This window comes from Callospermophilus lateralis, chromosome X, assembly GCF_048772815.1.
Source record: "Callospermophilus lateralis isolate mCalLat2 chromosome X, mCalLat2.hap1, whole genome shotgun sequence".
Classification (NCBI taxonomy): Eukaryota; Metazoa; Chordata; class Mammalia; order Rodentia; family Sciuridae; genus Callospermophilus; species Callospermophilus lateralis.
In genome coordinates, this window is record NC_135325.1 from 44880879 (window position 1) to 45025057 (window position 144179).

Consider the following 144179-nt stretch of genomic DNA (forward strand, 5'->3'; position numbering starts at 1 on the left):
GTCCCAAAAGCATATCCTTGTCCCAATGGGGGTGTCCCGCAGCATAGTTTTGGGCGGCCTGCTCTACTGCGCCCTCTAGCACAAAGGCTCTCCAGTCCAAATATTTAACTGGAGAGACACAAGCCCGAACAAGGCTAGCCCAATCAGAGGGAGTCATACAGTATCTAGACAGACTCTCCACCTGAGTTAGTGTGAAGGCGGCATCCACCCCATAAGTGCGCACAGACTCTGCCAGGGTCTTCACAATTTTGAAATCTAAGGGCTCATGGAATCTTCCCCTATTGTCATCCTGGAAAACTGGATAAGCAAGACCCATCTCAGCGTTAACAGCCCTCCATGTTTGGGCATGGAAAGCTCTCCTCGAAACACCCCCACCGTATGGCAGCGGATCCGGAGGATCATTTTCCTTGAGCTCCTGTTTATTTTTGTTCCCTTCTCCTATAGTTAGACTCCCTATCTGATGAGACAGTCTCCCGAGCTCTTCCTCCTCATCCTCCTCCTCCTCTGACCCACTTTTGCATGGGAGTGTGCGCAGCGTACTGAGATCTGGATACAATCGTTTCCTCCCCTGTTTCTCGCTCCGCACACTCCCATCCTCCTGAAATACCTCACTTCGTGCTGGAGACAATCGCCTCCTCCCCTGTGTCTCGCTCCGCACACTCCCAAACTCCTGAAATACCTCACTTCGTGCCGTTTCTGATCTTTCCTCATGTAATTGCTCTAAAACTTCTTGTCCTTTAGTAAGTGCTTCCTGACATCTGCCATCTGCGAGGCAACTACGGGTCATCTTCCAAAGGGGTATCACCCCACCCTCTAATATGCCCTGCTCAGAAGCAAAGTCAAGATCTATGCCTAATTTATCCCAGCTAGGTATAGTAAGGCTGCCCGAAAACGCAAACCACGGTGCAGCAATATCTGTCTTCTCTAAAAATCTCTGTAAAATACTACGTTTCACTTCTAGGCCCTTGGAACGTAACAGGCCATCTAGGGCCAGGAGAAGCGGACTTGAAGATGTGGCACCCATGACACAACAAAAGACGCACAAAAAACAAAAGTGAAAGTAAAAGCGAAAGTACACAGTGCAGCTGCAATAAAATGTACCGCTCTCTCTGGCTTTACATAGGAGCTACCCCGCTTTGATCGCGGGTCCCGCTTACCTGGGACTAACCCCCGCTTTGATCGCAGGTCCCACTTACCTGGAACTAACCGGTGCACCACCCCTGACTACTGAAAGTTCTGGTTCCCGGGTCTCGGCACCACTTGTCGCTACCCCTTGCCCGCAAGGAATTCGCAACTCAGGAATCTTCTTTCAGCAGTTTATTCAGGCCCTTGATATTTCTTCTAATTCCTCATCGGATGCCCCTCCCAGCCTTAATAAAGCATCCCAAGCCCCAATGCGAAGCTGCCACGTGGAACTTTCTCATAGGGTGTTGAAAAACCATGCACCAACTCTCCCAAACAAGGAGTTGTTTGTCACAGACCACAGCAGAGCCAGCGCCATCCTGCAATGGCAACCATAATCTGCAGAAGCGGCTCACCACAGTTAGAGTTAGGATTAGGGCAAGAGTTACGGTTAGGGTTAGGGTTAAGTTTACATTTAGGGTAAGAGTTAGAGTTTGAGCTAAGGTTAGGGCTAGGCAAGTGTGAGGGTTAGTGCTAGGGCTAAGGTTAGGATTAGGTTTAAAGATAGTTTTAGTGCTACATTTAGGACTAAGTTTTGGATGGAAGTTTATGTATAGTGTTATGACTATGGGTAACGTAAGAACTAGTATTATGTTTATGGCTAGTTTTAAGGTTAGGTTTATGGATAGGTCTAGTGTTAGGGTATGTTTTGGGTTAGGATAAGTTTTAGAGCTTGGGTTTGTGTTAGGGTAAGGGTCAGTGTTCAGGTTAGCATTGGATTTACGGTTAGGAGCACAATTTTACTAGGGTTAGTTCTAGGGGTATTGTTAGTCATTGCGTTAGACTAATGGTTATTGTTAGTGCTGGAGCTAGGCTTTTGTTTAGGGCTATGGCTAGAGTTATGGCTATATTTAGGAATAAGTTTAGGTCTAATTTTAATGTTAGGTTTAGGTAGAGGATTACCCATAGGGTTAGTGTTAGTGTTTGGTTTAGGGTTAAGTTCAGGCTGAGACCTAGGCTTAGTGTTAGGGTCGGAAAAAGGGTCAGGGATAGGCTTAGGCTTGGGGTAAGTGTTATAGATAGATGAGGCCTAGTGTTATGACTAGTAATAGAGATAGAGTTTGGGGTAGGCTAACAATTAGGGTTAGGACTAGGGTAGCATTAGGGTGAGGGTTGGCATAGAATAAGGGATAGGGTTAGAGATAGGGTTAGGGTTAGGGTTAGTGTTAGCATTAGGGTTAAAGCTAGGGTTAGAATTCAGATTAAGGCTAGGTTTTGTGTTAGTGTTAGAACTTGCTAATGTAAGACCTAATGTAACACACACCTTAACATTAACCCGAACCCTAACACAAACACTAACCGTAACACTAACAGTAACTATACACTAATGCTAACCCTAACCCCAACTGTAACTCTAAAACTAACACTAACCCTAACCCTAACATAACCCAAGCAGTAACACTAATCCCAACCTTAACCACAATGTTAATCCTAACACTTACCCTAAACCTAACCCTTAGCCTAAAACTATCCCTAAACCTAACCCAAACCGTAACACAAACCATAACCCTAACCCTTACACTAATACTAACCCTAACTTTAACCCTAACCCTAACTGTAACCATAACCCTAATCCTAACACTAACACTAACCCTAACCCTAACCCTAACACAAACCCTAACTCTAACCCTAAACTTATACTAGCTTTAAACCTAACCCTAACACTTACCCTAAAACTAACACTAACCTTAACCCAAACCGTAACATGAATCGTAACTTTAAACCTAAACCTAAACAAACTCTAACCCTAATCCTAAACTAACACTAGCTTTAAACCTAACCCTTACCCTAACACTCACCCTAACACTAACGCTAACCTTATCCCTAAACATAACATGAAAAGTAACCATAAACCTAACCCTAAAACTAACCATAATACTAACCCTAACCGTAACCCTAAACCTAACACTTACAGTAACAGTAACACTAACCCTAACCCTATTTCTAACACTAACCCTAATCCTAACCCTAATCCTAACCCTAACAAAAAACTTATCCCTAACCATGACTATAAACCTAACCCTAACTCTAACACTAACCCTAACACTAACCTAACCCTAACCATAATACTAAACATAACTCTATCCCTAAAACTAGCAAAAACCCTAAACTAAACCATAACCCTAATTCTAACCTAACCCTAACCCTAATCCTAAACCTAATTCTAACACTAATCCTAACTCTAAACCTAACACGAACCCTATCTGAAACCCTAATACTAAACTTAACACTAAACCTAACCCTAAAATCAAACCTAAACATAACCCTAAACCTAACCCTAATCCTATCCCTAACCATAAACCTAACCTTAAATCTAACACTAAACCTAACCTTAAGACTAAAATAAACCTAATCTCTTTTTTTAATATTTTATTTATTTTTTTCTTATTATTAGTTGTTCAAAACATTACAAAGCTCTTGACATATCATATTTCATACATTGGATTCAAGCAGATTATGAACTCCCATTTTTACCCTGAATACATATTGCAGATTCACATCGTTACACATCCACTTTTTTACATACAGCCATAGTAGTGTCTGTTGTATTCTGCTTAGGGTTACTGTTATGGTTAGGGTTAGGATTCTATTATAGTTAGGGTTAGTGTTAGGGTTAAGTTTAAGGTTAGTGTTAGGGTTATGGTTACATTTAGAGTTAGGGTATATGTTAGGATTAGGTTTATGTTTAGGGTTGATTTGTTTTAGGGTAGGATTTTGTGTAAGTGTTAGTGTTAAGGTTAGGGTTAGGGTTAGGGTTAAGGTTAAGATTAGGTTTAAAATAAATATTTTAAATAAAATAAATATTTTAAACCTAATCCTAACATAATAAACCTAATCTTTTTTTTTTTTTGAGAGAGAGAGAGTGTGTGTGTGTGTATGACAGAGAGAGAGAGTGAGAGTGAGAGAGTTTTTTTTTAATATTTATTTGTTTTTAGTTTTTTTTTTTGGAGGTCACAACATCTTTGTTTGTATTGGTGCTGAGGTTCGAACTCGAGCCGCACACATGCTAGGCGAGCAGTCTACCGCTTGAGCCACATCCCCAGCCCAATAAACCTAATCTTAACCTTAACCCTAACCCTAACCCTGACATTAACACTAACACTTAGACAAAACCCTACCCTAACCCTAACCATAACCCTAAACATAAACCTAATGCTAACATATACCCTAACTCTAAATGTAACCCTAACCCTAACACTAACCTTAAACTTAAGCCTAACACTAACCCTAACTATAATAGAATCCTAACCCTAACCATAACAGTAACCCTAAACTAACACTAACACTATCCCCAACCTAAACCAAACCCTAAACCTAACCCTAATTCTAAAACTAACCTTAACACTAAACTTAACACTAAACCTAACCCTAACCCTAAAATTAACCATAACCCTTACACAAAATCTAAATCTAACACAAACCCTAACCCTAACCCTAACCCTAACACAAAATCTAAATCTAACACAAACCCTAACCCTAACACTAACACTAACCTAACCCTGACCCTATCCCTAAGCCTAACCCAAATCTTAACCGAAAACATAAACATAAACTTAACCCTAATCCTAACATTAACACAAACCCTAACCCTAAACTTGACACTAAACCTAAACCTCACCCTAAACCTAGCCCCAAACCTAACCCTAACCTTATGCATAACACTAAACCTAACTCTATCCCTAAATCTAAACCAAACCCTAACCCTAACACAAAACCTAATCCTAAATGTAACACTAAACACAAATCTAACCGTAAACCTAAAACTTACCCTAATCCAAATCCTAACCGTAAGCCTTACACTATCTCGAAACATAACCCTAATCATAACCCTAACACATATCCTAACCCTAAACCTAACCGTAACACTAACACTAACTCTAAGCCTAACGCTAACTATAACCCAAACCCTAACATGAATCATAACACTAACATTAATTCTAACACTAACACTAAACCTAAGCTTAACCGTAACCCTAACACTCCTCTAACACTAAAGCTAACACTAACACTAATCCTAATCCTAACCCTAACCCTAACACTAAACCTAAAGCTAAACCTAACAATAACCCTAACACTAACTCTAAAACTAACCATAAACCTAACCCAACCCTATCCCTAACCCTAACACAAACCCTAACACAAACCATAGCACTAAAACTAACCTAACCGTAACCTAACCCTGATCCTACTTCTAACACTAAACCTAGCTTTATACCTAACACAAACCCTATCTGTAACCCTAACACTAACATTAACTCTAAACCTAACACTACCACTAACCCTAAATCTAACCCTAAACCTAGCCCTAACACTAACCCTAACCCTAACACTAACGACAACAATGATAATCCTAACACTAACCTTAACCCTAAATTTAACCATTTCACTACCTCTAATCGTAACCCTAAGAAGAACCCTAACACATAGCCTAACTTGAACCCTGAACCTAACAGTAAAACTAAACATAAACCTAATGCTTACCGTAAACCTAACCCTAACACGAATCGAAACCCTAACCCTAATCCTAACCCTAATACCAACCCTAACTGTAACCCTAACTGTAACACTAAACCTAACCCTAACTCTTACCCTAAAACCAACCCAAAACCTAACCCTATCCCAAACCCTAAACCTATCACTAACCATAACACAACCCTAAGCCAAATTGTAATGCTAAATTTATCCTAACCCTAACCTTAACCCTAATATTAACACCAAACCTAACCCGAAACCTAAAACCAACCCTATCCGTAACCCTAACACTAACATTAACCCTAACCCTAACATTCAAATTATACCCAACCCTAAAGCTAGCCCTAACCCTAAAACTAACCTTAACCATAACACTAAACCTAAAGCTAATCCTAAACCTAAGCCTAATACTAACCCTGACCCTATGTGTAAACCTAACACTAATTGTAATCCTAAACCTTACACAAATCCTAACCTTAACCCTAAAATTAAACCTAACCCTAAATCTAAAATTAAAACTAAGCAAAACCACAACCCTGAAACTAATGCTAATTCTAACCCTAAACCTAACTGTACCCAAAAATCCAAACCTAACCCTAAAACAAACACTAGCCCTAACTCTAAACTTAATCCTATCATAAACCCTAAAACTTACCTTAACACTAAACTTAACAATAACTCTAACCCTAACCCAAACACTAACCCTAACCATAAAAAAAACGTTAAATCTAACCATAACTAACCATAACCCTAACCTAACCCTAACAATAACCTAATGCTAATCCTAGCACTAACCCTAACACTAACACTTATACTAAACCTAACAAAAAATCTAAAGCTAACACAAAACCTAAACCTAACCCTATCCTAACCCTAAACCTATCCCTAAACCTAACTGAATCCTAACCAAAACCATAAACCTAACCCTACACATAACCCTAAAATTAATACAAACGCTAACACTAACACTATCAGTAACCTAAAACTAACCATAATACTAATCCTTACACTAACCCTAACCATTACCCAAACCCTAACACTTAATCTATACATAACTCTAACCCTAAAACTAAAACTAACCCTAAACTTAAACTAACCCTCACCCTAACACTAACCTTAAAGCTAACACTAATGCTAACCCTAACCCTAACATTACACCTAACCCTAACCATAACCTTAACCATAACACGAGCCCTTAATGTAACCCTAATATTAACCCTAACACAAACACAAACTAACCTTAAAACTTATACTAACCCTAACCCTAACTTTAAGCCTAACACTAAAATTAACCTTAACCTTATCTCTAAACCTAACACTAACCCTAACCCTGACACAAACCCTAATCCAAACTCTAACTTTAAACATAACGTAACCCTAACCCTACCCTACTTAACCATAAAACTAACTATATCCCTAACACTAACACTTACTCTAAAACTAACTCTAACCCTAACACTAACTCTAACCCTAATATTAACCCTAGCCCCAATACTAGACATAACACTTACCCTAAACCTATCCCTAACACTAACTCTAACCAGAACCCTAAACCAAACACTAAGCCTAATCCTAACCGAAACCCTGTAACTAAACCTAACCCTATCATACACCCTAAACCTAAACCTAACTCTAACCCTAATTCTAACACTAACACTAATCCTTGCACTAAACCTTACCCTAATCTGAACCCTAAAACTAACCCTAGCAGGGAACCTAACCAGAAACTTAACACAGATCCTAACCCTAACCAAAACCCTAACCCTAATACTTACACTAACCCTGATGATAACAGTGACCTGATACCTAACCCTAACCCTAACACTAACACTAATCCAAACCCTAAACCTAACCATAACCCTAACACTAATCCTAATAGTAACCCTAACCCTAACACTAACCTTAAGCGTAAATCTAACACTAATCCTAACCCTAAACCTAAACCTAACCCTAATACTAAACCTAACCCTAATTCTAACTCTAACAGTAACCCTAACACTAAATTTTACCTAACCCTAACTCTAACAAGCAACCTAACCCTAACCCTAAGAGTAACCCACACCCCAAACATAACCCTAATGCAAATCCTAAACCTAAACCTAACCTTATACCTTACCCAAACCCTAACCCTAAAACAAACCTAACCATAACCCTAACCCTAACACTAACCCTAATCCTAAACCTCACCTTAACACTAAATCTAAAACTATGTCTAATCTTACCCCTAATCCTAATAATAACCCTAACCCTAACTTTAACCTAAACCTATCCCTAACCCTAACCATAACCCTAAACCTAAAACTAACAAGTAAACCTAACCCTAACCTTAACCCTAACTCTAACCCTAATCCTAACCGGAACCAGAACCGGAACCCTAACACTAAGCTAAACACCAACCCTAACCCTAACCTAAACCTAAAACAAACCTTAACCCTACCCCTAAACCTAAACCTAACAAAAACAATAACCCTAATCCTAACCTGAATGTTAACCCTAAACCTAAAAAAAACCTAACCCTAAAATTAACACTAACCCTGAACATAAATCTAAACCTAACTCTTACAAGAAACCTAACCCTAATCCTAACACTAATGGTAACTCTAACCATAACCCTTTTGAGAAACCTAACATATAGCCTAACCCTAAGTCTAACACTAATACGTATCTTAACCCTAACCCTAACCCTAAACCAAACGATAAGTTTTACCCTAACCCTGAATCTAAATCTAACACTTACACTAACCCTAATCCTAATCGTAACACTAAACATAACCCTCATCCTAACCCTAACTCTAACCCTAAACCTAAGCCTAAGCCTAACACAAATCCTAAACTTAACTCTAACACTAACTCTAACAAAAAACCTAAATCTAACACTAACTCCAACCCTAACCCTAACCTAACCCAAACCTAACCCTAAAACTAACCCTAACACTAACATTAAACCTAACATTAAGCCTAAACATAAACTTAATAATATTCCTAATCCTTACCATAAACATAACCCTTACCTTAACCTTAACCCTAAGCCTAACAATAACCATAACACTAACCTTAAATTAACTCAAAACCTAAACCTAATTCTAACTCTAACCATAATCCTAACCATAACCCTAAACTTAAAACTAACCCTAACCATAACACAAACCCTAACGGTTACCTAAGCCTAAATCTAACAAAAACCCTAACTCAAACTCTAAACCTAACACTAAGCCTAAACCTAACCCTAACTCTAAACCTAGCACTAAACCTAAACCTAAGACACACCCTAAACCTAAACCTAACTCGAACCCTAAATGTAACCCTATCCCTAATCAACACATTAAACCTAACCCTAATAATAACCCTAACACTAACCTTAACACTTACCGTAACTCTCATCCTAAAAGTGACCCAAATTCTAACCCTAACCCTAACAAGAATCCTAAGCCTAGCCTTAACCCTAACCCTAACACTAAATCTAACCCTAACCCTAACACTAATCCTAAACCTAACTTTACACCTAACCTACCCCTAACCTTACAAAAGCCCTAAACCTAAAAATAACCCTAACCCTAACACTAACCAAACCTCAACCCTAACCCAAACCCTGACCTTAACCCTAAACCTAAATCAAAACCTAATCCTAAAACTAAAACAAAACCGAACCCTAAACCTAACTCTAATCCTAACACAAACCCTAACTCTAACCCTAACCCTAGCCCTAACACTGACCCTAATCATAACCCTAACCATATTTCTAACCCTAACACAAGCCCTAACCCTAACAATAACAGAAACCCTAACATAACCCAAAACCTAACCCTAAACCTAAACCTAAACCTAACCCTAAACCCTAACACTAACCATAAACCTTACCCTAAAGGTAACACTAACGCTAACACTAAACCTAACAATAAAGCAAAACCTAAACCTATCTTTAGACCTAACACTAACCATAACCCTAAACGTATCCCTTACTTTACCACAAATCCTTACCCTAACCCTAACACTAAACCTAACACTAACCCTAACCCTAACGTTAACCGTTAACAAACACTATCCCTAAACAGAACATTAAACCTAACACTAACCCTAACCTTAAATCTAACTCTAACACTAAACCTAAACCTAAACCTATTTTAAACCTAAATTTAACCCTAACACAAACCCAAACCCCTAACACAAAACCTAACCCTCACCCTAACACTAACCCTAAGCCTAATCCTAACACTAACTAACCCTAACCCTAATCCTAACCCTAAATATCACCCTAACACAATTCCTAAACTGTAATCCTAATCCGAACCAAACCCTAACCTTAACCCTAACCTAAATCCTAACCATAATCGTAAACATAACCCTAACTCTACCCCAAAAACAACACCTAACACTAACCCTAACATACACCCTAAATCTAACTCTAACCCTAGACCGTACACTGACCCTAACCCTCAAAGTAATTCTCTCCCTAGCCAAACCCTAACCCTAAAACAAATTCTAACCCAATCCTAACACTAATCCTAACCCTAACCCAAACCATAACACTTTCACTAACCTTAACCCTAACCTAACTCTAATCATAACCTTAACCCATACCCTAACACTAACCCTAACCCAAACCCTAAAACTAAATCTTACTCTAAACCTAACACTAAACATAATACTAAACCTAAGCCTAACTGTAACACTAACTCTAACTCTAATCCTAAACCTAACACTAATGCTAACACAAATTCTAACCCGAACACTAACACTAACCCTAACATTAACTCTACCCCCTGCCCTAAGCAAACCCCAAACGTTACCCTAACACTAATCCTAACCTTCAAATTTAACATAAACATAACCCTAATCCTAAACCTAAAACAAATCCTAACCCTAACACTAAACCTATCTTTAAACCTAACCCTAACACTAACCCTAACCATAACACTAACCCTGATAATAAATCTAACACTAACATGACCCTAAACCTAACCCTAACCCTAGTCCTAAACCTAACACTAACCCTATCCCTAACTCTAACCCTAATACAAACCCTAACGCTAACACTAACCCTAACACAAACATAACCCTTAAAATAACCCTAACACTTACTCAACTGTAACCATAACCCTAACCCTAAAAGTTACCATAACTCAAACCCTCAAACTAACACTTACCTAAACCTAACCCTATCCGTAAACCTAACAGTATTCCTAACCCTAACCCTAACCCGAACACTAACCCTAAATCTATACCTAACAAGAACTCTAACCCTATTAATAACCCTAATGGTAACCCTAACCCTAACCCTAACAATGAAATTAACCCTAACCCTAAACCTAAACCTAAACCTTAATTCAAACTAACTTTAAATTTAACCCTAAACTTATTACAAACCCGAAAACTATCCCCTCCACTAAGCCTAACCTTAACAGTAATTCTAACCCTATTCCTAACCCTAACCCTGAAACAAACAATAACTGTAAGCCTAAAACTAACCCTAAACCTAAACCTTACCCTAACTCTAACACTAACCCTAAACATAACCTTAACTCTTACCCTAACAGGAATCATAAGCCTAAACCTAATACTAAACCTAACCCTAATCATCCTAATCATAACCCTAACCCTAACCTGAAACCGAGCCCTGAATCTAACAGTAAACCTAACCCTAACCCTACCCCAAACCTAAACCTTACCCTAACCCAAACCCCAAACATAACTTTAAAGATAATCCTAACCTTAACCCTAATCTTAACCCTAAACATAACAGAAACCCTAAACCTAAACCTAAACATAACACTAACCCTAACCGTAACCTTACACTAGCCCTAACCCTAACCCCACACCTAACACTAATTCTAAACATAACCCTAACCATAATCCTAATACTTACCCTAAACCTAACCTTATCTTTAACCCTAACACTAACCCTAACTCTAAACCTAACAATAACACTAACCCTAACTCTAACCCTAACCCTAACCCTCACACCAACCCTCATTCTAACCCTAACCTTTACACTAAACCTAATCTTAACTTTAACCCCAAAACTAAACCTAACAGGAACCCTAACCCTAAAACTAACACTAACCCTAACACTAACCCTAAATTTAACAAGAACAATAACCCTAACAGTAACACTAAACCTTATTCTAACACAAACCCTAAAACAAACCTTAACCCTAAACCTTCCCTAACCCTAACACTAACCCTAACCCTAACCCTAACCCTAACACTCACACTAACACTAATTTTAACCTAATCCTAACATTATCCCTAACCCCAACCCTAAACATAACACTAACCCAAACCCTAACATTAAACCTAAACCTAACATTAACTCTTATCCTAACACAAACACTAACACTAAGACTAACTTTTATCTTAACACTAACCCTAAAAGTAACACCAACCCTAATACAAATCCAAACTTAATTCTATTGCTAATCCTGTTTGTAACCATAACGCTAACCATAAACTTATCGCTAACATAAATCTTAACCCTAACCCTAACACTAAACCTAACACTAACCCGAACACTAACTTTAACACTAACCCTAACCCTAACCATAACACGAACCCTTACCCTCATTATAACACTAACCCTAACATTAACCCTAACTCTATCAATAACCCTAACCCTAAACCTAACCCTAAATGTAAGCCTAACCCAAACCCTATACAAAAAACTGACCCTAACCTAATCCTAACTCTAAACCTAACCCATATCCTAACCATAACCATAACTCTAAACCTAACCCTACCCCTAAAACAAACCTTAACTTCAACCCTAACACTAACCTGAAGACTAACCCTAACCCTAACCCTTACACTAACCCCAACCCTAACTCTATTCCTAAACATACACCTAACCCTAATCCCTAAAAATAACCCTAACCCTAACAATAACCCTAAACCTAACACTAAACCTAACACTTACAAAATCCCTAACCCTAACCCAAACACTAACTCTAATCAAACCCTAACTCCAGCACTTAACCTAACCCTAAACCAAACTCTGACAATTACCTTAAACCTAACTCTAAACCTGAAACTAATATTAACCCTAACCCTAACACTAACTGTAACTCTAACCTTAAACTTAATTCTAATTCTAACTCTAACCCTAACACATACCCTAACACTAACCCTAACACTAACACAAACCCCAACCCTAATCCTTACCCTATTCCTAACTGTAACCCTAATCTTAACCCTAAACCTAACCCTAATACAAACCCTAACCCTAACCCTATCACTAAATTTAACCCTAACACTAACACTAAAAATAACACTAACACTAATCCTAACCCTAACCTTAAATGTAAACGTAAACCTAACCATAAACCTAAACCTAACACAAACCCTAAGCTTAACCCTAACCCTAACCCTAATCCTAAAACTAACCCAAACATCAACCCTAACCCTAAAGCTAATCTTAACTGTAACCTTAAAATTAACACTAACCATAACACTAAATATAAGAAAAAACCTCACCCTAACCCTAATTTTAACAAAAACCATAACACTAACACTAACCATAATCTGAACCCTAATAATAACCCTAACTGTCCTGAACCTAACCCTTAATTTAATCCTAAACCTAAGACTAACCCTAACCCTAACCCTAATCCTAACACTAACCCTAACTCTAACCCTAAACATAACCTGAAAATTAACCTTAAACATAACAATAACTAAACCTAACACAAACCCTAACCCAAAACTTAATCCCAATTTTAATGAAACCTTAACCCTAACCCTTATCTAAACCTAACACTAACCTTATTCTTATCCCTAACACGTAGCCTAACTCTAAGCCTAACTCTAACAATTATCCTAAAGTTAATTCTAACCCTGAAACTAACCCTAACCCTAACCCTAACACTAACCCTAAGCCCAACCCTAACACTATCATTGACCCTAACCTGAACCCTAAACTTAAAACTATCATTAAATCTAACCCTAATACTGGCACTAACCCTAACATTAACCCTAACCCTAACCCTAACCCTAACTCCAACCCTTACATTAATATTAACACTAACATCAAACCTAAACCTAACTCTTAATTTTATCCAATTTGAAACTCTAACACTAACCCTAAACCTATCTTTAAAACTAACACTATCCCTAACCCTAAAACTAACCCTAACTCTAAACCTAACCCTAACACTAAATCTAACTCTAATACAAACCCTAAACTTTAGGATTAGTGTTAGGGTTAGGGTTACTTTTATGGTTAGTTTTAGGTTTAGTGCTAGGGTATGACTTTATGATAGGGTTAGGGTTAGTGTTGGGGTTAGGTATAGAGTTACATTTACGGTTAGTGTTGGGTATAGGTTTAGGGTTAGTTTTAGACTTGGGGTTAGGTTTAGGGTTACTGTTAGGCTTAGGGTAAAAGTTAGGATTAAGTGTTATCGTTAGGTTTAGGGTTATGGTTAGAGTTAGTATTATGGTTAGGGTTAGGGTTAGTGAAAGGGTTAAGGTTAGGTTTTGTACTAGAATTAGGGTTAGGTTTTCACTTAGTTTTATGGTAAGAGTTAGGTTTAGGGTTAGGGTTATGTAGAATTAATGTTATGATTATTGTTATGGTTATGGTTAGGTTTAGTGTTAGATTTAGGGTTAGGTTTTGTGTTAGGTTTAGTGATAGTGATAGGGTTAGTGTTTGTGTTTGGATTAGGGTTAGTGTTAAGGTTTCTGTTAGCGATACTTTGGGTTAGAGTTAGGGTTACAAATAGGATTAGGGTTAGAGTTAATGTTAGGTTTATGGTTAGTTTTGATGTTAGGGTTATGTTTAGGGTTAATGTTAGGTTTAAGTTTAAGGTGAGGATTAGGGTTAGTGATCAGGTTAGGGTTGGGGTTAGGGTTGGAGTTAGTGTTAGGTTTGGGTTAGTGTTAGGGTTAGTGTTAGTTGTAGGGTTAGTGTTAGTTTTAGGTTTTGTAAGGGATACGAATAGGGTTATGTTAAGTATAGAGTTAGATTTTTGTTTATGGTTTTTTAGGGTTATGGTTACGATTCGGTTTTGGAATAGGGTTAAAGATAGGGTTACTGTTCGGTTTATTGTCAGCGCTAAACCTAACTCTATCACTAAAACTAGTACAAACCTTAATTTAAACCATAACCCTAATCTTAACCTAACCCTAACCCTAAACTTAAACGTAATTCTAACACTAAACCTAACTCTAAACCTAACACAAACTCTATCTGTAACCCTAACACTAAACTAACACTAACACTAACCCTAAAACTAAACCTAAGCATAACCCTATACCTAACCCTAATCCTGTCCCTAACCATAACCTTAACCTTAAATCTAACACTAAACCTAACCCTAAGACTAAAAGTAAACATAATCTTAAGCTTAAACATAACACTAACCCTAACTCTAACACTAACACTTAGACAAAACCCTACCCTATACAAAGCGTTACCCTAAACCTAAACCTAATCCTAACAAATACCCTAACTCTAACTGTAACCCTAACCCTAACACTAACCTTTAACTTAACACTAAATGAAACCCTAACCCTAACACTACCCTAAGTATAATACAATCCTAAGTCTAACCTAACAGTAACCCTAAATTAACACTAAAACTAACCCTAACTTAATGCTAACTCTAACCCTAACCCAAACTCTAAAACTTAATTTAACCCAAAACCTAACCCAAACCCTAACAGTAACACTAACCCTAACACAAAATCTAAGCCTAACACAAACCCTAATCATAACCTTAACCCTAAACTACCCCTAAACCTATCCCTAAGCCTAACCCGAATCCTAACCTAAAACACAAACCTAAACTTAACCCTAACCCTAACATTAACACAAACCCTAAAACTAACCTTAACATTAAACCTAATCCTAACCCTAATCCTAGACCTAATTCTAACCTTATCTTTATCCCTAACACTAAACATAACACTAACATTAAACCTAAAACAAACCCTAAACTTAACACAAACCCTAAACCTAAATGTAATACTAAACCTAAATCTCACACTAAACATAGCCTTTACAATAACCCCAAACCTCACCCTAGCCCTTACACAAATTCTAACCAGAACCAGAACTAGAACCCTAACGTATACCCTAAACTTAACCCCCACCCTAATACTAACACTAACCCTCACCCTAACCCTAACACAAATCCTAAGCCTGATGCTAACTATAACCCTAACACTTACATGAATCATAACATTAACACTAATTTTAACACTAACCCTAAACCTGACCTTAACCCTAACCCTAACACTAGCCCTAACACTAAAACTAACACTAAAACTAATCCTAATCCTAACCCTAACCCTAACACTAAACCTAAAATTAACCCTAACACTAACCCTAACACTAACTCTAAAACTAACCATAACCCTAACCCCAACCCTCTCCCTAACCCTAACATAAACCCTAACACAAACCATAACACTAAACCTAACATAACCCTAACCCTAACCCTACTTCTAACACTAACCCTAACTTTTTACCTAACATGAACCCTATCCCTAACCCTAACACTAATATTAACTCTAAACCTAACATTAACACTAACCCTAAACCTAGCCCTAAAACTAACCCTTAGCCTAACAGTAATGGTAACCTAACTTTAACTGTAACCCTAACCCTAACTCGAACCCTTTCACTTACTCTAACAATAAACCTAACCAGATCCCTAACACATAGCCTAAACTTAAACCTAAACCTAACTGTAAAATTAACCATAAACCCAAAGCTTACCTTAATCCTAAAACTAACACTAACCCTAACTCTAAGCTAAACCTAACCCTAACAATAAACCTAACTCTATCCCTACAACTAGCACAAAACCAAACTTAAACCATAACCCTAATCCTAAATTAGCAGAAACCCTAACTTAAACCATAACCCTAACACTAAACTTAACCCTAACCCTAACACTAACACTAAATCTAACCCAACACTAACCTTACCCCTAACCCTAACCCTAACACGAATGCTAACCCTAACGGTAATCCTAACCCTAATACTAACTCTAACTGTAACCCTAGCCCTAAACTAATCCTAACCCTAACACTAACCCTAACACTAAAACTTACCCTAACACTAACACTAACCCTAACACAAAACATAACTTTTACCCTAAACCTAACCCTAACCCTATCACTAACTGTAACACAACTCTAACCCAAACTGTAATGATAAACCTCTCCTAACCCTAACCCTAAGCCTAATCCAACTTTTAATACCAACCTTAAACCTAAAACTAAAATGAACCCTATCTGTAAACCTAATACTAACCTTATTCCTAACCCTAATAATAACATTAAAATTAAACCCAACCCTAAAGCTAGCCCTAACCCTAATACTAACCTTAAATCTAACACTAAACCTAACCCTAAGCTGAAACGTAAACTTAATCCTAACCCTGACCCTCTCCCTAAACCTACCCTAACCATAATCCTAAACCTTACACAATCCTTAACCTTGATGCTAACATTAACCCTAACCCTAATGTTAATACTAAAAGCAACCAAAACCCAACCCTAAAAATACTGCTAATCCAAACCCTAAATTTAACCACACACCAAAAAATAACCCTAAACCTAAAACAAACCCTAACCCTAACTCTAACACTAATCCTAACACAAACCCTAACATTAATCCTAACCCTAACCCTAACACTAACTCTAACCCTAACCCTAAACCTAACTTTAACACTAACCCTCACCCTAAAACAAACCTTAAACGTCACCATAACTGTAACTTAAACCTAATCCTAACCCTAATCTAATGCTAATACCAACCATAACCCTAACTCTGAAACTAACTTTAATCCCATATCTATACTTACACTAACCCTAACAAAAAATCTAAAGCTAAAACAAATCCTAACTCTAACCCTATCTGAACCATAAACCTATCCCTAAACCTATCCAAAATTCTAACCAAAACCATAAACGTAACCTTAACCCTAACCCTAACATCAACACAAACCCTAACACTGACACTATCACTAACCCAAACCTAACCATAACACTAATCCTTAAACTAACCCTAATCCTTACCCTAAACCTAACACTTAATCTAAAAGTAACTCTAACCCTAAACATAACACTTACCCTAAATTTATACTTAACACTAACCCTAACAATAACACTAACCCTAACACTAAGCATTACATTAAACCTAACCTTAACCCTTACACAAACCCTTAACCCAACCCTAACGCTAACCCTAACACTAACCCAAACCCTAACCCTAAACCCCAAACTAACCTTAAACCTTGTACTAACTCTAAACCTATCTTTAACACTAACACTAAACGTAACCCTAACCCTAACCCTATCCCTAACCCTGACACAAACCTTAATCCAATCTCTAACTTTAGACAAAATATAACCCTAACCCTACCCTTATATAATCCTAAAACTGACTGTAACCCTAACACTAACACTAACTCTAAAAATAACCCTAAACCTAACCCTAACATTAACTGTAACCCCAACACTAACCTAACACTTACCATGAACCTAACCCTAAACCTAACATTAAACCTAACACTAACTCTAATTCTAACATTAAACCTAAAACTAAGCCTAAGCCTAACCCTAACACTAAGAGTTATTCAAAATTTAACACTAACCCTAATTCTAGCCCTAAATATATTTGTGACCCTAACACTAACCTATTCCCAATATCTAACAAAAAATCTAACACTGGAGATCCAACATGGCGGCGGGCAGAGAGGCTGCACTTTCAATACACCCCCAGTGATGGGGTCATAAAGTTGCAAGGATAACTCTTGGATTCTACCAACAGAGAATCTCCTAGCAAAATTCCACTGAAGAGAGTCTGGCCGGGAGCTACTAGGATTTTTTTGAAGCATCTGTGTGACCCGGACGAGCAAACCCTGCCACGAGACGCGGATCCACCAGCCACAGTTCGCGCACCGTGGGCGCAGTTGCAGATCCGTCCACCCGCCCTCAGCCAAAGTGACTGGGTCGTGCTAGACTCCGAGACGCAGCTTGGCAGGAAGAAGTCTTTAGCCAAGCCTCCACGAGCCAGGAGCAGAGGCCAACCGGGCCAGACCAGTCCCACCCCTCCCTTCGGACACTCTGGCAAGGAGCCTGGTGCCCGCCATAGCAGAGAGGTGACGTCATCAGAGTTTGGCCGGCGGAATTCCTTCCCAGCGGAATCCACTTTAGCAGGTGTGTGACTCCCCATTCTGATACAAGCAGCCAGGAAACTTTATTGACTTCTCAGGGGTCATGTCCATAGGGAATCAGAGGGGATCCCCGACCCCCAGACCCCCATATCACCAGCGGTGACTCCCAAGGTCTTAACCACCAGTTTACCACAGCACTGCGGCTTAAAAGGGACATGCGGTGGGGCTGCAAGTGTAACTACATCTCTGGGAAATTACTTCTGGAGAACAGGACCTGGCTGGCAGGCTGATAGGAGGAAGGGGGTTAAGGGCTGGAGAAGTGAAATGGCTCTGGACTGACAAGTCTGAGAGACTCCCAGGAGACGCCTTACACAAATAGTTCTTGGCAGGTAGAGAGCAGAAGCTCCGCTATGAGGGCACAGCTCCACCTACTGGAAGAGAAGAAGGTGGATCTCTAAGACTTTATTTTTGTTGTTGTTGTTGTTGTTGTTGCAGTTGTCGATTTTTTTTTTCTCTCCTTCTTCTCTCTCTGTTCCTTTATCCCCTTTTCTTTCTCTCTGTCTATCTCATTTCAAGTTTTATTGTTCTTTTTATTCCCCTCTAATCTATCTCTCTATATATCTTTTTTTCTTTTTAACAGCACCTTCATTCCCCTACCCCCCAACTTTCATCCCAAGCATTACATCTTCCATTTTGTGTAATTGTCTAAATGCAAATAGGTGAATGTCTCGAGGCTGTCTATAAGACTCCTAAATACCTAGCTACTACCAACACCCTGATCCAATTGCCCGGTAGTATCCACCTTCAGTGGAGCAATCTTCTAAAGTAGCCAAGACATACTAACCATCGTACCACCAGAGCACCCATCCTAAACATATAGTCCTAAGAACAAACAGCAAATCATTATATGCATACAGAACCTAGAAGCCTTATATGAATTGAATGAATCAGCTTTAAAGTAAAACAAAGCCCAACATTTCTTGGCATAATCTCCCACCACAAAAGAGAGACAACAAAGATATACAAAGCCAAAATAAATGTATAGGAGAAAGCAGTTACAAAGCAGTCAAACAGAGCTGGAAAGCAACGTGAATAATATGAAAAAACAAAGGAAAAAAGGGTTACAAACAATGCAGGACAACCTAAATATACAGGAGGACCTAGAAGAATCAGAAACATGGACAGGGAAAGAAATCAAGGCATACCTAACTCAGATGGAACGGAATATTAGAGAAGACATGAGACAGCAAATCCAAGCATTGAAAGTATATTTTGAAAAGGAACTAACCACACAAATTCAATCCGCAAAGAATGAGCTTCACCAGGAGATAGAGGTGTTAAAAAAAGTCAAGCTGTAATCATAGAAATGCAAGAAACCATAAATCAGATTAGAAGCGCTAATGAGAATATTACAAACAGACTAGATCAAGTAGAAGTCAGAACATCAGATAATGAAGACAAAGTTTATCAACTTAAAAGAATATAATCAACACAGAAAAGATGCTTAAATCTCACGAACAATCGATCCAAGAGATATGGGATCTCGTCAAAAGACCAAATTTGAGAGTCATTGGGATAGAAGAAGGCAAAGAGGTTCAGTCCAAAGGAATGGATAGCTTATTAAATGAGATAATACTAGAAAACTTCCCAGAGATGAAAGATGGAATGGATTGCCAAATCCTGGAAGCTTACAGGACCCCAAACATCCAAAACCATAATAGACCAACTCCAAGACACATAATTATGAAGATAGCTAACATACAGGACAAGGAGAGAATACTAAAAGCTACGAGAGAAAAGAGGCAGATTACATTTAGGGGTAAACCAATTAGGTTAATGACTGATTTTTCATCACAGACTTGAAAGCGAGAAGATCCTGGAACAACGTATTTCAAACACTGAAAAATAATGGATTCCAACCAAGATTACTGTATCCAGCAAAACTAAGCTTCAGATTTGACAATGAAATTAAAATATTTCATGATAAACAAAAGCTAAAAGAATTCGCAGTCAGAAAACCACAACTGCAAAGCATTTTGAGAAAAATATTACAAGAAGAGGAATTGAAAAATAGCGCCCAAAACTAACAGTGGGAGGTATCTCAGTAAAGGGGGAGAAAAATAACCAAAGAGGGAAAACTAGCCAATCTAAAATAAACAAATAAATAAACATGACTGGAAGTACACACCATATTTCAATTGTAACCTTAAATGTTAATGGCTTAAATTCACCAATCAAGAGACATAGGCTAGTAACCTGGATTAAAAAAAAAAAAACAAATCCAACATTATGCTGCCTTCAGGAGATTCATATGATAGGAAAAGACATACACAGTCTGAAGGTGAAAGGTTGGGAAAAATACCACTCACATGGCCCTTGGAAGCAAGCAGGAGTGGCCATACTCATATCGAATAAAGTCAACTTCAAACCTAAGATAATCAAAAGGGATAAAGAAGGACACTATATACTGTTAAAAGGAACCATCCACCATCATGACATAACAATTATCAATTTGTATGCACCAAACAATGGTGCTGCAACGTTCATAAAACAAACTCTCCTCAAGTTCAAGAGTCAAATAGACCACAACACAATAATTATGGGCGACTTCAACACACCGCTCTCGCCATTGGACACATCCTCTAGACAAAAGCTGAACAAAGAAACTATAAAACTCAATAACACAATCAATAACCTAGACTTAACCGACATATATAGAATATATCAACCATCATCAAGTGGATACACATTCTTCTCAGCAGCACATGGATCCTACTCAAAGATAGACCATATATTATGCCATAGGGCGACTCTCAGTAAATATAAAGGTGTGGAGATAATACCATGCACCATATCAGACCATAATGGAATGAAACTGGAAATCAATGATAAAAGAAGGAAGGAAAAATCCTGCATCACCTGGAAAATGAACAATATGTTACTGAGTGATTAATGGGTTACAGAAGATATAAAGGAGGAATTCAAAAAATTCCTAGAGATAAACGACAATACAGACACAACATACCGGAATCTATGGGACACAATGAAAGCAGTTTTAAGAGGAAAATTCATTTCCTGGAGTTCATTCCTCAAAAAAAAAAAAAAAAAAGAAAAAACCAACAAATAAATGAACTCACACTACATCTTAAAACCTTAGAAAAGGAAGAGCAAAACAACAGCAAATGTAGCAGAAGACAAGAAATAATTAAAATGAGAGCGGAAATCAACGAAATTGAAACAAAAAAAAACTTTGAAAAAATTGATAAAACAAATAGTTGGTTCTTTGAAAAAATAAATAAGATCGACAGACCCTTAGCCATGCTAACGAAGACAAGAAGAGAGAGAACTCAAATTACTAACATACAGGATGAAAAAGGCAATATCACAACAGACACTGCAGAAATACAGAAGATAATTAAAAAGTATTTTGAAACCCTATATTGCAATAAAATAGAAGATAGTGAAGATATCGATAAATTTCTTAAGTCATATGATCTGCCCAGATTGAGTCAGAAAGACACACACAATTTAAACCGACCAATAACAAAAGAAGAAATTGAAGAGGCCATCAAAAGACTACCAACTAAGAAAAGCCCTGGACCAGATGGGTATACAGCAGAGTTTACAAAACCTTCAAAGAAGAATTAATACCAATACTTGTCAAGCTATTTCAAGAAATAGAAAAAGAAGGAGCTCTTCCAAATTCATTCTATGAGGCCAATATAACCCTGATCCCAAAACCAGACAAAAACACTTCAAAGAAAGAAAACTATAGACCAATGTCTCTAATGAACTTAGATGCAAAAATTCTCAATAAAATCCTGGCAAATCGAATGCAAAAGCATATCAAAAAAATTGTGCACCATGATCAAGTAGGATTCATCCCTGGGATGCACGGCTGGTTCAACATACAGAAATCAATAAATGTTATTCACCACATCAATAGACTTAAAGATAAGAACCATATGATCATCTCGATAGATGCAGAAAAAGTATTTAACAAAGTACAGCATCCCTTTATGTTCAAAACACTAGAAAAACTAGGGATAACAGGAACTTACCTCAACATTGTAAAAGCTATATATGCTAAGCCTCAGGCTAGCATCATTCTAAATGGAGAAAAATTGAAGGCATTCCCTCTAAAATCTGGAACTAGACAGGGATGCCCTCTCTCACCACTTCTATTCAATTTAGTTCTTGAAATACTAGCCAAAGCAATTAGACAGACAAAAGAAATTAAAGGCATAAAAATAGGAAAAGAAGAAATTAAATTATAGTTATTTGCGGATGACATGATAATATACTTAACAGACCCAAAAGGGTCTACAAAGAAACTGCTAGAGTTAATAAATGAATTCATCAAAGTGGCAGGATATAAAATCAACACGCATAAATCAAAGGCATTCCTGTATATCAACAACAAAACTTCTGAAATGGAAATGAGGTAAACCACTCCATTCACAATATCCTCAAAGAAAATAAAATATTTGGGAATCAACCTAACAAAAGAGGTGAAAGATTTATACAATGAAAACTACAGAACCCTAAAGAGAGAGATAGAAGAAGATCTTAGAAGATGGAAAAATGTACCCTGTTCATAGATAGGCAGAATTAACATCATCAAAATGGCGATATTACCCAAAGTTCTCTACAGGCTTAATGCGATGCCAATCAAAATCCCAACGGCATTTCTTGTAGAAATAGATAAAGCAATCATGAAATTCATATGGAATAACAAAAGACCCAGAATAGCAAAAGCAATTCTAAGCAGGAAGTGTGAATCTGGAGGTATAGCGATACCAGAGTTCAAACTGTACTACAAAGCAATAGTAACAAAAACAGCATAGGTACTGGTACCAAAACAGGCAAGTGGATCAATGGTACAGAATAGAGGACACAGAAACCAATCCAAAAAATTACAACTTTCTTATATTTGATAAAGGGGCTAAAAACATGCAATGGAGGAAGGATAGCATCTTCAACAAATGGTGCTGGGAAAATTGGAAATCCATATGCAACAAAATGAAACTGAATCCCTTTGTCTTGCCATGCACAAAAGTTAACTCAAAATGGATCAAGGAGCTTGATATCAAATCAGAGACCCTGCAACTGATAGAAGAAATAGTTGGCTCCAATCTACATATTGTGGGGTCATGCTCTAAATTCCTTAATAGGACGCCCATAGCCCAAGAGTTAATAACAAGAATAAACAAATGGGACTTACTTAAACTAAAAAGTTTTTTCTCAGCAAGAGAAACAATAAGAGAAGTAAATAGGGAGCCTACATCCTGGGAACAAATCTTTACTCCTCACACTTCAGATAGAGCCCTAATTTCCAGAATATACAAAGAACTCAAAAAATTAAACAATAAGATAACAAATAACCCAATCAACAAATGGGCCAAGGACCTGAACAGACACTTCTCAGAAGAGGACATACAATCAATCAATAAGTACATGAAAAAATGCTCACCATCTCTAGCAGTCAGAGAAATGCAAATCAAAACCACCCTAAGATACCATCTCACTCCAGTAAGATTGGCAGCCATTAGGAAGTCAAACAACAATAAGTGCTGGCGAGGATGTGGGGAAAAGGGTACACTTGTACATTGCTGGTGGGACTGCAAATTGGTGCGGCCAATATGGAAAGAAGTATGGAGATTCCTGGGAAAGCTGGGAATGGAACCACCATTTGACCCAGCTATCGCCCTCCTCGGACTATTCCCTGAGGACCTTAAAAGAGCATACTATAGGGATACTGCCACATCAATGATCATAGCAGCACAATTCACAATAGCTAGACTGTGGAACCAACCTAGATGCCCTTCAATAGATGAATGGATAAAAAAAATGTGGCATCTATACACAATGGAGTATTATGCAGCACTTAAAAATGACAAAATCATGGAATTTGCAGGGAAATGGATGGCATTAGAGCAGATTATGCTAAGTGAAGCTAGCCAATCCTTAAAAAACAAATGCCAAATGTCTTTTTTGATTTAAGGAGAGCATGTAAGAACTGAACAGGGGGAAAGAGCATGAGGAAAAGATTAACACTAAACGGAAATGAGTGATGGGAGGGAAAGGGAGAGAGAAGGTAAATTGCATGGAAACGGAAGGAAACCCTCATCGTTATACAAAATCACATATATGAGGTTGTGAGGGGAAAGGGGAGGAGAAGGGAGAGAACTGAACAACAACAGATGAGGTAGATTGGGAAGATGGGAGGGGAGGGGAGGGGGGATAGTAGGGGATAGGAAAGGCAGCAGAATACAACAGTCACTAATATGGCATTATGTAAACATTGTGAATGTGTAACTGATGTGATTCTGCAATTTGTATTTGGGGTAAAAATGGAAGTGCATAACTCACTTGAATCAAATGTATGAAAGATGAAAAAAAATTAAAAAAAAAATCTAACACTAACCATAACCTAAAACAAACACTAACACTAATACTAACCCTAACCATAACATTAAATTTAAACCTAAACTTAACCCTAAACCTAACCCTAAAACTAATCCTAAACCTAACCCTAAAACTAACTTTACCCCAAATCCTAACTGTAAACAAAACCAGAACCCTAACTCTAACACAAACCCTAATCCTAACCTAACACTAATCCTAAACCTAACCAGAACCCTAAAAAACACTAACACTAACCTTAACCCTAAAGTTAACCCTAACTCTAACACAAACCCTAAACCTAACTCTAACACCAACCCTAAACCTAATCCTAACCATAATACTTACACTAAACCTAACCCTATCACACACCCTAAACCTAAACAAAACTCTAACCCTAAACCTAACCCTAAACCTAATCATTACACTAAACCTATCCCTAACTTAAATCCTAACACTAGTGGGGAACCTAACCAGAAACCTAACACATATCCTAACCATAACCCTAACCCGAACACTAACACTAACCCTAACCCTCACGATAACAGTGACCCAAACCCTAACACTAACCCTAACCCTCACCATAACAGTGACTCAAACCCTAACTCTAACCATTTCCTCTAAAATGAATCTTAAACCTAACCTTAACCCTAACCCTAAACCTAACACTAATCTGAAATGTAACCCTAACCCTAACACTAACCTTAAGCTTAACCCTAACACTAACCTTAACCCTAACCCTAAAATTAACCATAAATCTAATCCTAAACCTAACACTAGCTTTAACACGAACTCTAACCCTAATCCTAACACTAACCCTAACCCTAACTCTGACACTCACACTAAACCTAATTCTAACCCTAACCCTTACACAAACTGTAAACCAAATTTTAACAATAACACTATATCTAATACTAGTCCTAACCCTAACCCTAACACTAACCCTGACGCTAAACCAAACAGTAACCAGAACTCTAACCCTAACCCTAACCCAAACCATAACCCTAACCCTAACACAAAGCTTAATGCTGACCAAAAAATAACCCAAACCTTAACCCTAACCCTAACATCACACTAACCCTAATCGTTACCTAACCTTAAGACTAACCATAACACTAATTCTAATATTAACAGTAACCCTAACATTAACCTTTACCTAACCCTAATTCTAACCCAATCCCTATGCCTAACCCTAAAAGTAACACACAGCCCACCACAAATCTAACCTAATCCTAACCCTAACCCTAAACTTAACCCTAACCCTAACCCTAATACAAACCCTAACCATAACCTTAACCCTAAGACTAACCCTAATCCTAAACCTCACCTTAACACTAAATCTAAAACTATGCCTAACGATAACCCTAACACTAATAATAACACTAACCGAAACTCTAATCCTAAACCTAACCCTAACCCTGAACCTAAACCTAACACTAACAGTAACCCTAACCATAAAATTAACCCTAAACCTAACCCTAAAACTAACTCTAACCATAATCTTTACCATTACCATAACTGAAACCCTAGCCCTAACACCAACCTTAACCCTAACCTAACCCTAACACTAAAACAAACCCTAAACCTACCTCTAAACCTAACCCTAACAAAAACATTATCACTAATCCTAACACTAATGTTAACCCTAACCCTAAAACATAACCTAACCCTAACCGTAAACCTAAACCTTACTCATAAAATAAACCTAACACTAACCCTAACATTAACACTAATCGTAACCCTTAGGAGAAACCTTAACACATAGCCTAACCATAACTCTAAAACTAACACTTACCTTAACCCTAACCCAAACACTAACACTAATTCTAAACCTAACCTTAATGCGAAAACTAAGCCTAAACCTAACCGTAACTCTAACCTTCACACTAACACTAACCCTAACACTAATCCTAACCCTAACCCAAACCCTAAACCTAACCCTACACAGCCGTAAACCTATCTGTAACCCTAACACAATTCCTAAGAGTAATCATAACCATAACCCTAAGCCTAACCCTAATATTAACCCAAAACCTAACCTTAACCCTAATCCTTACCCTAAACCTATCCCTAAACCTAAAACTTACACTACATGTAACACTAACTTTAACCCTAACACTAACCCTAATGGTAACCCTAACACTATGCATACCACTTACCCTAACCCTAAATTTAACCCTAACCCTAAGACAATCCCTAACATTATCACTAACACTAACTCTAACCCTAAACATAACCATAACACAAAATCTATCACGAAATATAACCCTAACACTAACAGTAAGCCTAACCCTAAACCTAAACCTAAGACTAAACCTAACCCTCACACCAATGCTAATTCTAACTCTTACAATACCCTAAACCTAACTTTAACCCTAACACTTAACCTAATCCTAATCTGAAACCTAACCCTAACACTAATTCTAACCCGAACCATAACACTAAACTTAACACTTGGCCTAAGCCTAACAAAAACCCTAACCCAAACCTTAACCCTAAACATAACCTAACCCTAACCCTAACCTTTACCTAAACGTAACCCTAATCATAACACTAACTCTAACACTAACCCTAACACTAAAAATAACCAAACGCATCACTAACCCTAACCACAACCCTAATCCTATTAGTAACCCTAACGCTAAATCTAACCCTAACACTGATCCTAATATTAACCCTAAAACTAAGCCTATCCCTTACCCTAACAGTAACACTAAACTAATAATAATAGTAACACTAACCCTCAGCACAAATCTAACTCTAATTTAATTATATTCATAAACCTAAAACTAATTCTAATCCTATACCTAACACAAACCCTAACACTAACACTAACCCTAAAACTTTCATTAACCCTAACACAAAACCTAAAACAAAACCTAACCCTAACTATAAAACTAACCCTAACAGTAACCCTGACCTTTAGCCTAACTCCAACCTTAACCCTAAGCCTTACCCTAAAACTAACTCTAAACCTAACCCTAAGCCTCACACTGATGCTAAACCTAACCCTAAAACTTATCCCTAAACCTAACACTATCACTAAAAATAACCCTAATCCTAACCATAAAAATAAATCTAACCCGAACCCTAACCCAAACAATAACTCTAAGTTTAATCCTAATCCTAACCCTACCCATATCCCTAACTTTAACCCTAACATTAAACATAACCCTAATCCTAACCATAGCAATTACCCTAAATCTAACTCTAAACCTAACCTTTACCCTGACACTAATGCTAACCCTAACCCTAAACCTTACACTAACCCTAAACCTGTCCCTAAACCTAAACCTAACAAAAACACTAAACCTAACCCTAAACCTGACACTAACCTAACCTTAACACAAACATCAACCCTAACCCCAAGCAAAAAAAAACCCTAAATTTAACCCTAACCCTAACACTAACACTAACCCTAACTTTAAACCTAACCCTAACCCTAAGACTAATCTTAAGTGTAAAACTATCCCTAACACTAACCCTAACACAAACCCTAAGACAAACTCTAACACTAACCCAAAACCAAATCCTAACCCTAATGCTAAAACTAACCATAACCCTGTTCCTAACCCTACCCTAACTCTAACCTTAACCCTAACCCTAACATAAACCCTAACACTAATCCTCACACTGAAACTAACTCTAACCCTTAACTTAACCCTAATCCTAACCCTAAAACTTACAATAATCCTAAACCAAAACTAACCCTAACCCTCACCCTAACCTAACACTCAATGTAACACTAACAATAACACTAACCCTAACACTAACCCTAAACCTAACTCTAATTCTAACCCTAATCTTAATGATAACATTAACCCTAACTCTATCAATAACCCTAACACAAACCCTAACTTTAACTCTAAATCTAAAACTAACAAAAAACCTAAACCTAACCCAAACCCAAACACTAACATATCCCTAACCCCAACCCCCACACTAAAACTAACTTTAACCCAAACCCTAACCCGAACATTAATCCTAACAATATCACTAACCCTAACCTCACTCTGACTCTTTTAATAACCCTAACCCTATCCTAACCCTAAACCTATCCCTAATGCTATCCCAAATACTAACAGAAACCATAAATCTATCCGTAACCCTAACCCTAACATTTACCCAAACCCTAACAATAACACTTAAAATAACCCTAAACAAACCATAAATCTAAGCCTTACACTAACCCTAACCCTACCCCTGACATTAACTCTAACCATAACTCTGACCCTAAAACTAACACTTACCCTAAACATAACCTTAACCCTATCTCTAAGGCTAACACTAACTCTAAACCTAACATTAACATTAAACCTTATCCTAACCCTAATCTTAACCCTAACCCTAACCCTAACACTAACCATATACAAAACCCTAACTCTAAACCCCAAACTAACCTTAAACCTTACTCTAACCCTAAACCTACCTTTAACCCTAATACTAAACCTAACCCAAAGCCTATCCCTAACACTAACACTAACCCTAACACTAAAACTAACAGTAACACTAACCCTAAATCTAACCCTAACACAAACAATTACCCTAACACTAACACTAACTCTAACCCTAAACCTAAAACAAACCCTAATTCAACTCTAACTTTAAACGTAATGCAACCCTAACACTAACCCTTACCTAACCCTAAAACTAAACCTAACCCTAACACTAACACTATCTCTGAAACTAACCCTAAACCTAACCCTAATGCTAACATTAACACTAACCCCAACACTAAATTTAACACTAACCCTAACCCAAACCATAACCAGAATCCTATCATTAACTGTAACCCTAACCCTAACCCTAACACTAAACCTAACACTAAGCCTAAACCTAACCCTAATCCTAACAGTAATACTAACCCTAACACTAACCCTCACTCTACACCTAATCCTATTTGTGACCCTAACACTAACCCTAACCCAATTTCTAACACAATCCCTAACACTAACCCTAACAATAACCCTAACACTAAACATAAACCTAACTTTAAGCCTTACCATAATTGGAACTCTAAAAACATCCCTTCACCTAACACAAACCCTAAAGCAAACCTAACCCTTACCCTATCTCAAACTCTAAAGATAACCCTAACCTAACTATAAAAAATCCCTAACACTCACCCTAACACAAACCCTAACCCTAACACAAACCATAACTCTAAACCTAACATTAACACTAAAACTAACTGTAACCTAACCCTTACAAAACCCTAACCCTAACCCAAACCCTAACATTAACTCTAATCGTAAGCCTAACCGGAACCATAACACATAGCTTAACCCTGACCCTAACACTAACTGTAACCCTAACCCTGACACTAACACTAACCCTAAATGAAATGCTAAATTTAACCCTAACTCTAACATGAATCATAACGCTAATCCTATACCTAAGCATAATACTAACTCTAAACATAACACTAACCCTAACCCTATCGCTAACCCTAATACTAATCCTAAACATAACCCTAAACATAACCCTAAACCTAACAATAAACCTAAACCTAATCCCAACACTAACTCTAACACTAAAAATAACCTTAAACCTAACCCTAACCATAATATTAACCATATCCCTAACCCTAACATAAATTAAAACAAAAGCCACAATATTAAACCTAACATAACACTAACCCTAACACCAATTCTAACACGAACCATATCCCTAACCCTAAAACTAACCTTAACCATACCCCAACCCTAACCTTAAACCTAAAACTAACACTAAACCTAAATCTAACCCTAACAATAAGCATAAAACAAACCCTAACCCTAAAACTAAACCGAAACCTAATTCAAAACCTGATACTAACCCTAATTCTAACCCTAACCTTTACACAAACCCTAAACCCAACTTTAACCCTAACACTGAAACTAACCCTAACCCTAAACCTACACCTAAGAGTAACCCAAACCCGGAACATAACTCTAACCATAACACTAAACCCAACCCTAACACAAATCTTACGCTAACCCTAACCTTAACCTTAACCCTAATATTAAACCTATCCCTAACCCTAACTCTAACCCTAAGCTTAAGCCTAACCCTAACCGTAACACTAACCATAAACCTCACAGTAAAACTAACCCTAACCCTAATCCTAAACCTTACCCTAACCCTAACCCTATCCCTAACCCTAACACTATCCTTAACCGTAAACCTAACCCTAACATTAACCCTAAACCTAACCCTAAACCTAATACTAACACTAACCCTAACCCTAACACTAACTCTAATACTGATCCTCACCCTAACCGTAACGCTAAGCTTAACCCTAACATTTACCCTAATATAAACCCTAACCAAAACAGTAACCCTAAACCTAACCTAACCATAAACTTTAACCAAATTATAACACGAACCCTATCCATAACCCTATTACTAAGCTTAACCATAAACCTAACCCTAATTCTAACATGAACCTTAACCCTAATCCTAACACTAACCTTAAACCTAACGTAACCCTAATACTAAACCTAAACCTTACCCTAAACCTAAACCTAACCCTAAACCTAGGCCTAACCCTAACCCTAACTTTATCCCTAACACTAAAAGTAACCCTAACTCTAAACCTCACCTTAACACTAACCCTAAGACAAAACCTAACCCTAAACCTAGCAACAAACCTAATTCTTACGCTAAATGTAACAGTATTTCAAACACTGACTCTATTCATAACCCTAACCAAAACACTAACACTTAGCCTAATCCTAACCCTACCCCTAACACTAAAACTAACCCTAACCCTATCAATAACACTAACTCTAAACCTAACATTAACCTTAACCCTAACCCTAACATGAATCATAACTCTAACACAATACTAACCCTAAAAGTAACCCTAACTGACACCCTAAACTAAACACTAAACCTAAACCTATCACTAAAACTAAACTTAACCCTAACGCTAACAGAAAAGCTAACCCTAACCCTAATAGTAACCCTAACACTAACCCTAGCACTAACTTTATCACTAATCGTAACCCTAATCATAACCCTAACCCTAACCATATCCCTAACATAACAAAACCCTAACCAAAACTATAAAACTAAACCTAAACTAATCCTAACCGTAAGGATTAGTTTAGGTTTAGTTTTATAGTTTATGGTACTTCTAACACTAACCCTAAACCTAACCCTAACACAAAATCTATCCGTAACCCTAACACTAACATTAACCCTAGCCAACCCTAACCCGAACACAAACACTAAACTTAACCCTAGACCTAGCCCTAACACTAACACTAGCCCTAACCCTACACTAATTCTCACCCTAAATGTAACCCTAATCCTAACCCTAAACCTAAACTAATCCAAAACTTAACCGTAACCCTAACCCTAACCCTAAACCTTTCACAAAACTTAACCCTAACGCTAACATTAATCCTAAACCTAACCCTAATCCCGAATCTAATACTAACCTAAACCCCAACCCTAACCCTAAGGCTAATCTTAATTGTAACCCTAACACTAACCCTAACCCTAAAACAAACCCTAAACCGAAACCTATTTCTAATTTTAACACAAACTTTAACTCTATCCCTAACCCTAATTCTAACTCTATCACTAACTCTAAACCTAACCCTAAACCTAACCATAACAAAAACACTAGTCCTAATCCTAACATAAACCTAATATAACCCTAACCATAACTCTATCCCTAACGTTAATCTAATATTTTCCCTTACCCTAATCCTAACCCTAATTCTATAACTAACCATAAAGTAAAACCTAACACTAAAACTAACAAAAAACCTAATCCTAAAACAAAATCTAAACCTAACCCAAACTCTAACCTTAACATTAACCTTAACCCTATCCCTAACCCTAACCCTAATCCTAAGCATAACCATAACCCTAAACCCAACCCAAACCCTAACTCTAAAACTAAACCGAATCCCAAACATATACCTAATACTATACCTAATTGTATCACTAACCTTAACGGTTACACTAATCCTAAACCAAACAAAATTCCAAATTCTAAACCTAACTGTAACATTATCCCTAACACTAATTCTAAGAATAACACTAACACTAACACTAAAACTAAGCATAACCCTTATCCTAATAATAACCGCTACCTTAACCATAACCCTAAACCTAACCCTAAACCTAAAGATAACATTAACCCTAACCCTAACATTAACACTAACCCTGAGCAAAACCCTAACCATAATTCTAACCCTAATTCTAACCTGACTGTCACCCTAACCCTAATCCTAACCATAACCCTAACACAAACCCTAACCCAAGCCTAACCCTAAGCCTAACACAAACACTAAACCTAACCGTAACCTAAACCTAACCCTAATACTAACCATAACCCTAACCCTAAAAATAATTCTAAACCTAACACTAAACCTAAACCTAAACCTAACACTAAATCTAACACTAACCCTAACACTAACCCTATTTACTTTCGTAACCATAACCCTAAACCTAAAACTAAACTTAACCCTAACACAAACCCTAAACCAAAGTGTAACCGAAAACTTAACTAACCATTACCCTAATGCTACCCCAACACTTACCCTAAACCTAACCCTAAACCTAACACTAACCCTAAGCCTAACCCTAACAATAACTCTAAATTTAAACCTAAATCTGAACCTAACCCTGAACCAAACAATAAACTTAACCCTAACCCGAACTTTAACACTCACCCAAACCCCAACCCTAACCCTAACATTAATCCTAAAGGTAAACCTAATGGTGAACCTAACCCTAAACGTAATCCTAACACAGACCCTATCCCTAACCTTAATCCTAACACTAACATGAACCCTAACCTTATCACTAACCCTAACACTAAACCTTAGCCTAATCCTAACCCTAATAATAACCCTATACCTAACCCTAACACTAACACTAAACCTATACCAAACACTAATCCGACTTCTTACCCAAACTTTAACCCTAAAAATAACCCTAACTGTAATTCTTTTCCTAATCCTAACCATAACCATAACCTTAACCCTAACCCTAACCTAAACCTAACCCTTACAAAATCCCTAACACTAACACTCACTAATCATAACCCTAACCCTAATCTTAGCCCTACCCCAAACCTAGCCCTTGCCTTATTTCTAACCCTAGCTCAAAACCTAACCCTTACTATAATCATAAACCTAGAACTATCCCTGAATCTAATCCTAAACCTAGTCCTAATCCTATCCTTATCATTAGCCCTACCCTTAACTCTAAACTTACCCATTATCCTAACCCTAACCCTAATTGTAACACTAGCCTTAACCCTAATCATAATCCTAATTCTAAACAGAAAAAATAACCTTAGACCTAACCCTAACCTAATACTCGATACAGCCCTAATCATAGTTCAAACCCTAACCTTTACCATAAACCTAAACATAACCATCGACCTAACCCTAAGCCTAAACTTAAATCTAGCCCTGTCTCTAACCCTAAACCTACATCTAACCATATTTTTACCCTAACCCTAACCTTAATTATAACCATTTCCCTAACCCTAAACTTAACCCAAAACCTTCCGTAATCCCATCCCTAAAAATAACCCTGAACCTAACCTTTGCTCTAACCCTAATCATAGCTCATAACCTAACTTTTACACTAAACATAACATTAACCCTAGCCCTCGTTCTAACCCATACCTTAACACTAACTCAATGCCTAATCCTAACCATGACATCTAGCTATAACCTTAGCTTTATGTGTATCCATTACCCTAATCATAACCCATACCCTAATGCTAATTCTAGGACTAATCCTATCTCAAGACTTAATTCTAATCATAACTCTAGTCCTAACCTTAACTCTAACTGAATCCATTACCCTAAACTTAACCCTTTCCCTAATGCTAACCCTAGGCCTAACCCTAAACCTATCACTAATCCTAACCCTATCAATTTCCCTAAACATAACCTGAACCCTAAATCTAACCCTATCATTACCCTAACCATAACCCTAATGCTAATTTGAGCCCTAACCCTAAACTCAAACTTAAAGAAACCCTAACCACGACCCTGAACCTAATAAATCACCTAGTTCTAACCTGATCTTTACCCTAAACCTAATCCTTACATTAGACGTAGCCAAAATCAAACCCTAAAACAATCCATAACCATAACCCTAGACCTGACATTAGCCCTAGATATAATCCTAGCCCTAACCCAAATAAAAATCCTAGCCCATATTAGCACTAATCATAACCCTAACCTTTAACCTAGGCCTAAATTAAAACCAACCCTATCCCTAATCTTAGACCTAACTTAGCTGTATCCCTAACCCTAACCCTAACCCTAACCCTAGCTCTAAAACTATGTCTACGTCTCTCCCTACCCCTAAAACTAGTTCTAAACCTATCCCCTACTGGAACTCTAAACCTAGCCCTAACACTAGGCCTAACCCTAGCAATTTTGTCCGCCCTAGCCCTAACCCTAGATCTAATCTTAACTCTAAATCTAACCCTAATCCAAAACCTAAGCCTAAACCTATCACTAATCCTAAACCTAACCCTAACGCTACTCCTAAAACTAGTCCTAACTCTATCCCTACAAAACCGAGCCATATTCCTAACACTAACCCTTAACCTAAACCAAAACCTAACCCTACACCTAGCCATAACCCTAGCCTTAATTCTAGTTTTAAGAAGAACCCCAAAACTAACTCTAACCCTCATTCTGATGCTAACACTAACCTTAGATTTAAACATCACCCTAAACATAACCCTAAACATAACACTAGACCTAGACCTAACCCTAACCATAACCACAAAACTAGCCCTAGTTGTAACCCTAGTACTTACATTAGCCATAACCATAATGCTAGCCCTAAATGAAGCCCAAACCTAGCCTAATCTTCTCCCTAAACCAAGCTTTAACCATAACCCTAATTGTAACCCTCAACCTAGCACTAATAATATCCATAACATTAGCTCTAACCCTAGCTCTAACCCTATCCATTACCCAAAATATAATCCTAATCCTAATGCTACCTCCAGGCCTAAACCTTACCACATCCCTAATCCTAGCCCTATCCATTACCCTAAACCTAACTTGAAACCTAAACCTAACTGTATTATTATGCTAATTCTAAACCTATGCTAATTTGAGCCCTAAATTTAACCTTAACCTATCTCAAACACTAATCACGACCCTGACCCAAACAATAACCTTTGTCTAAACCTGACCCTAACACTAAATCTAACCCTTACACTACATCTAACCTAACCCTAAACTAGCTTTAACTGTAAAGCTGGACTTGAAATAAGCCCTAGACCTAATCCTAGCCCTAAACCTAGCCTTAATCCTAACCCAAAACATAACCCGAGGTTTAACCTAATTCTAACCTCGCCCTAGCCCTAAACATAGCTATAACTCCATCCCTTAACCTAAACCTGACCATAAACCTAAACCTAACCATAATCTTAAACCTAACCATAACCCTTGCCCTAACGTTAGGCCTAACACTAACACTAAGCCTAGCACTAACCCTAATTTATTCCTATCCTAACCCTAAACCTAGCCTTAAGATTGACTCTAACTCTTGCCCTAGGCCTATCCCTAGTTCTAACCGTAGTCCTAGCCCAACAATGGATCTAATCCTAACTCTAAATTTAAACCTAACTCCCAGTTTAACCCTAACCATAATCCTAAACCAAACAATAATTCTAGCCCTAACAATAATGCTAATCCTAAAACTTGCCTTACCCCTAGCCCTAGCCTTAAAACAAAACCAAGCCATATCCCTAATCTTAACCCCTAACTTAAACAAAACCATAAACCTACACATAGCCCTAACCCTAACTCTAAAAATAACCCTGACCCTGACACTCATCCTAACACTAATGCAAACTCTACATATCACCCTAACCTTAAATTGACCCTAAAACCAGACCTAGCCTTAACCCTAACCTTAAAACTAGCATTAATCATAACCCTAGTTCATACATTAGTCTTTTTCATAACCCTAGCCCTAACCCTAACACAAATCATATCCCTAATTCTATCCTAACCCTAGCTTAAAACCTAATCTTAACATTAATACTAGGCATGAACCTAACCCTAACCCGAGCCCTATCCCTAGCTCTAACCTTATCCCTTACCCTAAGCCAAACCCTAAACCAAATGCTAACCCTAATCCGAACCCTAATCCTTAGCCTAACTTAAACACTAACAGTATTACTAGTCCTAACTCTAGCCCTCATTCTAGTTCTAACCCTAACCCTGACCCTTATTCTGACCCTAACAGTAACCCTAAGTTTAAACCTGACCATAACACTAAACCAAAACCTAACACTAGCCCTACTGGTAAGCCTATTCGTATACCTGACCCTAACACTAGATCTAGACCCAAAACTAATTCTAAATATAGCTATAATTCTAGCCCTATACCTAAACAAAATCCTAGCTCTAGCCCTAACAATAAACCTTAACCTAAACTAAACACTTACCCTAGCCCTAGACCTAACACTAGTCCTAATTATGGCTCCAACCCCAACCCCAAAACTACCCGGAACACTGACCTTAAATCTAATATTTTCCTATCTCTAAACCTGTACCAAAAACAAAACCAAGTCCTAAACTAGACCTAGCCATAGCCCTAACCCTAATAATAGACCTAAATATAACCCTAGCCTTAACCCTATTTTAACCCTAATCTTAACCCTAACAGTAGCCCCAAACATGACCATAGTCCTAACTCTAGCCCTAAACCTATCACAAAACCTAGCCATAATCCTAGAACTAAACTTAGCCCTAAGCATAACCCTAAACCTAACCCTAGCTCTAACACTAACCCTAACACTAACACTTGCCTGAGACCTAACCCTAGCTCAAAACCAAACCCTTACCCTAAACATTACCCTAGCCCTATCCTAAACCATAACCCTAACCCTAGCTTTTATCCTAACCTTAATTCTAGCTCAAACTCTAGTTCTAACCCTGTAAATTACCCTAACCCTAACCCTAAACCTAATTATAACCCTATCCCTAACACTAAACCTAACCCTAAACATAAACGTATCCCAAGACCTAACCATAAACCTAAACCTCATCATAGCCATAACCCTAGCAGAAACTTTAAGCTTTACACTAAACCTCATCGTAAGACTAGCCCTAACCCATAAGTTAACCCAAACCATAACCCTAAATCTAACATTATCCATTACCCTAAACCTAACCCTAACTGTAATGAAAACTCTAGCAATAACCCGAACCCTAAACCAAACCCTAACAATAAACATATTGCTAGACCTAAATGTAAATGTAACCTTCACCCTAGCCATTACCCTAGCTCAAACACTAACCCTTAACCTGACCTAATCATAACCCTAGCCCTAAACCTAACACTTATTGTAAATCAAACCCTAGCCCTATCCCAAAACCTAACTGTAATTTTAGACTTATTCCAAACCATAACCTAGCCGTAACCCTAGCTCTAAATCTATCCATTATACTAAACATAACCCTAAACTAATGCTAACCCTAACCCTATTGCTAAACCTAACCCATCCATTACCCTAAACCTTAAGTGAAACCTAAACTTAACCATATCCATTACCCTAACCCTAAGCCTAAACCTAACACTAATCCAAGCCCTACACCTAAACTTTGACCTAAACCAAATGCTAACCCTGACCCTAATCCTAATAATACCCACAGCTCTAAACCTGACCCTTACCCTAAACATAGCTCTGACATTAGACATAGCAATAACCTAAACCTAAAACTATCCTGAATCATAACCCTAGACTTGACATTAGCCCTAGCCTAGTTCTAGCCCTGAACCTAACAGAAACCCTAGCCTTAAACATAGCCTTAATCCTAACCTAAACACTAACACTAGCCCTAATTTTAATTCTAACCCTCACCCTAGCCTTAAGGCTAGCTATAACCCCACCTATTCCCCTAAACTTAATCCTAACCCCAAAGCTAATCCTAAATGTAGTCCTACCCCTGGGCCTAACCCTAACACTAACCTTAGCCCTAATCCCAGCCCTATTTTAGCTTTAACCCTAACCCTAACCCTAACCCTAAGCCTAGTCCTAAATCTAAATCTAACTCTCATTCTAGACATTTCCCTAGTTCTAACCCTATCCCTTACTGTAACATGAACCCTAGCCCTAACCCTAACCCTGGATCTAAACCTAACTCTAAATCTAACCCTAAACCTAAGCCTACACCTCACCCTAACACTAGCCCTATGCCTTACACTAATTCAAATTCCAGCCCTAACCCTAGCCCTAGCCAAAACCCAAAACCGAGCCATAGCCCTAATCCTATCCCTAACCCATAGAAGTCAAGATGAAGTGAAACCTTAATACACAAACTGTTCCTGACAGTGAACCTTGAATGAAGAAGGCCCAACCTTGGAAACATGGTAATGCTAGCAAAAGGATATCAAAGAAATTTGAACCAAAAACTCTAACCCGAACATTAGTTCTAACCCTAGCCCTAAACCTAATCCTAAAACTAAGCCTTTCCTGTTTATTAGGCTTGATCATAAAAGTCCCAAACTTGGGGTGCCTAGTAGGGAAAGGTAACAGTTGAATCTTGCCCAGTATCAAAAATTCTGACCAATAATTGGGGAAGGTGTTTCAGTGCATGCCTATTTTCCCTGTTTTCTCCTAAAATGCTCTTGGATAAATTGTTTTTTCATGCTTCAGCTTAAGATACTTTCACAAGGAACAAACCAGAGAGTGCCCACAGAGAACTGATTGAGCGTGTGCAGTTTCAAGCAGCTAGCACCAACCCTGTTTGATTAAGACCTCCATTTCTCTTTAACAAAATAGTTCAAAATAAAGTGAAACCTTAAAATACAAACTGTCCCTGACAGCAAACCATTGAACAGAGAAGGTCCAAACCAGGGAACATTGTGAGGCTAGGTAAAAGATGAATCCTGCCCAGTATCAAAGATACATGAACAAAACTGACTCTAACACTAACACTAGGTTTAAACCTAGCCCTTACCCTAAACATAAACCTACCCATAATCTGTTTAGAGAACCTTTTATCATAGAAGTCCCAAATTAACAGAGCCTAGTGGGGCAAGCTAACAGATGAATCTTGTGCAGTATCAAAAAAATCTGACCAAATAATTTGGGGAGGTCGTTCAGTACATGTATACTTCCCTGTTGTCTCCAACAGTACTTTCAGATGAAGATATTTTTGCATGCTTCAACTTTGGAAAACTTTCACAAGAAAGAAACCAAAGTTCCCACACAGAACTGATTGAGTGTGTGCAGTTTTAAGCAGCAAGCACCAACCCTGTTTGATTTCAAGTTCCATTTCATTTACCCATATAGGTCAAAATGAAGGAAACCTTAAAATACAAACTATTCCTGACAGCAAACCATTGAAGGGATAAGGCCCAAACCTGGGGAAAATAGTAAAGCTAGGTAAAAGATAAATTATGCTAAGTATTAAAGAATTTGAACACAACTCACTCTAACTATAACACTAGATCTAACCGAACCCTAACCTAATTCTAACCTGTTTAAAATACCTATAATCATAGAAGTCCCAAACTTGGGGAGCCTAGTGGTGCAACTTAACAGATGAATCTTTTGCAGTGTCAAAAAATTTGATGAAAAATTGGGGGAGGTATTTCATATTTGTTCATATGAAGTACATTCAAATTTTCCTGTTTTTTTTCTTAAAGTGCTCATGGATAAATTGTTTCTCATGCTTCAGCTTAAGACACTTTCAAAAAGAAAAAACAAAGCGAGCCCACAGAGAGCTTATTGAGTGTTTGAAGTTTCATGCAACTAGCACCAACCCAGTTTGATTTCTAGTTCCATTGTGTTCACACCTATAGGCCATAATGAAGTGAAAACTAAAAATTCAAACTGTTCCTGACACTAAACCGTTGAACCTTGAAGGCCCAAAACTTGGGGAGCCTACTAAGGCTAGGTCAAGGATGAATCCTGTACAGTATCAAATTAATCCAACCAAAAAAATGAAGCTCTTTCACTACATGGGTATTCTGCTTGCTCGTAAAGCACTCAGAGATAAAGCTGTTACTTTCTACTTTATCTTAGGGCTACTTTCATGGCAAACACCAGATTATGCTCACTGAAAATTGATGGAGTGTGTGAAACTTCAAGCAGCTAGCCCAAAATCTATTTGATTACCAGCTTCATTTCCATTCACTCCTATAGGGCAAAAAGAAGAGAAACATGAAAATTGAAACTGTTCCTGAAGGCAAACCCTTTATGTAGGAGGCCCAAACATTTGGAGTATAGTCAAAATAGGAAAAAAGATGAATCCTGCACCATATCATAGAAATTTGAAAACAAAACTAACTCTTACCTTAACACTAGGTCTAATGCTAGTCCTAGCACTAACCCTACCACTAACATTAACCTGTTTAGAGTCCCTTTGATCCTAGAAGTTCCACACTTGGGTAGCCACATTGGGCAGGCTAACAGATAAATCTTTCACAATATCAAAGAGATATGACCAAATAATTGGGGAGGTAGTTCAGTACATGCATATTTCCCTGTTTTCTCCTAAAGTGCTCTCACATAAAGTTGCTTTGTATGCTTCAGCTTGGGGCTACTTTTACAAGTAATAAACCAGAGAATGCCCATACAAAATTGATTGAATGTGTGAGGTTTGAAGTAGCTAGCACCAACCCTGTTGGATTTCCAGCTCCATTTCCATTTACATGCATAGGTCAAAATGAAATGAAAACTTAAAATACAAACTGTTCAGGAGAGCAAACCCTTGACCCAAGAGTCCCAAACCTAGAGAATATAGTAATGCTAGGTGTAAGTTGAATTATGCCCAGTATCAAAGAAATTTGAACAAAACTAAATCTAAGAAAGAACTAGCTGTAACCCTTGCCCTAACCTAATACTAAATCTAACCTTACATGTTTAGGAAACCATTTTTCATAGTAGTCCCCAAATAAAGGAACCCAGTGGGGAAAGCTAACAGATAAATCCTGTGCAGTATCAAAGAAAGCTGACCAAATAATTGGGAGAGATATTTCATTAAGTGCATATTTCCCTGTTTTCTCCTAATGTGATCTTGGATAAATAATTTTTTATGCTTCAGTTTAAGGTACTTTCAAAAAGAACAAGCAGAGAGTTCCCACAGAGAGCCGATTGAGTGTGTGAAGTTTCAAGCAGCTAGTACTAACTCTGTTTGATTTCCAGCTCCATTTACATTCACGTCTATAGGCCATGATAAAGTGAAACCTAAAAATTCAAACTGTTCCTGACAGTGAACTGGCAAACCTTGAAAACCCAAACTTGGGGATCCTACTAAGACTAGGAAAAGAATGAATCCTGTACAATATCAAAGTAATCCATGCAAAAAACTGAAGCTTGATCCTAAAGTGCTCACAGACAAAAGTCTTTCTTTCTAATTCAGCTTTGGGCTACCACCACAAGAAACAAATGAGAGAATGTGCGCTGAGTCCTGATTTAGTGTGTAAAGTTTCAAGCAGCCAGAACAAACCCTTTTTGAGTCCAGCTACATTTCCATTCACCCCTAAAGGGCAAAATGAAGTGAAACATGAAAATTAAAGCTGCTCCTGAAAGCAAACCCTTTTACTCGGAGGCCCAAACATAGAGAGCATACTAAGAATAGAAAAACGATAAATCAAGCCCAGTAGCCAAAAAGTGGAAAAAAAACTTACTCTAACCCTAACATTACTTCTAACACTTGCCCTAACTCTAACCATAACCATAAGCCTAACCTGTTAAGAGAGAACCTTTGATCATAAAAGTTTTAAACTTGGGGAGACTAGTGGGGCAAGATTACAGATGAATCCTGCATAGTATCAAAGAAATCTGACCAAATAATAGGGGAAGGTATTTCAGTACATGCATATTGCCCTGTTTTCTCCTAAAGTTCTCTTGGATAAAGTTGTTTTGCATGCTTCATCTTATGGCTACTTTTACAAGAAAGAAACCAGAGAGTGACCTCAGACAACTGATTGAGTATATGAAGTTTCAACCATCTATCACCAACCCTCTGATTTCTAGCTCCATTTTCATTTGCTGTTATAGGTGAAAATGAAGTGAGACATTAAAAAAAACTATTCTCAACAGCAAACCATTGAACCGAGAAGGCCCAAAACTGGGACACATAGAAGGCTAGGTAAAAGATAACTCTTCCCAGTATCAAAGAAATTTGAACAAAACAAACTCTAACCCTAACACTAGCTCTAAAGCTAGCCCTAACCCTAACTATAACACTAACACTTACCTATTTAGAGAACCATTGATCCTAGAAGTGCCAACCTTGGGGAGCCTTGTGGAGCAAGCTAAAAGATGAATAATGCACAGTATAAAAGAAATCTGATCAAACTGTTGGGAGACTTATTTCAGTACATACATGTTTCTCTGTTTTCTCCTTAAGGGCTCTCGGATACAGTTTCTTTTGCATGCTTCATTTTTGGCCTAGTTCCAAAAGAAAGAAACCAGAGAGTGCCCACTGAGAACTGATTGTGTGAAGTTTCAAGCAACTCCTGCCAACCCTGTTTGATTTCCAGCTCAATTTTAATTCACATCAATAAGCCATAATGAAGAGAAACCTTAAAATACAAATTGTTCCTGACAGCGAACCATTGAACATTGAAGGCCCAAACCTATGGAGCATGGTAAGGCAAAGTATAAGGTGAATCCTGCTCAGTATCATAGAAATTTGAAGAAAACTAGGGCCACATGGATGCTCTCAGCTCAGATGGAAGGCTTGGCTGTGCAGTTTCTCTGGGTGCAGACAGCAGTCTCAGACACATGGGCGCTCTCTGTGCAGACTGAAGGCAGCACAGAATACAGAGGCTTAGCTTGAGAGTCAACAGACAGAGCTCTGGACACAGCAGAAGGTCACTCCAGAACTACACACCTCACAAAACACCATAAATGGTTAATAGATGAAATTCATCTTGCAAAATCTTACTCGCTATCTATCAGTGGGCATGGCTACCAGCTTGGTTCTGCACCCTATCAGGTAACCAGTTTCCAACTCCCCTACCTCTAGTTGTGATAACTCAAGATTTTTCTCACAAGCTTTTTGAGAGTGTAGCTACCAATGTGGAATAGCAAGTGTACAGGCACCTGGTTTCCAATTGAGAGACTAAGAGTAGGAAGGCTTAAGCCCTCTCACCCTGGCTATCTCCACCACCCTGAGCACAGAGACTCAAGCTAGGAATAGACAACTCCACCTACTGCAAGAAAAGAAAACAGTTCTGAGAGATTTTTTTTCTTTCTTACTTTTCTTTTCTTGCTCTTCTCAACCATTCTCCTCTACCCTTCCCCTCTGGTCTTTACAACGTCAACACATGTAAAACCAAGAACTTTCCATGAAATTGACTTTAAGAACTGAATCACTAGAATAGTACAATATAGAGGAATTTCATAGGCCCCACCTCACCACCTCTTTATTTGCTCTTATTTTGTTCTCCCTCTCTTTTTTTCTTTTCTTGCTATTTTTTCTTCTTTGTTCTTTCTCCCTCTATCTCACTTTCAGCCTCCTAATTTTTACTATTTATACATAGGGTAATTTTATGAATACAGATAAGGAGTTTGAATTTATACCTTCTTCCATAAATTCCCCCTGTCTATTCATTAGAGTTCTCCTCAAAAGTAGCTAAGTTAGATTAATCACATACCCTCATTACTTTCCTCCTTAATATAGCATCCTACCCCTGACCCTCAGTTCTCTATACACCACTAGAAATGGTATGCCTTTTATGAAACTAATGACTATATATTAAATAATAATTGAAGTCAACATCTGTAGACACAGTGTCTAAATATGAATGTATTTATTATGGTTAGGCTAGGCTTTGGTTTAGGTTTAGATTTAGAGTTTGGTTTTGATCTATGGTTAGGACTAGGGCAAAGGATCGGGCAAGGGTTAGGACTAGGGTTTGGGTTAGGTTTAGGATTATGGTAAGGGGTATTGTTAGAACTAGTGATAGGGCTAGTATGAGAGTTAGAGTTCGTCTTAGGGCTAGGGTTAGGGTTAGGGATAGGGCTAAATTAGGGCTATTGTTAGTGTTAGGTTTAGGCCTTTCATTAGGGTTAGAGTTAGGATTACGTTTAGGGGAAGGTATTGGGTTATAGCTAGATTGAGGTCTAGGGAAAGGTTTAGTATTAGTGTTAGGAATAGGGTTAGGTTTAGGGTTATGATTAAAGCTAGGTTTAGGGCTAGGATGAGGGCTAATGTTTGTGTTAGGGTTAGAGCTAGTGTCAGGGCTAGGGCTAATGTCAGGTCTAGGGTTACAGTTAGGGATAGATTTAGTGTTTGTTTATGGCTCGGTCCAGTGTAGGGGTTAGGTTTATACTAAGGGTCAGTTTTAGAGCTAGGATTATTATTAGGGTAAGGATCAAGGTGAAGGTTTGGTTTAAGTTAAGGTTTAGGTTTACGGCTTGAATAATCATTAGGGTTTAGGGTTAAGGTAATTAAAGGGTTAGGTTTAGGGATTAGGTGTGGTTTAGTGTAATGGATAGCGTTAGGGTTAGGCCTAGTGTTAGCATAAGGGTTATCATTAGGGTTAGGGTTAGGGTTAGACCTAAGATTAGGGGTAGGGTTATGTATAGGATTAGGGCTTTTGTTTGGGTGAGGGTTAAATTTACGTTTAGGGTTAAAGCTAGGTTTAGTGGCTAGGGATGTGGCTCAAAAAGTAGCATGCTCGCCTGGCATGCGCAGGGCACTGTGTTCGATCCTCAGCACCATATACCAATAAAAAATGAAGTTGTGTGCACTGAAAACTAAAAAATAAATATTAAAAACACTAGGTTTATGACTCATATTAAGGCCAGGTTTTCGGTTAGGTTAGGGCTAGGGTTAAGGCTACAGTTAATATACATCGTTTCGTTTTGATTAGAGCTAGCGATAGAGTCAGGGTTAGAGCTACGTCTAGTGTTAGGGTTAAGTTTATGGGTACAAAGATGTTTAGAGCTAGGTTTAATGTTAGTGTCTGAGTCAGAGTCCAGATTAGTTTTCAGGTTAGGGTTAGGACTAGAATTAGAGATAAGATTAGGGCTAGGTGTAGAGTTAGGGTTTGGTTTAGGTTAAGTTTTAGGGTCAGGGTTATGAATCCTTTTTTTTTTTTTTTTAGTGCTAGGGGTAGAGTTAGGGCTAGTTTTAGGATTAATGTTAGGATTAGGGCTAGTGTTAGTTTGAGGTTTAGGCTTAGGTTTAGGGTTATTTTTAGAGTTAGGTTTAGATCTAGGCTTTGAGCTAGGGGTAATGATAAGGCTAGGATTAGGGCTAAGTTTATGGCTAGGTATAGGGTGATGGTAAGGGATAGGGTTGGAACTAGGTATAAGGCTAGGGCGAGAGTTTGAATTAGTCTTAGGGCTAGGATTAGGGTTGGGTTAGGAATAGGGCTAAATTAGGGCTGAGATTAGGACTAGAGTTAGTGTTAGGGGTAGGCCTAGGTTTAGGGCTAGGGTTAGTGTTAGTGTTATTGTTAGGGTTAGGTTTAGGTTAAGGGATGGGCTTATAGCTACTTTTAGGACTAGGGTGAGGATTGGATTTAGGGTTATGTTTAGGGAAAGGTTTATGATTAAGGTGAGGTTTATGGCTAGAATGTGGTCTAAGGTTTGTTAGAATTAAAACTAGGATTATAGCTAGGGCTAATGTCAGGTCTTGGGTTACAGTTAGGGTGTATTTTAGGGTTAGGTTTATAGCTAGGTCTATTGTAAAGGTCAGGTTTCTTGTTAGGGTCAGGTTTAGAGCTATGAGTATTATTAGGGTCAGAATCAGGATTAGGGTTTTTATTAGATTAAGGATTAGGGTTAAGGCTCAAGTTATTATGGTTAGGGATAGATTAATGATAGTTTTAGGTTTAGAGTTCAGGTTCAGTGTAGCATAATGGATAGGTTTAGAGTTAAAGATAGGATTATGGTTTAGCCTAGGGTTACCAGAAGCGTTAGGGTTATCATTAAGGTAATGGATAGGGTTAGAGCTAGTGATAGAGCTAGTGTTAGGATTAGGTCTAGGGTTAGGCCTAGATTTAGGGTTAGGGCTAAGGTTAGTGTTATGGTTAGCTTTAGGGTTAAAGCTAGGGTAGGGCTTGGGTTAGGGCTAGGTTTTGCAATAGGTTAGGGCTATGGCAAATGTAAGAACGTTGTTATGATTAGGGCTAGTTTTATGGTTAATGTTAGAGCTACATATAGTTTTAGGGTTAGGTTTAGGGTTAAGGTGATGTTTATAGCTAGGTTTAGTGTCAGGGGTCAGCATTTAGTTTAGGGTTATGGTTAATGTGAAAGCCAGAATTAGGACCAGGGTTAAGATTAGGGGAAATGTTAGTTTTTAGCTTTAGACTAAGTGTTTAGGGCTACGGCTAGGTTTTTCTTTAGGTCTAGGGCTAGAGTTATGGATAGATTAGGATTAGGTTTAGGTCTAGGGCTAGTGTAAGGGTTATGTTTAGGTATATGGTTACCAAAATGACTAGTGTTAAGATTATGATTAGGATTAGCATTAGGGTTAGGGTTTGGCATAGGGTAAGGGATAGGATTAGAGCTAAAATTAGGGCTAGGGTTGGGGTTAAAGGTAAGTTTAGGGCTTAGATTAGGGCTAGTTTTTGTGTTAGGGTTAAGGCTAGGGTTAGAGCATTGGCTAATGTAAGAACTATGTTTTTAGGGTTAATTTTAGGGTGCTGGTTAGGGGTTAAACCTCTAGTGTTAGGATTAGGTTTAAGGTTAGGATGCAATTTATAAGTAGCTTTAGTGTTAGGTTAATAATCAGAATCAGGTTTACATTTAGGGTTAGGGTTAGGACTCGAATTAATGCTAAGTTTACTGTAAGGGTTCGGTTTAGGGTTAGGGTGATGTTTTGAGCTAGGGTGAGTGTTAGGATATGAGTCAGAGTTAGGGTTAGTATTAAGGTTAAGATTAGGACTCAAATTAGGACTAGGGTTAAGTCTAGGTGTAGTGTTAAGGTTTGGTTTAAGTTAGGTTTAGGGTTAGGGCTATTTCTCAGGTTTGTTTCTTTTACTGCAAGGGTTATGGTTAGTACTATTTTTATGATTAACTTAAGGGCTATGGCTAGTGTTAATGTTAGGCTAAGGCTTAGGGTTAGGGTTAGATTTAGAGTTAGGTTTAAATCTTGGGTTAGGACTAGAAATAAAGATTAGGCAATGCTTATGGCTAAGTTTAGGGCTAGGCTTAGGGCTAGGGTTAGGATTATGTTAATGGATAGGGTTAGAAGTAGAGATAGGGCTAGTGTGAGAGTTAGAGTTAGTCTTAAGGCTAGGGTTAGGGTTAGGGATAGGGCTAAATTAGGGATAGAAGTAAGGCTAGGGTTAGTGTTCACATTAGGCCTAGCCTTAAGGTTAAGGTTAGGGTTAAGTTTAGGGGAAGGAATGGCATTATAACTAGGTTTAGAGATAGGGGGAGGGTTAGAATTAGGGTTAGGGCTATGGTTAGGGTTAGGGTTATGATTAAGGATAGATTGGGGCTAGGATGAATGCTATGGTTTATTTTAATGTTAGGTCTAGGATTAGATCTAGGATACATGCTTTTGGAACTCTAAATCAAACATGGTATATACTAGATGCTTGAAACTTGACTCCCTCAATTAATTGTCAGGGCACTCTTTGCTTTGTCCCATGTTGAAGTAGCTCTAAGCATAGGCAAGGAAAATAAACTTTCATTTGAAAGCGTTTGCAAATCTTCCACAGAACTCGGAGGTTATTGGAATCCCAGCACAGATTTTTTTAAACCCGATCTTGTTGATGCTGGGAGGGAATGATTGGTATTCCATTTTCACTTGATCCCCTAAATTTCATTCTTCTAGATTGAAATGTTCCTTTGAAGGAACTCTTTGAATTTTTAGGTTACACTTGGTTTTTCCCTAGAGGGATACTTGCATTTGCAACTCTGAATCAAACAAGGTTTGTGCTAGCTACTTGAAACTTGACTCAATTAGTTCTCAGTGCCCTCTCTATGCTTTGTTCTCTGTGGATGTACCCTTAAGCAGCAGAGAGGAACATACGCTTTCATTTGAAAGCGTTTGTTATGCTTCAACAGAACTCCGAGTTTACTTGAATCTCAGCAAAGATTTTTTCATCTGATCTCATTGATACATGGAGGGAATGATTGGTACTCCATTCGAACTTGGTCCCCCACCTTTCATTCTTCTAGGTTGAAGCATTCATTTTCAGGAACACTTTGAATTTTTAGGTTTCACTTCGTTTTCCCTGATAGAGATACATGCTTTGGGGACTCTAAATCAAACATGGTTTGTGCTAGATGCTTGAAACATGACTCACTTAATTAGTTGTCAGTGTGCTCTCTGCTTTGTGCCTTGGTGAAGTCGCCCTAAGCAGAGGCAAAGAAAATACACTTTCATTTGAAAGTATTTACAAAGCTTCCACAGAACTTCAAGTTTACTGGAATCTCAGCAACATTTTTCTTTACCTGACCTTATTGATAATCGGAGGGAATGATTGGTGTTCCATTCGCACTTGTTCCCCCAAATATCGTCTTTCTAGGTTGAACCACTCGTTTTCAGGAATACTTTGAATTTTTAGGTTTCACTTGGTTTTTCCCTATAAGGATACATGCATTTAAACCTCTAAATCAAACAAGGTTTGTGCTAGATTCTTGAAAGTTGACCCAATTAGTTCTCAGTGCACTCTCTACGCTTTGTTAATTTTGGAAGTAGCCTTAAGCAGAGGCGAGGAACATACACTATCATTTGAAAGCATTTGTGATGCTTCAACAGAACTCTGAGTTTACTGGAATCTCTGCAAAGATTTTTTCACCCTATCTTGTTGATACTTGGAGGGAATGATAGGTACTCTATTTGCACTTGGTCCCCCACGTTTTGTTCTTCTACATTGAAGCGTTCATTTGCAGGAACACTTTGAATTTTTATATTTCATTTCATTTTCTCTGACAGGGATACATGCTTTTGGAACTCTAAATCAAACACGGTTTGTGGTAGATGTTTGAAACTTGACTCATTCAATTAGTTGTCAGTGCACTCTCTGCTTTGTTCCTTGTTGAAGTATCCCTAAGCAGAGCCAAAAAATACACTTTTATTTGAAAGCTTTTGCAGAGCTTCTGCAGTACTCCAAGTTTACTTCAATCTAAGAAAATATTTTTTAAACGTGATCTTTTTGATGCTGGAAGGGAATTATGTGTTCTCCTTTTACACTTAGTCCCATTCTTTTGACCATCAAGGTTGAAGCATTCGTTTGCAGGAACACTTTGAAATTTTAGATTTTACTTCATTTTCCCCGATAGGAATACATGCTTTTGGAACTATAAATCAAACACGGTTTGTGCAAAATGCTTGAAATTTGACTCATTCAATTAGTTGTCAGGGCGCTCTATCCTTTGTTTCTTGTTGAATTAACCCTAAGCAGAGGCAAGGAAAATACATATTAATTTGAAAGCATTTGCAAAGCTTCCACAGTACTCCAAGATTACTGAAGTTTCAGCAAAGATTTTTTAAACCCGATCATGTTGATACTCGGAGGGAATGATTGATACTCCATTCACACTTGGTCCGCCCAATTTTGTACTTCTAGGTTGAAGCGTTCCTTTGCAGGAAAACTATGAAATTGTATTTTTCACTTGGTCTTTCCCTATAGGGATTCATGCATTTGGAACTCTACATAAAAGAAGGTTTGTGCTAGCTCCTTGAAACTTGATTACTTCTCAGTGCACTTTCTATGCTTTGCTCCCTGTGGAAGTAGCCTTAAGCAGAGGAGAGGAACATAAACTTTCATTTGAAAGCTTTTGCAATGCTCCAAAAGAACTCTGAGTTTATTGGAACCTCAGCAATGTTTTTTTCACCCGAACTTGTTGATACTTGGAGGGAATGATCGCTACTCCATTTTCACTTGGTCCCCCACAATTTGTTCTACTAGGTTTAAGCAATCATTTGTAGGAACACTTTGAAATTCTAGGTTTCAATTTGTTTTCCCCAATAGGAATACATTCTTTTGGAACTCTAAATCAAAAAGTGTTTGTGCTAGATGCTTGAAACTTGACTCAATTAGTTTTCACTGCCCTCTCTGCTTTGTTCCTTTGTGAAGTAGCCCTACTCACAGGCAAATAAAATACACTTTCATTTGAAAGAATTTGCAAAGCTTCCACAGAACTCCGAGTTTACTGGAATCTCAGCAACATTTTTTCACCCGACCTTGTTGATACTTGGAGAGAATGATCGGTATTCCATTTGCACTTTGTCTCCCAGATATCATTATTCTAGTTTGAACCGATCATTTGCAGGAACACTTTGAATTTTTAGGTTTCACTTGGTTATTCCCTATAGGGATACTTGCATTTGGAACTCTAAATCAAACAAAGTTTATGCTAGCTCCTTGAAACTTGACTCAATAAGTTCTCAGTGTGCTCTCTATGCTTTTTTCCCTGCTGAAGTAGCCCTAAGAATATTCAAGAAAAACACACCTTTATTTAAAATCCTTTGAAAATCTTCCACAGAACTCCGAGTTTACTGGAATCTCAGCAAAGATTTTTTAAACCTGATCTTGTTGATACTGGGAGGCAATGATCAGTATTTTATTCACACTTCGTCCCCCTGATTTTATTCTTCTAGATTGAAGTGTTTTTTTGGAATAATACTTTGAATTTTTAGGGTTCACTTGGGTTTTCCCTATAGGGATACATGCATTTGGAACTCTATATCAAAAAAGATTTGTGCTAACTCCTTGAAACTTTACTCAATTACTTCTCAGTGCACTGTCTATGCTTTGTTCCCTGTGAAAGTTCACTTAATTAGAGATTAGAAATATACACTTTCATTTGAATGCGTTTGCAATGCTTCAACCTAACTCCAAGTTTACTGGAATCTCAGCAAAGATTTTTTCATCCGACCTTGTTGACACTTGGAGGAATTGATCGCTACTCCATTCACACTTGATCCCCAATGTTTTGTTCTTCTAGTTTGAAGCATTTGTTTGCAGGTACACTTTGAATTTTTAGGTTTCACTTTGTTTTCCCTCATAGGGATACCAGCATATGGAACACTAAATCAAACACGGTATGTGCTAGATGCTTGAAACTTGAAACACTCAATTCGCTGTCAGTGCGTTCTCTGCTTTGTTCCATGCTGAAGTAGCCCTAAGCACAGGCAAGGAAAATACACTTTCATTTGAAAGCGCTTGCAAATCTCCAACCAAACTCAGAGGTTACTGGAATCCTAGCAAAGATTTTTTACACCCGATTTTGTTGTTACTGGGAGGGAATGATCAGTAATCCATTTGCAGTTGGTCCCCTAAATTTCGTTCTTCTTGGTTGAAGCTTTCCTTTGCAGGTTCCTCAACTTTAAACTTAACGTAACCCTAACCATAACACTTATCTAACCTTAACACAAAACCTAACCCTAAAACAACACCTAACACTAACCCTAACCTAACCCTAACACTAACCCTTACCCCAATCCTAACACTACCACTAATTTTAACCCTAACTCTAACCCTAAATCTACAACTAAACCTAACCATAACCCTAACCCTAACACTAACACTAAGCCTAACACTAAGCCTAACCCTAACCCTAAAACAAAACCGAAACTGAAACCTAACCCTAATCCTAACACAAAATTTAACTCTAACCCTAAACTTAACCCTAACCTTAACCCTAACTCTAACCCTAACCCTAACCCTAATACAAAACTTAACCCAAAAAACAAACCCTAAACCTACACATAACAGTAACCTAACCTAACCCGAACCCTATCCATAACCTAACGCTAACACTTACACTAAACTAAACCATAACTCTAAAACTAACCTTAAACCAAAACCTAAGCCAAGCCCACACACTATCCCCAATAATAAAACAAAATCTAATGCTATCTAAAACCCTAACCCTAATCCTAAACATAACCCTATCCTAACCCTAACCGTATACCTAACCGTAACCTAAATTCTAAGCATAAACATAACCCTAACCCTAATATTAACACAAACCCTAACCGTAAACATAGCACTAACCCTAAACCTAACCTTAACCCTAAACCTTACACTAACCCTAACCCTAACACTAACACTAACTGTAACCCTAAACCTAACACTAACCATAAAACAAACCCTAACCCTCACCCTAACCCTAAACCTAATCCTAATATGAACTCTAACCCTAACCCAAAGAGTAACACTAACTGTACACCTATCCCTAACCCTCACACTAACCCTAATTTTAACCCTAACTATCAAAATAACCTTAAACATAACTTTAACCCTAACACTAAACCTAACCCTAACACTAACCCTAACCCTAACCTGAACTGTAACACTAATCCTAACACTAAAGTTAATCCTAACACAAAGCGTAACCCAAAACTTAACACTAAACCTAACCCAACCCTAAAATTTCCCTTACTTAAACCTAACACTATCACTAAACCTAAACCTAAGACTAACCCTAAACCTAACCCTAAACCTAAATTTAACCGTAACCCTAACCCTATTCCTAAAAAAAAACGTAACACTAAGACTATTTCTAACCCTAATTATAACCATAATTCTAAAAGTAACATGAACCGTAATGCTAACCCTGACCCTAACTGTAACCCTTATTTTATTTGTAACCCTAACACTAAACCTAAACGTATTTCTAATGCTAACACTATCCCTAAACGTAACCCTAACCATAAACCTAATACTAACTGTAACACTAACCCTAATAATAACCCTAACCTAATAGTAACACGATTCCTAACCCTCAACTAATACAACCCTTACATGATCCCTCACTGTAAAACTAAACATAAATATAATCCTAACCCTAAATCTAGCACTGATACAAACCCTAATCATAACCCTAACCCTAACCTAACCCTAACCCTAAACCTAACCCGAATCCAAACCTTTATCATAAACCTAACTCTACCCTAAATCTAACACAATCCCTAACCATAAATCTAACAACAATCCTAAACCTAACCCTAATCCTAAACCTTACACTAACCTAAACCTAACACTAAATCTAACCCTAAACTTAACCGTGACAGTAAAACCAACACTAAACCAACCCTAACACTAACACTAAACCTAACACTAACCCTAACTCTTCCACTAACACTAACACTAAACTTAACTGTAACACTAAATCAAGGCGAAAACTTCACCCTAACCATAACCCTAAATCTAACATTAACCTTAACCTAAACCTAACACTAACACTAACCCTACCCATAATCCTAAAACTAATCCTAAAACTAACCCTATCCCAAACACTAACCCTAACTCTAAACCTAACACAACCTCTAACCCTAAATCTAACACAAACCCTAACCCTATCTCTAACCTTAACACTAACCCAAACCGCAAACCTAACCCTAACTCGAAACCTAACTGAAACAATAACCTTAACCTTAATACTAACACTAACTCTCACATAAACTTACCCGTAAACCTAACACTAACTCTAAAACTAACCCTAACCCTAATCCTTTCACTAAGCCTAACCCTAACTCTAACCCTAATACTAACTGTAAACATAACCCTAACCAGAAAACTAACACATAGACAAACCCTAACTCTAACATTAAAAGTAACCCTAACCCTAACACTAACACTAATCCAAAACCTAATGATAACCTTAACCCTAACACTAACATGAATCTTAAACCTAACCATAGGCCTAACACTAAAACTAAGAGAAACCTTAACCCTATCCCTAAAACTAAACCTAACACTAATCCTAATACTAAAACTAACCCTAAACCTAATACTAAACCTAACCATAAACCTAACAGTAAACCTAATACTAACCCTAACAATAACTTTAACAACAACACTAACCCTAACACTAACGATAAACCTAACCCTAAACCTAGCCCTAACCCTAAATCTTTTTTGCAAATACTAAACCTAACCCTAAACATAAACCTAACCCTAACCCTAATCATAACACAATCCCTAACACTAATCCTAAACCTAACCTTAACCCTAACGCTAACCCTTACACTAACGAAAACGCTAACCCTAATCCTAACACTAACTGTAACCAGAAACCTAATACATACCCTAACGCTAACATTAACCCTAACAATAACACTGAACCTAACCCTAAGCCTAATACTAACCCTAAACCTAACGCAAACCTTAAAAATAACCCTAACAAGAACCGTAACTCTAACCCTAATCCTAACCCTAACACTAAACCTAACCGTAACCCTGATCCTAAAACTAACCCTAACACTAACCATAAGCCTAAAACTATCCCTAACACTAACACTAAACCTAACCCTAACCATAATTCTAACCCTAACACAAACACTAAAACTAACATGAACCCTAAACCTAACACTACCCTAACCCAAACACAAACCCTAACCCAAAACGCCACTCAAAATCTAACATAACCCTAACCCTAACCATAACTCTAATACTAACCCTAACACTAACCCTATCACAAACCCTATCCATAATCCTAACACTAATCTTAACCATAAGCCTACCTTTAACACTAAACTTAAACCTAAACCTAAACCTATCCCTAACCCTTAGCCAAACCTTAAACCTAACACTAAACCTAAACCTTAGTCTAAAAGAAAACCAAATTCTAACCATAAACTTAATCATAACCCTAACTTTAACACTAATCGTAACACGTAGACAAACCCTAAACCTTACCTTAGCATTAAACCCAATATTAAACCTAAACCTAACCCTAACCCTATTGAGAACCCTAACACATAGCGTAACCTTAAACCTAATACTAACACTAACATTAAACCTATCCGTAATCTTGACACTAACCTGAATCCTAACAGGAATAGTAACCCAAACTCTAACCCTAACCCTTAAACTAAACCTAATCATAACCCTTAACCTAACACAACCCCGGACACTAACCCTAACCCTAATACTAACCCTAATCCTAACCCTAAACCTAACACAAAACCTAACCATAGCTGTAACACTAACCCTAACCCTAACCATAACCATAACCATAACACTAAACCTAACCATATCCCTAAACCTAACACAAACGCTAACACAAATGCTAACACAAACGTAACACTAAACATAACATAACCCTAATCCTAAACTTACAGAAGTAACTAACACTAACACTAACCCTCACCCTATCACGAATGTTATCCATAACAATAACACTAACATTAAACCTAACACTAAAACTAACACTAACCCTATATGTAACCCTAAAATTAGACCTGACACTAAACCTAAACCTCACCCTAAACCTAATCCTAAATGTAACCCTAACGTTAAACCTAAACCTAAACTAATCCAAACCATAACTGAAAACCTAACACTAAGACTTACACAAACCTTAACCCCAACCCTAACATTAACCCTAACACTAACACTAACCCAAACCAGACACTAACCCTAACACTAATCATAATCATAACCCTAACCCTAACCCTAAACCTAACGTAAACCCTAAAACAAACCCTAACACTAACCTAAGCTTAACAGTAACAGGAACCCTAACCCTAATCCTAACAAACAAAACTTATTTCTAATCCTAAAACTAACACTACCTCTAACCTTAACCATAACTCTAACACAAACCCTAACCCTAACCCTAACAGAAACCCCAACCCTAACCATAATGGGAACCCTAATCTAACCCTAACTCTAAGCCTAACCTAAAGTTAACTGTTAACCTAATCCTAAACTTAACTCTAAAACTAACCTTAAGCCAAAACCTTACACTAACACTAACACTAACCTTAATCCTAACACAAAATCTAACCCTAAACCTAAACCTAAACCTAACACTAACCTTAAGACTAACCCTAACCCTAACACTAATCCTAGACCTATCTTTAAAACTTACACTATCCCTAAACCTAACCCTGTCCCTAACCCTAACCATAATCCTAAACCTCACTCTAACCCAAACCCTAATCCTAACACTAAACCTAAACATAACCTTAACCATAACTCTAAAACTAATTATAACCGTAACTGTAACCCTAACCCTAACCCTGACCATAACACAAACCCTAACACTAGCCTAAACCTATGCAAAACACTAACCCTAACTCTAACATTAACCCTATTCTTAACTGTAACTCTAACCATCACTGTAACCCTAACCCTAACACTAATCCTAAACCTAACCCTAAACCTAGGCCTGACACTAAACCTAACACTAACCCTAACTCTAAACCTAACCCTATAAAACAATAACCCAAGCCTTGACCCTTAAACTAACCTATCCCTAAGCCTAACCCTAACCTACCCCAAACACTAACTCTAACCCAAACCAAACACTATCACTAACCCTAACCTTAACCCTAACCGTAAACCTAACTTAAAATCTAGCCCTAATTCTAACACTCACCCAAACACTAAGCCTAACCTTAAACCTAACAGTAATCCTAACTCTGTTTTTAATAGTAATCCTAACACTAACCCTAACTATATCTCTAATTCTAACCATTACTCTAAGCCTTATCCTTTTTGTAACCCGAACACTAACACTAAACCTAATCCTAACACTTACAGTAATCCTAATCCTAAACTTAAAAAGAACCCTAACCCTAAACCTAACACTAACCCTAACCCTAACTGTTACATGTACCCGAAACCTCTCCCTAAAACTCACCCTAACCCTAACACTAACCTAATCCTAAATTTAACCATAACACAACCTTAAACATAACCCTGGCCCTAACCTAAACCTAAAACTAAACTTAACCCGAATGGTAACCGTAATTGTAACATTAACCCGAACCATAACTCTAACGTATTCTTGAACCCTAAACCTAACATTAACCCTAAATCTAAACCTCACCCTATATTTCACAGTAACACTAACCATAATCCTATATTTGACAGTAACACTAACAATAACCCTAACCATAACCCTAATACAAACCCTAAAACTAACCCTAACACTATCCCTAAACCTAACCCTAACCCTATCCCTTACACTAACCCTAAACCTAACACTAATTCTAACCCTAACCCTAATCATGATGCTAAACTTATCACTAACGCTAACCCTAAACCTAACAATAACCCTAACAATAACCTAACTTAACCCTAACCCTATCACTAACCCTAACCCTAAACCTAACACTAACCCTAATTTAAACTAAACCTAAACCCTAAAATTAATCCGAATCCTAACCATAACCCTAAAACAAACCCTAACCAAAACACTAACACTAACCCTAAACCTATCCCTAACCCTAACCCTAAAACAAACCGTAATGTAACCCTGACCCTAATTCTAACCTAATGCTATCCCTTACCCTAAACCTAACCCTAACTCTAAAACAAACCTTGAACCAAAAGCTAACCCTAATAATAATAAAAACCTTAAACCTAACCTTTACCTTAAATCTATCCCTTACACATACTTTAAACCTAACACTGAACCTAACCTAACTCTAACTTAAGCCGTAAACCTAACCTGATTCCTAAACATAACCATAACCCTAACCATAATGCTAACCCTAAACCTAAACCAAATCATAACCCAAACCCTAACACTAATCCTAAAGCTAATGTAACCCTATAATTAACACTTCCTAACCCTAATCGAAAACCTAACACTAATTATAATCGTAACTTTAACCCTAACCCTACCTCTTACTCAAAACCTAACCCTAACAAACCCTAACGTGAACCCTAACCGTACCCTAACCCTAATTCTAACAATAACCCTAACCCTAACACTAACACTAACACTAACTCTAACAATAACCCTAATCCTAACATTAACTTTAACCCTAATTCTAACCCTAAACTAAACTGTAACTCTAACACTAATTCTATTCGTAAAACAAACACTAACCCTAAATCTAACACAAACCCTCATCCTCACCTTCACCCTAACACAAACCCTAACTCTAATATTAAACCTAACACTAACCCTAAGCCTAACCCTTACCTAACAGTAACCGTAAACCTAAGCTTAAATCTAACCCTAAACTTAACACTAAACCTAAACCTATCTTTAACCTTAACACTATCCCTAAACCTAACCCTATCCCTAACCCTAAACCTAACACTAACCCTAACCATAACTTTAACCCTAACCCTAACACTAAACTAATAACTAACCATAACAGGAACCCTAACTCTCACCCTAAAAACACCCCTAATTTTAAACCGAACCTAAAGAGTAAACCTCATTTTAATCTAACCCTAATTCTAACCTAACGAAAACCCTTACAGTAACCCTAACCCTAATGTAACCCTAACCCCAAGAGTACCCCAAATCCTAACCATAACCATAAGAGTAACCTTAACCCTAACCATTAAACAAAACCTTAACCTAACACTAACCTAATCCTAAAGCTAAAACAAACACTAATTCAATCCTAACACTAACCCTAACCCTAACACTGACTCTTATACCAACCCTAACCCTAAACATAACACTAAAACTAACTATAACAGTAACCTAAAACCTAACCGGAATACTTAATCTGACCCTAACCCTAACACTTACCCTAAACCTAACCCTAACACTTACCTACACCTAACCCTAAAACTAACACTAAACCTAAGCCTAACTTTAACACTAAACCTAACACAAATTCTAACACTAAACCTTACCCTAACCCTAAACCTAACACTAACACTAACACTAACCCTTAGCATAACCCTAAATCTAATAATAACCCTAACCCTAACCCAACCCCAACTATAAAACTAAACCTAAAACTAACCATAACTCTAACACTAACACTAAGAGTAACCCTAATCTTAATCCTAACCATAAGGCTAATCCTAATAGTAACCATAATGGTAAACTAAACCTAATCCTAACCCTAACCCAGAACCTAACGCTAACGCTAACCCTAATGCTAACGCAAACCCTATTCCTATTTTAATCCTAACCCTAACAAAAACCCTAACCCTAACCATAACCTAGCAGTAACACAAACCTTAACCCTAATCCTAACCCTAACTCTAACCCTAACCATAACCTAACACAAAACCTAAACCTAAAACTAACACTAACCCTAATGGTAAATGTAACACTTTCACTCAACCTACCCCTAAACCTAAACCTAACACTAATTCTAAACATAACCCTAACCAAAACCCTAGCCCTAACACTAACCCACACCCTTACACTCTCCGTAACCCTAATGCTAACCCTAACTTTAACACTAAATTTAATCCTAAACCTACCCCTAAATATAACCCTAACACAAAGCCCAAATATAACACTAATCCTAACCTAACCCTAAAAAAACCCTAAACCAAATTCTAAACATAACTGCAATTCTAATCCTAACTCTAACACAAACCCTAACCCTAACCCTAACACTAACCCTAAACCTACACTAACCCTAACACTAACACTAACCCTAACCCTAACCCTAACACTAATCCTAACCCTAAATATTATACTAAACCTAAACCTAATATTTGTTATAACCCTAACCTTAACCAAGACCAATAAAAAAATCCTAACAGTAACCTTAACACTAGCCCTAAACCTAACCCTAAACCTAAAACTTACACTACCCCTAACCATAAACATAACCCTATTCGTAACCCTAATTCTAACCATAACACAAATCGTAAGCCTAAATCTAACACTAACCCAATTCCTAACCCTAACACAAACACAAACCCAGCCCTAAACCTAACCCTAAAATAAACCCTAACCAAAAGTTTAATCCCCAAACCTAACCAATCCATAACCCTAGCACTTACCTAACACTAACACTAACACTAAGCCTAAAACTAACCTTATTCTAACCCTAACACTAACTCTAACCAAAACCCTAACTGTAGAACTAACACTAACCATAAGCCTAACTCTATACCTAACATAAACCCTTACCCAAACCCTAACACTAACCCTAACACTAAGACTAAATCTAAAACTAACCCTAACCCAATCCTTAACAATAACACACACCTTAACCCTAGCCCTAAACATAAGTCTATCTCTTAGCCTTTTCTTAACCCTAACAATAATCCTTAATTTGTTTTAACCCTAATATTATCCCTAACCCTAACCTTAACCGTAACCCTAAAGCTAACACTAAACCTAAACCTTAACCTAATACTAACCATAACCCAAACATAACAAGAACCCTAACCCTCACCCTAACATTACTCCTAACTCTAAAACTAAACCTAACCCTAACCCTAAGCCTAAATCTAACCCTTACCCAAATTGTAACCGTAACTATGACCCTAACTTAAACCTATCCCTAAACCTATACCGAAGCCTAAACATAATCATAACCCAACTCTTAAAAATACTCCTAACACAAATCCTAACCCTTACCCTAACACTAACCTTAAAGCTAACCCTAACCCTAAAACTAACACAAACCATAACCATAACCATAACAGTAACACTAATCTAATCCTAACCCTAACACTAACATAACACTAACCCTTAATCAAAACCTAATCCTAACTCTAAAACAAAACTGAAACCAAAACCAAACCGAACACGAACCAAAACCCTAACCCTAAACCTTACCTTAAATCGAATCCTAACAAAAACCCTAACCAGATCACTAACACTATGCCTAAACCTAACCCTAATCCTAACCCTTACACAAAATCAAAAGCTAACCATAAACCTATCTCTAAACCTAAACTTAAACCTTAAACAAACCCTAACCCTAACCCTAACACTAACTCCAACCTTAACACTTTCTCTAACATTAACACTTACCCTAATGCTAACACTAACACTAACCCTAGCACTAACCCTAACACTAACCCTAACTCTAAGCTTAACCCTAAACCTAACCCTAACCCAAACAATAACCCTAACTCTAACCCTAACTCTAAAACTAAAATGAAAGCTAACCCTAAACCTTACACAAATCCTAACCTTAACACTAACAATAATACTAACTATAACCCTAACCCTAACAATGACATTTATGATAACCCTAACCTTAACCCTAACCCTATCACTAACCCGAATCCAAACACTAACACTAACCCTAACCCTAATTTTAACCCTAAATCTAACCCTAACATTAACCCTAACCCTAACCCTAACACGAATCAGAATCCTAACCCTAACAATAACACTAACCCTAACCGTAAACCAAATCTTAACCCTAAGCCAAACCCTAAACCTAACACAAACCCTAACCATAACCCTAGTTCTACACCTATACCTAAACATAAACCCAACCCTAAACCTTACACAAACCCTAAACCTAAACCTGACACTAACACTAACTTTATCCTTAACCCTGACACTAACAAAATAATAATAGTACTAACTTTTCTTAACCCTAACATGTAGCCTAAATTTATTTTAACCCTAATATTATCCATAACTCTAACCGTAACCCTAACCCTAAACCTAACCTTACACTAACCGTAAACCTAGCATTAATTCTAACCCTAATTTTAACCGATATTAATCCTAACCCTAACACAAACCCTAACCCTAACCATAACCTAACACTAAGAAAAACCTTAACCCTAACCTTAAACCTAATCCAAACAGTAATCTTAATCCTAAACCTAACACTAATTGTAACAGTAAGCTTATGCGAAACACTAACACTAACACAAAAGCTAACCTAACCCTAACATTAAACCTTACCATAAACCTATACCTGACATTAAACATAACACTAACCCTAAACATAACACTAACACAAACACTAAGCCTAACACTACCCTAACACTGAAACATACCAAAATTCCAAAGCTAACCCTAATGATAATACTAAACGTAACCCTAATCAAAACCCAAATCCTAACCCTAACCCTAAATCTAATCCTAACCCTAACCCTAATCCTAAACCTCACACTAACCCTAATTCTAACCCTAACCCTTATACTACCCTTAAAACTAACTTGAATCCAAACACTAAACATAACCCTAACCCTAAGCTTAACCATAACCCTAACCCTAACCCTAACCCTAACAGTTACCCTAAACCAAACCATAAAACTAACACTAGTGTTAATCCTAAACCAAACCCAAACAAAAAAACTAACTCTAACCCAAACACTAACACTAACCCTAACCGTAATTCTAACAATAACACAAAACCCAACAAAACTTAATGCTAATCCTAGCTGTAACCATAAACTTATCAAAAACCCTAACCCTAAACGTAACATAAACCCTAACCCTAACACTAACACTAACAGTAAACTTAACACAAAACCTAACTCTAACCTTAACAGTAACCCTAAACCTAACAATAATCCTAAACATAACCCTAACCCTAACGCTAAACCTAACTCTAACACTAAATCTAACAATAACCCTAACCCTAACACTAACAGTAGCCGTAAATAAACCCTAACCATAACTCTAACCCTAATTGTAACCATAGCACAAACCCTAAACCTAACCCTAACACAAACACTAACCCTAACCTCACACTAACCCTAACACAAACCCTAACCCTCACCGTAACCTAACCTTAAACATAACACTAGCTATAACCCTAACCCTAACACAAATTCTATACATAACACTCACCCTAACACTAAATCTAACCCTAAAACAAACACTAACCCTAACAGTAATTCTAACTCTAACCCTAACCGTAACCATAACCCTAACTCTAACCCTAACAAAAGCACTAATCCATTCTGTAACTCTAAACCTAATAAATACCTTACACTAACCCTAAATTTAACATTAACACTAACCTATACCCTAACCCAAACACGAACCCTACCTCTACCCCTAACACTAATCTTAACACTAACACTAACCCTAACACTTACCCAAAACATAACCTCAAATCTAGTTCTAACACTAAGAATAAATGTAACACTAACCCTAAAACAAACACGAAATGTAATCCTAACCCTAAACCTAAATTTAAACTGAACACTTATCCTAATTATAAACGTAACCCTAATCTAATCCTAACCCTAACCCTAGAACAAACCCTAAAGCTAACTCTAATCCTAACCCAAAATTTGTCTCTAACACTGACCCTAAACCTAACCTTAACACAAACACTAACCCTAAAACTAACCTTAACACTAACCCTAAACCTAACACAAACCCTAACCCTAACAATAACAGTAACCCTAATCTAACCCTAATAATAACTCTAAGCTAAACTTAACCCTTACCCTAACCCTAACGCTAACTCTAAAATAACCTTAAACCAAAACCTAATCCTACCACTAACACTAACCCTAATTATAACACACAATCTAACCCTAACAGAAACCCCAAACCTAACCCTAACCTAACCCTAATGCTATTGCTAAACCTAACTCGAATCATAACCCTAAACATAACCATAACCCAAAACCTAACATTAAGACAAATGCTTTCCATTACTCTATAATTAACCCTAAATCTAATTCTAAACCTAAACCTTACACTAACACTAACCCTAACCCTAAACCTAACAAGAACTCTGACTGTAACTCTAACCCTAACCCTAAAACATACCTTAACCCTAACTTAACTGTAACCCTAACACTATCCTTAGCCTTACCCTAACACTAAACCTAAACCTAAGCCTAACCCTGAAATTAACCCTAAAACAAAACCTAACCCTAAACCTAACCTCAACCCTAAACATAAAAAAACGCTAACCCTTATCATAACCACAACAGTAACTCTAACCATAGCCCTAATCCAAACCATAACACTCACCCTAACATTAACACAAACCCTAACACTAACACTAACCCTAAACTTAACCCTAATCCTAAATTTTAAACTAACCCTAACCATAACACTAACACTAAATCTAACCCTAACCCAAACCCTAAAACCCTAACTCTAACACTAACCCTAAATGCTAACACTAAGCCTAACACTAGGCCTAACCCTAACCCTAAAACGAAAACGAAACCTAACACTATCCCTAACCCTAACCCTAATGCTAACCCTAACCCGAAACATAACCCTAACACCCTAAACCTAAACCTAATGCTAAAACTAACACAAAGTCTAAACATAACACTAACTCTAACTCTAAATCTAAACCTAACACTAACAAAACCCTAACCCTCACCCTAACTCCAAACCCAAACCCTAACCCTAACTCCAAACACAAACATAAATGTAATGCAATACATAACCGTAACCCTAACCTTAATAATAAAAGTAACACTAAACCTAACACAATCCCTAAATCTAAATCTATCCATCACCCTAACCCTAACCCTAATCCTATTACTAAACCTAACACTAACTGTAAGCTTAACAATAACCCTAATAATAACCGTAACCCTAACCATAACACTTAGAAGTCAAAACCTAACACTATCCCTAAACCTAGCCCTAACACTAAACATAATCATAACCCTATCCGTACCTCTAACCCTAATCCTAACTGTAACAGTAACCCTAAAAATAAACTTAACCATAATCCCAACACAAACCCTAACCTAATAAACCCTAAGCTTAACACAAACCCTAAGCCTAACACAAACCCTAAACCTAACCCTAACCCAACCCTAACCCTAACACTAACCCTAACACTAACCCTAACACTAATTCTAAACGTAATCCTAACACTAACACTAACCATAACCATAAAATTAACACTTAACCTAAACTTTACCCTAACCCTAACCCTTACAATTACTGTAAACCTAACACTAACACTAACTCAAACCCTAACCCTAAATGTAGCCATAACACTAAAAATAACCTTAACACTATCCCTAACACTAACCTTAACTCCAACTCTAACCCTAAACCCTACCCCTAAAACTAAATTAGACCTCAATTCTAACCCTAGTGCTAATCCTAACAGTAACCCTAAAATTAATGCTAAATCTAACCCTAACCCTAACCCTAACACTAACCCTAACCCTAAAACTATGCCTAACCCTAAGCCTAACCCTAATAATAACCCTAACACTAACTTTAACCCTAACCCTAACCATAACCATAACCCTAAACCTAATACTAACACTAAACTTCACCCTAACCCAAACTATGATTCTAATCCTAACCATAACTGTAACCCTAATTCTACCTTTTCTTTAAAACAAACCCTAATCTTAACCTAACCTTTATGGTAATACAAACACTTACCCTATCCCTAACCTAATCCTAAAACAAACCCTAACCCTAACACTATACCTAAGACTTATCCTAACCCTAACCCTAACCCTTACACAAAACGTAACCCTAAACATAACATTAGTCTTTAATCTAACCCTAACACTATCATTAACCCAAACCCCAACCCTAACGCTAATGCTAATCCTAATCGTAACCCATATCCTAAACCTAAAGCTAAACCTAATCCTCAAATAAACCCTAAACCTAAACCTAACCCTAATCTTAACAGGAACACTATCCCTAAACATAACACAAACCCTAACCCTAATGATAAGAGTAACCCTAATCTAACATTATCCCTAACCGTAACCTAATGCAAACCCTTTCCCTCATCCTAAAACTTACTCTAAAACTAACCTTAAAACAAAACCTAATCATAAGACTAACATGAGAACTAAGCCTGACACAAAATTTAACCCTAACACAAACCCTAAACCTAACACCAACCCTAAACTAACACTAAACCTAGTCCTAACCCTAAACCAAATCCTAAGAGTAAACATAACCCGAACACTAACCCTAACCCTAAAATTAACACAAATCCTCACCCTAACCCTAGTGCTAACCCTAAAGCTAAACCTAACCTTAAACCTTACACTATCCCTAAACCTAACCATAACTTATCACTAACTTAAACTGTAACCCTAACCATAACAGTAAAACTTACCCTAAACCTAAATTTAAACCTAACCCTAACAATAACACTAATCCTAAACCTAAAACTAACCATAACACTAAGCCTAACTATAACCCTAAACCTAAGATAAAGCCTACCCATTACCCTAAACCTAACCCTTACCCTCACACTAATCCGAATTCTAAACCTAACCCTTACACTATCCTAAACCTAACTTTAACCCTAACACTAAACCTAATTCTAACCTTAATTCTAACCCTAATACTAACCCTGACACTAAGCACAACACCAACCCTAACTCTAAACCTAACCCTAATCTGAACCATAAACCGAACCCTAAAATGAAACCTGACCCTAAACAAACCCTAACACAAACATTAACCCTAAACCTAACCTAACCATAACCCTAACCATTACCTAACCCTAACACTAATGCTAAAATTGTGCCTAACCATAACCCTAACCCTAAAAATAATCGTAAACCTAACCCTAAACCTAACACTAACCGTAACTTAACTCTAAGACTAACAACAACCCTATACCAACCCCTAACAATAAATCTAACTTTAATCCTTACAGTAATAATAACCGTAACCCTAACCCTAACCCTAACACAAACCCTAACCCTAACCTAATTCTAACTGTAAAACAAAATGTAACACTAAACCTAATCCTAAACCAAACCTAACCCTAACCTTAAAACTAAACTTTAACAAATCCCTAACACTAACCCCAAACCGAAATCTAAACTTTAATGTAAATCTAACCCTGATACAAACCCTTATGCTAACTCTAAACCTAACTTAACCTTAACCCTAACCGTACACCTAACACGAATCCCAACCATAACCATAACCCTAACCCTATCCCTAATTATATAGTTAACACAAACCCTAACCCAAACACTGACACTAACCCTAAACCTAACACTAACACCTAACCCTAAGACTAATGCTAAACCCAACCCTCATCCTATCACTAACCCTAAAACTAACATTAACACTAACCCTAACCCTAACCCTAACACTAAACCTAAATCTAAGTCTAACCCCAAACAAAACACTAACCCTAACCCAATCCCCAACAAGAACACTAATCCTAATTCTACCCATAACTGTAAATTTAACCCTAACGCTAATCCTAACCCTAACACAAACCCTAAAACTAAACCTAATGGTAACTCTAACTCTAAACCTATTCTAATCTGAACTGTAAACCTATCACTAACATTAACCCTAACCTTAAACCTAACCATAAATCTAACCCTAACCAAAACCCTAACCATAACACTGACCCGAGACAAACATTACCCCTAACCCGAATTTTAACTATGCCTTAACCCTAACTTTAAACCTAAACCTAAAACAAATCCTAGCCCTTACCATAACATTAACCCTAAACCTAAACGTAACCATAACCCTTAAACTAACCCTAAAACTAACATTATTTTTAACCCTAAACATAACCATAACCCTAAAACAAACCCTAATTCTCACCCTAACACTAACCCTAAACGTAACCCTTCCACTAACACTAACCCTAAGACTACATCTACCCGTAACCTTAAACTAACACTTACACAAACCTTAACCCTAAACCTAACACAAATCGTAACACTAATCCTAATTGTGACCCTAACACTAACCCTAAACCTAACTCTAACCCTCACCCTACCCTTAACACTAACACTAACACTAACCCTAAACCTAACCCTAAACCTAACACTGAACATAACCCTAACCCTAATATTAACCCTAATACTAACCGTAACACTAACCCTAACTCTAACACTAACTCTAACACTAACCTTAACCCTAAAACTAACCCTAACCCTAGAACAAACCCTTACCCAAACCCTAACCCTAAACCTAATCGAACCCTGATGCTAACACGAATTCTAACCCTAACCCTAACCCTAACCCTAACAAGAATCGGATCCCTAACCCTAACACTGCCCTAAAAATAACCATAATCCTAGCACTAACACTAATCATAACCTTTTCTCTAACACAAAATCTAACCCTAACTCTAACCCCAGAATGAACCCTCACACAAACACTAAAAGATAACACCAACAATAAACCTAACCATAACCATAACCTTCACACAAACCTTAACCCTAACCATAACCATAACACTAACTCTAACCAGAACCCTAACACATAGCCTAACAATAACCGTAACCTCACACTAACACTAAACCAAACCATAAACATAAAACTATCCCTAACACTAACCTTAACCCTAACCCTAACACAAATCGTAATTTTAACCCTAATCTTAATTTGAACAGTAACCCTCACCTTAACCCTAACACTGACACTAAGCCTAACATTAACCCAAACCCTAACACTAACCCTAAACCAAACCCTAACACTAACCCTAAACCAAACCCTAAACCTAAAACTAAATTTAAACCTAACCCTAACACTAACACTAATACTAACCCTAACACTAACACTAACCCTAACATGAACCTTATCTGTAACCCTAACAGTTACATTTACCATAAGCCTAACCCTAACACTAACCCTATACGTAATCCTAAACCTATCCCTAACCCATACCCTGACCTTCAACCTAACACTAAACCTAATGCTAAGCCTAAAGATAAATCTAGTCCTCACTGTAACACAAACCCTAACCTTAACCCTAACATTAACCCTAACCGTAATGCTAACACTAACACTAACCCAAACCCAAACCCTATAGTTTTAACCATAACCCTAACACTAACCCTTAACCTAAACATAACCCTAAAACAAAACCTAACCCTTAACCTATCCCTAATTTTAACACAAACCCTATTCCTAAAACTAACCCTAATCCTAACACTAACTCTAACCTTAATTCTAAGCATAACCCTAATCCTAACATTAATACTAAACCTAACATTATCCCTAAACCTAACCATAACAATTAACGTAACCAAACCCTAACCCTAACACTAACCTAAAGCTAAAACTAACACTAACCCTAACTCCGAACCTAACCTTAACCCAAAATCTATCAGTAATCATAACACTAACCAAAACCCTAAAAAAAAATCTAAACCTAACACAAACCCTAAGTCTAACCCTAACTCTAACCCTAACCTAACCTTTTCCCTATCCCTGACCTTAACCCGAACTTTAACCAAAAATATAAACCTAATTCTAACCCTAACAGTAAAACAAACACCAACCCTATCCCTAACAGTAAACCTAAACCTAACCAAAACCTTAACACTAACACGAACCCTAACCAAAAACCTAACACTAAAATTAACACTTACCCTAACCCTAAACTTAATCCTAAACCCTAAACCTAACACTAACACGAACTCTAACCATAAAACTAATCCTAAAACTAAAACTTATCCTAACCCGAAAACAAAACCTAACCCTAACACGAAGCCTAAGCCTAATCCTAAACCTAATACTAACACTAACTCTAAACCCTAAGCCTAACTCTAACCCTAAACCTAACCTTAACCGTAACCCTAATACTAACCCTAAACTTAACCCTAACAGTAACTCTAACACTAATCCTATCCATAAACCTAACACTAACCCTAAATTTAACACAAAGCCTAATCCTAATCCTCACCATAAAAACTCTAACCCTAAACCTAACATTAACTCTAAACACAACCCTATCTGTAACTCTGAAACTAATTCTAATCTTTACCCTAACTTTAACTTTAACCGTAACCCTTACCTAACACTAAATGTAACCCTAATCCTTAACCTAACAATAACCCTTAACCTAACACTAACCCTAAGGCTAAACCTAAACCTATCTTTAACCGTAACACTATCTCTAACACTAACCATATCCCTAACACTAAAGCTAACATTAATCCTAAATTTAATCTTAACACTAACATTAACACTAATCTTATCCCTAATCGTAAAAGGAACCCTATCCTCACCCTAACACTAACCTAACCCTAACCCTAACCCTAACCATAATCCTAACACTAACCGTAACCCTAAACTTAACCCTAAATCTTACCTAATAGAAACCGTAACTGTAACCCTAACCCTAACCTAATTTTAACCCTAACTCTAACATGAATTCTAACCATAACCGTAACCTTAACCCTAAACCTAATCCTAACACAAACCTTAAACATAACCCTAAAACTAACCTTAAAACTAAAACTAACACTAACCCTTACAATGAACCTAACCATAACACTAATTCTAACCCTAAACTAACACTAACACTAAAACAAACCCTAATCGAAACCTATCACTAACCATAAACCTCACCCTAACCCTAAACCTAACCCTAACCCTAACCCTAACACAAATGCTAACCCCAAATTTAACCCTAGCAGTTACACTTACCATAATTCAAACTCTAAACCTAACACTTATCCTAAACCTAACCCTAACACTAATATTAACCCTAAGCCTAACCCTAACACTAACTCTAAATCTAACACTAACCTTGTCCCTTACACAAACCCAACAAGCCAAACACTAACTCTAACCCAAATTCAAACTTAACACTAACCCAAATCCCAAAATTAACCCTAATGCTAATCCTAACTCTAACCCTAAACTTATACCTATCACTAACACTAAACCTAACACAAACTCTTACCCTAACCCTAATGCTTAACCTAAAGCTCACACTAATCCTAACCCTAACCCTAACAATAACCCTAACTCAAATAAAACCCGAAACCTAAGCCAAAGCAAAACACAAACCCTAAAACTACAACTAACCCTAACTCTAAACCTAACACTAACCCAAACATAACTCTTACAATAACTCTAACCCTAATCCTAATCATAACCAAAGCCGAATTCTAACCCCAACACTAACACAAATCCTAACACTAACACAAACCCTAACCATAACAATAACCTGACCCTAAAAAAACCTAAACCCAACCCAAACCCTAACCCTAAATCTAACCATAACCATAACCCTAACATGAACCCTAACCCTAAAGCTAACACTAACCCTAAACCTAACCATAAATGTAACCCTTACACTAATCTGACCCCTAATCATAACCCTAAGACAAACGCTAACCATGACCCTAACCAGAACCCTAACACATAGAATAAACCTAACCCTAACCCTAACACTAACCCTAACCCTAACCTTAACACTAAACCTAACCCTACTAACTTTAACCCTAACCCTAATCCAAAATCTAAGCCTACCCAAATCCCAACTGTAACTCTAATGCTAAACGCACCCTAATCTGAATCCTAACCATAAATGTAAACCTAACCCTAACCCTACAGCTAAAACAAAACCTAACTCTAACCCTAACACTAATCCTACACCTAACCTTAACCCTAAATCTTACACTAACACTTACGCAAATGCTAACACTAAACCAAACCCTAACCCTAACACTAACCCTAAAACTAAACCTAAACCTAACCTTACACTAATTCTAACCCTAAATCTTATGCTAATCCTAACCAGAAAACGAATCCTATCACTAACCATAACCCTAACCCTAACATTAACCCTAACCATAACAGAAAACCTAACACTAAGCCTAACCCCAACTCTAATGCTAACATTAAATCAAACAGTAACACTTACCCTAAACAAAACCATAAGCATAACTCTAACCCTTATTCAGTTCCTAACCCTCACACTATATCTAAATCTACTTTTAAACCTAACACTATCCCAAAACATAAAGCTAATCCTAACCCAACCCTACATTAACCCTAAACCTAACCCTACCCCTCAGCTTATCACTTACTCTAACCCTAACCCTTACCCTAAAACTAAACATAACACTAACCCTATCCCAAATGAAATCCTAACACAAACCCTAAACATAACCCTGACCCTAACCTAACCAAAACCCTAACCCTTACCGAATTCTAAGCATTATTTTAACCCTAAACCTAAGCCTAACAATAACAAAAACCCTAAACCTAATTATAACACTAACCCTAAACCTAAACCTAACCCTAACCCTTAAATTAACTCTAACTCTAATACTAATCATAAACCTATACCTAATTCTAACCCTAAAACACACCCTAAGCCTAAGCAAAACATTAACCATAAAACTAACACTAAACTTTATACTAATCTTATCCCTAACACTAACCCTAACCCTAATTAAACCTAAACCTACCCATAAGAGTAACCCTAATATAACCCTAACCTTAACCCTAACCTAACTAAAACCCTACCCTAATCCTAACACTAAATCTAAAACTAAATTTAAACCAAAACCTATCTTTAACACTAACACGAATCCTAACACAAAATGTAACCCTAACCTAACCCTAACCATAATTTTATCCCTAAAACAAAACCTAACCCTAAACCTAACTCTTACTCTAACCCTACCCTATGCCTAATGCTAACCTGAACCCTAAATATTACACTATCCCTAATCCTAATCCTAACACTAACATTAACTCTAACCTCAACTTTAACTCTAACCGTATCACTTACCCTAACCCTAACCCTAAACCTAACCCTAAACTTAACACTGAACCTAATCCTAATCCTAACCATAACTGTAAATTTAACCCTAACACTAATCCTTTAACACTTACCCTAAAAATAAACCTAGCCTTAACAATAACCCTAAAACTAACTCTAATCCTAATCCTAACCATTACACTAACCTTAACCCTAAGCCTAAAACTAACACTAACTCTAACTGTAACCTTAACCCTAACTCTAACACTTACACTAACCCTAAGCCTATCTCTATCACTAACCCTAAACCTAACCCTAACCCTAAGAATAACCCTAAACCAAACCATAACAATAACTCTAAAATGAACACTAACCATATCCCTAACCTAATTATAACCATAACACAAACCGTAAATCTAAAGTTATCACTAACCCTAACCGGAACACTAAACAAAAACCCAACCCTAAACCTAACCCTAACCATAAACCTAACCTTAACACTAACGCTAACACTTACACTAACCCTAAACCTAACTCTAACACTTACCCTAAACCAAAAACTAACACTAACAATAATCCTAAAACTAACCCCAAACCTAACCCTAAACCTAACCCTTACACTAACCTTAACCCTTACCCTAACCCTAAAATCTACCCTAATCCTAATTCTAACTCTAACACTTACCTTAAACCTAACACTAACCCTAACACTAAGCCTAATCCCAACCTTAGCCCTAACTCTAACAGAAACAAAACACTAACTAATCCTAACTGTAACCTAAATGTAAAACTACGCCTAACCCTAAGTATAACCCTAACCCTAACTTTAAGAATAACTCCAAAACTAACACTAATCATAACCCTAACCCTAATTCTAACTATAACACAAACCTAAATATATACCTAACATTTACTCTAACCCTAACCCTAATACTAACCCAATCCCCAATCCTAACCCTAAACCTAACCCTAACAATAACCTTAACACAAACTCTAACTGTAACCCAAACCCTAAACCTAAACCTAAACCTAACCTGACACTTTACACTAACTCTAATCCTAACCCTAACACTAACTCTAACCATAATCGTAACCCTAACACTAAAATTTACCCTAAACCAAACAATAACCCTAACCCTACCACTAACCCTACTCCTAACACTAACAGTAACCCTAATCCTAAAATTAAACCTAGCCCTAACCCTAACACTAACTCTAACAACAATCATAACCCTAAAACTAACATTTATCCTAATCCAAACAATAACCCTAACCCTAACACTAACCCTACTCCAAACACTAACTCTAACCCTAAGCCTAAGCTTAAACATAGCCTGAAACCTAAAATGAACCCTAACCATAATACTAATCGTCAACCTAACCCTAGCCTTAACAATAACCCTAACACTAACCCAAAGCATGACCCTAAACCAAACACTAACCCTAACCCTAACCATAACCATAACCCTAAGCCTAATAATAACCCAAAACCTAACTCTAACACAACCCTAACCCTATCACTAACACTTACTCTAACCCTAGCATTAACCAAAACCCTAACAGTAACCCTAACCCTAAACTTAACACTAACCCTAATCCTAAGATTAACACTAACTATAACAATAACACAAACCCTAAACCTAACACTAACCATAAACTTAATACTAACCCTAATACTAACCGTAACACTAACCCTAATCAACCTAACTCTAACCATAACCAGAACCCTAACAATAATTCTATCCATAACCCTAACCCTCAAACTAAACCTAATTCTAACCCTAACACTTTCACTAATACTAAACCTAACTTTAACCCAAACAAGAAACCTAACCCTAACCCTAACCTTAACACTAAACCTGACACTATACCTAAAACTATCCCTAATCCTAATCCTAACTCTAACCCTTATTCTATTCGTAACCCTAACACTAACCCTAAAACTATCTTTAAACCTAACACTATGCCTAACCCTAAACAGAATATCAACAGTAACCGTAACCCTAGCCCTAAACCTTATACAAACACTAACCCTAACCCTAACACTAACCCTAACCTAAACCTCACACTAACCCTTACAGTAACCTTAACCCAAACACCAATTCTAACACAAAAATTAAACCTAACCCTAAAACAAATCCTAAGCCTAAACCTAACACTAAATCTAAACCTAACCCTAAACTTAAACCTAAAACTAAACCTAAATCTAACCATAACCACAAATGTAACCCTAACACAAACCCTAACCATAACCCTGATCCTAACCTAACCCTAACAAAAATTCTATCCGAAACTGTAACACTAACCCTATCTCTAACCCTAACACTAACCCAAACTGTAAATGTAAGATGAATTTTAACAATAACCCTAACCCTAACACTAACACTAACTGTATCCCTCATCCCTAACTGTAAATCTAAACCTAACACAAACCCTAACCATAAACGTAACACTAACACTAAGCTAAACTTTACAATAACTCTAACCCTAACGCTAAAACTAAGTCTAATCATAAACTTAACCCTAATTCTAACAATTAGCCTAACCCTAAACCTAAATCTAACACTTAACCTAAACCTAACTCTAATCCTTACACTAACCCAAACCCTAACCCTAAATCTCAATGTAAATCTAACCCAAACCCTCCATTCTAACTCTTACTCTAACAAAAACCCTAACCCTAAAAGTAACACTAACCTGAAAATAAAACAAATACTTACACTAACCCAAACCCAAAATCTAAACCTAAAGAAAACACTAACCTTAACCTTAACCTCAACCCTAACTCTAACAGTAACCATAATACAAAACCCTAACCCTAACCATAAAACTAATACTAACCCTAACCCTAACTCTAACCATAACACTAACCCTAACACTAACTCTAACCCTAACCCTAACACTAACACTAACCCTAACCCTAACGGTAACACTAACCCTAACTCTACACCTAACACAAACCCTACACTTAGCCTAACACTAACACTATCACAAATACTAACCCTATCATTAACCTACCATTACACAAACACTAACCCTATCACACACAGTAAACCTAAACCTTACCCTATCCGTAACCCTTACACTAACCCTAAGGCCACACCCTAATCCTAATGCTAACTCTAACCAGAACCCTAACCAGAACCCTAATACATAGCCTAGCCATGACCCTAACACTAATACAGACATTGACCCTAAACCTAACACTAACCCTAAGCCTAACTCTAAACTTAATTCGAAGCCTAACACAAATCGTAACGCTAATCCTAAACTTAACTCTACAGTAAAGCTAACCATAACTGTAATCCAACCCAAACACTAACCCTAACACTAACCCTAACCCTAACCCTAACACTAACCCTAACACAAAGCCAAACCCTAACACTAACCCTGAAACGAACACTAACCCTAATCTTAACAATAACCCTAACCCTAACCCTTACACAAGCCCTAATCCTAACTTTAAACCCAACACTAAATGTAACCCTAAAACTAATCCTAACCCTAACCCTAAACCTAAACCTAACCCAAAACTGAAATGTAACCCTAACCCTAAGACTAAACCTAACTCGAACACAAATTCTAACCGTAACCTTCACCCTAACCATAACCCTAACCCTTACCTAAAACTAACAATAACCCTAACCCTAACATTAACAGTGAACCTAACACTCACGCTAACATAACATTAACACTAACCATAACACCAACCCTAACCATATAACTAAACCTAAATCCTAACTTTAACCATAAATTTAATAATGACTCTAACTCTAACCCTAAAAATAACCTTAACATTAAGTCTAACCCTAACCCTAAGAGTAACAGTAACCCTAACCATAGCCCTAACCCTCTCAACCTTATCCTATTAATAACCCTAACATTAACCCTAAACCTATCTTTAATCCTACTCTGTCCCTAACTCTAACCCTAACCCTTACCCTTACACTAATCCTAACCCTAATCTTAACCATAACCCTTACAGTAACTCTAACCTATCCCTAACCAGAACTCTAACACATAGCCTAAACCTGAACTTAAAACAAACCCTTACCCTCATCCTAACCCTAACCCGAACACGAATCCTATTACTAACCCTACTACTAAACTTAAAACTAAACCTAAACCTATCCCTAACACTAACCATAAACTCTTCCCTAACTCTAAACTTAAAGCTAAACCTAAATGTAAACCAAAACCTAACCCTTACAAAAACCCTATCTTTAAACCAACCACTAACCTAAACCTAACTGTAAATGTAACCCTTACACTAAACCTAACCCTAACCCTAACCCTAACACTAATACTAACCCTAACCCTAAAACTAACATTAAACTTAACCCTAACCCTAAACTTAACCCTAAACCTAACAGCACCAACACTAACCCTAGCCCTAACCCTAATTCTAAACCTTATCCTATTAATAACCCTAATATTAACCCTAAACGTATCTTTAACCCTAACACTCTCTCTAACTCTAACCCTAACCTTTACCCTTACACTAACCCTAACACTAACCCTAAACCTAACCCTTAGAGTAACTTTAACCTATCCATAACCAGAAACCTAACACATAGCTTAAACCTGAACTTAAAACAAACCCTTACCCTAACCCTAACCCTAACCCGAACACGAATCCTATTCCTAACCCTAACACTTAACTTAAACCTAAACCTAATCCTAGCCCTAAGACTAACCATAAACTTTTCCCTAACTCTAAACCTAAAGCAAAACCTAAACCTAAACCAAAACCTAACTCTAACAAAAACCGTATCCTTAAACCTACCACTACCCTAAACCTAACTGTAAATGTAACCCTTACACTAACCCTAAATCTAAACCTAACACTAACCCTAATCCTAAAACTAAAATTAAACATAACCCTAACACTAAATTTAACCCTAAAACAAATATGAATCGTAAAACTAAATGTATCACTAATGCTAACACAAACCCTAACCCTAACCTTAAACTTAACCCTAATACCAATCATAACCCTAACACAAACCCTAAACCTAACCTTAACTCTAAAGCTAACACCAACCCTAACCCTAACTCTCACACTAACCCTAATTATAATCTTAACCGTTATACTAACCCTAAATCTAACTTTTAGTATATCACTAAACTTAACCCTACCCCTAATCCTAACACTCACCCTGAAACTAAACCTGACACTAAACCTAACTCTAATCATAACCCTAATCCGAACCATAACCCTAAATCTGACACTAAACCTAAACCTAACACAAACCCTAACCCAAACCTTAACCCTAAAACTAATCTAATCTTAACCCTAACATTTACCTAATCCTAATACTAATGCTAACACTAACACTAATGATAATCTATCGATAAAACAAACTCTAACATTAACCCTAACACTATCAGTAAAGATAACTCTAACCCTAAAACTAAAATTAACCCTAACCATTAACCTAACACTAACCATAACCCTAAAACTAAGCCAAAGACTAACCCTAACTCTAACACAAAGCCTAACACTAACCCTAACACTAAACCTAACCCTAAACTTAACCCTAAATCAAACCGTTATCCAATTCAAAACCTTAACACTAAACCTAAACCTATCTTTAAACCTAACACTATACTTAACCCTAACCCTATCTCTATACCTAAACCTTAAACTAACCCTAACTGTAACCCTAACACTTTCCCTAAACCTAACCATAAAATGAACCATCACCCTCACCCTAAAAACTAACCCTAACCCTAATACTAACCCTAAAATTAACCCTAACCCTGAAACTTTATCAAACCCAAACATAAATCCTAATAATAACCCTGACCCTATCCAAACCCTAAACCTAACTCTAACCCAATTTCTAACTGTAACCCTAACTCTAACCCTAACACAACTCATAACCCTGACTCTAACACTAAACCTGAACCTAATCCTAAACTTAACTTTAACCCTAACCCAACCCTAAAAAGAATTGAAACCATAATCCTAACTTGAAACCTAAAAAAAACCATAACCCTTAACCCAGCACTAACCCAAAACCTAACCCTAACCTGTACAATAATCCTAACCCTATCCCTAGCACTAAAATTAACACTAACACTAACTCTAACCGTAATATTAACCCTAACCCTAAAACTTACCCCAAAACTAACCCTAACTCTAACACTTACCATTAAACTAATCCTAATCCTAACACTATCTTTAACCCTAACCCTACCACTAAACCTAAAACTAACACTAACCTCAATCTAACCCTAACTCTAATCCTTACAGAAAACCTAAATCTAAAGCTAAAACTAACCCTAACGCTAACCCTAAACTAAAACTAACCAAAAACCTAACCCTAACTATAACCCTAACCCTAAGCCTAACCGTAAGCCTAACCCTAACTCTAACACTTACACAAATTCTAATCCTAACCCTAAACAAACCCTAACCCTAAACATAAAAATAAACCTGAACTTTACATTAACACTAACCCTAACCCTAAAACTAACACTTACTTTAAAACTATCCTTAAAACAAAACCTAACCCTAACACTATCACTAGCCCTAATCCTAACACAAAATTTAACCCTAACGTAAACCCTAACAAATACACAAACCCTAACCTAACACTAACCCTATTGCTAACCCTAAACCGAATCCTAACATTAACCATAACCCTATCCCTAATCTTAACCCAGCATTAACACAAACCCTAACCCTAACCCTAGCACTAACCCTAAAGCTAAACCTAACGCTAAACCTTGTAATATCCCTAACCCTAAGCCTAACTTTAACACTAAATTTAACCATAACCCTAACCTTAACAGTAAAACCTACCCTAAACTTAAACTTAACCCTTACCCCAACACTAACCCTAATCCTAAACCTAACACTAAGACTAACCCAACCCCTAACCCTAAACGAAGCCTACCACTAACCATAACCCTAACGCTAACCCTCACAATAAACCTAAATCTAACCTTAACCCTTAAACTATCCCTAAGACTAACTTTAACCCTAACACTAAACCTAACTTTAATCGTAACCCTAATCCTAATTCGAACCCTGACAGTAAACATAACACCAAACCTAACTCTAACCCTAACCCTATACTTAACAATAATCCTAATCCTAACACTAAACCTAAACATAACTCAAACCCTAACACAAACATTAATCCTAAACCTAACCTAACCATAACCATAACCATTACTCAAACTTAACACTAACACTAATCCTAACACTAACAGTAACCTAACACTAACACTAACCCTAACAACAAATTTAACAATACAACTAAACCTAAACCTAACCCTATCCCTAACATAACATTAACCCTAACCCTACCATAAACCTAACATTAAACCTATACCTAACCCTAACTCTAAACCTTATCCATTTCATAACCCTCACACTAACCCTAAACCTATCATTAATTCTAACCTATCCCTAATCCTAACCCTAACACAAACCCTAAAACTAACACTAAACCTAAACCTAACCCTAACACTAACACTAAACCAAACCTGAATCATAACACGAAACCTAACCCACACCCTAACACTAACCCTAACCCTAACAATAATATTAACCCTAAACCTAATTCTCACCATAAACCTTCCACTAACTCTAACTCTAACCCTAACACTAATATTAACCCTAACCCTAAGTGTAACCCTAAAACAAAACATAACCCTAAACCTAACACTAAACCTAAACCTAACCCTAAACCTTCCACTAAACCTAACCCTAACTGTACCCTAAAACTGACTCTTAGTGTAACCATATCCCTAATCATAATACTTACCCTAAACCTAATGCTAAACAATAACACTTACCCTAACACTAACCCTAATGCTAACACTAAACCTAAAACTAACCCTAACCCTAACCCTTACTATAAACATTACTCTAAAACAAATCGTAACCCCTAAACCTAACCCTAACCCTAATGGTAAAACTAACCCTATCCCTAAACCTAGCACGAAACTATCCTTAACTCTATCACTTAACCCTAAATCTAACTGTAACACTAACCATAAAATAACACTAAACCTGGCCCTAACACTAAAGCTAACATTTTTTCTAACACTAAACCTCAACCTAAACCTAACAATAACCCTAACACAAACCCTAATTCTAAACCTAACACTAACACTAAACCTACCACTAACCCTAATGCCCACATTAACAATAACCCTAATCAAAACCCTAACACTAACTTTAAACAGAACCCTAACACATAGCCTAATGCTAACACTCACCCTAACACTAACACTAAACCTAACCCTAACCATAAACTAACATTAACTCTGATGCTAATCTTATCCCTAACCCTAACACGAATCGTAAACCTAACCCTAAACCTAAACCTAACCATAACACTAAGCCTAACCCTAACCCTAAACCAAACACTAAACTTAAACCTAACACTAACACTAACCCTAATACTAACCCTAACATAAACCCTATTCCTAACCCTAACATTAACCCTATTCCTAACCCTAACCCTAAACCTAACCCTATCCCTAATGCTAACAAAAACCATAAACCAAACCATAACTCTAAACTAACCCTAACCTTAACCCTAATTCTGACACTAACCCTAACCCTATAGCTAAAACGAAACCTATTCGTAACCCTAACACTTACTTAACCCTAACCCTAACACTAACACTAACCCTAAACCTAACCAAATCCTAGCCCTAACACTGATTTTAACCTTAACCCTAATGCTGAACCTAACCCTAAGACTAAAAGTAAACCTAACTCTTACCTTACAACTAACCCTAACCTTAACCATAACAAAATCCCTATCCCTAACCCAAACACTTAAACAAAATTTAACCATAACCCTAACATTATCCCTAACCCTAACACTAACACTAATACTGAACCAAATCCCAAACCTAACCCTAACGTTAATCTTAACCATAACCCTAACCCTAAACTTAAACAAAAAACCTAAACTTAAAAAATCCTAACCATAACCCTAATTCTAACACAAACACTAACTCTAAACTAACACTAACACTAACCCTAAACCTAATCCTTGCCTTAAAACAAATCCTAACTCTAAACCTAACCTAATGCTAACTCTAACCCTGACCCTAACTCTAAAACTAAACTTAACCCCAAACCTAACCCTAACACTAACACTAAACCTAACCCTAACACAAAATCTAAACATAACACAAACCCTAACTTTCACACTAAGATTAACCTAACCCTAACCATATACCTAACCTTAACCCGAATCCTAAACGAAACCATGAACTTAATTCTAACCCAAACACTAACATTAACCTAACCCTGAATCTAACATAAACCTAAACATAACCATAACGCTAATCCTTACACTAAAACTAAACCTAAACCTAACACTAAAACTAACTCTAACAGTAATGCTAACTCTAAACCTAATACTTACAATAACCCTAAACTTAACCCTATTCCTAACACTAACCCTAACACTAACCCTAACACTAAGCCTAACTCTAACCCTAAATCTGATTCTAACCCTCACCATAATGTTAAACCTAACCCTAATCCTAGCACTAACCCTAACCCTAACCTGAACCCTAATGCTAAACCTAACTCTAAGACTAAAAGTAAACCTAAACCTTACCTTAAAAATATCCCTAATGCTAACCATAACAAAAACCTTATACCTAACCCTAACCCTAAAACTTAGACAAAACTTAAGTGTAACCATAACATTAAACCTAATCCTAACACTAACACTAACACTAAAACAAACCCCAACCCTAACCCTAACACTAATTCTCACAGTAACCCTAACCCTAAACTTAAACATAAACCTAACCTTATAAAAACCTAACCCTAACCCTAACTCTAATCCTAACAAAAAAAATAACTGTAATCTTAACACTAACACTTACCCTAAACCTAACCCTTACCTTAAAACTAATCCTAACCTAAACCTAACCTAATGCTAACACTAACCCTGACACTAACTCTCAAACTAATCTTAACCCAAAACCTAAACCTAACACTATCCCTAACAGTAACACAAAATCTAAACCTAACACAAACCCTAAACTTAACACTAAGCCTAACCTAACCCTAACTGTATCCCTACCCTTAACCTGAATACTAACCAAAGCAATAAACCTAATCCAATCCCGAAGACTAACATTAACACAAACCTACCCTAACTCTAACACTAACCTTAAACGTAAACATAAACCTAATCCTTAAACTAAACCTAACCCTAAACATAACACTAAAACTAACTCTAAACATAAGTCTAACCCTAACTCCAAAACTTACCCTGACCCTAACCCTAACTAAAACCATAACCCTAACATTAATCCTAACCCTAAACCTTACCCTAAAACTAAATCTAAACTTAATGCTAATATTAAAACAAACCGTAAACCTACCCCTTATACTAACCCTAACACTAAACCTAACTCTAACTCTAACCATAACCCTAATCCTAACCCTAACACTTACCCTAATCCTAACACTAACACTAAGCCAAACTACAACCATACTCCTAATCGTAACCCTACCCTTAACCTGAACCCGAACCCTAACACAAACCGTAACTCTAAACCTAAACCTAACACTAACCCAAACACTAAACTTACCTCTAACACTAACCCTAAAACTATGTCTAAACATAACACTAACCCTAATAATTACCCTAACACTAACTCTAACACTAACCGTAATCCTAACCATACCCCTAAACCTAACACTTATTCTAACCTTAACCCTAACAGTATCCCTAAACCTAAACCTAAAAGTAACTCTATCTTGGATCCTGAGTGTAACTGTAAAAATAAACCTAACACTAACTTAACACAAAACCTAACTCTATCCTAATGCTAACCCTAAAACAAACCTTAACCCTTACCCTAACCCTAAACCTAACCTAACACTAACCCTAATCATAACCCTAAAACTGACCTTTACCCTAAACCTAACACTAACCAAAAGTCTAACCCTAACCCTTATCCTAAATCTAAATTTTAGACAAACCCTACCACAAACCCTAAACCTAACCTAACCCTTACGCTAACCATAAACCTAAACCAAATCCAAACCTCAACCCTAACCCTAACCCTAAACTTAACACAAACCCTAACGCAAAACCTAACACTAACATTAACCCTAACACTAAGCTCCAACCTAACGCTAACACTAAGCCTAACCCAAATACTAACCCTATCATTAACCGTAAATTTATATTAACCCTAACACTAATACTAACACTCACCATAAGCCTAAAATAACCCTAAAAATAACCGAAACACTAAATCTAAAACTAACCCTAAACCTAACCCCAACCTTAACCATAAACGTAAACCTATACTTAGCCCTAATCCAAACACAAACCCTAATAATAACCTAATCTTAACCCTAACCATACCCTAACCCATACACAAATAAACCCCTAATCATAAACCTAACCCTAACCCTAATGTTAACTCAAATCCTAACACTAAATATAACCCTAACACTAAACCTAAACTGAACCATAACCTTACACTAATCCTAACTCTAATCATAACGCTAACACTAACTCTAAACACAACCCTATCCAGAACCCTTAAAAGTAGCCTAAACCTAACCCTAACACTAACCGTAACCTTAACCCTAATCCTAACACTAACCCTAACCCTAAACCTAATGCTAACCTTAACAGTAACCTAAACATGAATCATAACCCTAATTCTATTCCTAACCCTAACACTAAACCCAACAGTAACCCTAACCCTAAAACTAACACTAACACTAAATCTAACCCTAAACCTAACACTAAAATTAAACCTAACCCTACTACTAAGCCTAACTCTAACCATAAACCTAACCCTAAACATAACCCTAACCCTTACCCTATCCCTCACCCTAACAGAAACCCTAATCCAAACCATAACCCTAAATCTAACCTAACCCTAAAACTAACAGTAATTCTAATACAAACCCTAACCCTAACCCTAACCCTAACATGAAACCTATCTGTAATTTTAACCCTAACACTAACTTTAACCATAACCCTAATCCTAACCCTAACATTAACTCTAACCCTAACCCTAACACAAACCCTAAACCTAACCCTAAAACTAACCCTGATCCTAAACCTAAACCTAACACTAACCCTAAAACTAACCCCAATTCTAACCCAAACCTAACCCTAACCCTAAGAATAACTGTTTCTATAACCCTAACTCTTACCCTAACAAAATCATTAACCCTAACTGAACAATAACCGTAATACAAATCTTAACTGTAACCTAACACTAACACAAACCCTAAACTTAACAATAAGTTATGAACTATTACCCTAAAACTAACCCTAAATCTATGCATAACCATAACTCTAACTCTAACATTAAACCTAACCCTAACCCTAACATGAACTATTACCCTAAAACTAACCCTAAACCTAACACTAAACCTAATACAAACCCTAACCATTATCCTAACCCTAACTCTAACCCTAAACCTAATACTTACCTTAAAACACTAACACTAAACTGAAACCTAAAATTAACCCTAACCCTAACACTAACATTAAGCTTAACCCTAACCCTAATTTTCACAGTAATACTAAAAAAACCTATACCTAATTCTAAAGCTAATCCTATTCCTAACCCTAATGAAAATCCTTAAACTATGCCTAACCATATCCCTATCCCTAACAATAACCCTAAACCTAACTCTAACCCTTACCCTAAACCTAACTCTAACCCTTAACCTAAACCTAACGCTAACCCTAAACCTAACAACAAACCTAACAGTGACCATAACAATAACCCTAAACCTAACCCTTACCCTAACTCTAATCTTAATCCTAAAAGTAACCGTAACCCTAACACTAACACTAACCCTAATCCTATCCATAACACTAACCCTAAACCTAACCTTAACCATAACAGTAAACCTAATCTTAACCTTAACAGTAAACCTGACACTAACCCTAACACTAACCCTAACCCTAACCATATCGCTAACCCTAAAAGAAATCCTAACACAAAGCCTAACCCAATCCGTAACCCTAAAACTAACCTAACCCTAACCATAATTCTAATATTAACCCTAATCCAAACACTAACATGAACCCTATACCTAACCATAAACCTAACACTAACCTTATACTTCACCCTAATGCTAGCTCTAACAATAACCCTAAATTTATCCTTAACACTAAAGGTAATTCTAACCCTAAACCTAACACTAACCTAAACCTAACACAAACCCTAATCCTAAAACTAACATTAACACTAAATCTAACCCTAATCCTAACCCTTACACTAATGCTAACCCTAACCCTAACCCTTACACGAACTCACACCAGAAACCTAACAAGAACACTAACTCATAGCCTAACCCTAACCCTAAACCTAACACTAAAACTACGACTAACCCTAACAATCCAAGTAATCCTAATCCTAAAACTAACCTTAACCATAACCCTAACACAAATACTACCCCTAAAACTAACCCTAACCCTATCCCTAAAACTAACCCTAACCCTTACTTAAACAAAACTAACCCAAACCCTAAATGTAAACATAAAACTTATCCTAACCATAACCCTAATCTTAACACTAACCTTAACGCTAACCCTATCACAAACCCTAAACATAACCCTAACCTACACCTAAAACAAACCCTAACCCTAACCCTAAAAAAAAATTCTATCCCTAACACAAACCCTAACTCTAAACCTAACACTAACCCTATACTTAACCCTAACACTAACCCTTATTCTAACCTAACCCTAACTCAAATCCTAACCCTAAATCTAATCGTAACACTAACCTGAAACCTAACACATAGCCTAAACCTAAACCTAACACTAACACTAACCATAATCCTAACACTAAACCTAAAGCTAACCCAAACCCTATCTCTAACACAAACTCTAATCCTTACCTGAAACCTAACACTAACTCTAACCATAACTCTAACCCTAACCCTAACACTTACCCTAACCGTAACCCTAATCAAACACTAACCTCACCCTAAACTTAACCATAAACCTAAAACTAACCCTAATCTTAACCCTAAATGTGACTCTAACCCTAATACTATATGTAACCCTAACCCTAATTCTAACTCTAACAACAAAACTAACCCTAACCCTAACTAACCCTAACCCTCACCCTAGGACAAACCCTTACACTAACTCTAACCCTAATTCTAAAACTAACTATAATTCTAATCCTAACCCTAACCATAACCCTTATTTAACACTAACCATCAACCTAAACCTAAACTTAACAGTAACCCTAATCCTAATGCTTACTCTAACACTAAACCAAAACCTATCTTTAACCATAACACTATCACTAAACCTAACCAATACCTCACCCTATAACAAACCCTAAACCTAAACCTAAAACTAAAACTAACACTAACTTTAAACTTAATTCTAACCCTTACCTAAAATTATCCCTAAACCTAACCATAAACCTAACACTAACTTTAACCCTATCCCTAACCATAACACTAAACCTAAAAATTCTTTAACCCTAACACTATTCCTACCCGTAATTTTAATCATAACCCTAACAATATTTCAAAAAACTAACCCTATCCCTAACCATAACACGAAACCTAACCCTCACCATAACACTAACCCTAACCCTAACCCTAACCCCAAACCTGACCCTAACACTAACCCTAACTATAATCCTAACCCTAAATCTAAACCTATCAATAATTCTAACCATAAACTTAACCCTAAGCCAAAACCTAAACCTTTACTAACACTAACCCTAAACCTAAACCTAACATTAAACATAACCCTAACACTAACCCTAACACTAAATCCAAGTATAACCCTAACCCAAACACTAACCCTAACCCAAACCCTAAACTTAACACTAACAATAACCAAAACCAAACACTAATGATAATCCTAACCAAAACCCTAAGAATAACCCTAAACCTAACCTAACCGAAACCATAAGCCTAACACTAACCCTAGCCTAACCCTAAACCTAGCCCTAACCCTAACCCTAATCTTTAACCTAACATTAAACCTAACTCTAAGCCTTAAAGTAAAAGTAAACCTATCCATAACCCTAAACCTAACACTAACAATTAGACAAACTCTAACACTAACACTAACATAAACTCTAAACGTAAACCTAACACTAACCAAAACCCCAACACTAAACGTAATGCTAATCCAAAAAAGTAAACCTAACCCTAAACCTAAACATAAACCTAACCCTAAAACAAACCCTAACCCTTAATCTAACACTAATCCTAACACCAACACTAACACTAACCCTAATCCTAACACTAACCCTAACACTAACTCTAACACTAACACTAACATTAACCCAAACTCTATCCTGAAACATAACCCTAACCCTAATCCTAAACATAACCCTAATACCAACCCTAATTCTAAGCCTAAACCTAACCCTAAACCTGAAACCAAACCTAACCCTAACCGTAACCTTAACCCTTACCCTAACACTAACCTAAACCTAACCTTCACTATAACCCTAATTTTAACCCTAACTTTTACACTAAACATAAAATTAACTTCAACCCTAATACTAAATCTAACCCCAAACCTAAACCTAACCCTAACACTAACCATGAAACTAAACCTAACACTAACCCTCACTCTATCCCGAACCCAAACCCTAACCCTAACTGTAAGCCTCACCCTAACGCTAACCCTATCAAAAATCCAAACCAAACTTAACCCTAAACCTAACCTAACCAAAACCCTAACATTTACCTAACCCTAACACTAACCCTAACCCTAACACTAACCCTAAACTAAGCCTAACACTAACCCTAATTCCAACACTAACCCAATCACTAACCCTAACCCTAATCCTAACTCTCAACCTAACATTAACCCTTAACCTACCCTAACCCAAACACTAACCCTAACACTAAGTCTAGTACTAACCATAAAATGAACCCTGTCTGTAACTCTAACACTAATATTAACCCTAAATGTAACCCTAACCCTAACCCTAAGCCTAAACTAAACCTACCACTAACACCCTAAACTTAATATTAAAAATAAACCTAAACTTATCCTTAAAAGTAAACCTAATCCTAAACGTAACCTTAAACATAACCCTTACCCTAACACTAACTCTTACAGATACCCTAACCCTAGCCCTAACATGAACCATAACCCTAAACCTAACACTAACAAAAACCCAAATCCCAAACTAACCCTAATGCTAATCCTAACCGTAACCCTAAACTTAACGCTAAACTTAACCATAATGCTAACACAAACCCTAACTATAACCCTAACCCTAACCATTAGAATTAACCTAATTCTAACCATAACCATAACAGTAACCAAAACCTAACCCACACCCTAACCCTAACATAAGGCTAAAACTACACTGAATCCTAACTCTAAAACTTAACTTAACCCAAAACCTAACCCTAAACCTAACACTAACACTAACCCTAACACAAAATCTAAACCTAATGCCAACCCTAATTCTAACACTCCCCCTAAACTAACACTAACCCTATAGCTAAACTTAATGGAATCCCAACTGAAACGAGACCTAACCCTTACCCAAAATCTAACATTAACAAAAAACCTAAACCTAACCCGAACACTAAATCTAACCCTAAACCGAAAGCTAAAAATAAACCCAACACTAACACAAACCCTAACCGAAACCTAACAAGTAACCCTAAATCTAACCATAACACTAAACTTTACACTAACACTAACCCTAATCCTAACCCTAACACTAACTGTAACAGAAACACTAACCCTAAAACTAAGCTAATCCAAACCTTAACCCTAAAACTAACTCTAATTCTAACCCTAACCCTAATCGTAACTGTAACCGTTACCCTAACCCAAACCTAATTCTAACTCTAACTCTAAACCTAATTCTAATCTTAACCGTGACCCAAATACTAAACATAACCCCAACCCTAATCCTAAAACTAATCCTAACACTAACCTTAAGACTTTCACTATCCCTAACCCTAATCATAACCCTAACCTTAACACAAAACCTAACACTAACCCAAACCCTAATCCTAACACTAAACCTTACCCTAACCCTAACATTAACCCTAATCCTAACCTTAACCATAACCCTAATACAAAAGCTAAACGTAACACTAACTGTAACTCTAAACCTAATCCTTTCCATAGCCCTAACACTCAACTTATATCTAATATAAACCATAAACCTAAACCACACTCTAACGCAATCCCTAAACCTAACACTAAACCTAACACTAACACTAAGCATAACTCTACCTACCCCTAAATCTAAAACTAATTCTAAACGTAACCCTAAACCTATCCATATACCTTACCTTTAACTCACCCTAACCCTAACCCCACCCTAACACTAAACCTAAACCAAACCCTAACCCTAACACTAAATCTAACCATTACCTTAACCAGAAACCTAACACATAGCCTAACCCTTACCCTAACAAGAAACATAAACCTAAACCTAACCTTAACACAAACCCTAACGCTAAACTTAACCTAACGCTAACACAAACCCTAAACATAACCTAAACTAACACTAACACATACCCTATCCCTAACCCTAAATGTAACCTAACCCTAACCCTAACACAAACCCTAAATCTAAACCTAACATTAACGCTACACCTAACCCTAAATGTAAACGTTACAATAAAACTAAATGGAACCTAACCCTAACACTAACTCTAACCTTAACCCTCACTAAAACCCTAACAAATAGCTCAATCCTAACACTAAACCTAACCCTAAACCTAACACTAACCCTAAACCTAAGCCTTTTCCTAACCTAAACCCTAAAATGAACACAATCCCTAACACTACCCCTAATCCTCACACTAAACCTAATTCAAACTATAACCCTTACACTAACTTAAACCTAATTTTAAGCCTAAGACTAAAACTAACCCTAACCCTAAAGATAACCCTAACAAAAATCTTGACATTAAAACTAAAACTACTCCTAACACTAACCCAAACCCTAACTCAAACCAAAACTCTAACCCTAACACTAAACCTAAACCTAACACAAATCCTAAACCAAACCTTAACCCTAAATCTAACCTAACCCTAACCCTAACAATTACCTAATCCTAACATTAACCCTAACCCTAAAACTAACACTAACCCTAAACTCACCCTAACAGTATCTCTAATCCCAACCCTAAACCTAAAACTAACCCTAAACATAAACATAAACATAAACTTAACTTTAACCCTAAACCTAACCCTAAACCTAACACTAAGCCCAACCCTTACTCTAACCATAACCGTAACAGTAACACTATACCTAACATTAATCCTAAACCTAACTCTATCCCTAATCCTATTTGTAACCCTATCACTAAACCTAAACATATTACTAAGACAAATCCTAACCCTAACCCTAACATTAAACCTGACACTAACCCTAACACTAATCCTAATCAAAACCCTAACACTAAATCTAATTAAAACACTAATACTAACTCTTACCTAACAGTAAAACTAACCCTAGCACTAAACCTAACACTAACAATAAACCTAACTTTAACACTAACACTAACATTAAACCTATCTGTAACCTTAAACCCATACCTAATTCTAACACTAAACCTAATTCTAAACCTAACATTAACCCTAGCCCTAACACTAACACTAATCCTAATTCTAACCCTAACACTAAAAATACCAATAACCCTAAACCTAACCCTAACCCTTAATCTAATCTTAACACATAACCTAACTGTAACCCTAACATTAACACAAACCCCAAAACTAAACCTAAACCTAATCCTAACAATAACCCTAACCTTAACACTAACCCTAAACCTAACAGAAAACTTAACTCTAACCCTAACCATAACCTTAATACTAATTCTAAACCTAACCCTAACACTAAAAATAACAATAACCCTAAACCTAAACCTAATCTAAATATAACCATAACGCTAACCCTAACCCTAACACTTACCCTAACCCTAAACCTAACCCTAACAGTAACCCAAACCCAATTCCTAACCCTAAAGCTAATCATACATGTAACGCTAATCTTAAAACTAACCCTAACCCTAAACATAACAAAAAACCCAACCCTATACCTAACCATAACACTTACTCGAACCCAAACCATAACCATAACACTAACCTAACACTTACCCTAACCATAACCCTAACTATAACCCTAACACTAATAATTACCCTTACCCTAAACCTAACCCTAAATCTAACACTAACACTATCCCTAGCCCTAACACTAACCCTAAACATAACCCTAACCCAAACTGTAACCCTAATACTAACTGTAACTGTAACTTTTAATCTAACCCTAACCCTAACCCTAACCCTAAATCAAAACCTAACTCTAACCCTAAACTAACCTTAACACAAAACCTAAAACAATAACCCAAACACAAACCCTAACCCTAAAGCTAATCATAAGTGTAACTCCTACCTTAAACCTAATCCTAACCCTAAACATAACACAAAACACAACCCTATACCTAACCATAACACTTACTCCAAGCCTAACCCAAAAACTAACCCTAATGGAATCCCAACTGAAACCATAAACCTAGCCTAACCCTAAATCTAACATTAACACAAATCCTAAACCTAACCCTAACACTAAACCTAACACTAAACCTAAACTTAACAATAAACCAAACACTAACACAAACCTTAACCTAAACCTAACAATTAACCCTAAATCTAACCCTAACGGTAACCCTAACACAAACACAAACCCTTAACCTAACACTAACCCTACAACTGAACCATAAACATAACCTTTACACTGACCCTAACCCTAAACCTAACCTTAACACTGACCTTAACACTAACTCTAACCCTAACCCTAAACCTATCTCTAAAACTAACCCTGACCCTAACCCTAACAATAACCCTAACACTAATATTGACTCTAACTCTAACCCTAACCCTAAACATAACCCTTTCCCTAAAACTAACCTTAAACCTTACCCTAAAACTAATAAAAACCCTAAAAGTAATGCTTACTCTAACCTTAAACATAACCCTACCCATAACCCTAACTGGAATCATAAACCTAATCCTAAACCAATACTTATCTCAACCCTAACAGTTACCCTAAACCTAACCCTAACCCTAACATTAACCCTCACACTAACACTAACAGTAACACCCAAACCCAAACACTAACCCTAATAGTAAAACGTAATAAAAACCATAACCCTAATGGTAACACTTATACAAACCCTAAACCAAAACCTAACATTAACCCTAACCCTGAAGCTAAAATTAACAATAACCCAAACCCAAAGCCCAAACCTAATGGTAATTTTAACCATAACCCTAACATTGACTCTTACCCTAAACCTAACCCTAAAACAAAATCTAAACTTTAACCTAACCCTAATCATAACACAAACCCTATCACTAACCCTAACCCTCACACTAACACTAACTCCAACACTACTCCTAAAAAATAACCCTAACCCTAACACTAACAATAAACCTAACACTAACCCTAAACCTAACCCTAACACTAACACTAAACCTAACACTAACCCTAAACCTAACCATAACAGTAACCCTAACCAAACCCGAATCCAAACAATAACCTAATACTAACCCTAACACTAACCCTAACTTCTAACCAAAACTTAACCCAAAATCTATCCCTAACACTGAAACTAATCCTAACCGTAACAAAAAATCTAAACCTAACACAAACCCTAACCCTAACCGTAATCCTGACCTAACCCTAACCCTATCCCTAAACTTAATCCGAATTTTAATTGACAATATAAACCTAATTGTAACCCTAACATTAACAATAAAACAAACCCTAACCCTATCCCTAACACTAATCCTTACCCTAACTTTAACAGTAACACTAACAGGAACTCTAACCATAAAGCTAACTCTAAACTAACACTTACCCTAACCCTAAACGAAACCTTAACCCTAACATCAAGCCTAAACTTAATCCTAACCCTAATTCTAACACTAACACTAAACCTAAGACTAACACTAATCATAACCTTAACCGTAACCCTAATACAAACCGTAAACTTATCCCTAAGTGTAACTCTAACACTAATGCTATCTGTAAACCTAAGACTAACCCTAACTCTAACACAAAACCTAACCCTAAACCTTACCCTAAAACAAACACTAACCCTAACCGTAATATTAAACCTAACACTAACCCTATCCCTAACCCTATCTGTAACTCTGAAACTAACCCTAATATTAATCATAACCCTAAACCTAACCCTAAGTCTAACCCTTATTTAACACGATTCATAACCCTAATCCTAAACCTAACACTAATCCTAAACCTAACCCTAATCTTAAAACTAAACCTAAACATCTCTTTATCCCTAACACTATCCCTAACACAAATTATATACCTAACTCTAAACCTATCACTAACCTAACACCACCCTTAACACTAATGCTAACACTAACCATATCCCTAATTGAAACAGGAACCCCAACTCTAACCCTAACACTAACTATAACCCTAATCTTAAACCTAAATCTAATCTAAACAAAACCCTAACAGAAACCCTAACCCTAACCTAGCCCTAACCCAAACCCTAAACCGAATTCTAACCATAACCATAACCTTAACCCTAAACCTGACCCTAACACAAACCCTAAACATAACTCTAACACTAACCCTCAACCTAACACTAACACTATCTCTTACACTGACCCTAACCCTAATACTAATTCTAACCCTAACCTAACACTAACACTAAAATAAACCCTAATCTTAGCCTATGACTAACCCTAAACCTCACCCTAAGCCTGACCCTAACCTTAACTCACACACTAAACCTAACCCTAACCCTAACCCTAACACAAACTCTAACCTCAACTTTAACCCTAACCGTAACAATTACCCTAAGCCTAACACTAAACTTAACCCTAACCCTAAACCTAACTTTAACCCTAACCTTTATACAAACCATAATCCTAACCCTAAACCTAACACTAACTCTAAGCTTTACCTTAACCCTAACCCTATCACTTACCCTAATCCTAACTCTAACACTTACCCTAAACCTAAAATTAGACCTAACAATAACCCTAAAACTAACCGTAAACCTAACCATAACCCTTACACTAACATTAAAATTAACTCTAAAACTTACACTAACTATAACTGTAACCTTATCCCTAACCCTAACACTTACCCCAACCCTAATCCTAACTGTACCACTTTCCCTAAACAATAACACTTACCCTAAACCCTAACACTAACCCTAACACTAAACCTAACCCAAACCCTAACCCTAACACGAACTCAAACAGTAACATTAACTAATCCTAACTGTAACCTAAAGATAAACCTACCCCTAAGCCTAAGAATAACCCTAAACCTAACCTTAACAATAACTCTAAAACTAACACTAACCATAAACCTAATCCTAATTCTAACCATAATACAAACCCTAAATCCAAACCTAACACTAACCCTAACCCTAAACCTAACACTAACCCAATGGTAACCCAATTCCCAATGATAACCCTAACTCTAAGCCTAAACCTAACTGTAACCCTAAGCCTAACCCTAACCTTGATACAAAACCTAACTCTAAACCTAACCCTAACCCTAAACCTAAACCTATCCCTAACCCTACACTTTACACTAACACTATTTCTAAATCTAACCCTAACACTAAATCTAACCCTAATCGTAGCCCTAACACTAACATTTAACCTAATCCAAACAATACCCCTAACCCTAACACTAACCCTACTTCTGATACTAATACTAACCCTAACCTTAAGGTTAAATCTAGCCCTAAACCAAAACTAACACTAATCCTAAAACTAATCTTAACCCTAACCCTAACCTTAACACTAACTCTAACACTAACACTAAGCATAACCCTAAATCAAACACCAACCCTAACCCTAACCAAAACCATAACCATAACCATAATATAACCCTAACCCTAAATCTAACCCAACACTAACCCTAACACTAACAATTACTTTTAACCTAATATTAACCAAAACCCTAACAGTAACCCTAACCTACACCTAAGATTAACACTAACTGTAACATTAACACAAACCCTAAACCTAACACTAACCCTAACCTTAATACTAACCCTAACACTAACCCTAAGCATAACCCTAACCCTAACCCTAATCATAAATGTATCACTATTCCTATCCCTAACCCTAACCCTCACACTAACCCTAATTCTAACCCTAACATTTACACTAACCCTACACCTAACTTTAACCCTAACACTAAACCTAACCCTAACCCTAACCTTAACACTAAACCTGATACTAAACTGAACACTATCCCTAATCCTAACACTAACTCTAACCCTAAACCTCATCCTATTCATAACCCTATCACTAAGTCTAAAACTGTCTTTAACCCTAAAACTATCCCTAACACTAACCCATACCTTAACCCTAAACTGAATCCTAAAATTAACCGTAACCCTAAACCTAACCCTAACACAAACACTAACCATAACCCTAACACTAACCTTAACCCAAAACCGAACAATAACCCTTACAGTAACCCTAGCCCGAACACCAATTCTAACACAGAACTTAACCCTAACCCTAAAACAAATCCTAAGACTAAACCTAACAATAAACCTAAACCTAAGCCTAAACTTAAACCTAAAACTAACCCTAAATCTAACCCTAACACAAACCCTTACCATGACCCTGATCCTAACCTAACCCTAGCCCAAATCCTAATCGAAACTGTAACCCTAACCCTATACCTAACCGTAGCACAAACACTAAATGTAAATGTAACATGAACTCTAACAATAACCCTAACACTAATCTTAACCATAAACCTAAGCAGAAATCTAACCATAACAAAAACCCTAACAATAACCCTGGCCCTATCCTAACCCTAACCCTAAATACAACCCGAATCATAACTGAAATCAAAACCCTAACCATAGCTTTAATCCTTACAATAACTCTAACCCTAAAACTAATTCTAATTCTAATCCTAACCCTAACCTTAAACAAAACATAACCGTGACTCTAACACTAAACCTAAACCTAACCCTAAAACTAACCATTACACTAACCCTAACCCTAACCCTAGCCCTAAAAATAAGTCTGATCATAAACTGAACCCTCACCCTAAAACTTAGACTAAACCTAACCCTAAATCTAACATTTAATCTAAACTTAACCCTAACCCTTACACTAACCTTAAACCTTACCCTAAATATAAAACTAAACTCTAACTCACTAAACTAAACTAAACTAAACTCACCCTAACTCTACCGCTAACACAAATCCTAACCCTAAATTTAACACTAATCTGAATGTAAACCTAAAACTAATACAAACCCAAACACGAACCCTAAACCTAAAGCTAACACTAACCTTAACCCTAACACTAACACTAACTCTAAACCTAACATTAAACCCAAACCTAACCCTAAATGTAACCCTAACCCTAACACTAACACAAACTCTAACCCTAAGTCTAATCCTAAAACTAACCCTAAATGTAACCCTAACCCTAACACTAACACAAACTCTAACCCTAATCCTAATCCTAAAACTAACCCTAACCCTAACACTAACACTAACTCTAAAATTATGCCTAAACCTAACCATAAGCGTAAAGTTAATCCTAATCATAACCCTAATTTTAACCCTAACGCTAACCCTAAAACAAAACTTAAACTTAATTCTTTTTCTAACTCTAACCCTATCCCTAAACCTATACCTAACACTAACGCTAACCCATACCCTAACACTAACCCTAAAACTAAACCTAACTCTAATAATTTTTATAACCCTAAACCTCACACTATTTCTAAACGTAACCCTAACCCTAAACCTAACACTAAACCTAACCCGAACCCTAACACTAACCCTAACCCTAACTCTAAACCAAATCCTAACACTAACCCTAACCCTAATACAAACCCTAACAAAAACCTTAACCCTACACCTAACTTTAACCCTAACACTAAACCTAACCCTAACCCTAACCTTAACACTAAACCTGATACTAAACTGAACACTATCCCTAATCCTAACACTAACTCTAACCCTAAACCTCATCCTATTCATAACCCTATCACTAAGTCTAAAACTGTCTTTAACCCTAAAACTATCCCTAACACTAACCCATACCTTAACCCTAAACTGAATCCTAAAATTAACCGTAACCCTAAACCTAACCCTAACACAAACACTAACCATAACCCTAACACTAACCTTAACCCAAAACCGAACAATAACCCTTACAGTAACCCTAGCCCGAACACCAATTCTAACACAGAACTTAACCCTAACCCTAAAACAAATCCTAAGACTAAACCTAACAATAAACCTAAACCTAAGCCTAAACTTAAACCTAAAACTAACCCTAAATCTAACCCTAACACAAACCCTTACCATGACCCTGATCCTAACCTAACCCTAGCCCAAATCCTAATCGAAACTGTAACCCTAACCCTATACCTAACCGTAGCACAAACACTAAATGTAAATGTAACATGAACTCTAACAATAACCCTAACACTAATCTTAACCATAAACCTAAGCAGAAATCTAACCATAACAAAAACCCTAACAATAACCCTGGCCCTATCCTAACCCTAACCCTAAATACAACCCGAATCATAACTGAAATCAAAACCCTAACCATAGCTTTAATCCTTACAATAACTCTAACCCTAAAACTAATTCTAATTCTAATCCTAACCCTAACCTTAAACAAAACATAACCGTGACTCTAACACTAAACCTAAACCTAACCCTAAAACTAACCATTACACTAACCCTAACCCTAACCCTAGCCCTAAAAATAAGTCTGATCATAAACTGAACCCTCACCCTAAAACTTAGACTAAACCTAACCCTAAATCTAACATTTAATCTAAACTTAACCCTAACCCTTACACTAACCTTAAACCTTACCCTAAATATAAAACTAAACTCTAACTCACTAAACTAAACTAAACTCACCCTAACTCTACTGCTAACACAAATCCTAACCCTAAATTTAACACTAATCTGAATGTAAACCTAAAACTAATACAAACCCAAACACGAACCCTAAACCTAAAGCTAACACTAACCTTAACCCTAACACTAACACTAACTCTAAACCTAACATTAAACCCAAACCTAACCCTAAATGTAACCCTAACCCTAACACTAACACAAACTCTAACCCTAAGTCTAATCCTAAAACTAACCCTAAATGTAACCCTAACCCTAACACTAACACAAACTCTAACCCTAATCCTAATCCTAAAACTAACCCTAACCCTAACACTAACACTAACTCTAAAATTATGCCTAAACCTAACCATAAGCGTAAAGTTAATCCTAATCATAACCCTAATTTTAACCCTAACGCTAACCCTAAAACAAAACTTAAACTTAATTCTTTTTCTAACTCTAACCCTATCCCTAAACCTATACCTAACACTAACGCTAACCCATACCCTAACACTAACCCTAAAACTAAACCTAACTCTAATAATTTTTATAACCCTAAACCTCACACTATTTCTAAACGTAACCCTAACCCTAAACCTAACACTAAACCTAACCCGAACCCTAACACTAACCCTAACCCTAACTCTAAACCAAATCCTAACACTAACCCTAACCCTAATACAAACCCTAACAAAAACCTTAACCCTACACCTAACTTAACCCTTATTCTAATCCTAACACTAACATTAACCCTAACCCTAACCCTAACAAGAATACTAAACAAAACACTAACACTATACTTAACCCTAACCCTAACCCTAACACTATCCCTAAACCTAACCCTAAACCTAGCCATGACACTAACCATAACCCTTACCCTAATCCTAACCCTAAACGTAACAGTAACCCTAACCCTAACCCTATACCTAAACTCACCCTAAATGTAAATGTAACCCTAAACCTAACCCTAATCCTTACAGAAACCTTAACCCTAAGCCTAACATTAACGCTATCCCTAACCCTAACCCTAAGACTAACGCAAACTCCAACTCTTACCCTAATACTAAACCTAGTCATAACCCTAAACTTATCCCTAAACCTAACCCTAACCCAAAAAGAAACCCTAAACCTAAACCTAACCCTAATCCTAACACAAAATTTAACTCTAACCAAAACCCTTTATTTAAACCTAACTCTAACTCTAACCCTAACCCTAACTCAAAAACCAATCCTAACCCTAACCATAACAGTAATCCTAACCTAACCCTAACCCTAACCTAATGCAAAGCCTTACACTAAACCTAACCCTAACTCTAAAACTAACCTTAAGCCAAAACCTAAGCCTAACCATAACAGTAGCCCTAATCCTAACACAGAATCTAACCCGAAAACAAACCCTAACCCTATCACTAACCATAATCTAACCCTAAAGTTATCCTTACCCTCAGCATAACCAGAACCCTAAGACTAACCCCAACTCTAATATTAACAGAAAACGTAACCCTAACCGTAACACTAAATCTAAACATAACCCTAAACCTTAAACTACCTCTAACCCTAACCCTAACAATAATTCTTACCATAAACCTAATCCTAACCCTAACACTTACCATAACCCTAAACCTAAAAATAACACTAACCATAAAGCTAACCCTAACCCTAACCCTAACCTGAACCCTAATGCTAACACTAACCCTCACACTAACCCTAATTTTAAACTTAAACCTTACACAAACCCTAAACCTAATATTATTTCTAACACTACACCTAACTCTAACCCAAAATCTAACCCAAACAGTAAACATGACCCAAAACCTTAACTCTAACCATAACAAAACTCGGACCCTACCCTTAACTGTTACACTAAAGCTAAGAATAACATAAACCCTAAAGAAAAACTTAACCATAAACCTAACCTAATCCAAACCCTAATTGTTATCTAACGCTTACACTAACCCTAACAATAAAACTAACCATAACAATAATCCTAACCAAAGCCTAGAACTAAACCTATCACCCAACCCTAAATATTTAACTAGCCTAACCCTAATTTTAACCCTGACCCTAACACTAACCCTGACACTCATCCTAACAATAAGCCTAAACCTAAACTTAATCCTAACCCTAACCCTAACATTAATACTAACCCTAAAGCTAACCCTAGCTGAAAGTCTAACCCTTATTCTATTTATAACACTAAAATAACCCTAAACCAATCTTTATCCCTAACAATATCTGTAACCCTAACCCTTACCCTAACCCTAAACCTAACACTAAACCTAATACTAATCTTAACACTAACCCTAATACTAAATATAACACGAACCCTAACCCTCACCCTGACAATAACCGCAACCAGAACCCAAACCCTAACCCTAAACATAACAATAACCCTAACCCTAAATCTAAACCTAACCCAAACCCTAATCGTAACATTGACCCTAACCTAACCTAACCCTAACGCGAATCCTAACCCTACCGTATTGTAACATTTACCCTAAACCTTAAACAAACCCTAGCCCTTACTCTATCATTAACCCTAAACCTTACATTAACCCTAGACCTAACTGTAATTTTAACTCTATCCATAACCATGACCCTAAAACAAACCCTAATTCTAACTCTAACACTAACCCTAAATGTATCCATAACCCTAATGCTTCCACTATCGCTAACCCTAAACCTAACACTAACACTAAATCTAACCCTAACCTTAAACTAACACTTACACAAACCATAACCCTAACTCTAACACTTATCCTAAACCTAAAACTATCCCTAACACTTATCCAAACCCTAACACTAAAACTAAACCTAAAACTAAACCTAGCCCTAAACCTAATCCTAATTGTAACCCTAACACAAACTGAACCCAAATCCTAACACTAACCATAACCTATCACTAACCCCAACACTGAACCAAATTCCCACCCTAAACCTAAACCTATTCCTATTCGTAATGTAACCTTATCCCTAACACTAATCCAAAACCTCCTGCAAACCCTAACCCTAATCCTAACATTAACTCTAAACCTAACCCTAACCCTAACCCTTACACTAACCCTAAACCTACCCTAAACCTAACACTAAATATAACCGTAGCCCTAATCAAAACCCTGACACATAGCATAACCCTAACCCTAACACTAACACTAGCCGAAAACCCAACCCTAAAACTAACCCTAACCCTAATGCTAACCTTAACCCTAACCCTAACACGAATCATAAAACTAAACCTAAATGTAAACCTAACACTAACCCTAACACTAACTCTAACCCTACCTCTAACACTAACCCTAACCCTAAATTTAACACTAAACCTAACACTTACAGTAAACTTAAGCCTAACTCAAACACTAACCTAACACTAACCCAAACCCAAACACTAACACAAAACCTAATCCTAACCCTAACACTAACCCTAACTTTAACACTAACCCTCACCCAAACCCTAATCCTAACACTAACCCTAAACCTAACCCTAACTTTAACATTAACCTAACCCTAACACTAACACTAAACCTAACACTAACCCTAAAACTAACCCTAGCACTAACTGTAACCCTAACCCAAACCCCAAACCTAACACGAAATTTAACCCAAATCGTAATGATAAACCTATCCTAACTCTAACACTAAAACTAATTCTAACACTAGCCATAACTCTAACTCTAACACAAACTGGGTTCCTAACCCTAACATAAACTTAACCCTAACCATAAGCCTAACACTAACCCTAAACTTAACTCTAAAAAAAGCCCTAACCAAAATTCTAACCCTAACATTATCCCTAACACTAAACCTAACCCTAACCCTAAACCTATCCAAAAACCTAACCCTAACACAAACCCTTACACTAAACCTAACACTAACCCTAAATCTAAACCTAACACTAACCCTTACACTAACCTAACAGTAACCCTAACACTAACACTAATGCTAACCTTAACCCTAACCAGAACCCTAAATCATAGCCTTACACTTAACCCTAAGCCTAACACTAACACTAACCCTATCCCTAACACTAAAACTAAAACTAACCATGACCCTAAATGTAACTCTAAACCTAATCCTATCTTTAACCATTACCCTAACCGAAACCCTAACCCTAAACCTAACACAAACCCTGAACTTAACCTAACCTTAACTCTAACACAAACCCTAACCCTAACCCTAACCTAAACTTAACCTTAAAACTAGCCATAACCCTAACCCTAACACTAATACTATCCCTAACGCTAACCCTAACATTAACCTAACTCTAAACCTAACACTAAACCTAACACTGACCCTAAAACTAATAGTAACACAAATCCTAACCCTAACCACAACCCTAAAACTAACATAAACCATACCCTAACCCTAAACCTAACACTTACCATAAACCTAACTCAAACCCTAACACTAGCCCAAAGCCTAACCATAATAATAACTCTAACTCTAAACATAAACCTAACCCTAACGCTAACAAAAATCCTAACCCTAAATAAAACACAAACCCTAAACTTTACACTAACCATAACACTAACCGAAACCCCAAACCTAAATCTAACACTAATCCTAAACGTAACCCTAAACGTAACCCTAAACCTAACCCTAAACCTAACCCTAACCCTAATGTTAAACGTGTCACAAACCCTAACACTAAACCTAAGGCTAACCCTAGCCCTAATAATAACCCTAACCCTAATCCTAAGCTAAGCCAAACCCAAACTTTAACCCTAACACTATCCCTAACCCTAACTCCAACACTAACCCTAAAATTAATTCTAATCATGACTCTAACCCTAATCTTAACTGTAAACCTAAAATTAACCCTAATTCTATCCCAAAAACTAACACAAATCTTACCCCTAATCTAACCCTATTTCTAATCCAAAACTACCTCTAACACAAACCCTAACATTAAATCTAACTCTAAACCTAAACATAACCCGAACACAAAACCTAACCGTAAACCAGACACTAAACCTAAACCTAATAGTAAATGTAACACTTAATCTAATCCTAACCCTAATACTAAATGTAACACTAAATGTAACCCTAACCAGAACCCTAACACATAGCCTAAACCTAACAGTAACCCTAACCCTAACTCAAACACTAACCCTGACACTAAACTTAACACTATTCCTAACACTAACCCAGCCTTAACCCAAACCATAACCTTAAATCTCACACTAATCCTAACGCTAACACAAACACTACCCAAACAATAACCATAAATCTAACCTAACTGTAACCATAACGATTTCAAAACCCTAACACTAACCCTAAGCCTATCACTAACTCTAACACTAACACTAACCTAACCCTAACACTATCCCTAAACCCAAACCTAACCCTATACCTAACCCTAATCCTAACCCTAACTCTAAACCTAACATTAACTCTAACCCTAACCCTAACATTAAGCCAAAACCTAACCCTAACACTAACCCTAACAATAACTCTAAGCCTAACCCTAAAGCTAGCCCTAACTCTAAACAATATACAATTTGAAAACCTAAAACTAAATCTAAACCTATATTTAACCCTAAATATATCCCTAACCCTAATTATAACTCTAAAACAATCCCTAACCCTAACCCTAATATTAACACTAAACTTAACCCAATCCCTAAGAGTTACACAAACCCTAAAACTAACCCTAACACTAACTCAAACCGTAAATTTAACCCTAAACCTAACACTTAACCTACCCCTAACCCTAACTCTAACACTTACCCTAAACCTTCCCATGACCCTAACACAAAATCTGACCCTAAACCTAACCCTAAATCTAACCCTAACCCTAACCCTAACTCTACCCCTAACACAAAACCTAAACACAAACCTAAGACTAACCGTAACCCTAACCTTAACACAATTCTAACAGTCAATCTAATGCTAACGCTGTAAACCTACCTTAATACTATCCTTACCCTAACTATAATACAAACCCTAACCCTAACCCTAACCCTAACACTAACCATAAACATAACCCTAAATCTAAATGTAACCATATACCTAACCCTAACCCCAACCCTAACACAAATCCGAACCCTAATTTAAACCTAACCCTAACACAAACCCTAACCCTCACCTAAACCTAACAATAACAGTAACACTAACCCTAAACCTAACCCTAACCCTATCCCTAACACTAACCCTTACAAGAATCATAACCCTAAACCTAACACTAACACTAACAATGAAGCTAAAAGTAACCATAACACTAATACTAACCCTAACTTTAAAACTATATTTGAACAAATCCTAAATATAAACATAACGCTAATCCTAAACCTAAACCTAAAACTTATATAAACCTTAATTCTAACCCTAACATTAACCCTAAACATAACTCTAATCGTAACCCAAAACCTAACCCTAACCCTACCACTAATCATAATCGTAACACCAAACCTAACCCTAAACCTAACCTGAAACCTAAAACAAAACCTAAACCTAACCTCAATCTTAACAAAAATTTAACTCTAAGCATAACCCTAACCCTAATACTAACACAAACTTTTACCCTAACCCTAACCCTAACCCTCAGCCTAACACAAACCCTAACCCTAACCATAATAGTAATCCTAACCTAATTGTAACAGTAAACCTAACATACTGCTAACCCTTAAAATAACCCAAACCATAACTCTAAAATGAACCTTAATCCAAAACCTAAAACTAATCTTTACACTAACCCTAATCCTAAAACAATATCTTACCCTAACACAAACCCTAACCCAAACGCAAACCCTAACATAAACCTAACCCTATCCCTAACCCAAAACACAAATTCTAAGTGTATCCGTAAACCTAACCTTAACCCTAACCCTAACATTAACACAAACCCTAACCCTAACACAGCACTTACCCTAAACCTAACCCTAACCCTTAACCTTACACTAACCCTAACACTAAATCTAACACTAAATCTAATCATTATCCTACCGTAAACCTAAAACTTACCATGACCCTAATCTTAATCCTAAATCTAACACTAATCCTAAACCTAACCCTAATACTAAACCTAAACCAAATCCTATTCCTAACCCTATTATGAACACTGAGGCTAACTCTAACCCAAACACTAACCTTAACCCTAACCCTAACCCTCACACTAACCATAATTCTAACCCAAACCGTTACAATAACACTAAACCTAAATATAACCTTAACCCTAAAACTAACCCAAACCCTAACTAACCTGACCCTAAACGTAACACTGAAATTAACTCTAACCCTAACACAAACCCGAACCATAACACTAACCCTAACACTAAACCTAATTAAAAAAAAAAAAACACTGATCAAAAATTTAACCCTAAACCTAACGTAATTCTAACCCTAAACCTTACCTAACCCTAACACTAATCCTAACTCAAACACTAAAATTAACCCTCACACTAACCCTAACCCCATCCATAACCCTACCACTAACCCTAACCATAATCTAAAACCTAACCCTAAACCTAACATTACCCCTAACACTAACCCTAAACTTAACACTAAACCTAAGGGTAACACTAACCCTAACTCTAACCTTTATCTTATTTGTAACCTTAACACTAACCCTAAACCTATCATTAAACCTAACACGATCCCTAAACCTAACCCTAACCCTAAAAGAAAACCTAACACTAAACCTAACCCTAACATTAACACGAACATTAACCCTAACTATAACACAACCCCTAACTCTCACCTAAGACTAAGCCTAACCCTAACTCTAAATCTAAACCCTAACCCTAACACTAACACTAATTCTATACCTAACCATAAATCTAACCCTAACACAAACCCTCGCCATAGCCCTGACCATAACCTAACCCTAACAGTAACACTAAGGGCAACCCAATCACTAACACTAACACTAAACCTAACCCTAAACCTAACAGTAAACCTAACCCTAACCCTAAAAGATACCCTAACTCTAAACTAACACTAACCGTATCACTTACCCTAACCCTAAAAGTAACCCTAACCCTAACCCTAACTGAAACACAATTCAAAACCCATACCGTAACACTAAAACTAACCTAACCCTAACTTAATCCTAATTCTAACACTAACTCTAACCCTAACATGAACACGAACCCTATCTTTAAACCTAACATTATCTGTAAACCAAAAACTAACCCTAACACTAACCCTAAACCTAACCCTGAAATTAGCCCGAAACCTATCCCCTAAACTTTTTTCTAAAAATAAACCTAACACTAACTATAACCCTAATACAAACCAAAACCCAAACCTAACACTAACCCTAAAATTATCCCTAAAGCTAAACCTCACACTACACCTAACCCTAAACTTAAACCTAACACTAACTCTAACCTGAACCCTAACATATAACCTAATGCTAACCCTAAACCTAACACTAATACTAAACCTACCAATAACCCTAAAACTAAATCTAACCCTAATGCTAAACTCAACCCAAACCCTAACACGAATCGTAACCCTAACACTAATCCTGAACCTAACACTAACCCTAAACGTAACCCTAATCCTAACACTAACCCTAACACTAACCCTAATCCTAACACTAACCCTAAACCAATCTCTAACCCTAACACTAATCCTAACCCAAACCCTAATACAAGCCCTAATACTAACCCTAACACTAACCTTACCCCTAACCCTAACCCTATCCCTAAATTTAATTCAAAACCTAACCTGAAACGTTACTCAAAACCTAACCTAACACTAACCCTACCTCTAATTCTAACACTAACCCTAACCCTAACCTTAACAAAAAACCTATCCATAACCCTAACACTAACCTTAACCCTAACCTAACACTAACACTAAACCTAACCATAAACCTATCCCTAACACTAACCCTAACATTTACCTGAACACTAAGCCTAATGCTAAGCCAAAAATAAACCTAATCCTAACCTTAACCCTCACCCTAACCTAACACTGTGACAAAACCTAACCCTAACCCTAACCCAAAACGTAACTCTAAACCTAACCTAAACCCAATCCTAACTATGATTATAACATTAACTGTACCCCTAAAACTAACACTAACACTAACCTAAACTTCAACCCTAACCCCAACGCTAATTCTAACCATAACCCTAACACTAAAACTAAACCTAAATCTAACCCTAAACCTAGAATTCAACCAAACATTAATACTAACCCTAAACCTAACCATAACATTAAACCTAAACATAACCCTTGTCATAGTCCTAACCCTAACACTAATCCTAATTTTAACAAATACTAAACCTAAGCCTAAACCTAAAACTAACCCTAACACTAAACCGAACAAAAACCCTAAACTAAACCTAACAGAACCCTAAACCTAAACTTTACCCTAATGCTCACAATAACCCTAACCATAACCCTAACCCTAACACTAACTCTACCGAGAACTGTAACACATAGCCTAGTGCTTACTGTAACCCTAACACTAACACTTAACCTAACTTAACCCTTAAATTAACCATAGCCCTAATTCTATACTTAACCAGAACCCTAATACAAATTGTAATCCTAAACCTAGTCCTAACCCTAACACTAACCCTAACCCTAACACTAACCCTTAACCTAACCCTAAACCAAACACTAAACCTAACACTAAACCTAACACTAATCCTAAGACTAAGCCTAACAGTAACCCTAACACCAACCCTAACCCTAAACATAAACCTAAGGTTAATCCTAACTGTTACAAAAACCTAAACCTAATCCTAAACAAAACCCTATAAAACCCTAAGTGCAAACCTAATCCCAACACAAACCGTAACTCTAACCCTAACACTAACCCTAATCTTAATATTAATCTAACCCTAACCCTAACACTAACCCTAACCCCAACCCAAACCAACCCTAACTATAAATGTAACCCTAACCTAACCCAAATCCTAACCCTATCCTAACACTAAACCTATCCAAAACCCTAACTCTTAAACTAAACTTAACCCAAAACCTAAACCTAACCCTACCACTAACCGTAATCCTGAAACAAACCCTAACCCTACAGCTAACCCTAAGCTAAGCATAACACTATCCCTAAACTTAATCAGAATTCTAACCAAAACCATGAAAATAACACAAACCCTAGCACTAAACCTAAAACTAACCCTAACCCTACCCCTAATTCTAATGCTCACACTAACACTAACCATAACCATTACCGTAACACTAACTCAAACCAGAACCCTAACACATAGCCTAATGCTAAACCTCACCCTAACACTAACACTAAACATAACTCTAACCCGAAACTAACCCTAAACCTGATGGTAAACTTAAGCCTAACCCTAACACGAATCATAAACCTAACGCTAACCATAACCATAACTCTAAACTTAACCCTAACCCTAGCCCTAAACCAAACACTAAACTTAAACCTAACCTTAACACTAACCCTAATACTAACCGTAGCATAAACCCAAATCCTACCCCTAACCCTAAACCTAACTGTATTTCTAACCTTAACAAAAACCATAAACCAAACAATAACTCAAAACCTAAGCTACCCCTAACTTTAAACCTAATTCTGACCCTAACCCTAACCCTATCCCTAACACAAAACCTATCCATAACCCTAACACGAACTTAACCCTAACTCTAAAACTAACCATAATCCTAGCCCTAACCCTAACCCCAACATTAACCCTAATGCTAAACCTAACCCTAAGACTAAATGTAAGCCTAATCCTTACCTTAAAAGTAACCCTAACCCTCACCATATCAAAAACTCTATCCCTAACCCTAACCCTAACACTAAGACAACACTTAACCAAAACCCTAGCATTAACACTAACATTATCATTAACACTAAACCAAACTCCAAGCCTAACCTTAAGGCTAATCCTAACCCTAACCCTAAACTTAAACACAAACCTAACACTAAAAAAACCTAACCCTAATCCTAACCCTAATCCTAACACAAACCCTAAGTCTAAACTTAACTCTAACACTAACCCTAAACCTAAACCTTACATTAAAAATAATCCTTACCCTGAACCTAACCTAATGCTAACACTATTCCTGACCCTAATTCAAATACTAACCTTAACCCCAAACCTAACCCTAACTCTAATACTAACCCTAACCCTAACACAAAATCTAAACCTAACACAAACCATAACCTTAACTCTAAGCCTAATCTAACCCTAACCATATCCCTAAACTTAACCCGAATCCTAACCGATATCGTAAACCTAATCCTAACCCGAATACTAACATTAACAAAAACCTAGGCCTAACTCTAACACTAACACTAAACGTAATCATAACCCTAATTTTTACTCTAAACCTTACCCAAAACCTAAAACTAACACTAAATCTAACCGTAACCCAAACTCTAAACCTAATATTTACACTAACACTAAACTTAACACTAACTCTAACACTAACCCTAACACTAACCCTAACACTAACCGTAACTTCAAAACTAACCCGGACCCAAACCCTTATCATAACCCTAACCCTAACATTAATCCTAATGCTAAAGCTAACCCTAAACCTTACCCTAAAACTAACCCAAACCTAACACTAATCTTAATACAAAACATAACCCTAACCCTTACACTAATCCTAACCCTAACCCTAAACCTAACACTAACCATTACCCTAATCTTAACCCTAACACTTAATCCTAACCCTAAAACTAACACTAAGCCAAACAGCAACGATTCTCCTAATCATAACCCTAAATTTAACCCTAACCCTAACCGTAACACAAATTGTAACCCTAACCCTAAACCTTACGCTAAACCTAACTTTAACACTAACCCTAAAACGATTCTTAATTATAACCCTAACCCTAATAATAACGCTTACACTTACTCTAATACTTACCCTAATCCTAACCCTACCCCTAAACCTAACACTTATTCTAAAGTTAACAGTATCCCTAAACCTAAACCTAAACCTAATCCTAACTGTAACTTGAATGCTGAGTGTAACCATGAAATTAAACCTAACACTAACCTAACACAAAATCTAATTCTAACCTGATGCTAACCCTAAAACAAACCTTATACCTAAACCAAACCCTAACTGTAACCTAACACTAAACGTAATTATAACCCTAAAACTAAACTTTACACAAAACCTAACACTGAGACAAATCCTAACCCTAACCCTTAACTAATTCTAATTTTTACACAAACCCTAAACCTAACCTAACCATAAACCTAAACCAAATCATAAAACTAACATGAATTCTAACCCTAACACCATTTTTAAACCTAACACTAAACCTAATAGTAACCCTAACCCTAATACTAACATTAACACTAAATCTAAAAGTAACCCTAATACTAAGCCTAACCCTAAACCGAAAACTAACCCTAACACTAACCTTAACAAGAAGCCTAACTCTAACCCTTACCCTAACCCTAAACATAAACCTAACCCTTAACCTAATCCTAATACTAACACAAACCTTATTCCAAATCATAACTATTCATTTAACCTAACACTAACACTAACCCTAATTCTAATACTAACACTAACCCTAACCCTAACACAAACTCTAACTCTAAACTTAACCCAAATCCTCACCTTAACACTAACCTTAAATCTAAACCTAAATCTAACCATAACCATAAGCCTAACCTTAACCTAAACACTAAAACTAACTAACCACTAAACCTAGAGATAATTATAAACATAACCCTAAACTCTACCCTAACCTTAACTCTTAAAAAAATCCTAACCATAAGCCTAACTTTAACCCTAACCCTAACTCTATCATTAACATTAACACAAACCCCAACCCTAAACCTAATGCTATAACTAACCATAACCCTAACCCTAACCCTGTACTTAAACCTAACCCTAAAACTAACCCTAACACTAAACCTAATCCTAATCCTAAAAAAATCCCTAACTCTATCCATATCCCTAACCCTAACGCTAACCCTAACACAAACCCTAACTTTTACAGTAACCCTAACCTAACCCTAACCCTAAACCTAACATAACTCTAAACCTAATGCTAACTCTAAATCTAACCTTAACTCAAAACAAAACCCTAATCCTAACACTAACCCTAACCCTTACACAAAATCTAAACCTAATACAAACCCTAACCCTAACACTAAACCTAACCTAACCATAACCGCATCCCTAAAAGTAACCTGAATCCTAACCAAAAATATAAACCAAACCCTAAACTTAACCCTAACATTAACAAAAACCCTAAAGCTAAACCAAACCCTAACAGCAAACCTAATCCTAAATGTAACTCTTACACTAACACGCACCCTAACCCTAATCCTAACACCCACACTAAAACTTACCCTTACAGTAACCCTAAACCTAACTTAAACCCTAACACTAAACCAAACCCTAAAACTAACACTAACCTGAACACTGACCCTAAGAGAAAACCGAACACTAACCCTAACTCTAACCCTTAAACTAACTTGAACCATAAGGTAACCATAATACTAACCCTAATCTTATCACCATCTAACCCTAACCCTAAAACTAACCCGAACTCTAACCCTAAAACTAACACTAACATTAAAACTAAGCCTAACATAACCCTAACAATAACCGTAAAACAAACCTAACCCTATCACTAACTCTAAACCTAAACCTAACCCTAAACTTAACATTAACACTAACCCAAACCCTAACCTATCACTGAGCCTAAACCTAACCCCAACACTAACAATAATACTAAAACTAGCCCTAACCCTAACTCTAAAACTAATCTTATTTGTAACCCTAACACTAACACTAACTCTATCCCAAACACACAACATGACACTAACAGTAACCCTAACAGTAAACCTAACCTAACACTAACCCTAAGCCTAACATAACGTTTACCCTAACCCTGACGCTATCACTAAATTTAACCTTAACCCAAAACAAAACTGAAAACCTAACACTAACCCTACCCTTCACACAAAATCTAAACCTAACACAAACCCTAACGCTAACACTAAACCTAACCTAATCCTAACCCAATTCCTAAACGTAACCCGAAACATAACCAAAAATGTAAATCTAATCCTAAACCTAACTCTAATATTAACACAAACACTAAAGCTAACCCTAAGCCTAACACGAACTCTAAACCTAAACCTAACACTTACACTAATCTTAATCCTCACCCAAACTCTAAACCTAACATTAACCCTAAACCTAACCCTTAAACTAACACGAACCGTAACCCTAATTCTAACCCCTAGTAAAACTTACCCTTACACTAACACTAATCTCATTTAAACCATAACACTAAACCTAACCCTAAAATTAACACTAACCCAAACACTAACTCTAACACTAACACTAACTCTAACCTTAAACCTAACCTAAACCTTAACCCTAACCCTAACACTAATCCTAAACCTAACACTAACCCTAAACTAAACTCTAAACCTAATACTAACACTAACCTTAACACTAAGCCTAATATAACCCTAACACTAACCCTAAACCCAAACCTAACCCTATCACTAACCATAAACCAAAACCTAACCCTAAACCTAACATTAACCCTAACCCTAAACTAACACTAACCCTATCACTGAGCCTAAACATAACCCTAACCCTGATAGTAATATTAAACCTATCTGGAAAACTAACACTAACCATAATGCTATCCCTAACACACACCATAACACTAACCTAATCCTAACACAGCCACTAACCCTAACACTAACCCTAACCCTAACACTAACCCTAAAAATAACTCTAATCGTACCTCTAAAACTAACACTAACCCTAACCCTATACCTAACTGTAACCCTTAGAGTAAGCCTAACCAGAACACCATTTCTAACCCAAAACTTTACCCTAAACCTAAAATAAATCCTAAGCCTAAACCTAACACTAAACCTAAACCTAACTGTAACCTAAAACCTAAAACTAACCCTAAATCTAATCCTAACTGCAAATCTAACCCTAATGCAAAAACTAACCATAATCCTAACTCTAAACAAACCCTAACCCGAATACTAACCAAAACCATAAACCTAACCCAATCCCTAACCTAAAAACACTAACCCTAACCGTAAATGTAGCATGAACCCTTACAATAACCCTAAACCTAATTCTCAAACTAACCATATCCTAACCCTAACCATGAATCTAACTGTAACAGAAACACTAACCATAACCCTGACCCGAACCTAACCCTAACCCTAAACACAACCCGAATCCTAACTGAAAAAAAAAACCCTAACCCTAACCCTTACACTAACCATAACCTAAAATTAATTCTAATCCTAACCCTAACCCTAACTTAAAAAAAACATAGCTCTAAAATTAACTCTAAACCTAAACCTAACCCTAAACCTTACTCTAAACCTAACCCAAACCCTATCCCTAACACTGTCTGACCATAAACTGAAAGCTTACCCCAAAACATAGCCTAAATCTAACACTAACTTTAACACTTAACCTATACCTAACCCTAACCCTAACACTAACCCTAACTCTAAAACTAAACCTAACCCTAACCCTCACCCAAACTCTAACCCTAACACAAACCATAACCTTAAACATAATACTAACACTAAGCTAACCCTTACACTAACCCTAACCCTAACCGTAACACTGTCTAACCATAAACTTAACCCTAACCCTAACACTTAACATAACCCTAACCCTAAATCTAACAGTTAACCTAAACCTAAACCTAACCCTTCCACTAACACTAAGCCTAACCCTAAATCTAAAACTAAAACTAACCCTAAACCTTACCTTAACTCTAACCCTTAAACAAATGCTCACCCTAAGCATAACACTAATCTGAAGCTAAACCTAACCCTAACATTAACCCAAAAGCGTACCCTAAACTTAAACCTAATACCAACCCCTAACCCTAAACCTAAACCTAATCTTAACCCTAACACTAACCCTACCCATAAAATAATCCCTAATCCTAAACCTAAAACTAACACTAACCCTAATTATAACACTAACCATAACACTAACCCTAACCCTAACAATAAGACTAACACTAAACCTAACCCTAACAATAAAGGTAACTCTAACCCTAAACCTACACCAAACACATACCCTTCACTTAACCTAACACTAACCCTATCACAATCCTAAACCCTAACCCTAACCTACCCTTACACAAAACCTAACCTTAACACAAACTGTAACCCTAAACCTAACACCAAACCTAAAGCTAACCCTAAACCTAAACCTTAAACTAAACCTAAGGCCAACCCTAACCCTAATGCTAACTTTAACCAGAACCCTAAACAGAACCCAAATGCACAGCCTAACCATTACCCTAAAACTAACACTGACCCTAACCCTAAACCTAACACTAAACTTAATTCTAACCGTAACATGTATCGTAATGCTAATCCTAACCCTAATGCTACAATATACCTCACCCTAAACATAACACTAACTCTAACACTAACCCTAACCCTAATGCTAACCCTAAACCAAAGCCTAACCCTAAAACAAACCCAAACCCTAACCTCAACACTAAACCTAACCCTAACCCTAACACTAACACTAATTCTAATCCTAACCCTTACACAAAACCTAAACCTAACTGTAACCCTGACACTAAACCTAAACCTAAACCTAACAATAACCCTAACACTAAACCTAACCCCAAATCAAACTGAAACCCTAACCCTAAAAATAAACCTAACTCTAACACATATCCTAACCCAAACCTTCACCCTAAATCTAACCTAACCATCACCCTAACACTTACCTAACCCTAACAATAATACTAACCCTAACCCTAACACTAACATTAAACCTATCACTCACCCTAACATAACCCTAATACTAACCCTAACCCCAACCTTAACCCTTACAATATCCCTAACCCAATCTAACACCAATCATAACGTTAATCCTAACCCAACCCTAAACCTAACCGTAACCGCAACCCTAACTATAACCCTAAAACTAACACTAACACTAACCCTAACCCTAAACCTAATCCTAACACAAATCCTATTCCTAAACTAACACTAACCATAAAGTTAGCCCTAACAAAAACCATACCCTTTTTCCTAACACGAAACTTAACCTTAACACTAAACTTAAAACAAACACTAACCGTCACACAATCCCTAACCTTAATCCTAACACTAACCTAACCTAGACTAACAGTATCCCTAACCTAACACTAACCTAACCATAAAACTAATACTTATCCTAACCCTAATCGTAATCCTAAAACAAACCTTACCCGTAATCATGAACCTAACCTAACAGTAACCATTAACATAACCCAAATCTTAACCATAACCCTACCCCTAACCCTAAACTTAACCCTAATACAAACCCTAACCCTAAACCTTACACTAACCCTAAACCTAACCCTAAACCTAAACCTTACACAAACCCTAACCCTAACCCTAAACATAGCACTAACTCTAACAGTAAACTTAAATTTAACCCTAACAGTTAACCTAACCGTAACTTTTACTCTAACACATACCTTAAACCAAACCCTAACCTAACATTAAACCTAACCCTAAACCAAACACTAACCCTAACCTTAATCCTAACCCTTACCGTAACCCTAAATTTAACTTTTACCCAAACCCTATTTATAACACAAACCCTAACCCTAATCCTAACCCTAAAACTAATCCTAACCCTAACTCTAACACAAACCCTAAAACTAAACCTAACAGAAATCCTAACCTAAGCCGAACCCTAACCCTTACAGTAACCCTAACACTAACAAAAACTCTAACCTTAACCCTAACCATAACCAGAACCAGAACCCTAACACATACCCTAACGTAACCCTAACAGTAACACTAACTTTAACCATAACCCTAACACTAACCTTAACCCTAATTGTCAACTTAAACCTAACCCTAACAGTAACTCTAACCCTAATCCTAAACCTAACAGGAACCCTAAACCTTGCCCTAACATTAACAATAAACCTAATCCTAAACACTAACCCTAACATTAACGCTAACCCTAACAACAAAACTAACCCTAAACCTTACCATAACCCTAACCTTAACCCTAACCTTAACCCTAAACCTAACACAAACCCCTAAGTGAAACAGTAACCCTAAATCTAACCTAACCCTAACCCTATAACTAACAGAAGGGTGTCCCTAAACATAACACAAAACTTAAGATTAAACTTTACCCTAACACTAACCATAAAACTAACCCTAAACCTAGCTTTAACCCTAACCCTAAACTTATACCTAACACTAAACCTAACCCAACCCCTAACCCTAAAACTAACTTTAACCCTAAACCTAACACTCACCCTAAGTCTAACACTAACCCTAACCTTTACACTTACCCTATTCTAACCTTAACCCTAACAATAATGCTAACCATAACATTAAACAGAACCCTAACACATAGCCTAAACCTAACATAATTTGAACACTAACCCTAACCCTAACACTAACCCTAACCCTGACACTAAAAGTAACCCCAACCCTAACAATAATCCTAACTCTAACGCTAACCATAACCCTAACACTAACACTACCCCTGTCACAAACCTGAATCTTAATATTAACCCTAAACCTAACCCTAAACCTAACACTAAACCTAAACCTAACCCTAACACTAACGCTATAACTAACCCTAATACTAACCCTAACACTAATCTTAACACTAAGTGTAACCCTAACCCTAATACTATCCCTAACCCTAACACAAACCCTTACCCAAACCGTAACACTAAATGTAACCTAACCCTCAATTTAACTTCAATTCTAACAATAACCCTAACCTAAACCTACCACAAACCATATCTGTAAACCTAACATTAAATTTAAACCTAACCCTAAAACTAACACTAACCCTAAACTTAAACCTAAACCAGCACTAACACTAGCACTACCTTAAACCTAACCCTAACCCTAAACCAAATCCTAACTGCAACCCAAACACTATCTCTACACCTAAATTAATCCAAACAGTAACACTAACCCTAACCCTAACCATGAGCCTTACACAAATTTTAACTGTAACCATAATATTAACCATAACCCTAACCCTAACACTACACCAAACCCCAACCCTAACGTTAACACTAATCTTAACCCTAACTCTAACCCTAACACTAACCCTAACCATACCCTAAAAAAACCCCTAATCCTAAAGCTAACAATAACCCTAAACCTAACCGTAAATGTAACTCTTACATTAAACCTAACTCTAACCCTAACCCTAACATTAACTCTAACCGTAGCCATAACCAGAAAACTACCACGTAGACTAACCCTCACCCCAACCCTAATCCTAACACTAACCCTAACCCTAACATTAACCCTAACCCTAACCCTAACCCCAAGCCTAAGCCTAAGCCTAACCTGAAACCTAAACCTAACCTTAAAGCTAACACTAAACATAACCATAAACCTAACCATAAAACTAACCCTAAGGATAAACCTAATCCCAAAACTAACCCTAACCCTAACCCTAATTCTAACCCTAACCCTTGCACAAATTCTAAACCTAAGTTTAAACCTAAGACTAAGCTTAAACCTAACCCTAACACCAACACTAAACCTAACACTAACCCTAACTCTAACAAAAACACTAACCCAAACAGCAAAAATAAACCTAAAACTAACCTTAACCATAACAAAAACCCTAACCCAAACTTTAACACTAAACTTAACCTAACCTTAATTTACCCCACACCTAAAGCTAAAAGTAACCCTAACCCTGACCTTAACCCTAACACTAACCCTAACTCTAACACTAAACTAATCCTAACTCTAACCTTAACACCAACCCTAAACCTATCACTAACCCTAACCCTAAAACTAAACCTAAAATTAACCCTAAACCTAAACCTAACTCTAAAAAGAAACCTAACACTAAGCCTAACACTAAACCTAACCCTAACAGTAATACTAAAAATAAACCTAACCCTAACTCTAACCCAAATCCTATTTGTAACCCTAACACTAACCCTAACACTATCCCTAAAAGAAACCCTAACCCTAAACCTAACCCTCATTCTAATCCCAATTCTAACCCTAAACCTTATACTAACCGTAAACCTAACTTTAACTCTAACACTAAATCTAACCATACCCTAAACCTCAACCTTACAGTAACCCTAACCCTATCCCTAATCCTAACACTAACCGTAACCCAAATATTAAATCTAACCCTAACACAAACCCTAAATGTAACCCTGACTCTAAACTAACAGTAACCCTAAACTTAACTCAAATTCTAACTGTAAATTTTCCCGAACCCTAACCCAAACCGTAACACAAAACCTAACCCTAAAACTAAACATAAACCTAATCCTAACCCAAACCATTACACAAACCCTAACAATAACAATAATTCTAAACTTAACCCTAAGCCTACCCCTAATCCAACACTAAACCTATCACTAAAACTATACATAACCCTAGCACTAACCCTTACACTAACCGTAACCCAAACCCTAATGCAAACACTAACTCTAAATGATACCTTACCCCTAACCATAACACTTACCCTAAATGTAACCATAACTCTAACACTTACCATAAACTAACCCTAACCTTAACACTAACCCTAACTCTAACCCTAACTCTAACACTAACCCTAAATGTAACCCTAACTCTAACCCTAACACAAACCCTAACCTAACCCTAACCCTAACCCTAATTCTAACACTAATTCTTACCCTAACCCTATAATGAACCCTATCCATAACCGTAACACTAACTTGAAACCTAAAACTAACCCTAACACTAACCCTAAACCTAACCCTAAACCTAGCCTTAACCTTAACCCTAACCTTTTCCCTAACACTAAACCTAACCCTAACCCTATAGCTAACCATAATCATAACCCTAACAAAAACCCTAACCCTAAACCTGACACTAATACTAGTCCTAAACCTAACCGTCACCCTCACAGTAACTTTAAACCTAAACCTAACCAAAACACTAAGTCTAATCAGAAACCTAACATATAGCCTAATGCTAACCCTAACTGTAACACTAACATTAAACCTAACTCTAACCATAAAACTAACCCTAAACCTAATGCTAACCTTAACCCTAATGCTAAAATGAAGTGTAACCCTAACCCTAATCCAAACCCTAACACTAACCCTAACCCTTAAACTAACCCTAAACCTACCCCTAAACTTAACTGTAATTCTAACACTAATCCTATCACTTACACTAACCCTAAACCTAAATCAAATCCTAACTGTTACCATAACCAAGACCCTAACATTAAACCTAACAGAAAACCTAATCCTAACATTAACACTAATCTTAATCCTAACACTAACCCTAACCCTTACACGAATCCTAATCTTAAAACTAATTCTAACCCTATCGCTATAGCTAAACCTAAAACTAAACCTAAAGCTAAATCTAATGCTAAACCTAACCATAACCATAACCATAACTATAAACATAACACTAATCATAACATTGTCCCTACATAAACCTAACCCAAAACCTAACCCAAACCATAAAACTAACCGTAAACCTAACTGTAAACCTTATACAAACCCTAAACCTAACCCTTTCACTAACGCTAACCCTAACCATATCCCTAACACTAACTCTCACCAAAATCCTAATGTAACCCTAATGCTTACCCTAACTATTACCCTAAGCCTCACACTGACACTAAAACTAATCCTAAGCCTAACACTAACTCTAAGCTTATCCCCAACACTAACCCTAATTGTAACTCTAACCCTCAATCCAACACTAAACCAAACCCTATCACAAAGCTGGACCCTAACACTAAACCTAAAAATAACCATTAACCTAACCCAAACCCTAAAGCTAATCTTAACTGTAACCCTAACCTTAACCCTAACCCTAACCCTAACACTGAACCGAAACCTAAGCCTAATCTTAACCTTAACACTAACCCTTAAACTATGCCTAAAAATATCCCTAACCCAAATAATAACCATAAACCTAACCCTAACTCTAACCTTAACCCTAACACTAATGGTAACCCTAAACCTAACAACAAACCTGACACTCACCCTAACACTAACCCTAAACCTAACTCTAACCCTAATTCTAACTGTAACCGTAACCCTAACCCAAACACTAAAGCTAAACCTAAAACTAAACATAACACTAACCCTAAACCTAAACTTAAACCTAACATTAAACCTAACATTAGCCCTAACACTAACCCTAACACTAACCGTAACCGTAACCCTAACCCTAACCGTAACCCTAACCCTAACCCTAACCCAAACCGTTACAAAAATCATTAACCTAAACCTAACCCAACCTTAACCCTAACCCTAATTCTAACACTATCTCAAACTCTAAACGTAATACAACCCCTATTCCTAACCCTAATACTAAACTTAATCCTAACAATAATCCTAACACTAACTCTAAACGTAACGCTAACCCTAATACTAAACCTGACCCGAACCCTAACATCAACCCTAAAAGAAACCCTAATGCTAAAACTAAGACTAACCCTAAACCTAACACTAAACCTAAACCTTACACTAACACTAACCCTAAACCTACACCATACACAAAGTACAAGGAGAACTCTAACCAGAAACCTAATACATACCTTAATCCTAACCCTAACGCTAATCCTAACACAAAATCTAAACCTAACACAAACCCTAAACCTAACCCTAAACCTAACCTAACCTAACCCTCTACCTAACACTAATTTGAATCTCAATTGTAACCAAAAACTTAACCCTAAGACAGACACTAACCCTAAACATAACCCTAACCCTAAAACTTACATTAACCTGCTTACACAAACTGTAACCCGAACCCTAAATTTAACCCTAACCCTAACACTCACACTAACACTAATCCAAACACCAAGACTAACCCTAACTTTAATCCTAATCATAAAATAAATGGTAATCTAAACCTAACTCTAAACCTAAAACAATCCATAACAAAAACCCTAGATCTAACTCTAAACCTAAACCTAACCTTAATGCTAATTCTAATCCTAAACTATCCCTAACTCTATACTAACACTAATCCTAACACTAACCCTTTCACTAAACAAAACCCTAACCCTAACCCTAACACTAACTCTAATGATAACCTTAATCCTAACCCAAAAACTTAACTTAAACTTAACCCTAAGCCTAACTCTTGTCCTAAACCTAATGCTAAGCCTAAAACTAACAGAAACCCTATCTCTAACACTAACCCTAACTGTATATCTAACCCTAAACCTAACACTAACCCTACCACAAACCCAAAACTTAACCATAACCCTAAAACTAACCATAAACCTAACCCTAAATTTAACACCAATCCAAAACCCAACCCTAACCCTAATGCTAATCCTAACCAGAACCAAAAAGTTAACCCTAACCCTAACAGTAACACCATGCCTAACCATATACCTAACCCTAATATTAAACCTAATTCTAACTCTAACCCTATACCTAATCCTAATACTAAACCTAAACCTAACAAAACTGAAACTAACCCTAACACAAAAACTAACCTTAACCCTAACCCTAACACTAACACTAACCCATACCTAACTCTAACCCTAATAATGAACTGAACCGAACCTCAACCCTAACAGTAACCTTAACACTAACACTAACACTAACACTACACCTAATTAAAACCCTAAACTTAACCCAGGCATAACCTAACAAAAACCCTAACCCAAACTGAAATATAAATCGAACCTAATCCTAACCGTAACACTAATTCTAACACTAACCCTAACCCTAAACTTAATCCTAACACTGAACCTAAACGTAACCCTAAAACTAACCCTAACACTAGCACTAACCCTAATAAAACCCTAAAACTAACCCTTACCCTAAACCTAACACAAACCCAAACCGAAATCGTAACCCTAAACCCAAACTAACCCTAACCCTAATCCTAATTCTAACACTAACCCTAATTATAACCCTAACCCTAACACAAACCCTATCCCTAACCCTAGCACTAACATTAACCCTAACCCTAACACTAACTCTAACCATAACCCTAACCAGAACCCCAACAAATAGCCAAACCCTAAATCTGAACCTGAACCTAACCCTAAACCTAACCCTTAAACAAACCATAATGCTAAACATAAGACTAACCCTAAATCTAACCCTCATCTTAACCCTTACACTAACCCTAACCATAACAATAACACTAACCTTAACATTAACTCTAAGTGTAACTCTAACCAGAATCCTAACACATACCCTAAACCTAACACTTATTCTAAATCTATACCTGACACTAACCCGAATCCTAACACATACCCTAAACCTAACACTAAAACTAACATTAATACGAACCCTAACCCTAAACCTAAAACTAACCCTAAACCTAACCCTAAAAATAAAGCTTACACTAATAATAACCCTAACCCTAACACTAACTCTAACTGTAACCCGAACTTTAACTCTAACACGTTCATAAACCTGAACCTTAACCCTAACCCTAACACTAATCCTAAATCTATGCCTAACACTGACCCGAGTCCAAACCATAACCATAACCCAAACACTAACCCTAACCAAAACCCTACCTTAACCCTAAACCTAACCTAATCCTAACCCTTACCTAACCCTTACACTAAAGCTAACCGTAACACTAAACCTAACACTACCCCTAAGCAAACACTAACACTAACCATAACCCCCAACCCTAACACTATCACTAACCCTAACCTAACCCTAAACTTAACACTAAACCTAACATTATTCCTAACCCTATTCCTAACCCTAAACTAACCCTAACACTAAGCCTTAAGATAACCATAACCATAACCCTAAACCTAACACTTAGACAAAACATAAACCTAATCCTACGATTAACCCTAACCCTAACCCTAACATTAATACTAACCCCAACCCAAAAAATAACCCTAAAGCGAATCCTAACCAAAACCCTACATCTAATCCTATAACTAAACCTAACACTAAAACAAAACCTAACCCTAAACCTAACCCAAATCCTAAAACAAACCCTGACTCTAACCCTAACGCTAACTCTAAAACTAACCTTAACCCAAAAGGTAAACCTAACCATAACACAAAACCTATCTATAACACTAACAGTAACCTTAACCATAACCCTAACCCTAAAACTAACCCTAAACTTAACCCTAAACCTTTCCCTAAACCTAACCCTAATCTTAACCGCAACACTAACATAAACCTTTCACTAAATCTAACCCTAACACTAACTCAAAACTTGGCTTAACACTAAACCGAAACCCAACCATAACTCTATCACTAACAATAACAATAACACTAACCTTAACCCTAACCCTAACACTAACCAAAAACCTAACTCTAACACTAAACCTAACATGAAGCCTAAACCTAACCTAACCCTAACACTAACCCTAGTTTTAACCTTAATCCTCACACTAAACTTAATTTTAAAACTAACCTTTACACAAACCCTAAACCTAACTTTAACCCCAAAATAAACCTAACCCTAACCCTAAACCTAACACTAACCCCGAACCTGAACCTTACATTAACCTTTACTCTAACCCTAAACCTAACCAGAACTGTAACCTTAAACCTAACACTAAAACTAATCCTAAAAAAATCCTAACACAAAATTTAACCCTAAAACTTACCTAACTCTAATCGTAACACTTACCTAACCCTAACCTTAACCCTAGGCCCAAACATAACCCTATCACTAAACCTAATCCTAACCCTAAACCTAAATCTAACATTAACACTAACTCTAACCCTATCCCTAACACTAAACCTAACACTAAGCCTAACTCTAACCCTAATCCTAACCCTATACCTAACAGTAACACTAACCCTAATGCTAATCCTAAACCTAACTCAAACACTTATCCTATTTATTACTCTAACAATGACCCTAAACGTATCTTTAAAACTAACACTATCCTTAACCCTAACCCTAACCCTAACCTTAAACCTAACACTAACCCTAAAAATAAGACTAACAATAACCCTAATGCTAACACTAACCCTACCTGTAACTCTTATTCTGTTTGTAACCTTAACACTAATCCAAAAGTATCTATAAACCTAACACTATCCCTAACACTAACCCTAACCTAAACACTAATCCTAATACTAATCCTAACCCTTACACTAACTCTAACCCTAACTCTAACACAAAATCTAACCGTAACCTTAACCCTAACCCTAACACTTACCCTAACCAGAAACCTAAATCTAACACTTACTCTAACACTAACTCTAACAATAACACAAACACTATCCCTAACTCAAACACTAAACCTAACTTTGTACCCAACCATAACACTAACACTAACCCTAATCTGAACCGTAATCCTAACCTCAAAACTAACCCTAACTCTAACCCTCACACAAATTCTAAACCTAAACCTAACACTAACCCTAAACCTAACCCTATCACTAACCCTAAACCTAACCCTAATCCCAAACCTAACCCTATCACTAAACCTAACCCTAACCCTAAACCTAAATCTAACATTAACACTAACTCTAACCTACCCCTTACACAAACCCTAAACTAACAGTAATTCTAACCCTAAACTTAACTGTGACTCTAAAACGAATCCTAAACCTAACCATAAAACTAAAGCTAAACCTAACACGAATCCTAACCCTTACACTAAACCCTACCACTAAAACTAAATCTAACCGGATCCTTAACTTTAACCCTAACACTTACCGTAACCATAACACTAAATCTAACAGTTACAAAAAACCTAACACTAACCCTAATCCTAACCCTAAAACTAAACCCAAACCTAATCCTAGTCCAAACCCTAAACCTAAATCTAACCCTAACATGAAACCTAACCCTAACACTAACACTTATCCTAACCTTATCCCTAAACATAATACTGACCAAAACCCCAACAATAAACCTAACCATAATCCAAACTGCAATCCTAAACTTAATCCTAACCCTAAGCTTAACCCTCACACATCCATAACCCTAAACCTAATACTCACCCTAAATCTTACACTAAACCTGACCCTTACACTAACCCTAACCCTAACCATAACCCTAACCCTGACACTAATCATAACCCTAAACCTAACACTAACACTAACCCTAAACCTAACCCTAAACCTAACACTAAATGTAACCCCAACCCAAACACTAACCCTAACAATAACCGTAACCCTATCCCTATCCCTAACCCTAACCCTACCACACAAGCTAACCCAAACCATAACACTAAACCTAACACTAACCCTTACCCTAACCCTAAAACTCACATTAACCCTAATTCTAATCTCAAACCTTACACTAATCCTAAACCTAACTTTAACCCTTACACTAATTCTAACCCTAATTCTAAACCTAACCCTAACACTAACCTGTCACTAAACCTAACACTAACCCTAACTCTTTCAATAACCCTTAACCAAACCGTAACCCATACTTTCACACAAAATCTAAGCCTAACACAAACCCTAATTCAAACCTTAACCCTAAACCTAACCTTACCCTAACCATCACCTTTACCTAAACCTAAAGATAAGCCTAACCATAAACACTAACACTAACATTAAACATAACACTAACCCTAACCTAACCTAACAATAACTCAAAGTCCAACACTAACACTATCACTAACCCTAATTTTAACCATCAACCTAAATCTAATATTTACCCTAACCCTAACACTAACACTAATTATAACTCTAAATCTAACGTGAACCCTAACAAAAAACCTATCCATAACCCTAACCGTAACATTAAGCCTAACACTAATCCTAATACCAAACCTAAAACTCCCATAACCCTAACCAAAACCTTAAAACTAACAGTAAACCTAACCTAATCATAAAATTAAACCTAATCCTAACCATAACCCTAACCATAACCCTAACCCTAACCGTTACAAAATCCCTAATCCTAACCTTAACATTAATCCTACCCGAACACTAAGACTAACACTAACCCAAAGCCCAATTCTAACCCTAAAGCTAATCCTAACACTAAGCCTAAACCTAACCAGAACCGTAAAATAAATCGTAACACCAAACCTAACCCTAAACCTAACACAAAACTTAACTATAACACTAACCCCATCACTAACACTAACATTAACCCTAACCATAAACCTATCTCTAAAACAAACACTAACCTTAACACAACACCTAACCATAACCATAACTATAACACAAATATAACCCAACCCTAACCCTAACCTAACACAAACAAGACCTCTAACCCTAACTCTAGAACTAACCTTAACCCTAAACCTAACACTTCCCATAAACCTAAAACAAAATTTAATCCTGACAGAAAAAAAAGCTAAACCTCACCCTAACCTAACTGTAATGCTATCCCTTAACTTAAACCAAATCCTAACCGAAAGCATAAAACTAACCCTACACTAACCCTAACACTAACATTAACACAAACCATAACCCTAACCCTAAAACTAACCCTGAACCTAACCCTAACCCTAAACATTACACTAACCCTAAACTAAACCCTAACAATACACTAACTATAACACTAGGTGTAAACTTAACCCTAACACTTACGCTAACCCTAACCTTAAATCTAACCCTAACACTAAACCTAATGCTAACCTTAACACTAACCCTAACAGTATTCCTAATTCTAACCCTAAAAAAACCTAGCCCTAACCCTAACCCTAACAGTAGCCCTAACCCTAACACAAATACTAACACCAACAGAAACCCTAAATCTAACCTTAACCCTAACACCCCCACTAACCCTATTCTTACACAAACCCTAAACCTAAATTTAACCATAATACAAAACCTGACCCTAACCCTAAACCTAACCCTGAAACTAACCATAACACTAATTCTAACACTAACCTTAACTCTAATCCTAATCCTGACCTGAACCCTAACAAAACTCTAAAATAAAGTCTAAAGTTAAACCTAACCTAACACTAACATTAACCCTTACCTAACCCTAAAACTAACCCTAACCCTAAGACTAACACTAACCCTAACACTAACCCTATCCTAACCCTAAATCTAACACTAACCTCAAAAATTAAACCTACTACCAACACTAAACCTAACCCTAAACCTAAACTTAACATTAACCCTAACCCTAACACTAAACCTACCACTAACCCTAACCCTAACCCTAATAATAACAGGAATACTAACAATAACACTAACCCTAAATCTAACACAAATCTTATTTGTAAACCTAACACTAAGCCTAACCCTATTTCTAACACAAAACCTAACACTAATCCTAACCCTAACACAAACACTAATCCTAACCGTAACACAAACACTAACCCTAAAAATAAAAGTAACACTAACACTAACCCAAACACTAACTCTAACTCTAAATCTAACCCTAAATCTAACCATAAACATAACCCTAACCCTAACATTAAATTTAAACCTAAGGCGAACACTAACCTGAACCCTTACACAAAAACTAACTCTAAGTTTAAACCTAAACTTATTAGAACACATAACCCTAATACTAACACTAAACCTATCCATAATCCTAAAAATAAAACTAACTCTAATCGTAACCCTAATCCTAAACCTAAAACTTACCCTAACCTTAACCCTAACACTTACACTAAGCCTAACACTAAACCTAACCCTAACCCTAAAATTTATGCTAAACCTAGCCCTAACCCTATAACTAATCCTAACACTATCTCAAACAGTAACCCTATCTCTAACTCTAACCCAACCCTAACCCCAACCCAAATCCTATCACAAACCGTAAACCTAAACCTAACCTTTAAACTAACCTAATCCTAACCCTAACCATAACACTAACCCAAACCCAATTTAACTCTAATGCTAATTTTAACAGTAACCCTAATCTTAACCCTAACCATAACCTAACCCTAACACAAAACCTAACCCTAAACCTAAGTCTAACACTAACCCTAACCCTAATACTAACCCTAATACAATGCCTAATCCTAACCCTAACCCTAATAGTAACCCTAATCCTAAATCTAACCGTAAGCTTAACCCTAACTCTAAACCTATACCTAACAATAAACCTAACCCTAAACCTTACACTAACACTAAAAGTAAACATAACCCTAACTATAAACCTTATCCTAACCAAAACCATAACTCTAATCCTAACTCTAACCCTAATCCTAACTTTAACACAAACCATAATCTTACCTTATACTAATCCTAAAACAAACGCTAACCCTATCCCTAACCTAAACTGAACAGAAGCCCTAACCCTAACCCTATACCAAATATTAACCCTAACCCTAATTTTAACAACAACAACAAAAAATAACCCTGTAAGTAACACTAAAACTGAACTTAACTGTATATGTAAACTTACACTAACCCTAACTTAAAAATAAACCTAAAAGTAACTCTAACCATAAACATAACACATAGCCTAACCATAACCCTAACCCTAAACCTAACTCTAAGCCTTATCCTAAACCTAAATCTTACCCTAAACTTAACCCTAAAGCTAACACTAACCCTAACACTATTCCTAACCATAACCCTAACTCTAATACTAACCATAATCCTAAACCTAACACTAATTCTAAACCTAAACCTAACACTAAACCTAACCCTAACTCTAAAAACATTAAACCTAACAGTTATTCTAACACTAACCCTAACACTAACCATAACACTAACCCTAATTCTAAACCTAAAACAAACCATCACCCAAACCGTAACCTAAAGATAACCTAACCTTTAGCATAACGCTAATTCTAACACTAAAACTAACCCTAACATAAAAACGAACACTAACCCTAAACCTAACACTAACCTTAAACCTAACCCTATTCGTAACACTAACCCTAAACCTAACACTAACGATAAACCTAACCCTACACCTAACCCTCACACTAACCCTAACACTAACTCTAAGTCTAACGAGACACCTCACATATAGCCTAATGCTAACCCTAACCCTAACACTAGCACTGAACCTAACACTAACCATAAATCTAACCCCAGTACTAATGCTAAACTTATCCCTAACCCTAACACAAATAGTAATTCTAACACTAATTTTAACCCTAAACCTAACCCTAACCCTAATGTTAACCTAAACCTAACTTTAACTATTATCCTAACTCTAACCATAACTCTAAGGCTAACACTAACTTTAACACTAAAACTAGCCCTAAAACTATCCCTAACACTAATACTAAATTGAAACATAACCTAACACTAAGCCTAACACTAACCATAAGAGTAAGGCTAATCATAAACTAATCCTATCACTAAAGCTCAACCAAACCATGATCAAACCGTAACTCTAAACCTAACCTAACCCCCTAACCTTAATTTTAACACTAACCCTAACCCTAAAACGAACATAAACACTAAACCTATCACTAAAACTAAACTTAATGCTAAACCCAACTCTAACACTAACCCTAACCCTAAACTTAAACCTAACCCTAACCCTAACCGTAACATGAACTCTAACAAGACACCTCACATATAGCCTAATGGTAACCCTAACCCTAACACTAACACTAAACCTAAAACTAACACTAAAACTAACAATAATTCTAATGCTAAACTTAACCCTAACTCTAACACGAATTTTAATTCTAACACTTATTTTAACCATAAACATACTCTTACCCTAACGTAAACCTAAACTTAACTCTAACTATAATCTTAACTCTAACCATAACCCTAAGGCTAACACCAACTTTAACACTAAAACTAAGACTAAAACTATCCCAAACCCTAACAATAAATCAAAACCTAACCATAACAATAACCCTAACACTAACCATAACAGTAACCATAACCCTAAACTAACCTTATCCCTAAACGTAAACCAGACCCTAACCCAAACCATAACTCTAAACCTACCATAAAATTTACCCTTACATTAATTCTAACACTAACCCTAACATGAACACAAACACTAACCCTAACACTAACACTAACATTAACTGTAAACCTAACTCTAACACTAACCCTAACCCTAACCTAAACCTAACATGATCCTTAACACTACCCCTAACACTAACAGTAACCCTATCCCTAACCCTCACACTAACCCTAATACTAACCCGAACACTTACAATAACCATAAACCTATCTTTGACCATAACACAAAACCTAAACCTAACCCTAACTCAAACCCTAACACTAACCCTGATCCTAACCCTAACACTAACCTTAACTCTATCCAAAACATAACCCTAAACATAACCTAACCCTAAACTTAACCCTTACCTAACCCTAAACACTAACCCTAACACAAACACTAAACCTAACCCTAACACTAACACAAAGCTATCTTTAACACTACACGTAATGTAATCTCAATTCTGAGTCTATCACTAACACTAACCCTAACACTGAACCAAAACCTTGACCTAATCCTTATCCTAACCCTAACAGTAACACTAACATTAACACTAACCCTAACCCTAACTCTAACTCTTTTTCTAATTGTAATCCTAACACTAACTTAAAACTATGTTTAATCTAACACTATTTCTAAACCTAACCCAACCCTAAACTTATCACTAACTCTATCCCTAAATATAGTGCTAATCCTAACAAAAACCATAACACGAACCCTAACCCTCATGCTAACACTAAACCTAACCTAACCCTAACCCCAACCTTAACTCTAACACTAATCTTAACCCTAAACTTAAATTTAACCATCACATAAATTCCCACCCTAACCCTGACCCTGTCTTTACCCTAACCCTAAACCAAATACTAACTGTAAACCTCACCCTAACCTTAACACTAACACAAAACCTAATCCTAAACCTAACACTAATCCTAAAACTTAACCTAAACCTAACTTTGACACTGACTCTAAACCTAACACTAATCTAACCTTAACCTTAACTGTGACCCTATAACAAAACCTAAGACTAACTCTAAAAGTAACCCTAAACCTAACCCTACCTTTTACACTAACCCGAACACAAACCCTAACCCTAAATCCAACAAAAAATTTAACCCAAACCCTAACACTTACCCTAACCATAAAACTAAATCTAACACTTACCATAAACCCAATCTGAAAACTAACACTAACCCTAACTCTAAACCAAAAAATAACCCTAAAACAAACCCTAGCTTGAAACCTAACCATAACTATATTCCTAACACAAACCCTAAAAGTAATGCTAACCCTATCCCTATCCCTAACACTAACTCAAACACCAAATCTAACCCTACCTTGAATCCTAACCGTAATCATAACCTTAAACCTAAGCCTAATACTAACACTCTTACAAATCTTAACCGTAAACCTAACACTAGCCCTAAACCTAACCCTGACACTAACACTTACACTAAGCCTAACCATAACTAACTAACTGTAACACTAACTGTAATGGTAACCCTAACCAGAAACCTAACAAATAGTCTAACACAAACCCTAACAATAACACTAAACCTAACCCAAACACTTACACTAACCCTAAACCTAACAATAATTTTAATCTTAACTATTTATTTAATCTTAACCATTACCCTAAAACAAATCCAAAACCTAACCCTCACTCGAACCCTAAAATTAACACTAAACCAAAAACTATACCTAACCCTAACTGTAACAGTAACACTAACAATAACCCTAACACTAAATTTAAAACTAACCCTAAAACTAACTTTAACCTGAACCCTAACCCTAACCGTAACTTTGACACACATTGTAACACAAACAGTAACCCTAAAGCTTACCTAAGGCTAACCCTAAACCTAATTCTAACAAAAAGCCTTACCGTTATCATAACATGAACCTAGCCCTAACCTTAATACTAACTGTAACCCTAAACCTAACCCTAACCCTAATTATAAACTGAAAATCTAACATTAACGAAGTCCTAACTTTAAACCTAATATTTTCCCTAACACTAAACCTAAACCTAACCCTAAACCTAACCCTTACCTTAACCCTAAAACAAAATCTAACCCAAAATTTAACACTAACCCAAAACCTAAACCTAACCCTAACCCTCACATGAACCCTAACCGTAACACTAACTCTTACCAGACCCCTAACACACAGTCTATCGCTAACCCTAACACTAACACTAATACTAAATCTAACCCTATCCCTAAAACTAACTCTAAATGTAACGCTTAACATAACCGTAAACCTAAGAGGAATCATATCCCTAACCTGTCCCTAACCCTCACCCTAAACCTAATCCTAATCCTAATCTTATCCTAATCCTATCTCTAAATATAATCCTTAACCTAACATTAACCCTAACCATAACACTAAACATAACCCTAACAAAAACACTAACACTAACCCTAAACCTAACTCAAACCCTAATACTAAACATGAAATCTACCATGAACCATAGTCCTAACTCTAAAATTAACCTTAAACCTAGCCCTAACCTAATCCTAAACTTAAACCTAATGCTAACTCTAACCCTAACCTTTACTCTAACACTAAACCTAACTCTAACCCTAAACCTAACCCCAACCTTAACCCTAACACAAATCCTAACCCTAAAGCTAACACTAAACTTAACCTAACCCTAACCCTAACCCTCACACTAAACCTAAACTTAACCCTAACACTAACACTAACTCTAACCAGAACCCTAACAAATAGGCTAACAATAACCCTAACTCTAACACTAACAGTATAACTAACTCTAACCTTAACCCCAATCCTAACACGATTTGTAACCCTAACTCTAATTCTAGCCCTAACACTAACCTGGATTGTAATCCTAACCCTAACACTAACCCTAACCTTAACCCTAACTGTAACCTGAACCCCAACCTTAAACCTATACCTAACACAAATCTTAACGCAAAGCATAACTCTAAAGCTAACATATACCTAACCCTAACCCTAATTCTAACACTACTCCTAAAACTAACCCTAACCCTAACACAAATCCTATTCATAAACATAACAGTAACCTTAACCCTAACACTAACACTAACACTAAACCTATACCTAACCCTAAATCTAGACCTAACCCTAACCCTAACCTTAAACCTAACACTAAACCTAAACCTAAGACTAAACAAATAATAATTCTAACCGTAACCCTAACTCTAACACTAACCCGATCACTAACCCTAACCCTAAACTTAACCCTCAACCTAACATTAATCCTCACCCTTACCCTAACCCAAACACTAACACTAACACTAAGTCTAATGCTAATCCTAAAACGAACTCTAACTGTAATCCTAATATTAACATTAACCCTAAATGTAACCCTAAAACTAACCCTAAACCTAACCCTAAACCTAGCCCTAACACTATCCCTAAACTTAATCCTAAAATTAAACCTATCAATAACACTAAAATAAAACAAATCTTAACTGTAACCTTAAACCTTACTCTAACCCTAACCCTATCTATTACACAAACCCTAACCCTAACCCTAACATGAACCGTAACCCTAAACCTAAAACTAACAAAAACCCAAACCCCAAATTAAACCTAATGCTAATCCTAACCCAACCCTAACCCTAACCTTATACCTATCCCTAACTCTAAAACAAACCCTAACCATAAACCTAACCCTAATCCTAACACAAACCCTAACTCTAACCATAACCCTAACCATAACACTAACCCTAACCATAACCATCACAGTAACCAAAACCTAACCCAAACACTGACCTTAACCTCACGCTAAATCTAAACCCAATCCTAACTCTAAAATTAACCTTTACCCAAATCCTAACCCTAAACCAAACACTAACACTAAGCCTAACACAAAATCTAAACTGAACTAAAACCCAAACTCTAACCCTACCCCTAAACTAACCCTAACCCTATCGCTAAACTTAACGGAATCCTAACCGAAACCATAAACCTAACCCTAACCCTAATTCTAACATTACAGAAAACCTTAAACCTAACCCTAACACTTAACCTAACCCTAAACCTAAACCGAACAATAAACCTAACACTAACACAAACCTCTACCCTAAACCTAACAATTAACACTAAATCTATCCCTGACACTCAACCTTACACTAACTCTCTCCCTAACCCTAACCCTAACACTAATTCTAACCATAACCCTAACCAAAAACCTAACACATAGCATAACTCTAAACCTAACCCTAAATCTAACAGTTACCCTAACTCTAACTGTAAACTTAATGCTAAACCTAACGCTAACCATAATTCTAACCCTAACACGAATCATAACCATAACACTAATCCAAACCCTGAAACTAACCCCAACCTTAACTTTTACCCTAACTCTACACCTAAAACTAATTATAACCCTAACACAAACCCTAATCTTAACACTAATCCTAACAATAAACCTTACCCTACCACTAACATAACCTTAACCCTAACACTAACCCTAAACCTAACCCTAACATTACAAGTAACACTAAACCTAACCCTAACATAACCCTAACACTAACTCTAAACCTAACCCTAACTCAAACCCTGACAGAAACCTTAACACTAAACCTAACCTAACCATAACCCTACTTCTAACACTAACACTAACCCTAAACCTAACACGAACTTTATCTGTAACCCTAATACTAACATTAATTCTAACTCTAACCCTAAACCTAACGCTACACATAGCCCAAAACCTAACCCTAACCCTAACCCTACTCCTAAACTTAACCCAAACTGTAAACAAAGCACTAACCATAAACCTAAACTAATCCAAACCGTATCCATAACCCTAACCCTAAAACTAACCGTTACACAAACCTTAACTTTAAACCTAACATTTTCCCTAACCCTAACCCTAACACTCACACTAATCCAAACCTCAACACTAACCCTAACGCTAATCCTAATGGTAACCCTAACCTTAAACTTAACCCTAACACAAACACTAACTCTAACCCTAACCCTAAACCTAATGCTAATCTAAACTGTAAACCTAATAATAATCATAACCCAAACTGTAACCATAAACCTAACATAAACTCTAACCCTAATACTAAAACTAAATATATTATTAAGCGTCACTCTAATACTAACCATAACTCCAACCCTAATCATAAAACCAACCCTAACCCTAACACTAAGACTTACCCTAACCGTACCCTAACACTAACCATTATCCTATCCTTAACCACAACCCTAACACTAATTCTAAAATTAACACTAACTATAACTCTAACCCTAATTTTTCCATAACCCAGATACTAAATCAAACTCTAATACAAAACCTAACCCTAACACTAAACCTAACACTAACACTAACCCTAAACCTAACTCTAGATCTAAAACTAATTCTAAATGTAACCCTAACCCTATCCCTTACCTTTCACTCACCTAACCCTAACCCTAAACCTAAAACTAAACCAAACCCAAACCCTAACCCTAACACTAAATCTAACTTTTACCTTAACCAGAACCCTAACACATAGCCTAACCCGAAATCTAACAATAACCATAAACCTAACCCTAACCTTAAAATAAACCCTAAAACTAACTGAACACTAGTGCTACCACAAACCATAAACCTAATCTAAACTAACCCTAACACAAACCTATCACTAACCCTAAACATAACCGAACTCAAACCCTTAAACAAACCCTAAATCTAAACTTAACATTAGCCCTAAACTTAACCCTAAATGTAACACTTACAATAAAACTAAACCTAAGCTAACCATAACACTAAATCTAACCATAACCCTCACCAAAACCCTAACACATAGCCTAACATTAACCGTAACCCTAACTCTAACACTAACTGTAAAAATAAGCCTTACCCTAACCCAAACCCTAAAATGAACCGTATCCCTAACACTACCCATAACACTCACATTAAACCTAATTCAAACTGTAAACATTTAACTAACCATTACACTAACCTAAACCTAATTATAATCCTAAGACTAAAACTAACCTAACCCTAACCATATCCCTAACACTAACCTTGACACTAAACCTAACACTACTCCTAAATCTAACCCAAACCCTAACCCAAACCATAACCCTATTCCTAACACTCAACCTAAAACTAACACAAATCCTAAAACAAACCTTAACCCTAAACCTAAACTAACCCTAACACTAAAATTTATCTAACCCTAACATTAACCCAAATTCTAACACTAAAACTACCCCTAACCCTAACCTACCCTAACACTATCCCTAATCCCAACCCTAACCCTAAAACTAACCCTAAACCTAACCATAAACATAAACCTAACCTTAACCCTAAACCTAAACCTAAACCAAACCCTAACACTAACTCTTAACTAACAGTAAATCTAACCTTAACACTAAACCTAACTCCTACCTAACAGTAAACCTAACCGTAACACTAAACCTAACACTAACAATAAGGCTAACTTATCACTAACACTAACACCAAGCCTATCTTTAACCTTAAACCCATACCTAACCCTAACCCTAAACCTAATTCTAAACCTAACACTTGCCCTAACACTAACACTAACACTCACTCTAACCCTAAACCTAACCCTAACCCTTAACCTCACTCTAAACCTAACACATAACCTAACTCTAACCCTAACATTAACACAAACCCCAAAACTAAACCTAAACCTAATCCTAACCATAACCCTAACTTTAACACTAACCCTAAACCTAACACAAAACTTAGTCCTAAATCTAACCCTAAACCTAACACTGACCCTAACCCTAACAATAACAATAACACTAACCCTAAACCTAAACCAAAATGTAACTGTAACCCTAAACCTAACACTAACCCTAAACCAAACCCTAACAGTAACCAAACCCAAAACCTAACCGTAACGCTAACCATAATGGTCACCCTAACCTTAACCCTAACCTTACCCCTAAACATAACACAAAACCTAACACTATTCTTAACCATAACACTTATCCAAACAATAACACTAACCCTAACACTAACCCTAACAGTCACCCTAATCATATCCCTAATAATAATAACAACCCTTACCCTAACCCTAACCTAAAACTAACCCTAAAATTAACACTAACATTAACCCTAACCTAAGCCTAACACTAACCCTAAACATCACTCTAATCCAAATCCTTACCCTAATCCTAAACATAACTGTAACCCATACACTAACCCCAACTCTAACCCTAAAAAGAACCCTAACTGTAACACTAACACAAACCCTAACTCTAAACCTAAACAAACCCTAACAGAAAACCTAAACCTAATCCTAATGCTAACCCTAACACAAACCATAAGCCTAAACCTAACATTAAATATACAACTTAACAATAAACTTAACCTTTACACTGAAGTTAACCCTAACCCTAAACTTAACACTAGCTCTAACCATAACCCTAAGGAAATTCATAACACATAGCCTAATACTAACCCTAACACTAAAGCAAAACCTAACCCTAACACTAAGCCTAACCCTAATCCTAACACTCACGAAAAAACTAACCCTAACCCTAAATACAATTCTAACCCTTGCCCTAACCCTAACCCTAACACTAACAATAACCATAAACCTAAAGCTAATTCTAAAACAAACCCTAACACTAACCTATCCCTAATGCGAACCCAAAACCTAAACCTAACCTAACGTAAACCTACCACTAACCCTATTCCTAACCCTAACCATAATATAACCCTAACCCAAACTAAAACCCTAAATGTAAACTTAACACTAACCCTAAACCTAACCGTAAACATAAGCCTTACAATAAACATATACCTAACCCTAACCCTAATACTAATTCTAACCACAATCATAAATAGAACCCTAACACATAGCTTAATCATAACCCAAAACTTAACACGAAACCTAACACAAACACTAACCCTAACCCTAAACTAACCCTATCACAAACACTAACCCTAATCCAATGCTAATCTAACACAAACCCTAACCCTAAAACTAACACCAACCCTACACCTTAACTGTAAACTTCACCCTTACACTAAACCTAAACCTAACCATAACCTTAAAGGTAACTCTGACCGTAAATTAAGGAGAACCCGAACACATAACCTAACCCTAACACTAACATTAAAGCTAACCCTAACCCTAACACTAACCCTAACCCTAAACTTAACCCTAACCAAAACACAAAACCAAACACTAAACCTAAACATAACCCTAACCCTAAAAATAATTCTAACCGTTACCCTAAACCTAATCATAACCCTAACACTATCCGGAAACCTAACCATAACCCTAACCATAGGGATTGTGTTACAATCCCTAACACTAACCTAACCATAACACTAACACAAACCCAAAACCTACCCTAACCTATCCCTAACACAAACCCTATCCCTAACTCTAAACCTAAACTAAACCTGACCATAACACAAACCCTAAATCTTAACCTAAAATTAAAACTAAATATAACTGTAAACGTAAAACTTACACCAAACCTAAACCTAACCTTAACCCTAATACTAACTCTAAACCTAACCTTAACCAGAACCCTAGCACATAGACTAACCCCAAAACTAACATTAAGTGTAACACTAACCCTAACCTAACCCTTACCCTAAGCCAATTCATAATACAAACACTAACCGTAATTCTAAACCTAACCCTCACACTAACTCTAATTCTAAACCCGACCCTTACAATAACCCTAAACCTAACTCTCACTCTTAGACGATAACTAACCCCAACCCTAACCCTATAAATAACACTAAAGCTGACAATAAACCTAACACTACCTTTTAATCTAACCCTAACATTAACCCAAATTGTGACACTAACCCTCACATTAAGCCTAACCCTAACACAACTCTAATCCAAACCTTAACCCTAAAAGTAACGTAACCCTAACATTTACCTAACCCTAACACTAAACTATTGTCCCCAACAATAACCATAACACTAAAACTAACCCTAACCTAACCCTAACACTAAAACTAACCCTAAACCTAACTCTAATTCTAACCCTAAATCTAAATCTAAACCTAACATTTACCCTAACCCTAACCGTAACACTAATACTCAGGCTAAGCCTTACGTTAATCATAACCCTAGCAGTAACACTAACCCTAACCTAATCCTAAACTTAACTTTATCCTTAATTTTATTACTAATTATATCATCAACCGTAAACCTATCTCTAAAACAAATCTTAACCCTAACCCTAACACTAAACCTAAAAATAACCTGAAACATAACCATGTCCCTAACTATAAAACTAACCCAAACCCTAACCCTCACCCAAAATCTCACCCTAACATAAACCCTAAACCTATCTTTCACATTAACACCATCCAAAATCCTAACTGAAAACTAATCCAAAACCTAACACTAACCTTAAATTTAACACTAATACTACCCCTAACTCTAATCCTAAATCTAACCTCAACCCTAACTCTTACCCTAACACATATTCTAATGCTAACCCTAACACTAACACAAAAGGCCACCCTATCCTTAACAGTAATCCTAACCATAATTCTAACCTTAACCCTAACCCTAACCCTAACACTAACCCAAACACTAAATATAACATTAACCTTAAACCTAACCATAACCATAAAGGTAACCATAACACTAACCCTAACCTTCAACCTAACCCTAAACCTAAACCTTACACTAAACCTAAAAATAACACAAAACCTAACCCTAACCATAATCCTAATACTAACAGGAACCCTAAACCTAACCCTAACAGTAATATTAACACTAACCCTAACCATAACCATAACCCTAAAAATAACCCTTACTCGAATCCTAAACCTAACCATAACCCTGTGCCTGAACCTAACCCTAGCCCTAATACTAACCCTAATCATAACACTAAATCAAACTCTATACCTAATTTTAACTGTAACAGTAACCATTACCCTACACCTAATCCTAACCCTAACACGAAGCCTAAACCTAACCTTAACTCTGACCTAAATCTAACACATAACCTAACACTATCCCTAACACTAATCCTAACATGAAACTTAACCCTAAAGCTAACACTAACCCTAGGCCTTAAGAGTAAAAGTAGCACTTACACTAACACTAACCCTTACCATAACAATAACCATAACCTAACCCTAACCTAATCTAATGCTTACCCTATCCCTAAAACTATCGCTAACTCGAAAACTAACCATAAACCAATACATATCCCTAACCCTAACACTAACCCTAATCCTAACACACAATCTAAACATAACACAAAACCTAACCCTAACCCTAACCTAAACCCCAAAATATCCCTAATCATAACCATAAAACTACCTCTAACCCTTAGTTAACCCCAACCCTATCCCTCACCCTAACACAAATCCAAACCATAACGATAACTCTAAAGCCAACCCTAACACTAACATTAACACAAATTCTAACCATAAACCTAACAGTAAACTTAAACATAAACATAACCCTAAACTTTACACTAACACTAACCCTAACCCTAACACTAACTCTAACTATAACCCAAACCCTAAATCTATCAATTACCCTAAATCTAATTTAACACTAACACTAACCCTAACCCTAATTTTAACCCTAACACTAACTATAACCTAATCCCTAATACTAATACTAACCCTAACAAAAAACCTAATACTAAACATAACAGTAACCCTAACCTAGCACTAATGTAATGCTAACCCTTACCCTTATCCTAACCCTAACTCAACAACTAAACTTAAACCAAAACCTATCCATAACTCTAATTCTAACCCTAACACTAAACCTGACACTAACTCTAATAAGTGCCCTAACCCTCGCGCTAACACTAACCCTAACCCTAACCCTATCCCTAACACTAACCCTAAATTTAATTCTAACCCTAACCAAAACCCTAAATCTAATCCTAACACAATCCCTAACCATACACCTGACCCAAAAGTAACTCAAACCCTAAACCAAAACTGAATCCTAAACATAAACGTAACCCTAATCCTAACCCCAACCCTAACAGAAACCCTAGCCCTAAGCGTAACACTAACCCTAAACTTAACCCTAACACTAACCCTTGCAGTAATCCTAACCCTAACTCTAAAGCTAACACTAACTCTAACTTTATCCATAACCCTAACCCTGACAGCCTAATCCTAATCCTAAATTTAACACTTACCATAAACTTAACCCTAACTTTAAAATTAAACCTAATCCTCACACTAACCCTAATTCTAACTCTTACCCTTACACTAAACCTAAACCTAACTGTAACCCTATCCCTAACCCTAACCCTAACACTCACCCTGACAATAAACCTAACACTAACCCTAACTCTAACCCTAACACTAACCCAAATTGGGGCACTAAACCTAACCCGAAACCTAACCCTAACAAAAACCCTAACTCAAACCGTAACACAAAACTTAACCATAAACCTAACATACCCCTAATCTTAACATTTAGCTAACCCTTACACTAAACCTAAAGCAAACACACTAACCCTAACCTAACCCTAAAACAAACCTTAACCCTAACCCTAATACTAACCCTAAACCTAAACCTAACCCTAACTCTCAGACTAACCATAAACCTAACACTAATTCTAAGAATAACCATAACCCTAAACCTACCAAAAAACAATAATCCTAACCCAAACACTAACCCTAGCCCTAACTCTAAACCTAACAAAAACTCTAACCCTAACCACAATAGTAACCCTAATCTAACCCTAACCCTAACCCTAACCTAATGTTAACCCTTATCCTAAACATAACCATAACTCTAAAACTAACCTTAGACCAAAACCTAAACCTGATGCTTACCCAAACCTGCTAACCATTTCCCTAAATCTAAACCTAACACAAATCCTAACCCTCACCCTAAACCTAACCTAACACGATCCCTAACAATAAACGTAACCCGAATACTAACCGTAACCATAACCCTAACCCTAACTCTTACCCTAAACATAACACAAACCCTAACCCAAACATTAAAACTGACCTTAAAATAAACTTAAACCTATACAAACATTAATCCTAACCTCAAAGCGAAACCTAACACTAACTCTAACTGTAACCCTAACACTAACCCTAAAACTACCCTAACCCTAAACCTATCCATAAACCTAGCCATAGCATGAACCCTAACCCAAAACCTAACACTAACCCTAATTCTAACCTTAACCGTAAGCCTAATACTAATCCTAAACTTAAACTTAACTGTAACACTAACCCTAATTCAATCCATAACCCTAATACTAACCATAACTCTAACACAAATCCTAGCACTAAACCTCACCCTAACACACACCATAACCCTATTTTGAACACTAAACCTAACACTAATCCTAACCGTAACCCTATATATAAAACTAACGCTAACCCTAACACTAACACAAACGCTAACCCTTACCTAACCCTATTACTAACTCCAACCCTAAAACTAACACTAACCCTAACCCTAACTCTATCCATAACACTAAACCTAAACTAATTTTAACCCTAACACTATCCTTACATCTAATCCTATTACGAACACTAACCCTAACTCTAACCCTAACACTAAATCTAAACTTAACCATAACCATATCCCTTACAGTGACCCTAATGCTAACAATAATTCTAACACTATACTAACCCTAACCCTAAAATAATCCCTAATACAAACCTAATCCTAACACTAACACAAACCCTAACCCTACCCCTAAACATAACCTTACCCCGAACCCTACCCTCACCATAAACTTAACCCTTACACTAACCTACTTTTAACCCTAAGACTAACTCTAACCATAACCCTAACCAGAATCCAAACACATAGCCTAACCCTAACACTAAAACTCACACTAACCCTAACCCTAACGCAAATGCTAACACTAACACTAACCTTAACACTAAACCTAACCCTAAATCTTACCCTAACCACAAACCATAACTGTAAACCCAACCCTAACCTAACCCTTAAAATAACCCTAATTCGAATCCTAAACATAAGTGTAACCCTAACCCTAACACAATCCCTAACACAAACCCTACCCCCAACCTTAAAACTAACTCTAAACCTAAACATAACACTAAATATTACACTAACCCTAAGCCTAACACTAATTCTAATCCTAACCCTAACTCTATAACAAACCCTAAATCTAACCCTAGCACTAAATTTAAACCTAACACTAACACTAACCCTTTTACTAACCCTAACCCTCACCCTAACACTGACACTAAACCTAACCCTAACCCAAACCCTATATCTAACAATTACCTAACCCTAACCAATACACTAACCCTAATCATGTCCTAAACCCTAACCTTAAAACTAACCCTAACCTTAAGCCTAACACTTATCCTAACCCTATTCTTAACCCTACCTAACCCTAACACTAAACTTACTCCTAACCCTAACCTAACCCTAACCCTAAGCCTATCCCTAACACTAACTTAAACCATAACTCTAACCCTACCCCTAAAAC